The sequence below is a fragment of the Bos mutus genome, chromosome 4, assembly GCF_027580195.1.
Source record: "Bos mutus isolate GX-2022 chromosome 4, NWIPB_WYAK_1.1, whole genome shotgun sequence".
Taxonomy (NCBI): Eukaryota; Metazoa; Chordata; class Mammalia; order Artiodactyla; family Bovidae; genus Bos; species Bos mutus.
The window spans coordinates 25,388,280-25,532,458 of record NC_091620.1 but is presented as its reverse complement, the minus strand read 5'-3'; the positions used below and the strand labels follow the sequence as shown (position 1 = coordinate 25,532,458).

At 42.2% G+C, this 144,179-nt stretch overlaps 1 protein-coding gene and 1 pseudogene across 2 annotated transcripts; both read right to left on the bottom strand.

Moving 5' to 3' along the window:
• Window positions 1-7,896: 7,896 nt before the first annotated feature.
• Window positions 7,897-8,185, bottom strand: LOC138987522 (ATP synthase subunit e, mitochondrial pseudogene; annotated as a pseudogene).
• A 30,497-nt stretch (window positions 8,186-38,682) lies between these two features.
• UBE2H (ubiquitin conjugating enzyme E2 H) lies at window positions 38,683-140,630 on the bottom strand. 2 transcript variants are annotated; one of them, XM_005905273.3, is made up of 7 exons: window positions 140,131-140,630; window positions 83,695-83,771; window positions 82,847-82,921; window positions 65,829-65,868; window positions 64,458-64,510; window positions 47,221-47,349; window positions 38,683-42,974 (listed from the first exon to the last, which is right to left on the bottom strand). In XM_005905273.3, exons 1-7 carry the CDS (start codon window positions 140,181-140,183, stop codon window positions 42,850-42,852), a joined length of 552 nt encoding a protein of 183 aa, XP_005905335.1. In that variant the 5' UTR covers window positions 140,184-140,630; the 3' UTR covers window positions 38,683-42,849. The 2 variants fall into 2 exon arrangements, with proteins under 2 accessions (XP_005905335.1, XP_070225333.1); XM_070369232.1 differs by lacking the exons at window positions 83,695-83,771; window positions 140,131-140,630 and adding an exon at window positions 108,434-108,649.
• Between the last annotated feature and the right edge of the window lie 3,549 nt (window positions 140,631-144,179).

The following is a 144,179-nucleotide window of genomic DNA, read 5'->3' as shown; positions in this document are numbered from 1 at the left end:
GACACGGATTCAATCCCTGATCTGGGAAGATCCCACATGCTGAGGGGCAACTAAGCCTGTGTGCCACAACTACTGAGCCTGTGCTCTAGAACCTGGGAGCCACAACTACTGAGCCCGCGTGCCAGAACTGCTGACGCCCGCAGGCTCAAGAGCCTGTTTTTCCTAACAAGAGAAGCCACTGCAGTAAGAAGCTCATGCACCACAACTCGAAACTATCTCTCACTCACCGCAACTAGAGAAAAAGCCCGTGCAGCAATGAAGACCCAGTAGAGCCCAACATAAATACATTAGTTTAAAAAAACGTTATTTAAAAAAATTAGCACATGGTACCCCAGGAGCTGAATCAAGCCCTGGAATTCTAGATCATAAAACAGACTGGGCATTCAAGGAGCTCACAGTCTGTTTGAGATGAGAGGATGAATGCTCGGTAATACTCCAACTTTCACTTCAGAGAAACTGAAGTTAGCCTAGAACTTTCCTTCTGGCAGAGACTGGGCGGAATGAGGTAGCCCAAGATCAAAGAGCCAAGAGGCTTAGCAAACACTTTCCAGCGTTCCTCGTTCTGTCTTACTGACCTGCAGAGCCCTGTGGGTATGAGCACCGAAGCCCATAGCAGTGACAAGAGGCATGACAAGAGGCGTGTGTGAGCCATAGCTGGAAAGCTGGGAGCCTGCCTCCTATTACACACCCCCAGAGTGTTGGGGATATGCTTTCCCTTTAGACCCACCCTGGACCCCAAGCCTTGGGCTCTCTTCCATCCTCTGCTTTGGAATTGGGAAGCTGACCCCACCGGCTGCCTGGACTCACTTCATTGGGTCCCCATCACATGGCCAAGCCTCAGCCTTAGGCCACCTGCTAGCTGATGGGGTCTCTTAAAGAATTGATTTCCACCCGTCCCTGAAGTGTTTCCTAGGCAGTAAATCTCCTGTCACCCGGGCTCTCTACCCCATGAATGATTTAGCACCTCCGAGGAGGCCAGAGCGATCTTCCTATGCGCGCGGAGGCCTGCAGCTGTGACATCACCATCCCGCTGGTGATGGATGGTCTTTTCTGCACTAATGGGGAAGAGAGTGCACAGAGCCGTCTGGGAGGGGGCCGGGCTGTGGAAGTAAGTACCCATCTGGCTCCACAGACTTCTGGTTTAGGGGGTCTTACTGATGGATCAGCCAGCTAATTGCCCTCCAAGGTACCTAGAGAAAGGGTCTGAGTCCATCGCTCTGTCCCCAGCCCAGAGGGACCCAGGCTCATTTAAGAATGAGGTTTGTCTTTTGAATTCCTGAAGTGTTTCAGAGAACGGAATTATGTAGACCCAGTGCCCTCTTCCTACTCTGGTTTTACAAGACACACACACACCCCTTCATACACACACGCACCTGCAGGAGTGGACACATGTGTCCACTTTCTCAAGAACTCTCTCAGGAAGTTCATCACCATATCTCACCTAAATCTTTCATGCTACCAACGAAGGCCATTTTTCTCTGACTCCATCTGGAACCAACAGAGAACATCTGGTCATTATCTGCCATATGCTAACGCTTTAAGCACACATGGTGAATAATGACCTGGTCCTGGTCCCTCCCTGTCCTCACCCCACCCCCTATCATTTTCCCTCTAAGCATCAATGACCCCAGTTCTCTCCATTCCACCAGGCTTTGGGGGAAAGGACGTAAGTGTTGTCAGTCAGCTCCACAGGTTAGCGACTTCTTCAGGCAGAGGGTAGGTGGCGAGGACAGCCACTGAATGGGACAGAGACCCCTGCCCACTCTTTTCATCCTTGACTCCAGCAGGCCCTGGCTTATCCTGGAGGAGGTGTAACATGCAGTACATCTTCCTGCTTTAAAATCGCTTGCCCAGGACTTCCCTGATGCAGGGGGAGCCAGGTTCCATCCCTGGTCAGGGAACTAGATCCCACATGCTGCAATGAACAGGGAAGATCATGTGCCGCCAAATATATAAGTAAAAATATATATTCTTCCTTGACCAAGGATCGAACCCTGCCCCTGGCATTAGAAATGTGGAACCTTCACCATTGGACTGCCAGGGAAGTCCCTGTTGTGTTAATTCCTGCTATACAGCCAAATAATTCAGTAATACATAAATATATATACGTTCCTTTTCATATTCTTTTCCATTATGGTTTAAGCAAATGGCAACCCACTCCAGTATTCTTGCCTGGAGAATCCCATGAACAGAGGAGCCTGGGGGGCTACAGTCCACAGGGTCGCAAAGAGTAGGACACGACTGAGCGACTTCATTCAGTCACTCCTTTTCATATTCTTTTCCATTATGGTTTAAGTATAGGATATAGAATATAGTTCCCAGTGCTATATAGCAGGACCTGTTGCTTATCCATTCTCTGTATATTAGTTCACATCAGCCAACCCCAAACTCCCAATCCATCCCTCCCTTCCACGCCCCCCACCTCCCGCCCCCATCTCCATTGGCAACCACAAATCTGTTGTCTATGCTGAGGAAATGTTCTGAGTAAAGTACCACAGTGAAGGACTCCAACACTTTGGAGCCCCCAGGGAATCCTGGGGCACCTGGGCCAGTGATTGACTGAGATTGGATAGATCATGGCTTATAAAATTCTCCCCTCAGATCTCAGTGGCATGGGAAGATCTGAGGTTTGCTGAGAGTGTGCATTTTCCAAGCTCACTAAGAGGGCAGATGAAGTCTCAGCCCTGGGTTTTCTTACTCCCAGCCCCAACAATGGCACTTGGCTGTTTACAAAGAGCTGTCACACACTTCGTCTCATCGGATTCTCAGGACAATCTTGTTCCACCAGTAAGGACACTGAGGCTCTGGGAGACTGAGTGGTTTGCTGACATCCCACAAGTAGTGAGCGGCAGGGCTGAACCCTAGATGTCTGGCTGTTGGGATCCCAGAAGTCAGGTCTACTGACTCCATCCCACTCAGGTCTACTGGAGGCTGCAATAGGAGCTTACTCAGGCCATCTGCCTAGGTTTCAGCCAGTCCCATGCTAGCTCTGGCTGAGTCATGTTCATAGAACTATCCTCTTAACATGGTAGTTTTGACCTTGCCTCAAAGACCCCCGGACACCTTGCTTCAGGTTGCCTTCAATCTAGAGGTTAGAAAACGAAGATATTCCTCCTGAAGACTCTTGTCACATTTGGTGAAACTTCTATTTTCCACATGAAATTCCAAACACAAAATGCCTTGTGACCACACAGGCTACACGTCCCTGTGTGTACTTCCTACCTGTAAGCTCAGGACCACCCCCGCCCCCAGTTCCCTGCCAATTGTCTCAGAGCTCAGGTGTTAATGGTAACTGTCTTGCATATAGTAGGCACTTGTTAAGCGTTTGTTGAATATATACATGGCATTTGTTAACGAACATGGTTTCTTTTTCTGGTCTGTAATTTATTTAAAAAAACCTAGGAGGTGGGAAATTACATTTATTGGGTGTGTGCTTTACCCTCCTCCTTGTAGCTGTGTGAGGTTAGTGGTATTACGCCCACTTTATGGGTGAGAAAACTGTGGCTTGAGAGGTTCAGTATTCCGGCCACTCAGCCAGGATGGGGTGCGGCCAGGACTCCAACCAAGTCTGTCTGAGTGCCATGCTGACCCTCTGTCCGTGTATGTGGGGAGACTGAGTGTGGATATTCCTAGAGAGACCTCTGGCTTCCAGCAGGCAGGGAGGCAGCCCCACATCCTGAGCTCCAGACCTACAGGCCTTGGCTCCATCTGGCCAGTGAGGGTAGATACTGGTCACAAAACTAGAAGTTTCACAAAGGTAGAGGACAGATGTATGGATACCAAGGGGGAAAGGGCGGGTGGTGGGAGGAACTGGGAGATTGGGATTGACACATACACACCACTGGTATTATGTATAAACTAGACAACTAATGAGAACTTCCTGTATAGCACAGAGACTACTTACTGCACTGTGGTGACATAAATGGGATGGAAATCCCCAAAAGAGGGGACATATGTATGTGTATGGGCTTCCCAGCTGGTGCTAGTGGTGAAGAACCCATCTGCTGATGCAGGAGACATAAGAGACTCAGGTTCAATCTCTGGATCGAGAAGCTCCCCTGGAGGAGGGCATGGCAAACCACTCCAGTATTCTTGCCTGGAGAATTCCATGGACAGAGGAGCCTGGCGGGCTAAAGCCTATAGGTTTGCAAAGAGTTGGATGTGACTGAAGAAACTTAGCATGCACACATGTATATGTGTGGCTGATTCACTCTCTTGCTGTACAGTAGAAACTAACACAACATTGTAAAGCAACCATACACAATAAAAATCAATCTGAAAAAAATTACGGGTTTCCAACTTTCTTTTGGAGCTGTGTCTCCGAATTTAGGCATTGGCCATAACCAAGGAGAATGTCACTCTGCGTCAAAGTATAAAGTCCAGGAGACTTTCCATGCATTTGAAATCGGAGAGGCCAGCCCCACTGTTTCAGCCAGTGCAGGCATTGGTCTGCACGCAGCAGCTATTTGCAGTCTGTGGCTTCGCCTGATCACGGCCACCAGAGGCCGGGGCAGCAGCTAATGGGAAGGGAGATGGCGGCCGTCGTGGGGACGGGAATGCTGCTCCATTAATGTCCAGCTGCCTGAAAACCACTGGGCACGTGTCACGTGTGCACTTGTTTATTCGAGGCCTGTTCTAAAAGGGGCAGATGATGAACGACAGTCTGCAGAAGTGCTCCGCACAGGAAAAGAACAGTGGAACCCTCACACAAGGAGGGAGACGGAAGCACACCTAACCACCAGCTACCATGGCGGTGACTGAACACTTAGCTCTGCACTGCCTCCAGGGCTCCCAGTCAGTCCTTCCCACGTTGTGTTGTGAGGAACTGGCTAAGCGTGGTCTTGCAACAGGGTGGCAGCTTCCCCTGTGAGAGGGCAGCTCACACTCTCCCTCTTACCCGAATGCCCAGGGGATTAGGAGGGTCTTGGCCAAAGGCTGGATCTGAGCTTGGGTTATGTGTTTGGACACCTGAGCACCTCCCCGTGTTCTGCAGGAACACTGGTCCTCTGGTCTGAGCCCATTGTCTGGTCATGATGGCCCTGTTTGGGAAAGACCAGCTGTCAGCTTGGGAGGAATGGTGCAGGAACAGGGGCCTGCCTGGCTTAGGCGCGCCCAGCCCCCAGGGTCGTCCTAGGAGCCCTCTGAGAGAAAGAACAGCCACAGAGATACCTCATAGCGCCAGGAGGAGCCTATCGGCCATCTCACTTTCCTTCAGAACCCATTCCATGGGGGCTTGAAGGGAGGGGCAGGGAGGCTGGTGAAAGGCCACCTGAGGTTGCTTTTCAACAAGACTATCCATGTACAGGCTAGAATTACCCGTATCAAGTACCCAGGACTTAATCCACTTTGTAATCAAATGGGGCATCTATCTCTCTGGGAGCCGCGAGCCTGAGATGACAGAGTATCTCCACCCACTTCACTGGTGGGGAAGCTGAGGTGCAGGGGAGGACCAGAAGGCATCCATTCAAGCGGAGCAGGCAGCGGGGAGTTTAGAGTCTTGGGCTTCAAGGCCAGCCCCCACCTTTGCAGAAGGTGGGGGGGGTCTCCACTGGCCAGCAAGGGGCTGTGGGGGTGGGTTGCTGCTGGAGGCACCTCTGTTATCTTACTCAAGTTTGCAGAGTCCCTTCTTGGATGAATTGGAATCTTCCAAGACTCTCCGGGGTGGGGGATTGTTTGCAAATAGCACAAAGTATTTCATCATTTAGGCATGCCTATGAACTTGAGTTTCTGTTGGTGGAAGCTAGGTAACTTCCCTGGGTGCCTACCCAGACTGGCTGAAGAATTAGTAACAAGTTGCCCTGGGGCTCCTCACTTTGCCTCCAGCTGAGACAGCTCTGGTTCTGGTTGTACCTCCACCACCACCTCTCTGGACGAATTTTGGGCTAGTTTCTGGGGCTTCCCTGGTGGCTCAGGGGGAAAGAATCCACCTGCTAATACAGGGAACATAGGTTCGATCCCTGGTCCCAGGAGATCCCACGTGCTTCAGGACTGCCAAGCCCATGTGCTGAGACAAGTGAGCCCACGCACTGCAACTCATGAAGCCTGTGTGCTGGGAGCCCATGCTCTGAAACAAGAGGAAACCACCATAATGAGAAGCCTGCACACCAAAACTGGAGAGCAGGCCCTGCTCGCTGCAACTGGAGAAGGCCCTCACACAGTAACAAAGACCCAGTGCGACCATAAATAAATAAATCTTTCAGGGAAAAAAGAAAAATAAAGACTGTGGGCAATTTCTTGTATGTACTTCAGTGTCTGCATCTGTAACAACAGGTCCAGTGTGGTGGTTCCATCTGCACCTAGGGTGGCCGTGCACCTCAAATGAGACAAAGGTGGGGAGAGAAGTTTGTTTTGTTAAATAGAAAATGTTAAGTCCCCTCGAGGGCTCTCCTGGTGGCTCAGTGGTAAAGAATCCATCTCCAATGCAGGAGATGTAAAGAGACATGGGTTTGATCCCTGGGTCAGGAAGATCCCCTGGAGGAGGAAATGGCAATACTCCATTATTCTTGCCCGGAGAATCCCATGGACAGAGGAGCCTGGTGGGCTATAGTCCTTAGGGTCGCAAAGAGTTGGACATGACTGAAGCGACTGAGCACCCACAGGTCCCCTCGAGGGACAGTAATATGTCATGGCCACAGGCCACAGTGGTGCAGCGACATTCCACATGCCAGTGGAAAGCACCACCCTGGGGACCGAAGGGGCTGGGCTCTGCACCCAGACCTGCCTCTCCGGGCCTCTAGACGCTCCTCCCTTGAGCAGGGTGGGAACTCCCTTTCAGCTAAGGTGTTTTATGCTCGTTCCAAGAGACTGCCTGGCATGGGCTGGGTGATCTCCCTGGTCTCACCCCCTCTGCCTGGGCCCCTGAGCAGAAGCTGTGCATCCTCTGGGTGCTTGGACCAGACCATCTGCTGCCATTCATCCCTTGAGGAACCCACCTCAGCCCATCTGAGCTCCTCCACAAAATTGAGCTTGTCACAGGACGGGGAGGGCCCCTTCCTGACTGTGTGAGGATGGGTGTCAGTGGCCAGAGGGGGCAAATAAATGCCTTCTGACTGGCCTGGGCAGCTGAGGGAAATGTAGACCCTGGGTTTAGATTTGCCATTTAAAACCCAGAAGGCCAGTCACATTGGAATTTCTGATAACAATTAATCATTTTTTTGGTATAAATATGTCCCCAAATCAGTGACTTTTAAACAAGGTGAGGATTAAGGGAGCGGATGCTTCACCCAATTGAAACTTGCAGTCCGCCCTCTACATCCGAGTTTCTCTGAGGATATTCAACCTACTTCGGATGATGTAGTACTGTCATATTTACTATTGAAAAAAATCTGCATGTAGGTAGACTTATGCAGTTCAAACCTGTGTTGTTCAAGGGTCAACTGTATCCCATAGGACACACTTACACTTAAAAAAAAAAAAAGTATTCATTGTTGTTTGAAACTGGGCTTCTCTGATGGCTCAGCAGGTTAAGAATCTGCTTGCAATGCAGGAAACACAGGAGACGCAGGTTTGACCCCTGGGTCAGGAAGATCCCCTGGAGAAGGAAATGGCAACCCACTCCAGTATTCTTGCCTGAAAAATCCAATGGACAGAGGAGCCTGTCCATGTGGTTGCAAAGAGTCAGACACGACTGAGCACATAGTTCAGTTCAGTTCAGTTCAGTCGCTCAGTCGTGTCCGACTCTTTGCAACCCCATGAATCGCAGCACGCTAGGCCTCCCTGTCCATCACCAACTCCCAGAGTTCACCCAGACTCACGTCCATCAAGTCAGTGATGCCATCCAGCCATCTCATCCTCTGTCGTCCCCTTCTCCTCCTGCCCCCAATCCCTCCCAGCATCAGAGTCTTTTCCAATGAGTCAACTCTTCGCATGAGGTGGCCAAAGTACTGGAGTTTCAGCTTTTTTTTTTTCCACAGAGCACAGAAAACTTTATTCAGCCACACTGCTCAGGAGAAGGGCAGGCTCACTTCAATATGGTATCCTCTTGGGCTTCCGCCAGCTCCCGCTCGATGCGCTTCTGCTCATCCCGCTTCTTCTTCTCCTCGGCTGCAAGCCTCCTCTCCTCTTCTGCCTGAGGTTTCAGGTAATTGTAGCGCTTGGCGCCATAGGCCATGCCGAGGAACAGGGTGGAGTAACGGCCGAGCTTGATGAGCGGAGAGACCTGCACCAGCGGAACCATACTGTCCGTGACCCTTGGAGTTTCAGCTTTAGCATCATTCCTTCCAAAGAAATCCCAGGACTAATCTCCTTCAGAATGGACTGGTTGGATCTTGCAGTCCAAGGGACTCTCAAGAGTCTTCTCCAACACCACAGTTCAAAAGCATCAATTCTTCAGTGCTCAGCTTTCTTCACAGTCCAACTCTCACATCCATACATGACCACTGGAAAAACCATAGCCTTGACTAGACGAACCTTTGTTGGCAAAGTAATGTCTTTGCTTTTGAATATGCTATCTAGGTTGGTCATAACTTTCCTTCCAAGGAGTAAGCGTCTTTTAATTTCATGGCTGCAGTCACCATCTGCAGTGATTTTGGAGCCCAGAAAAATAAAGTCTGACACTGTTTCCACTGTTTCCCCATCTATTTCCCATGAAATGATGGGACCAGATGCCATGATCTTCATTTTCTGAATGTTGAGCTTTAAGCCAACTTTTTCACTCTCCTCTTTCACTTTCATCAAGAGGCTTTTTAGTTCCTCTTCACTTTCTACCATAAGGGTGGTGTCACCTGCATATCTGAGGTTATTGATATTTCTCCCAGCAATCTTGATTCCAGCTTGTGCTTCTTCCAGCCCAGGATTTCTCATGATGTACTCTGCATATAAGTTGAATAAGCAGGGTGACAATATACAGCCTTGACGCACTCCTTTTCCTATTTGGAACCAATCTGTTGTTCCATGTCCAGTTCTAACTGTTGCTTCCTGACCTGCATACAGATTTCTCAAGAGGCAGGTTAGGTGGTCTGGTATTCCCATCTCTTTCAGAATTTTCCACAGCTTGTTGTGATCCACACAATCAAAGGCTTTGGCATAGTCAATAAAGCAGAAATAGATGTTTTTCTGGAACTCTCTTGCTTTTTCCATGATCCAGCGGATGTTCGCAATTTGATCTCTGGTTCCTCTGCCTTTTCTAAAACCAGCTTGAACATCTGGAAGTTCACGGTTCACATATTGCTGAAGCCTGGCTTGGAGAATTTTGAGCATTACTTTACTAGCGTGTGAGATGAGTGCAATTGTGCGGTAGTTTGAGCATTCTTTGGCATTGCCTTTCTTTGGGATTGGAATGAAAACTGGCTTTTTCCAGCCCTGTGGCCACTGCTGAGTTTTCCAAATTTGCTGGCATATTGAGTGCAGCACTTTCACAGCATCATCTTTCAGGATTTGAAAGAGCTCAACTGGAATTCCATCACCTCCACTAGCTTTGTTTGTAGTTATGCTTTCTAAGGCCCACTTGACTTCACATTCCAGGATGTCTGGCTCTAGGTCAGTGATCACACCATCGTGATTATCTGGGTTGTAGAAATTGAAATTGGACTGGGAATCTTATATTTCTATGTGCTAAATCTGTCAACTGTGCCTGGGCTCATTCTCCACCGTAGCCACAGTCCCTGAAGCTGCTGGCCCAGTGGGGGTCCTCCTGCATTTTCCACCAGTTTCTCTGAGTCTTTTCTTCTTCTTCTTTTTAAAAAAATATTCATTTATTTATTTGGCTGCGCCAGGTCTTCATTGCCTTAAGTTGTGGCAAGCAGGATCTTTTTAGTTTCGGCATGGGAACTCTCAGTTGTGGCATGTGGGATCTAGTTCCCTGACCAGGGATCGAATCCCGAGCCCCCTGCATCTCAGGCGTGATATCTTAGTCTCTGGACCACCAGGGACGTCCCTCTCTGAATCTTTCTGACGTCTGCTCTTGCTGGCTCTGTTTCTCTCTCACTGCTGTCTCATGATCAACTCTTGCTCTCCTGTCCTCTGCTGTCTGTCTCAGACGTTCTCCCCTCGGCCCCCTCCCATATACCCTTCTGTCCTCCAAGGTGACTCTGGTCAGCACAACTAAGAGCCTGGGGCACAGACACATCCCAAAGGGCAGCCCACACAGCTGGGAAGGTGAGACCTCAGAGGGGTGAAGGGCGCGTGGGGATCAGGCCTGGCTCCCTGCAATGTGAGGAGTATAAACCTGGGCCTTCAGGCCACACCGCCACGCAGCCCAGTCTCTCCAGACACCCTTCTTCACCCCGCTACAGGCTGGAGCCTATCCAAAGGGCAGCTGGGGGACTTCCCTGGTGGTACAGTAGTTAAGACTCCATGCTTCCACTACAAGGGACACAGGTTTGATCCTTGGTCCAGGAACTAAGATCCTGCATGATGTGCAGTGCAGCCAAAATACAAAAAAAAAAAAAAAACCCAAGGGCAGTTGGGCACATGCCCTGAAGGGGTGAACACAGTCCATTCTGTACCCAATGAGGGGCAGGTAGCAGGAACAGCCTGTCCATGGCCAGGCTCACTGTCCGCACCCGCCTACAGCAGGGCTGGCTGAGCCTGGGAGCAGAGGGCCTTGTCAGATCTGTCCCATCCAGGGGCTCAGCTAAGGAGGAGCAGAAGAGATCTCCTGCTGCCTTCCTGACCCAGGAAAGGGGCTAAGACCTGGCCCCACTGGAACAAGCCTGGGAGACCAGGACTGAGCCCTGCCAGCGGCTAGGAGCATCTTCTGGCTTTCTTGGCTGCTGCTGCTGCCTGAAACAAGCTCCTTCACCTCTGTGAGCCTCAGTTTCCTCATCTACAAAATGGGAATAAAACTCATCTACTTCATAGGAATGTTAGACTTAAGTTCAATGATCTATGTAGAGCTTTGAGTTCAGGACACAGAAATGGGAGTGCCTTGATACCAGTTTCTCCTCTTTGTCTCTGAAGACCAGGAGCCACCTCCAGTGTCTTCCTACAGAACAACTAGCCAAAGGGGAGGAAGCCTTTGGCAGACAGGACCACCCAAACTCAGGTCTTGCAGACCCACTTCAACTTCTGGACACAGTGCGTGTTGGAGCAGAGGACTTTCCTCTCAACCTGGGCTAGCTGTACAGACTGAGCCAGCGTCTCCCTCTTAAGCCCTGAGCCCTGGGTCCAGGAAACGCAGCTGGTCTCAGAGAGAGGAGCCCATGAGATGGAGACTCTCCTCACCAGGAGGATCGAATTACCTGAGTGACAGAGAAGCCTAGGAAAAAGGGAGGGAGAGCCATGGAAGTGCCAGGCCCAGGGGTGTGCCACTTGGCAGGATTTGTTTGGTTCTTTGGGTTTTTATATTTTTCCCTTTTCGCTAATTCGTTTTTAAAACTAATGTGCGCTATCTTTCCATCACAGAAGTAACCCCTAAACTGCAGACAGAGAACAACATATCACCACCCGCGGGCCACCACCCAATGCAGGCTTCCTCCATCTTTTCCCAACGTGCATTTTAATTAAAGAGAGAGAGACCATATTGTATATCGTATTTTGTATCTCACTTTTCTCACAGAGTAACCTTTCCTTCTTGGGAAGATTACATTCTATGACAATTCGTTACTGCAATATTTCATCCTGTGCTTGTTCCTTTATTTACCCAGCTCATCTTAAGGACATATGGGCAGTTTCCAACTTCCTGCTATTAAAAAAAAAAAAATCCGTATTTTTTTAAAAAAAGTTACATTTGATAAATAAATAGAGAACGTGCAAATTTAAAACATTACTGGTTCATATCACAGAGGCCACATACACTGTCATAAATGTTAAGGGGTACCCCACGAACGGAGGAGCCTGGTAGGCTGCAGTCCATGGGGTCGCTAGGAGTCGGACACAATTGAACGACTTCACTTTCACTTTTCACTTTCATGCATTGGAGAAGGAAATGGCAACCCACTCCAGTGTTCTTGCCTGGAGAATCCCAGGGACGGGGGAGCCTGGTGGGCTGCCGTCTATGGGGTCGCACAGAGTCGGACACGACTGAAGCGACTTAGCAGCAGCAGCAGCAGGTGCTCGGGCACAGCCGTGGGCGATGGAACAGCGTTCCCTGGGCAGGCTCCGCGGAGGGCGGGGCTGAGGGCGGCTCCGGAGACCGGGCGGATCCTGTCGGTCCTCTCTCCCCGCTCCCTGCCGTCTCCTCCCCTCCCCACCCCGCTCCGAGCCGCAGGGGTTCTGGACGCACGAAAAAAACCGGACAGTTCAGCTCCGATTCCCCGGGGACTTGGAGCCGAGCGACTCCTTTTCCAGGTCTGGGACTTAGGGCGTTTGTCCCCGTCCAAAACCTGCGATACAGCCCGGGAGGGGCCAGCGCGAAGGCGGGGTCACCTGCTTGAGCTGGGGATGCGCGGTGGGGGTCGAGGGACCATCGTGGGGCGGGGTCAGGACCGCGGTGTTGCTGTCACGACAGATACCAAACCCAGAGACTGTCGAACAGCCTCCTAGGGCGGACACAAGACTGTACGCTGATCAGGACCCGGGTTTCTCCCTCGCGCCGCCGTCAGTTAGCACAACTCCATTTTTATATATTGTTCTAAAGGTTCCCAAGGAAAATCTCCTTTAAGGAAAAGCTTCCAGGCTCTAATGCTAAAAAAAAATTTTGGAAAAATGACTAGTGGTTTCATTTGCCCCAAACCAGTCCCCATATTACCTTTGAGAACACGGAGACTAAGTGGCAGGTATGACGTCGCCAAGCTAACAGCAGGTTAGTAGCAGAGTTGGAACCAGTCTCCAGCCCTAGTCACCCTTCAGGGGTTTGGAAACCTCCACCAGAGGGAAGGTTGTCAGTATTGCAGCTCCTTAATACACCCCACTTCCCACTTGCCATTCCGGGGCTTCCAAGACCCTCCTGAGGATATTAGGGAGGGCAGTGCCCACTCGTGTGTTCTGAGGGGCTGCTTCCTGGCCAGAGGCCTCCGAACCCAGCATTCCTACCTCAGCTGTGCCCATGTCAATCTCCTGCCTCAGTGCTTCCTGAGCCCACCTCTTCCTCAGGACCCACCTTAGAAGCTGTGTGAGCCCCGGTATGTGGGGCATTCAGCACATACATGATAAGTACGCAAAAGCTAGTGATGAGTATTCTTACTTCCAGGCATCAGTGGTGGGGGGCTCTGCTCTGGGACCCCCATGTGGTCAGCCTCAAGTACCACAGGGCACCCTTGACAGTGGGGCTCTGCGCTGTCAGCCCCTGGAGGGACCTGCTGAGTTGTGACAACATCCTGCCCTCAGACCCATGGAATCTGGGAGAGGGAAGTTGGGGTGGTGAGCAGCCTGAGATACCTGCCTTCCTCCAACCTAGGAAGGTGGGAGTTCAGGTCCTGAAAGCAGAAAAGGACATGGCATCCCCTCCCTAAATTCTTCTGGAAAGGATCCTTGTATCAGAGTCAGACAAGAGGGCCTTCTCCTAGGGTACCCACTAATCTGCATGATGCTCCCCACGACCTGGGCCATGAGATTCACTGAGATATATTCCTGAACACAGGCTGCAGGAGCCCAACAGGAAGGAGGAACAGCCCAAGCTCAGTGGATGGTGGGGTGCTGCCAGGGCTGGGGTGCCCAGATGCCTCTACCAGCCTGCCCTGGAGGCTCCAGGTGTCACAGGATCGCGGCAGTAATTGCAGTACAGCAGGACTTCTGTTTTACGGGGCAGTGAGAGGCTGGGGTAGGTGAGGGCTGGGAAGTGGCAGGAGGGAGCCTCCTCGCAGAGCTGCGGCCCTGGCAGGGTGAGGGTGGCCCCTCCTTATGGAATCCTGCAATTCCATTGCCCTGAACCTGGACAGAGTGAAGGATGGGCCCTGGGGTCTTTTAAACAAACAAGCCCATCACCTGCTGAGCAAAGTTGCCGTGGGTGGGAAGGACTGGGTGGGCAGCCCGAATATGGCTGTTTAGCGTTCAGGTTATCTTTGTTTACCACTGAGAGAATCATAAAGCCATACGCAGGTATTAACTGTGCCCACCTGCTTCCAACATTAATTTGTTCTTCCAGGGTTCCAGCCAATGGCACCAGTAATAAGGGAAATTGCTTTTGAAGTTGATAGAGACCGAGACAAAGAAGGCAATGGCAACCCACTCCAGTACTCTTGCCTGGAAAATCCCATGGACAGAGGAGCCTGGTGGGCTGCAGTCCATGGGGTCACTAAGAGTCGGACACGACTGAGCGACTTCACTTTGACTTTTCACTTTCATGCATTGGAGAAGGAAATGGCAACCCACTCCAGTGTTCTTGCCTGGAGAATTCCAGGGACGGGGGAGCCTGGTGGGCTGCCGTCTATGGGGTCGCACAGAGTCGGACACGACTGAAGCGACGCAGCAGCAGCAGCAGAGACGAGAATGGAACTCTAAGAATGGCTGTCTCCTCCAGGTGGCAACTGGATCCCTCCCCACCTGCCTGCCTGTCCGCCAAAGTCAAGGGGGGTATAGTGGTCACTGTGGAGCTGGGCAGAGTCCTCAAGTTCTGTTGTATTTTTTCCCCCTCCAAAGACCCTCGGTCTGTGTATCCCAGCCCAACACAGGGTATCTGCCAGGGTGCAGCATGAGGGCCTTAGGAGAGATACCAAGCAGAACTTCCTGGTGCCAGACATCTGGAATGTAAGGAAGGGGCGGCATCTCCTCCCTAAGTTCTTCTGGAAAGGCTCTTGGGCCTGGGGAATCAGAATCAAACAAAGGGGTCTTCCCCTAGGGTACCCATGAATCTTCATGATGCCCCACCCCACCGGGTAACCTGAGTTGTGAGAGTCATGCAGATATTCCTCTTTAAAGGGGCTTCTCTGCTTTCAGGACATGAACTGCCACTTTTCTAGGTTGGGGGAGGTTACCTCAGAGAAGTGTATTATCGCCCCAGTGCCTCACTAGTGACCACTTTGTGTGTGTGTTAAAAACGTCATAGCAACAGCCCTTTTTACTCCCCCAACATCGCCCTCAGCACACGCACTGTTGTTGTACCTCTCGTTGGAGATCTGAGACTCTGGCGGGTATCTGGATGGTGGGCTGCCTGGTTCTTTGTGTTTCTCAACTGCCAGCTCCTTCCCCACCTGCCTCCAGCCTCCAGCTCAGAGAGAAGCTTGGCTGAGCTGGGCCTGGGCACCCTGCCTCCCTCCGCACCGCCCTGCACATCTCGCTCAGGGCCGAGGTGCAGAGGCCTGTGTGGCTGATGTTGGGGGTGGCTAAGGGGCTCTCCCAGCCTTCTTGGGGCTCTGGAGGGGCTTGGTCTGGAGGGACTTTTCCCTGGTAAGGAGGAGGGACACCCGGAACTTGCAGGGTCTGGACACCATGTCCCTCCCTCTCCCATCCCACCCCCACCTTTGCCCCTTCTCCGCCTTCTTTTTTTCTGTATTAGCATCACCAGTATTCAGAGGCTTCTCAGGCTGGAAGCCTGTGTAAACGACACCACCTTCCTTAATGGAACAGAACCCTGACTCTCCAAGGCTCAACCCTGAGAGGAGGCTTCCAGGAGGGCAGCCCATGTGCCTCAAGGAGCCAACGATGCCCTCACTTCCTCCACGTCAGGGCCTCACTTCGATGTCTGCTGACACCACCTTGGCACAGGTAAGCTGAGTCCCATCTGTTACTCTGGTCCAGGAACCAGGTTTTGCAACACAGCCAAGATGGACTAGAACCTGCAAAAGGGACTTTGTTAAACTCCAAAGGAAATGCAGCCAAGGAGTAGAACCATCACAGCAAACAAAGTAGAATCATCTACTCCCACCTTCTCTCGTCCCCGAGGGGTCCCTCTGCAGTCCTGCTGCATCTGAGGTCCAGCCCTGCAGGGAAGCTCCCGCTCGCAGGGTTCTTGCATATTTCTTCTCCTTAAAGGATGGTGTGGTGGGTTGAATGCTGCCTCCCCTCAACCCCTCAAAAAAAAAGAGATGTGCCCATCCATGGCCTAATCCCTAGAACCTGTGAATGTTACCTTATTTGGAAAAAGGGTCTTTGCTGATGGAAGCAAGTTAAGGACTTTTGAGACAAGGGGATCATCATGGATTATCCTCGTGGGCCTTAAATCCAGTGATGAGTGTCCTTACAGGAGACACAGAGGAGACAGAAATGACAGAGGAGGCAGCAGAGAGATAACAGAGGCAGAGATGGGAGTGACGTAGATACGGGCCACGGCAGGCCAAGGGCTGCCGGCCAACCCACAGGCTGGGAGAGAGGCGCAGAGCAGGTTTCCTCCTGGAGGCAGGGACCCTACCAACTTGATTTTGGACTTCTGGCCCTAGAACTGAGAGAGAGAATGTGTTTCTATTGTTTATATTTTGGCTGCTTTGCATAGCATGTGGGATCTTAGTTCCCTGAATAGGAATCGAACCCAGGCCCCCTGCATTGGAAGTGGAGTCTTAGCCAGTGAACCATCAGGCAAGTCCGATTTCTGTTGATCTCCACCCTCCAGTTGTGGTCATTTTTTATAGCAGCCTCATGAAATAAACACAGCGGGTGTCCTAGTACATTTTACCCAGAGACCCCCACCACCCTGGAGGCTGCTGACGGCTGAATCTGTCTCTCTCTGCGGGTCTCCATCCCACTCCAGTATTCTTGCCTGGAGAATTCCATGGACAGAGGAGGCAGGTGGGCTACAAAGATTTGGACACAACTCAGCAACTAACACTCACTTTTTTTTCACTTTACCAGATCTCTATTCCGGTGGCCTTGTGGACACCATCCCCTGCCTGTCTCACAGGAACCTCAAAGCCAACATGTTAAAAAACAAAACAAAACCCTATAGCCTGCTTCTTCTCCCAGACTTCCCCTCCCAGAAATGGGAGAGCTGCCTTGCTCCACATTCAGCCAAGGAGCTCCTAGGCCTTCCAGGTCTTTCCACCTCAAGGATGGCACCCTCGTGCAGGGCACCAGCAGTTCTCCCTGGGAGTAACCGCCTTACTGACCTCTTCATTTACACTCCACCACTGCATTTAAAAATAAATATCTATTTATCTGGCTGCATTGGCTCTTAGTTTCGGCATGTGGGTCCTTTAGTCTTGGTATGCAAACTCTTAGTTGTACCATCTGGAATCTAGTACCCTGACCAGGGATGGAACCCAGGCCCCCTGCATTGGGAGTGCATAGGCTTAGCACCACTAGGGAAGTCCCAAGTCCACACCTTTAAATTAGCCCTGAGGTCTGGGGAAGGTGACCCTCAGACACCTCTTTCTCATGTAGCTTACTATGTCCCATGTGAAGGAGCCAGGTTCGATTCCCAAGATACCTGCTGGTGGGATACTACTCCTCCAGGCTCCTTTCTTTGCCCTTGGCAGACATGTTCCACTTGGTGGCTACCTGTCAGCCTGTCCCAAATGAGGTTCTAGAGGAAGCCCCAAGTGGGGGCTTACCAAGCCTCTATCCCCCTGGTATGTCACCTTGAAACTCCAGCATAATTATTTTATATTGATCCCCAAACTGCCATCAGCATACTGTCACCTGTCTTGAAGGTTATGATTCTTGTTAGCATGTCACCAGGGTGTTGGGCTTCTCTGGTGGCTCAGATAGTGAAGAATCTGTCTGCAATGCAGGAAACCCAGGTTTGGTCCCTGGGTTGGGAAGATCCCTTGGAGAAGGGAATGGCTAGTATCTACTCCAGTATTCTTGCCTGGAGAATTCCATGTTCATAGGAGGCTGGTAGGCTACAAAGATTTGGACATGACTGAGCGACTAACCAGAGAAGGCAATGGCACCCCACTCCAGTACTCTTGCCTGGAAAATCCCATGGATAGAGGAGCCTGGTAGGCTGCAGTCCATGGGATCGAGAAGAGTTGGACATGACTGAGCGACTTCACTTTCACTTTTCATTTTCATGCATTGGAGAAGGAAATGGCAACCCATTCCAGTGTTCTTGCCTGGAGAATCCCAGGGACGTGGGAGCCTGGTGGGCTGCCATCTATGGGGTCTCACAGAGTCGGACACGACTGAAGCCACTTAGCAGCAGCAGCAGCAGAGTGACTAACACTCGCTTTTTTTCACTTTACCAAGGCCTCATGCCATGTCTGACGGTTCTATAACACTGGCCAGATGTCACATGGGCACAGTCCACTGTGACCAGTGACTGTGGCCAGCTTTGGATCTGGCTGCCCCCTGCATGGCCAGGTATCAGTGGGAGGGAACATCCAGCCCTTCTTAATCACTTCCCCTCTGCAGCCAGAGCGAGCTTCCTGGAACAGAGCTGACCTCATCTCTCTCCTCTCTGGGACACACAGTCTACATGAACTGGCCCTCCCTACCCCACCTGCCCATCTCTCCCCTCCCCAGTGCTCCCCATCCACCTGCTTCACTGAACTACTGCAATTCCCTGAATGAGGATGTACCTTTTCCGGAACACTTGGTCCCAACTCTTTGCCAGGACAATTCCTGCTGATCTTTCCAAACTCAGAGCAAGCATTGTCTCTGTTAGCAGGCTTTTCCTGATTTGCCCTGTCTCAAGACCCCTTGCCTTAGCTTGGGCTGCTTTTACAAAATACTATAGACCAGGTAGCTTAAACAATGGACACTTATTTCTCACAGTTCTAGAGGCTGGAAAGTCCAGGATCAAGGTGCTGGCAGATATGGGGTCTAGTGAGGGCTGTCTGCCTGGTTTGTGGACCATCACCTTCTCTGTGTCCTCATGTGGCAGGAAGAGAGAGAGCTCTGGTCCTTCCCTCTTCTTTTAAGGACACTAGTTGCAACTTTATACTCTCATCTAAACCTAGAAAGTATGTTAGTGGCTCAGTCGTCTCCTACTCTTTGCGATCCCATGGACTGTAGCCCACCAGGCTTCTCTGTTCATGGAATTCCCCAGGCAAGAATATTGGAGTGGGTTGCTACTTCCTTCTCCAGGGGAATCTTCCCAATCCAGGAATAGAAACCCAGTCTCCTGCATCGCAGGGAGATTCTTTACCTAAGATTCATCTAAACCTAATTACCTCCCAAATGCCCCACCTCCAAATACATCACATTAAGGATGCAGGCTTCAGTATTTGAATTTGGGAGGGGGGTGGGGACACATGCATTCTGTCCATAACACTCCCTCTGTTTGAACTGGGATCCATATGTGGTCCATACCTAGTTCTTGGTTGGTATGTCTCTTATCTCTTCTAATCGATCCTAAGACAGATTCCCCTTCATTTTCTTTTAAAAAAAAAATAATGTTTAGACACTATACTAAGCAGCCTTGCCAAGGAAATATAAGTTCCAAAAAGATACCATTTTCTATCCAACAGACTGGCAAAAAAATTTTAAATATTGGTAACATCAAGTGCTGTAAGGATAAGTCGCTTTAGTCATGTTCAACTCTTTGCAACCCCATGGACTGTAGCCCACCAGGCTCCTCTGTCCATGGGATTCTCCAGACAAGAATACTGGAGTGCATTAATGGGTTACCATTTCCTTCTCCAGGGGATCTTCCTGACCCAGGGATTGAACCCACGTCTCTTGGGTCTTCTGCACTGGCAGGCTGGTTCTTCCCCACTAGCACCATGTGGGAAGCCTGCTGGAAGGACTTAGGCAAATGAATAATCAAGTATTGTTATGCCCTTTCAGAAGGCAACTTGGCCTTCTAAATTTGGTATTCTTGAAAATGTGCAGTACACAAAACCCTCTACATAGGATTCTACTTTGAGGATTGTGGCCTACAGAAATAAAAGCATCAGTCTATACTCTGTACATGAAATTGCAGCATTATTTGTGGTGCTAACAAGACTGGAAAGAGCACAGATGTCCATCACAGGAGCTATGGTTGAATAAATTATGTTACACGCGTACCATGAAATATGCAAAAAAAAAAAAACAATGTTATTGGCTGATTTTTTTGGCTGCGCTGGGTCTTCAGTGTTGTTCGGGCTTTCTCTAGTTGCGGTGAGAGGGGGCTACTCTCTAGCTGTGGATGCGGGCTTCTCATTGCCTGGAACTTCTCTTGTTATGGAGCAGAGCTCTAGGGCATGTGGGCTTCAGGTATCTATCATCCTTAATGACATTCACATCATCTCACCTGTGGTTTCAATTTGCATTTCCTTGGTAACTAATGATGCCAAACAGCTTATTCAGGCTAGCTCCTGAGTTGTTTTGACTCAGTGACCTGTTGTTCTTGAGAGCATCTTTACTTACTGGTATGATGTGTTCTGGATTCACCTTGGACATTTTCTGCCCCGCCCCCCACCCTCACCCCCAGACCTGGAATCAATCAATTTCCTCCACAGATACCTGTTTCTTTTCAGTGGGAGGTAATATTCCGAGCCTAGAATCTGGGTGTCAGGGATCTCATTGCGACTGGATTGGTCATTATATCCGGTGCTTTCCAGTCGCTGAACTTGGAAATATTATTTGTCTTAACAGTTTTTTGGTTTTTTTTTTAATATATTTATTTGGTTGTGCTGGGTCTTAGATGCCACACTCAGGATCTTTGATCATCATTGCAGCATGCAGAATCTTTAGTTGCGGCAAGTGGGATCTAGTTCTCCAACCAGGGATTGAACCCGGGCCCCCTGATTTGGGAGCATGAAGTCTTAGCCACCGGACCATCAGGAAAGTCCCACATTTTGAAGAACAATTTTTTTTAAAAATAAATTCTTTAAAATTGTCTGTTCAAATATAAGACCCAACCATATTTTAATTAACCCTATCGATCATCTGTCTGCTTTCTTCCGTGCCAACACCATATCAGTCCTCAGTGACACCAAATAATTGCTCACTTGTTTTATTCTACAGGCCACACACAACACAGCTCAGAGTGACAAAGCCAACCCCACCACCAACAGCATGATTGCTAAATTTAAGTGTTTGCAGTTCTTTAGTCTGTTGAGTATTTTCTACAAGGACTATAAAGTCAAATTACGTATTGTGATTTAAAGTCGCTCATTGTGGGTATGCCCTTTAACTAGATACACAGATTCCTTTGTTTTAGTCCATTTTTGATGTTTAGGAATTTCTTTTTTTTTAACATTTCATTTTTAAATGGCATTTTAACTAATTTTGTTTTTTAAAAGAGGACACACACAATTAAAAAACCTTTCTGGTGGTTCAGTGGTTAAGACTTAGCACAGCAGGGGTCTCAGTTTCAGTCCCTGGTTGGGGAACTAAGATCCCACATGCATGCTGTGCAGCACGGCCAAAATAAGTAAATAAATATATGATTAAAAATTTTTAAATAAAGATTAAAGAGATAATACGTTCATATAGTCAAACCCAAGACAACAAAAAAAGATAACAAAAAATCTTCCAACCTCTTTTTCATTTTCCCCTTTCCAACCATTTTTATTGGCATCTTGAGTATCCTTTGAGAGTTTGTTGAAATGTAGGCAAATATGAATATAGATTACATTCATTATTATATAACTGTGATTTATCTATACATCGTTCAGCACAGTGTCATGCCATAAAGTAACTAAAAGTCACCTTCATTCATTTTTACAGCTGCATAGAATTCATTTTATGAATGTAGCAAAACTGTTTTAACCAGTTCACCACTGATTAACATTTTAGTTGTTTTGAGTTATTACAAATGGTTTACATTTAATTTTGTTTTATAATTTTGTAAAATGTTTTGAGTTATTACAAATGGTTTACATTTAATTGTTTTATAATTTTGTAAAATATTTACACAGTTCCATAGCCAAATCTAAAAAAAAAAAAAAAAAAATTAAATCTGGTGTCCATTCTCTCCACCCTATATAACCACTCTGCCCCTGTAAATAACCATTTAAAATTTTTGTTTAGGTTTTTCTTTCATTTTTTTTAAATGGAAGCATGTGCATATATGCACTCCTATTTCCCTTTCTTAGATAAATGAAGCATACAACACATACTTTTCTCTACCTTGATTTAATTTTTTTTTAATGTGAAATAATTACAAACTTACAGAAAAGTTTTCAGTACAGTAAAAAGAACATTTGTTCCCATTTGAGAATAATGGATATTCTAATGGTGAATACTGTATCACCTCTGAATACTTTTTTATATTTTCTATAGAAAGACCATTCTTCTACATAGCCAGAATACAAACATTAAAATCAAGAAAATATGGCTGATAGTCACTAAATCCTCAAACCCCACTCAGTTTTATCAGTTGTCTCAATGGAGTCCTTTGTATTAATTACAAAAGGCTCCAGCTCACACTCTTGCATCATATTTACTTGTCAAATCTCTTTGGTCTCCCTTAATCCAAAAGAGTTCTTTGGTCCTTCCTTAACTTTCATGACCTTGACAATTTTGAAAATTTCATGCCCACGATTTTGCAGAATGGCTCTTAGTGGGGGTTTGTCTGCTGATGGTTCCTCATGATTGGATCCCTCAGGTGATGCATCTTCTGCATAAATATCTCAAAAGTAGCTCTGTGTCCTTTTTGTTGCATCAGGAGGTGCAATATTCTTTGCTCCGATACTGATGATGTTCACTTAGATCCTGTCTGCAGGGCTCCCCCTCCCACGCCATGAACATACTCTCTTCCCCTTTGTTATTAATAAGTATTTTGTAGGAGATTCTTTGAGCCTGTGTGAGGACCCTGTGTGTGTAGGTGTGTGCGTGTGCTGAGTTGTTCAGGTGTGGCCGCTCTTTGCAACCCTATGGACTGTAGCCTGCCCGGCTCCTCTGGCCATTGAATTTTCCAGGCAAGAATACTGGAGTGGATTGCCATGCCCTTCTCCGGGGGAGCTTCCTAATCCAGGAATAGAACCTGGGTCTCCTGCATTGCAAGCAGATTCTTTACTGCTGAGCCACTGGGAAACCATGTAAGTACCCTGTCCCTCATCAAACTTTCAATTTGTGTGTTTATATCAGTAGAGTCACAGATTGATATTTTATTCAATGGATTATAATCTTTTACTTTACTATCATTATTTTGATGCTTATTGTCTTATATTTGGCCAGTGGGAGCCCTTTCAAGAGGACTTCTGGATCCTTTTAACACATCTCTATTTTCTTTGGGCACTTCCTTGTTTTTTGGTGCAAGATGTCTCAGACTCATTTGTACATTTCTTTAAAAAAATTTTTTTTTTTGGCTGTACCACGCGGCTTGTGGGGTCTTAGTTTCCTGACCAGGGATCAAACCTGTGCCCCCTCAACTGGAAGCATGGAGTCTTGACTACAACCAGGAAGTCCCATTTGTAACTTGCCCTTGGACTAAAATCAACCATTGCTCCAAGGAGTCCCAGTTCCTTTTAGTGGAAAATGTTACTTAGAACCAGTCTGGGCACTGAGGATGGCGACTGCTCATCCTAGGAGTATCGTGGGCACATCAAGGTGCAAAGTAACTTTTGCTATCACTGTTATCACTGATCCCATGCCCTTTTGGTGGGGAGTGCTAGGAAATATGTTTACATTTATATTTATTCTTGGATCTATCGATGCAAATATATATTTACCTAGAACCATATTTCTACACTGATGTACACATGACAAAATACCACAAGTTTTCCAACTCCATAGCTTCTCCCAGCTTTCCTTCTTTCCATATTTGTAGCTTCTCCTCCAAAAGTGGGAAATCTGGTTCCTGTTAATCTCTTAAAATCTTGACTTATTTGATCAGTTCCTCTGTGCAACCAATCTCAAACTGCAGTCACTTCTCCCCTACAGGTCCTCTTAGTGGAACAGAAGCTCTATCCCTAGAGTGGGGTATCCTCTAGTCGGATACAGCACTCTAGTCCACCCGCCTATTCCCCTGGATCTCTGACACTCCACGACGGGTGGGCCTCCCATGGGAATGTCTCTCTCACCCTGTTTGGGCTTACCTGACTCAGGGGCCCACCTCCACCATGTGCTTACCTCATTCAGCCCACTTCATGGCTTTGGGAATGAATTGTTCAGAAAGGGAAGAAAAAGAAATAAGAGTAAGAAGAAGAGATCTACCTTAAATTTTTTTAAAGTTTTATTTAATATATCTGGGAGGTCACTCTATATCCATTTATGGAAGTAGAGACATTTTTCATGCCTTTTATTTTTTAACCATTGCAATATGTAAATATATCATGGTTTATTCCATTGCTCCTTTGTGGTGGCCAGTGTTTTGCCGTTACAAATAGTTGTCACGTCTGTTTCTGAGGCACCTGGAAACAGTCAAGTCTGGTATTTTTAGAGGTTCTGTACCCTTGGCCCTGTTCTGTAGAAGCCACCAGGCACTCTTTCCAGAACATGTCCCAGATTTCAGAGAAGTCCCCCTCACTAGCCTGTCCAGGGCCAAGGATAGAGGCTTGAGCCACCCACTGGACCACAGACTGGACCTCAGGGAAGCCAAGAACATTTGAGGAGTTCTGGAGACACATTGGGCTTCCCTGGCGGCCCAACTGGGGCTCTCCACGTTGAAGGTGATCAAGGATCCAATCAGAGCCTCTGTTTCAGGAAGGAATTCCTTTAGCATACACGGAGGAAGGTCACAAGTGCTCCAGCTGTACCCAAATGGCCCTGGGATTTGTTCCTTCAGAGGAGTCTCAGGACCCAGGGATCAGCTGAGGAGACACTCTCCAGTCAGCCAGTCTCCCTGCCCTGAACTCTAAGGGCAACCTTGAAGAACCTTGTGTGTGTAATTCTCGTAGGATATTAAATAAGGCTTTGCCCCCCACCTCCGCCTTCAATTATGCTACTTATTTACACAATGCTTTTTTGCATGTAGGGTACAAAGGTACATTTCCTCTTAATTCTTGTTTTCGCAAGTGTCAAATTATGAATTAGAAATGTTTTATAGTAGGCGCTCCTGCAAAGTGCTTGATGGAGAGAGTGTGTGTGTATGTGTGTGTGTGAATGTCTCGCATTTGCATGGGCCAGAACCAAATGAATGATTTTATGAATGAGATTCTTATCAGGATGACACAGGCAGCTTCAGGAGATGAAATGCTCACATGAGAAGGAAGGAGACAGTATTTGGAGGGGAAGGAAGTTAAGAATTTTTGAACTCATGGGTCCTCCAGCTCCCAGGTGTGGATGGGGAGCTGCCAGAGGGAGATCAGAGAGGCCAGTGTTGATGTTCCAGAAAAGTGAGAAGAGGGATGTGGCTGGTGACTGTCCTGCCAGCCGGGCACGAATTATTCATGGGAAGGCATAGAGCCCAGTGGAAAGAACCCCAGGCTATCTATAAGGAGGCTGGTGTGTGACACTGGATGGGTTCTGCTTGGCCTTAAGCAAGTCATTTAAACTCTGAGCTGAAGCATCAGTGGCTGCTCAAGTCCCACAGGGCAGGAATCCACCCTCTGCGTTTCTCAGGATGCAGTAACTTTGTTACTAGGTACAAAGTGTCTGTGCCTGAAATCCTTTCTCCAAGGCAGAGTATAAACAAACAGACCAAAAAAACCCAAGGCATCTGGGTGCAGGGTGGACAGTGAGGCCCAGCCCAAGGATCCCAGGAACAGCATTGTTGTTGTTTTAATTGTTATTTGTTTATTTATTTTGGTCACATGGATTCCATGTGAGATCTTAGTTCCCGGACTAGGGATCAAACCCATGCCCCCTGCAGTGGAAGTGTGGCATCTTAACTGCTAGACCACCAGGGAAGTCCCCCTGGGAACATCTTGACCCTGGCTCTAGGGGGAGAGAGCTGCCTGGAGTGTGTGGGGGTGCTCTGTGGGACAGAGTGGCCTGTGGGGTGCCAGGCACCCCAGGAAAAGCTAGGACTGTCTGTCCAGAATCGCAGGTTATTTCCCTTGCAAAACGAAATTCAAATCTCAGGTTGTATCAGTCTAGGGAAGACAGCTGGGCACAGACGTGTCCAGGGAGGCTGTGGGGACAGGTGTGGACGGTGCTGTCACATGACGGCACTGCTCAGGGACTCTACCCTCTTTCTTGCCAGTCTGAGCTCTCAGAACATGGGGGCTGGCTGTTTTCACAGACCAGTCTGGCATTTCCCCAAGGCTGTCTCTGGGGCCAGAGCCAGGTGAACACAGGCTCCTGAACCCCCAGCCCGCAGGCTCCCCGGGCCCAGCTGGAGAGGCTGAGAGGGCCGCTTGGCCGCCAGCACATGCATTAGTAATGGCCACTGATCCTGCTGGCCCCACACCCTGTTTCCAGAAGGGGACAGTAACCGGAGCCCAGGTACCCCCTGCTTTCCAGACTCCTCCCTGTGGTGGGGTTATCGGACACCTCTTCTTTTCCTGGTCTTTGATCTCCGCATCAGAATGGAAAGCAAAGACGCTATTTTTCCTCTGACATCCTGAACGTTCCGAATTCATATTGTTGCTTCTTTCAGAGGCTTCTCCAAGGTGGAAGAGTTAGGAGGTGACCTGGGAGGCCTCTTAGGGGCACCTCGGCTCGGGTACAAGTCCTTCCCAGGCTGGACCTCAGTTTCCTCACGTGGACTGTTCAGTGTTCATCTCTGTTCTGAGGCTGGGCTTCCAGGGACTCTGGGATTTGGTTCCTGCCCTAATGGGGGTCGCAGTGGGTGGTGGGAACACAGCAGGGCCACCGTCAGACCACAGCAGATAAAGTATGTGTGCCAAAGGGCAGCAGCAGCCCAGCTGTGGAGGCTCCTGAGAGGGCATCCTAGACCAAGCAGGTCTGGAGGGTGGTAAGATTCAAGGAGAGAGGCGGGGTCCAGGAGGCACTGCTCACACACCACTGTCCTCTGGCCCAGGAGGGAGCGAGGAAGCTTTGGGGGCGCTCCTCTCACCCTGGGCCTGCAGAAAGGGCCTCCTCCATTCCCAGGGCCGAAGTTCTCCCTGCCTCTCCCCTGCACCACCCTTCACCCCCACAGCAGCTCGGGGGTGTCCCCAAGGATCCCCAGCTCTGTCCTTGGGCCCGTGGACTGGCTCTGACAGCTGTCCTTGGGTGGGGGGAGGTTCTGGCCACCCTAAAATGCCTCTTCTAGGAGTCCTGTAGTTCCCCCGTGGGAGACCAGGCATTGCTGTTCTTATTGTTGCTGTTCAGTTGCTAAGTCGTGTCTGACCTAACCTGAACACATCACACTGGGGAAAGAACACCTCCAGGAAGGAGGCCATCAGTGAGGGATGGATAGGCCTGCGTAGGAAGGGGAAACTTTGGGGGAGGAGGTGGGCAAGTTGGGGCTCGGGCAGCCCAAAGACTGAGAAAGTGCAGACAAGAGGGAAGCAGGAGGGCGGGGCCAGCCCAGGCTCCGTAGGGGACCAGCTGTGCGACCTTAATGCCACCATGACCCTCGTCGGTCCACCTCTGCTCACCCACCCGTGGCCCAGGGTGTATCTCGAGACTGCTCCAAACAGAGCTGCCTCTACGTGCGGAGGCTGATGTCTGGGTCCACTAGGGCGGAGGCTGGGGGCAGAGATGGGTGTCAGGGCAGGATGACCAGAGCGGTCTTTTCTGGTTGGAGCTTTTACAAGAGCCCAGAGCTTCAACCGACTGCCCAACACCAGGCTCTGGGGGTCAGAGGCTGTGGCACCTGCCTAGCTTTGCCCCTGTGACCACTTTACCTAGAGCTTACCTAAGTGCTACCACCCTGGGCCTGGGGGTCCTGGTGGCAGAACTAGAGGGATCAGCAGATGGATGGTGGGGCCTGAGGCCCTGGGCCAAGGTGAGGACACAACCCACCCTCGGAGCTTGGTTATCGTTGGCCCACCCAGGACACCAGGCCCCTGGGCAGGAGGGAGGGTGTCAGAGAGACAATGCCCCAGCCTGGCCAGGCTCAGAGGCCCGGCAGCAGGGGAGGTGTGCTCTCCCTGGAGACCTAGGGCACTCTTGTCCCCAACTTCCCAGGCAGCCCAGAGTAACCTGGGTTTCCAGCACCAGCCACGGCCCTGGAGGGGGCACAGTCATGGCTGAGAGGCAGCTGCTGAATAATTCAGCAACGCTGGGTATCTTGATTCCTTGTGGGAGGCCAACTGCCAGCCCCTCAGCCCTCCACCTGGGCTCCCCAGAGCTCCTCCACACCGCCGAGGTCTCATCAGCCCCCTCACTAGGTTGAAACCTGCTTCTCCAGCCCTGCTTTCCCCACAGCTGTGACCCTGCCACAGCTGCCTCCGTCCTCTCCCTCTCCTCTGTGCCTGGGGGCTCAGACAGGTAAAGAATCTGTCTGCAGTGCGGGAAGCCCGGGCTTGATCCCTGGGATGGGACGATCCCCTGGAGAAGGGAATGGCAACCCACTCCAGTATTCTTGCCTGGAGAATTCCGTGGACAGAGGAGCCTGGCGGGCTACAGTCCATGGGGTCGCAAAGAGTCGGACATGACTGAGCGATTTTCAGTCACTCACTTCCTCTCCTCTGTCTCACATTATCAAATCTTTCCAATTCCATCGCAGAAACTGCTTTTTATGAGATCCATCTGCCTGGACTCCACTCTGGTCCAAGTCAACACCATCCTGAAACCTCTGACAGCCCCTGGCTGGGCTCCGGCCTGCAGAACGGCACTGTTTGCTCTGCGCTTGATTGCTCACATCCTCCCCTGCTTCAGGCGAAATCTGCATCCCACGTCTTAGGATCAAATCCTGCTTCCTACCGGGGTTCGCCCCATCCCTGGTGGTCCCACCTGTACCTCCACTCCAGGCATTTCACCCCCCCTCCAACACCCTCCTGCCCACCCCCACCTCGCCACACACAGCAGGATCAATATGCAGTATGTTACCCTCAGGCTTAAATAAATGCCTCTTCCTCAGCCTGGAACATCACCCTCACCCTCAGCCTCCTCAGCTGTCACTCAGCTCAAAAGATGCAGCTCAAGTCTTCCTCCTCCAAGGAGTCCTCCCTGATTACCATGGCCCAGGCCACCCTAGCTGTGTCTCTATCACAGCCCCTTCTGCAGAGTTTATAACTGTCCAGTCCTGGGTCTGTCTTTTCCACCAGGGTATGGAGTATATGAGAGTGTTAAAAGTGAGTGTCAGCTGCTCAGTCGTGTCTGACTCTTTGCAAATCCACAGACTGTAGCTCACCAGGCTCCTCTGTCCATGGAATTCTCCAGGCAAGAATACTGGAGTGGGTTGCCATTCCCTTCTCCAGGGGATCTTCCTGACCATGGTTCAAACTTGGGTCTCCTGCATTGCAGGCGGATTCTTTGCCATCTGAGCCACCTGTATATATACTTCTCCTTGTGTGTTTATCAGGTATCTACCTTTTCTTTCTTTTTTCGTATTTTATTCATTTGTCTGGTTAAGATACATATAAAATATACTATTTAAACAATTTTGAAGTGTTCTATGCAGTAGTATTAAGTACATTCACAAAGTTGTGAAACCATCAGTTCGGTTCAGTTCAGTTGCTCAGTCTTGTCTGACGCCAGGCTTCCTTGTCCTTCACCAACTCCCGGAGTTTGCGCAGACTTACAACCATCAAGTTGGTGATGCCATCCAGCCATCTCATCCTCTGCAATCATTGTCATGGTCCATTTCCAGACCTCATGCTCCTCTTGTCAGATGGGCCTCCTCTCCTTATCAAGTCAAATCAAGGGCCAGTTCATCCCCTTCTCCTCATCCACGCAGCCCTCCCGCACACCTTGGCCTCACGCTTCTTGCCAAAGGAACACACACAGAACAGTTTGCCACCTATCCATCTCCTATATTGGCGTGACTATGCAGTGTGGGTGCTGCTGCAATTGGCAGTGTCTGCTCAAATAAATCACAAACTGTTGAGACCGGGCCCTAGGCCTCATATGCCTTCAGTGACACCCCTATCCTCCCCGACCCATAATACAAATCTAGGCACACAGAAAGATCCAGTAAGTACCAGGCAATGGGAGTGTCTAGCAGGTGTCACGCCTGGAGGGACATTAGAGCATAAGACACGCTGGGAACTGAGCTAAGCTGTGTGTCCCCAGACCTATTCCTTACTAATAGAGCTCCAAGGGTTTAGAACCCAAATTTTTAAAATATTAATATCAATGCTTTTACCTAATAGCAAAACTTTAAAGAAATTTCTTTTTAAAAAATTTATTTATTTATTTATTTATTGGGCTGTGCCGGGTCTTAGTTACGGCACACAGGATCTTCAGTTGTGGCATGTGGTATCTAAATCCCTGACCAGGGGTCAAACTCGTGATCAAAGCCTCGTATTGAGAGCTCGGTGTCTTAGCTACTGGACCTGCAGGGAAGTCCCAGAACTTTAAAGGGACTTCTAAGTACTTAAAAGTAGAGAGGGTTTCCCTCTACTCAGCTGGTAAAGAATCCACCTGCAATGCAGGAGAGGAGACCCAGTTTGATTCCTGGGTTGGGAAGATCCCCTGGAGAAGGGATAGGCTACACACTCCAGTATTCTTGGGCTTCCCTGGTAGCTCAGCTGGTAAAGAATCTGCCTGCAATGCAGGAGTCCTGGGTTCAATCCCTGGGTTGGGAAGATCCCCTGGAGAAGGGAAAGACTATCTACTCCAGTATTCTGGCCTGGAGAATTCCATGGACTGTATATCTATGGGGTCACAAAGAGTTGGGCATGACTGAGTGACTTTCTAAAAGTAGAGAGGATGGTCTAATGAATTCCCATGTACCAATCACTCAGCTTAGCTTCAGAAGTTGTTAATAAAGGGCTAATTATGTTTCATCTACTACATGCCCTCCCATGATTGGGTTATTCTAAAACAAATTTAAAAAATCATATTATTTCACCCATAAATTCAATATGTATTTTTAAAAGGTAGGTAGTCTTTGAACAAATATATACACACAGTATTAAACAATACATTTCTCACCTATAAAAAATAATAATAATTTCCCAATATGACATCACCAGGTGATCAATACTGAAATCAGATTAATTATATTCTTTGCAGTCAAAGATGGAGAAGCTCTATACAGTCAGCAAAAACAAGACCGGGAGCTGACTGTGGCTCAGATCATCAACTCCTTATTGCCAAATTCAGACTTAAATTGAAGAAAGTAGGGAAAACCACTAGACCATTCAGGTATGACCTAAATCAAATCCCTTGTGATGATACAGTGAAGTGAGAAATAGATTCAGAGGATTACATCTGATAGACAGAGCGCCTGAAGAACTATGGGTGGGGGTTTGTAACATTGTACAGGAGGCGGTGATCGAGACCAGCCCCAAGAAAAAGAAATGTAAAAAGGGAAAATGGTTGTCTGAGTAGGCCTTAAAAATAGCTGAGAAAAGAAGAGATGCTAAAGGCAAAGGAAAAAAGGAAAGATATGCCCATCTGAATGCAGAGTTCCAAAGAATAGCAAGGAGAGATAAGAAAGTCTTCCTCAGTGATCAATGCAAAGAAATAGAGGAAAACAATAGAATGGGAAAGACTAGACAACTCTTCAAGAAAATCAGAGATACCAAGGGAACATTTCATGCAAAGATGGGCTCAGTAAAAGACAGAAATGGTAGGGACCTAAGAGAAGCAGAAGATATTAGAAGAGGTGGCAAGAATACACAGAACTATACAAAAAAGATCTTCATGACCCAGATAATCATGATGGTGTGATCACTCACCTACAGTCAGACATCCTGGAATGTGAAGTCAAGTGGGCCTTACGAAGCATCACTATGAACACAAAGCTAATGGAGGTGATGGGATTCCAGCTGAGTTATTTCAAATCCTAAAAGATGATGCTGTGAAAGTGTTGCGCTCAATATGTCAGCAAATTTGGAAAACTCAGCAGTGGCCACAGGACTGGAAAAGGTCAGTTTTTATTCCAATCCCAAAGAAAGGCAATGCCAAAGAATGCTCAAACTACCACACAGTTGCATTCATCTCACACGCTAGCAAAGTAATGCTCAATATTCTCCAGGCAAGGCTCCAACAGTACGTGAACTGAGAACTTCCAGAGGTTCAAGATGGATTTAGAAAAGGCAGAGGAACCAGAGATCAAATTGCCAACATCCACTGGGTCATAGAAAAAGCAAGAGAGTTCCAGAAAAACATCTACTTCTGCTTTATTGACTATGCCAAAGCCTTTGACTTGTGTGGATCCCAACAAACTGTGGAAAATTCTTAAAGAGATGGGAATACCAGACCACCTTATCTGCCTCCTGAGAAATCTGTATGCAGGTCAAGAAGCAACAGAACCAGACATGGAACAACGGACTGGTTCCAAATTGGGAAAGGAGTACATCAAGGCTGTATATTGTCACCCTGCTTATTTAACTTATATGCAGAGTACATCATGCGAAATGCTGGGCTGGATGAAGCACAAGCTAGAATCAAGATTGCCGGGAGAAATCTCAATAACCTCAGATATGCAGATGACACCACCCTTATGGCAGAAAGAGAAGAAGAACTAAAGAGTCTCTTGATGAAAGTGAAAGAGGAGAGTGAAAAAGCTGTGTTAAAACTCAACATTCAGAAAACTAAGATCATGGCATCTGGTCCCATCATTTCATAGAAAATAGATGGGAAACAGTGGAAACAGTGATAGACTCTATTTTTGGGGGCTCCAAAATCACTGCAGAGGGTGACTGCAGCCATGAAATTAAAAGACACTTGCTCCTTGGAAGAAAAGCTATGACCAACCTAGACAGCATATTAAAAAGCAGAGACATTATTTTGCCAACAAAGGTCCGTTTAGTCAAAGCTATGGTTTTTCCAGAAGTCATGTACGGATGTGAGAGTTGAACCATAAAGAAAGCTGAGTGCCAAAGAATTGATGCTTTTAAACTGTGGTGTTGGAGAAGACTCTTGAGAGTCCCTTGGACTGCAAGGAGACCCAACCAGTCCATCCTAAAGGAAATTAGTCCTGAATATTCATTGGAAGGACTGATGGTGAAGCTGAAATTCCAATACTTTGGCCACCTGATGCAAAGAACTGACTCATCTGAAAAGACCCTGATACTGGGATGAAGGCAGGAGGAGAAGGGGACGACAGAGGATGAGACGGTTGGATGGCATCACTGATGTGATGGGCATGAATTTGAGCAAGCTCTGGGAGTTGGTCATGGACAGGGAAGCCTGGCGTGCTGCAGTCAATGGGGTCGCGGAGTGTTGGACATAACTGAGCAGCTGAACTGAACTGAATATGATCACTCGTTGTTCAAACTTCCCTGATTGTTTCATAATTTTTTTTCTTTGAAAGACTTATTTATTTTTGGCTGTGGTGGGTCTGTGCTGCGTGTGGGCTTTCATAGTCGCAGCAGGCGGGCGCTGCTCTTCGTTCTGGTGCACGTGCGTCTCACTGCAGTGGCTTCTCTCGTTGCAGAGCACACGCTCTAGGGCTTTCGGGAGTGGCAGCCCGTGGGCTCAGTAGTTGTGGCACTTGGGCTTAGTTGCCTTCAGGCATGTGGCATCTTCTTGGACTAAGGATCAAGCCAGTGTCCCTTGCATTGCAAGGTGGATTCTTAACCACTGGACCACCAAGGAAGTCCCTAAGATTGTTCAAAGAGTTGTCAGGTGGGAGATAAAGACCTTTTTTCCTTCTCTCCTTCCCTCTTCCTACTGCCTAGAACTTGGGATGTGATTTCTGAAGCTCCAGCAGCTATCTTGGACTATGAGGTGACATATGAAAAGTGGAAGCCAAAGTGAGGATGACAGAGAAGAGACAAGGAACCCACTTCACTGTTATTCCTAGTCTTTATTATAGCATAATTTAACATTAGGTCCAGTTGTAAAACATAGAAAACAAAACAAAAAGTTTTAAAGCAATGGGTTAAATATGATAAAAATTACTTTCCTCTCTCATGTAACGTAAGTCTTGAACAAGCAGTCCTGTGCTAACACAGTGGTTCCACAGGGTCACAGAGTATTAGATATTGATGGCTGTGTAACTTCCACCCCAAACTTAGGAGTTTAAAACTACAAACACTGCCTCTGTCTTTCAGTTTCTGAGGGTCAGGAATCTGGGATTCATGAGGCCTGGGCTGCAGTCATTCCTAGCTTGACTGGGTCTGGAGGAGCCTCTGGTTTAGGCTTCAATTCCCAGCCACGTGAGTCTCTCCATAGCGCAGCTCAAAACACATGAGCTGACTCCCCGCTCCTCCAGAGCAAGAGGGCCAAGATGGAAAGACAGAGCAAGACAGGGCACTCAAGGCGGAGGCTGTGGTCTACTTAGTCTCAGAAGTAACATCCTCAAGCCTCTCTTATCCTCCAGCCCCCAGCGCTCCTAGCCCCACCTGCCCCTGCAGCCTGTGTCACTGTCCCTCCTTGCCCAGTCCTCTTGCTGCTGGGGAATTCTTCAGGCCCCTGTCCACTGTTCTCTGTCTCCTCTGTATTTTTGTTTTGTGCCTCTGATGGCTGACTTGGCCCCAAGCCACCATTCAATCTCCTTTCGCTCCCTACCTCAAGGCCAGCCAGAGCTCTGAGACACCTCCTCTATCTTCCCCCCATATCTATTCCCATCTCCTTAGACACCCCTGGTCACTCCTTACCTGGGCCACCCTGGGCCTTTCTCTCTTTATACAATCCCTCCCCATCCAGCCAGGATGGATCAAATCCTCTCTTCCAGGAAGTCCCCTCTTTGTGGTTCTTTGGAAAGCTTTATTCCTCCCTGCCCCAAAGGTCAGCTGGAGAGGCGGAGAGTAGCAGAGGGTTTGGAGAGTGGCTGGCACAGTGGTAGTGTAGGTACCTGGCTTTTGGTGCCTCTGTGCTGAATTCCCTGGCTGCTCTGGGGGCTCTTTCCCTACAGGGATCACGTTTGAAGAGGTTTATATCCCTACCTCTGGGCCCCCACCCACTAGCACATGGTCCTGGCTTCCGCTGGGGCTTCTCTGTCTTCCGCAGGTGATGCAGAAAGGAGGGATGGTTAGATCCAGGTCGCGTGGCCGGGCCTTTTGTTAGGGAGGACTTGTTCTGGCCGGGTTGCTCTTGAGGACCGGTCTCCAAAGTCCCTCAGCTCCTCTCATATCCCAAGCCTGGTCATACAGCCCCCCAGGAATTCTGGGGTCCCGCCTTGACATTCCAACAAGCCGCTGCTTACTTAAGCACATTCATCTGTCGCTGACCACCAGGAGCCACGGCTAAGGCAACAGTCAGGCTTCGAGGCTCTGGCTCCTACTGAGATGGGCAGGGACGGTCCAGGCCAGGGAAGGGGAGCCAGGGGCGGCCTCTGTGGCACCAACGGGGAACACCGGGGAGTGGGGAGGGCCATATCTAAGGCTCATATTTGGTGACCTCACTGCTTTTCTTCCTGACAACCGCAGGGCACCGCGGGTCTCCCGGTCCCACCCCGGCCAGCTGGGCGGGTACAGGGCCTGAAGGGCGGGTCCGCCCGAAGCCGAGGCCGCAGCGCAAGGCTCGCGCGCCCTCTAGTGCCGGAGGCGGGACCCGCTAAAATGGCCCGGGGTGGGCCGCGCCCCTCCGCGCCGGCCTCGGACCCCCGCCCCAACCGGCCCGCGGCAGCGTCCCCTGAGTCCCCAGAGTCCCCAGAGTCGAGGAGGAGGGAGGAGGCACTTCCGTCCCCGCAGGGGACACCTGCGAGCCCCCGGAGTGACTGTAGCTTGGGGTCGCAGGCTCCAGCCAGCAGCGCGCGGCGGGGCGCACGGCCAGGGGTGCCCTCACGTCCTGGAAACTACGAACCCGTGGCCGCGGGCCCGACCTCGACCCCGACCTCCACCCCGGCCGCTGCTATGATTCGCCCACGATCCCGCTGCGGGGTCCGCACGATCCCAAAACACTCTCCGCGGGTCTGGGTGTGCGGGTCTGGGTTCTGCGCCCCGTGAAGTCTCTCTTGTGATTTGTTCTCTTGTCCTAAAAATTCCTTCTCCACCCCGAGCCGTCCAGGGCTGCGCGGTCCAGTGGGTGGCCAACCAGCCACTTGTGGCTCTTGAGCCCGTGCCAGGTGGTGACTGAGAAACTGAATTTTTCGTCTTATTTGATTGTAATTAACTATTTCAAAACCAGCAGGGTCCAGGTTGAGATGTGCTGTGTAAAACACCCACTGTATTTAAAAAGAGTTAGCACCGTAATAAGAATGCAGAATATCTCATGCATTTTTAAATAGTCATTACACACTGAAATATTTTGGATATATCGAGTTAAATAAAACATTACTTTTTTTTTTTTTTTTTTATAAAAGAAATGTGGCTACTAGAAAAATTTAAATTATTGATGTAGATGGTATTCTATTTTTATATTTCTGCTCTAGGTTTCAATCTGAGTTTCCTGACTCCACTCCAGGGCCCAGAGGTTGGGGACACTGCTATCAGTGGAAATGGGGATGTATGTGGGGAAAGGCCCTGACCCTCACGGATCAAGCCCACAGGGTCTCTGGACAGGTCAGCTAGCCTCACCAGGTCAACCAGGAGGCATCCTGAAGGAGCCCCAGGTGGCAGGATGAGGCTCACAGAGACCCAGGTGCCCACAGACCCAGTTGAGCACAGAAAGTTGTCTATGACCTGAAGATATAGGTCCATCCAGCATGGGTCATGCCACACACTGTGTGCCCAGGTCTCTTGGCACCTCACAAGGAGTTAGTGCAAAGTGGGGCCAAGGCCTGGTTTACTTTCTGAGGGGCTTCTAGGGCCAGTGTGAGGATGGCATGGGGAAGCCCCCAGGGGTCACAGCTCATGGTGGTTATCTCTGCAAGAGAGCGCTGTGGAAGACCTTCATGGGTCTCTGGAATGTCCTTTTGTTAGCAGCACAGAATTCTTTGGAGGAAATCTGTAGAAGTACATCTTTTAAAAGCTTAGCTTTACTTTAATGTACACTTTTACTTGCACATTCGCAGGTACCTGACCCACTGTTTACAGAGCTGGGGAGAACTGAATTTGGCCTGAAGCTTCTCAAAGCGAGCTGCTTGCTCAGCGCTGGCTGACCTGGGTGACAGGAACCGAGGGAAGGGGAGCTGAGTGAGATCGGAAGGCCAGAACCCACCAGCAGTCCAGCCGCCCCTTCCCAAGTTAATCATCAATGATGGGGTGGCCAGAAGGGCCAATTTTTTCTTTTAGGGAGGTCAAGTCTGTTCTTGCCACCCCGAGTCATTTGACACTAGAAGCCAAGTTTGAGCCCCAAAGTGCTCTGAGGAGCCCAGGTTCACAGAAGTGCCCCGACCCTTTTGAAAAATAAACATCCTTCATTATATGGGTCTACACCCACACTTGCACACACACACCCCACACACACAGTGAGAGGGGACATGATCCGGCTCCTTTTTGTGTAACTGCAGTTCTAAGTTCTGAGTGCACAAACCCTGTAACGTGAGGCACTGGGGGGCAGGCTTGGCCCCAGGTAGATTGTCCCAGGCTCACTGGGGTGTCTGAATCCCTGAGAAGCCTGTGAGCTCCCCCTAAACAAGGCTGCTTGGTCTGTCAAGTGGCTCCCAGGACTGCAGGACCTTGCAGATCCAACGACTGTGGGAGCCAGACAAATGCCCTTTGCTGTGGTACTAGGTGGAGAGCAGAAAACACCAGGGTCCAGTGTCACAGAAATCTATTCCCTGAGGCAGAGAGCAGCCTTTGGAGATAAGAGTTTAAAGCAAGCATAAGGGGCTCTGAGCCCATAACTTTCTGTTCCAGGACAGTATACTTCCGAAACCCAGCATTCCCTTCTCAGGAAAGGGGCAGTGCCTCAGGCAGGCACCAAGAGCCCCCTGCCACTCAGGAAGCAACTGGACTGAGGCTGAGAAGTAAGTGATGCTGGGTGAGACTATGGCGGGCAGGGACCCAGCACTGGACGCTCTGAGACTCTCCTCGTGGCGTTTTTTACAGCAGCTGCCTGTGTGGTTATCAATAGGATGCTGGTTCACATCACCCTTAATTCTTTCAGCTCGAAAATGGGTGCTCTGAACTCCTGGTCTTTAGGTCCAAAACCTCTAACCTCTGGTCTTGAAACCTTGGTGTTTTCTCAGGTCGAGACATCTTCTTCTCTCAGGATACTAAGATATGATATCATTTCAGAGTCCAGATGGAGTTGTGAGTCATAAAAAATGTCAAAGCCTATTAGTTTAGGGACTTGATGTTACAAATGAACCTGAGGTCCACGGAGCTCAAGGCCACAGAGCTGGTTTCAACAGACGAGATGGGACCAGGACTCACAGCTGGTCCAGTTCTTCGGTCCCCTACTCCCCTGGCTGAGAAGTTAGCGAGCTGTCAGAGCCGGCTGTCAACTGTTTTGTCTCTGAGCACTGCGGGCAGCCAGGGGAGCTGGAGATGCTTGCTGGCACCAGAGCAGGGTTCCTAGGTGGTCTTGCCCTCCTCTCTGGTAGATAAAAAGCTGTGCCTACAGTTGAATGCACTGGGATGCAGTGAAGAAAAAAAGAAGTGTGGGGGAGATGAGTAAGGAGAAAACAGTGCAAGAGAGTTGGGGGGACAAGGGCATGTCACCAAAGGAAAACTCTTCCCTTTGTCTGAAGGGTCTTCGAACTTAATCCAGCACAGGACAAATGAGGAAACATCGCCACCTGCTGGCCGACGTGGGCAAGTGCTGTAGAAAAAGAGCTGAAATGTCCGGCTAATCCACTGATCAGCTTCCGACCCAACACCCACTGCTTCCTCCCTTCCTTGTTGAGGCAGATGAGCCCTGGCAGGAAGCTGTACTGCCTGTGAACTCCAGGCCAAGGGGGTGCCTTTTGCTCAGCATGAGTTAACAGGGTCTAGAGGTCTGGGCTGAAGAGCAACACAGGAGCCACGCCTGCTGAATCACGTGGGGTTAGGCCGGGTCCTCCAGCCTACAGAATAGATGGTTTTTCAAGACGTTAGTAGAGAAGCCTCAAAGACAGCCCCGTTTATAGCCGGTAGTCACCTGACACTCCAGGCGTAGGGACAGGGCTCTGTAGGCAGTTTCTACTGTCTACACACGACCCTCCCTTCCCAAACTAACCCAGTCATCTGCCTTGTAAGAAATTCTCAGTTAAAAAAAAAAAAAAGTCAATGTCTGCTGCTCAAAGGAGCCAGATGAACAGGGCAGATGTTTTTTAAAAAATTGGGATCAGTAATCACAGGGGCTATTATCTTATTGATCAAGGTCCAGCCATTTGCCAAGGTATATACACATTTTATTTAAAAAAAGTTTACAGTTTTTCATTATACACAACTATTAAGAGGTTATAGTCAGAAGAGGCATTTGTCCTGTTGACAGACGTGCCCACTAGATCATCACAATGCAAGGAGAAAGGTGGGAGGGAGGACAGGGGGCAAGGAAAAAATAAGTGATAAAAAGCTTAGATTTCAATTAAGGGCTGGTAAATCCCTTTTATCTCTTCAAGTATCACACAATATGTACCAAATACAATCAGTAAATAACGGCCATTTCTTCCCAAGCCCACAGCCAAGACAATTATTTGCTGACTTAAGAGAGTCCTGGCCTTTCCTCAGGTGAGTGGAGAACCTGCACCCCTTCCCCAATGGGCCTCCACTCCATCCAGTCCCTAATGGAATCTCCAAGGTGTTCAGTGGCCAGAGAAAATATGAACATGGATTCAGAAGTCCAAAGAAACGCAGGTCTGCATCCAATCAGAAATGATTTTATTTCAGTCAGTAAGGCCGTGAACCCAGGCAGGAAGATATGAGATGAATAAAACTCTTACTAACTTTTGTTAATGGCTTTTACCTTTCTGATTGAGTCCCCAGAACACAGAAGGGTCATATGCCATTTAAAAATCAAACACGAGTTCCCAGAAAGTTGGTGTCTAACAACTTCATCATGGAGGCTAGCAGAGGATCTGTTTTTCATGATTCTCAGCCACCCCAACAGGACGCCTAATAAAAAGGAAGTGTCAGGTCAAGGCCAACTAGGGCTTCTGGGAGCCTTGTGAGGGGGAAAGAAAGATTGCTTCAGAGGGAGATACTCTTCTGGAGCTTAGATCAGCCTGTTGGCAATTAGAACCGCTTTTGGAGTGGAAGAAAAATGTTAGGTACTGGAGAGATATATGGCAACTTCTGATAATTATCTCACTAATATCAAACGCTGGTAACCTGCACAGTAACCTCAAGGAGGGCGATACAATTGACGAAAACGCATAAATGCCAGTGTCTAGGTTGGCTACCATAAAATGCAGCCCGTGAGGCCCCGGTGCTGGGGAGGCTGGAGGGCAGTGGGCCGTGGTGCGGCCATCTCATTTGTTGTGTTTGGTGAGAGATGGAGCTCAGTCATTTGAACAGGGGCAAAGAATGCTTTGTGCTGATAAACCACCAGGTAGGATTTCAAAAGTGAGGGGTACTAAAGAAGGGGAGGGAAACCTGCCGGAAGCAGCTCTGATCTACCACTACCACCTTTAAAAATGTGCAGCCTTCCTGAGGGGCTCTGGATGCTTCTCAAGAGTGTTGCGATGGGACAACGTGGAAAAAAGCTTTTGGTGTCATACCACCCCTTGCTCCAGACTCACTTGACCATCTGTTATTGGGGGCCTAGAGTCCTCAGAATCACAGCCAGACCCTCTTCCAGCTTCCTCTCCTACCTCTCTCAGGCACTGGGAAGGGACAAAAGTTAGTGTAAAAAGGGAGTCTGTTCAGCTTATCAAAAGGCAGTTTCCCCGTGGAGAGAAAAAGCTTCACACAGAGCCCAACACATGCACGGGACCCAGGTTAGTGCCCAGAAAGCACAGGCTTGAACAGAAGGCGAGGGGGTTCAGCGTGACACGGGCAGCTATTCCAGGAGCTTCCAGTGCTCACAGAGAAGCCTAAGGGCACCGTCACCACACAGACTTGGGTGGGCGCGCACGCACACGTGCACACACACACACTGCAGCCATACTCGTACCAGCTTCTGAACCCCTGCAGCCGCCCCCAACAAATCTCCAACTGGGAAATTCTGCACCACCAGACTCCTAGTGCCGGTGCTCTCAAGTGCAGCGAGCTGGTGTCTTTTTGTTAGATCAACATGGATTTAAGTTGGGGAGGAGAGCTGTGGCACTGCTCGCGAACCTTCCCTAAACTTGCTTCTGCTAGTTTTGTTTCTTTGTTTTCTGACAAGATTAAAAGCAATTTTTATCTGGACATTATTTTTTTTTTTCCGAAAGGTAATTAGAACACTATTGTTTATACAATATTGAAAAAATACAATTTTTTATTGTTTGAACTCAAATCACCACCCAGCACTTTTAAGCCTACCCTAAGTCGCACCTACAGATTACGGTTATAGCACAAGCAAACTGCTAATTCAGCAGGTAAGCAAGTTAGTGCCAGCAGAGACCCTCCCTCCCCCGAAGTAATGAGAAGACGACGTGCTAGATAAGAGTTAAAGCACACCATTACATGTTAAATAGTTACTACTACCCTTCCAACAAGCCACAAATGCTAGAGAGAGCTCAGTACGTGAACAACCACAGCCCTACTTAACTGCGCTTTTTTTTTTTTTAAAGAAAACCTTTTGCTTCATGCCCGTAATTAACGTAAGTAAATTATTTGCTTTTTATTCAGGAAAATAATCATGCTAAAAGCAGGTTGTACTTTATATAGATTTTCAAAGAAAAGACTGATTGTGCTTTCTGAATAAAAAAGATAGGGTATCTTCCAACCTCAATGACTCATATCTTGTGGAATATAGCACTTCTAAAACTAAAAACACACATCAAAAAGAAAGATTAAATTTTCCCAGTAGGACATTCAAAAATCATCTTTAGAAGATTTTAGGATTGGCTGATTCTGCTATTGTCCTATCGGTTGTGGCAAAAAACAAAAGTCCACAGAGCTACTGTCTGAAGTTCTCCAAATTCAGCAGGCAACACTCGGATCTGAAAGAAACTCTGCCAGCAACCTGGACACATGGTTAGCTGAGTAAACATTTGATTAGCAGGCATTGAAACTGTCTGATTTCCTTTTAACATACACAGGAGAGAAAATTCTCTTCCCTCAAAACCTGTTCTACATCGTATTTCTGAATCCTTTCCTCCTATTCAGTCTCACTCAGGGGGAAAAAAAAAAAAAAAAGCTGTTTTTCCCATGGAGAGTCACTTTGGGTACAAGAACCTTTATTTGTTCCAATTATTACTCATTATAAATTTAGAATGTGTGCTGGGTCTACAATACCCGTTTCCCATTTCCACAGGCAGATGATGACCAGGCTACTGTCAAGAGTGCCAGCAGAAGGGAACATAAAGTCAAAGCGTGAGCAAGAGGACCCAGGAGGCACAGCCGCCAGCAGGGTCTTCTCCCGAGTCTAACAGTCCGCTGAGCGGCTGTCCAAGGGGGAGGCCATCTCTTGGAAGGTGAAGATTAAATGTGCAACCTAAGCACGATGCACACACACGCACACACACCAAAATTTAAAAAAAAAAAAAAAAAAACCACCACCAACAACCCGAAACCTTGAAACAAAACCCCCCACGAGCACCCTCAAAGTTAAAGCTCTTAGTCCAGGGCAGCGGTCTGACAGTGGCCAACAGCACGATGAGGGCAGACTCTGCCGCAGGAGAGGAAACTTCTTCCCAGTCACTTTTCTCCTCCTGTCCTGTCCTCTCAAAAAATGGTCTGGAATATAAGTTCTACCCCAAAGAAAAAATAATCAGATTCAGCAAAACCATTTCCAAAAGGTTCTCCAAAGCAAAAAAACACAAAACACTTGTGGCTGCAGGGCCTGGTAGCAAGAAGGGCAGAAATCTACATATAAAAATGTACTTAAAATCCAAGTCGAAAAAAATCGTTTTAAGTTTCAATACTCCAATGAGCTCCCTGTTTTATATTGTTACTCCACAGAAGTGGGGCCACCTGGGATGCACAGGAAGGAGCAGCTCTGATCCTAACGTGGCTGGCTCTAAATGCTCCCACAGCAGGCCTTTTCCTCCCCAATTTTTTCCTTTCCGTTTTGAAAAAGCACTATTCTATCTTCACGTCCGAGAGCTGGTTGGTTTTGGTTTGTTTCTTTGGAACCATCAATAAAAGAAGCAACTTTTTCCTGTTATTTTGACTCAGGCCTATCTATCAGAGCGGCTATTCCTTTTGACAGTTCAGTAGCACACAGGCTGACTTGGCCAAATGGACTTATCAATGCATGCATTCGGACCGCATATTGCTACCAAAATGGAATGTGGGAATATGCTATGCACCTCAGGTTGAGAAATGACCAAGAAATCAAGATCTAAAGGGTGATATATAATATATATATATCAATGCTATTATTCATAAAAACCTTGTTTAGTAATAAAAAAAATTGCTTTGTTTAAATATGAATATTATAGTCTGCTTCTCATGGTTAGGAAATAATAGTCTTTCTGAAAAGCAGGTGCTTTTTCTACTACAACTCCATATCCTGGGCCTCGTCTTCCGAAAAGTCAGACATAGAACTCTCCGATGAGCTGTCTCCAGTGCCCTCTTCCTGCTCTTTCAGTGCCTCCTCCGTTGCATATTTCTGGATGTACTCTGCACAGGGGGTGGGGAAGAGAAAACACAGTAAGCGGGCGGGCACGTGCTTCAGTGACCCCCAAAGCTGCCGAGTCCAAGGGAGCCTCACGCTCTCCCTGTGCTGCAGGGGTGGGGGGACAGACAGACAAAGATGACAGTTATTATAGTCACTAGACTATAAGCAAAGGGGAAAATTGCACAGGGAGATGTCTTTGGATGTTATGCATTTTGCCCCCTTGGTGAGAGAGGCAGAGCTGAACACTTGATTTGCAGGGGAGTAGACACTGCACCACCCTCAAGTCTCCCGTGGGCCATCACCTCCCCCGTGGGCATGTAGGAGATAGCTGACCACCGCTGGCATCGGCAGCAAGGCTCAGGACAGCTGGCACACGTCCCGGACCCTGTCCTCCAGCCAGGGTGCTCTCCCTCTCTCCTTGCTGTCTACTGATATGGCTGCACTCCTCCAAACTTGGTGGACCAGGGAAATGCAAACCCCACACTTTCTTTTTACTTCCTATATTCATAAAACTATTCACCGCTCCCCCCTTCCCCGGACAGAACAGGGCTAATTATGATTTCATAGTCATGTATAAGGAAATCCCCCATCATTTTTTAGGGTTGCAGTTATGTAATTACAGTCAGCCCAAATCTATTATTTTAGAAGTAGGTTTTAGTCTAAACAGATCCTGCCTGTCAGGTTTTGAAGCAGCGGGTGAAAACAGTCTCTCGATCTGCTCAGGAATGAGCTGCTATCTGGGGACACAGAGAGCCTGAGTGTGACTTCACCACTTATTCATTTATTTACCTGAAGATTTACGTTGTTGTAGCCTAGGCTGAATCTGCTGGTTCAAAAAATGTTAAGAAGTTTGAATAAACAAACTTTTCCTAAAAGCTCCAGGTGCAGACGGTTTTCAAGTAAACAGCCTACGCATAATGTGAAAGGGCAGGACAGACTCCCACCCAGAAAAACACGTCCTCACGTCCGTATGCTGGCTGTTCCCCCTCCGGAGTAGTGGTGGTGAGGAGAGAAGGTAAATGGGCCAAGTCTGAATGATTCGGTGCAGGGCCAGGGAAAAGTATTGTTTATATTTTCAAAGGATTGTTTTAAAAAAAAAGAAAAGAAAAGAAAGAAGAGTATGTGACAGAGACCGTATGTGACCAAATCTGGGCCTTAACAGAAAAAGTTTGCAGGGTTCTGACTTACACCCCTACAGATTCATTACAATGAAATTTCATGCTGAAAACAGGATTTCAAAAGCCCCTGGCTAGGTAGGAATCTGCCTTAATTCTTCTTAGTGTGAGAGAAACGTTTACTAAAGTCTTAGAAATTTTATTTTTACTCTCTGATGGGCTGGCTATTTTGTTTCTTTGTAGAAAGAAGTTGCTGCATAGTGACATTGCTCTCGGACACTGTAATTCCACACTATCAGTGCATTCAAGGAGACCATCCTGTATTAAGGGCTTACTGGGAGGAGGCTTTTCAGGAGACAGAGAAATGCAGAGCAAGGTCACTGATGAGCAGGAGACACACAAAAAAGCAGTTAGGTAGGGGGTTCAGTGCCAGGCAAAGGGATGCGGGAGGAAGGGACTGTGGTCCTGGAGAGCCAGGAAGGCAGTATCTGCCCTGAACCTTCAAGCAGCTCCTTGAAGCAGCACAGGAGATGCCACCCCAGGGGAAAGGCGTAGACAGCCCTGCCCCAAGCATGGGGAGGAGGAAGTGGCGGGGATGTCGAGACACATTCAGACAGAACTACGTTTGTTTTTTCTTTTAAAAAATCTGAAGCAAACAAGGCAAAAGGTACAGGTTTTGCTACAGTTGGATAGTGGGTACATAGTTAAGTTATTCTGCTTTTCTGCATGGTTGAAAACTCTCTGACCAACTACGGAAGCAGATACAGTTGGGTATCCGAAACTCTTCAGAAAGCTCCAGTGGTGCCCCGTCCTACAGACAGTTCAGTATCTACAAGATAAAACAGCACCAACTAACTATGAATCATGCACACGGTAAGAAAGGTTACACTTACCTACGCTGACTGAAGCAGTAAGGGGTGAATTAGCTTCCTAATGGGTAGGTGGAGTGGAGCGGTGAACAGAGACACCGAATGGAAGTCTGGGATGGGCAAAGTTCTCAGAAAGGCAAGGGTTTGTAAAAATACCACAGCTGCACGGAGGGAAATGTGTCTTGAGAAAAACCCAAATGATTAAGAAGAGAGGAGGTCACAGATTCAGCAGAAGAGAGGAAGAGAAGCTAAAGCTAGACTCCATGAGTTTCAGGGAAGGAACCGAGAAGTTTGAAAATTAAGGGAAATAAACAGCAGGACTCTAAAGGAGTCCACAGGAGCAGAAGAAGGCTTTTGACACGGGGAGACCTCTGACAGTCTGGGGATGGGGGGGAACCAGGAGGAGGAGGAAGACTAACAGTGCTAAGAGGAAGGGGATAAATGGAGAACAAGATCATGTTGGTGGGGGGACTGGGTCTGAGAAATAAGACAGGATCTCCTATTTCCTATAGGAGGAACCAGAAAAGATGGGGATATATAAGGTAAATTTATATACCTATAAATATATATATATACCTTTAAATATATATATGTATGAAGGTACAGTAGGAAGCTGGGGTGCACTCAGGTCTGGTAGTCATGATCTTCTCAGGTTACTAAGGAACACAAAGTGAGACTAATGTTTTGGATCTAGAGCCCCCTAAGCTGGAGCTTGCTGCTCAAAGATAAAAAAAGGAAGTTAGGTTCCTATAGCAGATATGTACTAAAACAGGAAAAGTGCTAAACAGAGAGGCATAATGACTGTAAGAACTATAGAAATATGCTCTGCAGAGATATCTGTGGGTTGCAGACACTAAGTGATTCTTATGTCAAAATAATACAGTCTCGTAACAGAATTTTATCTGGTTGAAAAGGAAAAACATGTTTTCTTGAAATATATGTTTCTTTGGCTATGTCAATATTCTGGCTACATAAATTAGATATTAATTGGCAAAGCACTTGAGACTTAGGTAAGTTAATGAGAGTAGATTTATTTGTATTTTATTTCAACACAAAGTACCAAATACCCTAAGAGACTAGGGAAGAATGAGAAAACGAAGGAAAAATACTGTTCAACAAATAGCCCCAGATGAGCCCATCTGTCTCATACTTTCACATTTGAGACTGAACACCTATGCATTCTGGGCTCTCAAATTATTTCTACTGCCATCGCTTGCAAATGTACTCAGAGGGGCTGGCCACTTTGCAGAAGCTCCTATTCTGAGCAGCTCTGCAGATGAACAAGTCAAGCTAAAAACTGGGTAAAAACCAATGCCTGCCATTTGTTAAGAGCCTGTTTTCATGGACTTTGAAGGCCTCTCCTTTCTTGTAGAACTTTATGTATCTAGACCTTCCACTACGACAGTTCTCAAACATCTAAGAGACAAAAGAATGTGATGAATGCCAGTAACCCAGTGTGTCGCTTTAGCGGCTCTCTCACAACCCCACCTTCATTCTAATGAGACTCGTGTCCCGTTCGCACGTACGCTTAAGAACGGGAAAACAGGATTCTAAGTCTTGAAGGATGAGCCACTACCACTGGCACAGATCTCAGCTTCAACAGCACATTCTCAAGTTTTGATAGAAAAATCCACAGCACCAAAGCACTGGGACAAATCCCTGCAGCAGAGAGAAAAGTACCTTAGATGTAAACTTCCCCAAATGCAAGCAAGCCAGTATGGGAACAAGAAAAGAGTTCTTGGGTAGTTGGGTAATTTTTAATCAACGGGTAAAATGATATAATAAAAAAAAAATTCTAATGATGAATTCAATAATTATTCCCCAACTCTCAAAGTTAACTGATGTCCTGAAAGGCCAAGATGATTTCATGTATTTCAAAAATGTGAGATTATGCCTTTCAATTAATACTTTACCCTCAAGTAAATTTTCTAAATTACAAGACAAGAAGAAGCAAGTGAAGGCAAAAGTTCTTTCCGATAGGGGGTCACAGGGATTTCTAGCAGGGTTATGTCTGCTTCTACCCAACTGGTAAGTCTCCACTTCCTCATCCTTTGTTACTCTGCTTTCTCCTCTTCTTTGAAACCTTCCGCTTTTTAAAGGTGTCTCAGGCCCTTGAAGCTACAGAGGGTAGTGAGCTCTGCTTCAGCCCAGAGCTGTCTCTTTTTAGGCCTGAGAAAAATTATGAGTAACTAAGAAGGGTTTTTAATGATGAACACCTAACAGACTTAAGTTCTTCTGTCTCCAGGCTAAGCTATTTGCCTTACCTTTAATTTTCTGCTTGTATTCTTCTGGTCGATGGAGGTACATAGCTGCAGCGTCACCATTGAGAGGATCTATGGGGTTGGGATAGGCCAACAACTGGGGCAAGAAGGACTCAAATATATTGGTAAGATCTGAAAAACAAACAGAAGTATGTCATGTGCGTCAAGTATGCCAAGTTCACCTAAGATTCACTTGACTTCAGTAGTCAAAGCTTCTTACCTTCCAACATATTTAACTACATGGAAATTTTCCATAAAACTGTGGTCTATTACATGTGACTTATATTACATATTCGTTTCAACACCAATTTTAAAATTTAATTTGAAGAAACAGATCAAGGTACACTTGATATTCTCTATGAAAGGCAACTGTCCCAATTCTAATTCACTCCACTCTGTAAACTGTGAATTCAGAAATACTACAAGGTTTATTAAAACTTGTACCCCAACACCGTATAAGCACTCTACATTCTTACAAAGTGAGCAGTTAATTTCTTAGCATCGACATTTTCTATGATTTTGGAAATCCCCATTCTGAAAAGTATTCAAGCACCAGGTCTTATAAAAACTGAATACAATATTATGGGCCTTGACACTTACTTCAATTCTCCTAACTTCTAATGGAGGTAAATATAATCAGTTTTTCAATTATTCTGGGCAATGAGGGTAGGAACCTATATGGACCATTTAAAATCATAAACCATTGTAAGACAGGTAAGTACCAACTTCCTCCTTTTATTAATACTCACTTAAATAAACATTATTAACTCCCTCCTTGCCAGATTCAGCATGAGGTGCTGGGTGTACACGGATGACATCTACATTCACAGCAAAAGCAACAAAACCCTGCGGTTACCTAGCGCTTTATGAAGGAAGCAGGCCTTGAAAACTTCTTAGCACAGCCACGTAACTTTAGAGATGCTCTGACTTCCATCCTGTTCGCTGCTCAGTTAGCAGACAGTGGACTGTGGAACCTTAGCACTTCCATCTCTTTGCCCACTCTAAGTTAGTCACCATGTTTTATAAAAAACATTTCTGTTTCTGGAGGGAATGCTGAAGAATAGTAGCATAAGAACTACTTTTCAATTTATTCTGCTCTTTTCATGGATTTTGTTTTAGAGTGGGCGCTCTCATGCAGTATTATAAGTGAATGTTTTGTCAAGCCATGTCACTTTAGTGATTCCCAGCCAGGGGTGATTTTGCTTCCCAGCGGCCACTTTAGCAATGTCTAGGGAAATCATTGGTTGTCACAACTGTGTGGGGGAAGAAGTAGGGGAGGCTGGGGTGCCACTAGCATCTAGTGGCCAGAGGCCGGGGATGCTGCTGAAACGTCTTACAATACAGTGCACGGGGCAGCCCTCCACGATGATTATCTGGGACCAAAATGTCAACAGTGAAACACCCTGGTCTAGATAAAAGGGGTCAGCAAACTTTCGAAAAGGGCCAGAGCAAATACTAGTTTAGGCTTGGTGGGCCACACTTGGTCAGTCATAGCTACTCAACACTCAGCTCTGCCATGTAGCGCACAAAAGAAGCCATAGATAACTGATAAACAAATGGGTGTGGCTGTGTGCCAATAAACCTTTACATACAAAATCAGGCAGCCAATGTTTGCTGACCTCTGCTCTAGAAAAATCCTACAAGAAGCAGATTGTCCTTGTCGTTATAAGGTTAAAAAGCTGAGCACTCAAAAAACTCTATGACATCATGGATGGACTGGAATGGCATTATGTTAAGTGAAATAATTCAGACAAAGAAATACTGTATGGTTTCACATGTGGAATCTCAAAAAAAAAAAAGAAAGAGGAAGAAACAAATAGCGAACAGACTGGTGGCTGCCGGAGACAGTGGAGGTGAGGCGGGCAAAATGGCGAAGGGTGTCAAAGGCATGCGTTTTCAGCTATGGAGTAAACAAGTCCTGGGAATGTAATGCACAGCACGGTGACTACAGTTAACAGTACTGGATTGCATATTTGAAAGTTGCTAAGAGAGGGGATCTTAGAAGTTCTCATCACAAGAAAAAAAATGCTTTCATTTAGTATGTATGGTGGCTGACATTAACTAGGCTTAATGCAGTCATCATTTCTCAAATGTATAAAAACATTAAATCATGTTGTACATCTGAAATGTCATATGTCAATTATACTGCAATAAAACAAGAAACAGAAAAACAAAACAAAGCCTATAACTGCACTATTCAGCAGAACTTTCTGCGATGATGACAATGTTCTGGATCTGCTACTAATATGGTAGCCACTAGAAACGTGGCTACTAAGCACGTGAAATATAGCTGGTTTGACTGTGAGGACTTAGTTTTTCATTTTATTTAATTCTCCTTAATTTAAATAACATGTGGCTAGTAGATCCCATATTGGACAACTCAGGTCTGGAGAGTGATCTATGGAGAGTCCCATGATGGCCAAGTGTATTAGTCAGACAGTCGTATCCAACTCTTTGTGACCCCATGGACCCTGCCCACCAGGCTCCTCTGTCCATGGAATTCTCCAGGCAAGAATTTTGGAGTGGGTAGCCATTCATCCCCTTTTCCAGAGCATCTTCCCAACCAGGGGTTGGCCCTGGGGTCTCCTGCACTGCAGGCGGATTCTTTACCATCTGAGCCAATAGGGAAACCCCTAGCACAGTCCTATTCTCATGTACAGACACTGACGCAGAGCAGGTTTACCTTCAACCCCAAGTTAGGGACTCGGTATTACTGATGAGGCTAACTTTCCAAAGAACCACATTACAGTACAATTCTCACATACCAGAAAACAAATGTGGATATCCTTAGTCAAAAAAGAAAACCAAAATGATCCTCCAAGATAGCCCCAACCGTCCAGCAGGATTTTTCACTGCTGTTTTATTTTTTTTTTTAAGGAAGCAACATATTTAATAAACCAACTGATGGTACGAAATCATTGAAAACTATTTGTAAAGCTCAGGGACAGAGAAAAATGCTTATGTTCTAATACTGAATAGAGAAAGTCTGTAGAATATTATGTTCTCTAGAGTTACAATGAGGTACTCAGTATGATGCACAAGAATATTTTTAAAGTTATGTCAAATTACAACAGGCTTGTAATTTCTACTTTTCACACTTCAAATAACACTTTACCTTTTTTTAACCTTTAAAAATAGCCATTTGCCTAAAATATGTACTTTCTACTTTTACATATGTTTAAAACATTTAATAAAATATGACAAGTCTGAAAAATTTTTTCCTCTCTTTATCCTTTAGTAGGTGGGTTATCAAGGCAATGGTAGAAAATGTTAAAAGGTAGGCAAATTAAGGGTAGCTTTGCGGGTAGCTCAGCTGGTAAAGAATCTGCCTGCAATGCAGGAGACCCTGGTTCGATTCCTGGAATGGGAAGATCCCCTGGAGAATGGATAGGCTACCCACTCCAGTATTCATGGGCTTCCCTGGTGGCTCAGATGGTAAAGAATCTGCCTGCAATGCGGGAGACCTGGGTTTGATCCCTGGGTTGGGAAGATCCCCTGGACTGGGCTTCCCAGGACGTGCTCTAAAGAACCCACCTGCCAATGCAGGTAGACATAAGAGATGTGAGTTTGATCCCTGGGTCAGGAAGATCCCCTGGAGGGAGGGCACCCACTCCAGTATTCTTGCCTGGAGAATCCCATTGACAGAGGAGTCAGGCAGGCTGCAGCCTATAGGGTCGTACAGAGTTGGACACAACTGAAGTGACTTAGCACCAAGCAAACTGGGAAAAAAAACAAGGGGTGTGAACCTCGAGCTTTACAGCTTAAACAAGATCCCAGCACAGTGAAGAGTTACAATAACACTAATGATAGTAACGGTAATAGTACGGGCAGTAAGAGTTCACACTTACACAGCCCTTACTACAAGCCAGGCCCTGTAAACACTTTACATACATACTCTTCGTTTCACTACAGCCAATGAGGTAGGCACCATTACCATCTCCATTTTACATACAGGGGAAATGAGGCAAAGAGGGGTTAGGTGTCCATGGGACTGGGTTTCAAACCTGGGCTTTTGCACTATGCTGCTTCTGTTAGTGGATTAAAGGAACGTTGTTCCCAACCATGATGGCACAAGCTCCCTACATCCCTGGCCATCCCCCTCCCTGAAGGTTTTCTTTCTTGTATGTTCAAGGCCAACAGGATGGTCTCTAAGCAGAGAATGTTCAGGAGCTTCTTGGTTGAACTGTCAGCTGTTTCTTCGAGTAGCCCAGCCCCAGGAAGGAGTCATGGCCACTCACAGATACACACACATAGTAAACTGGGAGCCTCTCCTGCCACATGAGCATTCTAGGCGCCGCCCCCAGAAGAGTAACAGCTGAATGTTCCTATCAAATGGGAAAAAAAAAACCAAAACAAAACCTTGAAGATTTTACTCTTTGTAAGTTCAAAAGTGTTTCAGGACTTGAGAAATATTGCAGACAACATGTCTCATATAACTAGGTGTTTCAAGTGTTCCAGGAAAGACTTTATACCCTTCCCCACTACTTTTAAAGTTTTTCAAGCTATCAACAGATGGCTTTGCCTATGTATTTGTTCCAAACAAATAAAAGAACAATTACTGCTTTTTCCTTCTTGTGTCTGTTGTCTTCCTATATTAATATACGTTTGGTCCATTTTACAGAGGTGCTTAGTCACACCTCTAAAGACAGAAGAAAAGAAAAGGGAAAGTATGCAGCCCAGTTTTGGGGACGATGGCAGCTTCTGGAGGCCAAGATGCTGCGGCCACGGCCACTGCAAAGCAGCAAAGCACTCCTGAGAGCGGCTGTCAGAGCGGCTAACCACTGAGAGGGCCCTCCCCAAAGAAACATCTCTCAAACATGCAGATGTGCACAATATCTTCAAGAGAAATATTTTGGCAGGAGAGACGTAAACCATAAACCAAGTATCAAATAAAGATACTCATCTTTGGAAAAATCCATCATAATAAAATTTTTTTCCCCTAGTTTTTTGATCAGTTCCAAAGTCTTTCAAAAAACACTGACCTTTCACTTTTTGAAAGGGAGAGAGCCAGACATGGATCACCCAATCTAGAGATTACAGTCATCTGGCTCCATTACTGGATACCTTAATTTTTAAAGCAAGTCCCAAGATCCCTGAGAAGTATGGTTTATGATGAGCAAACAGTTTTCCTTTTCCCTTGAACTAAATCAGCACTTAACAAAATGCAGTCCATTAGGACTGAGTCTTCAGCATGATCTTACAGTATTAATGTAAACAATATTACTACCTTCATAGGCTCAGTTCTGTTGTTCAGTCACTTAGTCATGTCCGACTCTTTGTGACCCCATGGACTGCACCACACCAGGCTTCCCTGTCCTTCACTATCTCCAGGAGTTTGCTCAGACTCATGTCCATTGAGTTGATGCAAGAATACTGGAGTGGGTAGCCATTCCCTTCAGGGGATCTTCCCGAGCCAGGGACTGAACCCAGGTCTCCAGTACTGCAGGCAGATTCTTTACCATCTGAGCCACCAGGGAAGCCATATAGCTCAGTTTAGGCATATAAACTAATGGTTTATAGCCATATTTAATTATAAGCAAGAGAGTTCCAGAAAAAATCTACTTCTGCTTTATTGACTACACCAAAGCCTTTGACTGTGTGGATCACAACAAACTGTGGAAAATTCTTCAAGAGATGGGAATACCAGACCACCTGATTTGTCTCCTGAGAAATCTGTATGCAGGCCAAGAAGCAACAGGTAGAACTTGACATGGAACAAAGACTGCTTCCAAATTGGGAAAGGAGTACATCAAGGTTATATATTGTCACCCTGCTTATTTAACTTATATGCAGAGTATATCATGAGAAATGCCAGGCTGGATGAAGCACAAGCTGGAATCAAGACTGCAGGGAGAAATATCAATGACCTCAGATATGCAGATGACATCACCCTTATGGCAGAAAGTGAAAAAGAACTAAAGAGCCTCTTGATGAAAGTGAAAGAGAGCGAAACAGCTGGCTTAAAACTCATTTAGAAAACTAAGATCATGGCATCTGGTCCCATCACTTCATGGCAAATAGATGGGGAAACAATGGAAACAGTGGCAGACTTTATTTTCTTGGGCTCCAAAATCACTGTAGATGGTGACTGCAGCCATGAAATTAAAAGGTGCTTGCTCCTTGGAAGAAAAGCTATGACCAACCTAGACAGTATATTAAAAAGCAGAGACATTACTTTGCCAACAAAGGTCCATCTAGTCAAAGCTATGGTTTTTCCAGTAGTCATGTATGGATGTGAGAGTTGGACCATAAAGAAAGCTGTCCACTGAAGAACTGATGTTTTTGAACTGTGGTATTGGAGAAGACTCTTGAGAGTCTGTTGGACTGCATGAAGATCAAACCAGTCCATCCTAAAGGAAACCAGTCCTGAATATTCATTGGAAGGACTGATGCTGAAGCTGAAACTCCAATACTTTAGCCACCTGAGAACTGACTCATTGGAAAAGACCCTGATGCTGGGAAAGATTGAAGGCAGGAGGAGAAGGGGACGACAGAGGATGAGATGGTTGGATGGTATCACCAACTTGAAGGACAGACTTGAATTTGAGCAAGCTCTGGGAGTTGGTGATGAACAGGGAAGCCTGGCGTGCTGCAGTCCATGGGGTCATAAAGAGTCAGACACGACTGAGTGACTGAACCGAATTATTAAAAACACTCAAATCATACTGATCTCTCACCAAAAGCAGCAGTTACCCAACTTGGTCTAGAGCAATGATTCTTCAGCGAGTCTAGGTCCTGGATGTCCATCCATTAGAATTACCCATGGAGTTTTTCCTATGTACCCTAGGGATTCTGATTTAGGATTGGTTGGCATCAGCATGTGTGATATGTGTACAGAAATGCACCACCTACCCTACCCGCAATGACCAAATGAAAACAGTTATGTGCTGGTGGGTTCTTCAGCTCAAGAAAATGTTTAGGTCTTGGCAGCTAAGCTGCTGCAGAGGCTCTAATTTAGCGGCCCTCCCTGACCCTCTCATCATTTTTTTTTTCCCTGCACACTGCTATCACCATCACTTCCTCCAAGTGGAAGCACTCCAAAAACTATAAGTAGGAAAGGCAGGTCTCTTCCTCTCTGCATCTCAATTTCTTCATCTGCAAAAAGAGAAGTATAATACCACAATTCCTTACAAGAAATATATATCTGCGGGGAGCGAGCTCCGCCCCTGGCAAAGGTCTTGAGGAAGGAGGCTTGGCATACGCAAAGGCGGGATCAAGCCTCAGGAGTCTCCCTGGAAATTCTCGAGCATCTACCCCCAAAACCAGAGTCTGCCTACTTTCTGCTTTGTGCTTTCACCTACACCCTCAGACTGTACGGGGGCTGTCCCCCACTACCTCTCTCTGAAACAAGAGTTAGCTTACAGCTCCAGTTAATTCCTGGGTGTGACAGTGTTTCAACCTACAAACTCCTTTGGAAATCCTCTAGCCTGCCTGAATAGGTTTTTCCAGCCACATGTGATTGCTCAGAGCCTCCCAACTGTGAGAGGCATGAGATGTTCTAAACTGTCTAAACACAGATTCCTTTGAGTAGTTAAAAGATTGATTAGAAATTGTATTGGTGAAGGATTTTCACTTTTTGGGCCAATGTTTGCTGCTAAGTTTCCATATCCCTTACCTGCTGTGTCCCTGGCAGTGTATTGATTAATATAATTGGTGTAAATAGTAGCTTTAATGTTTGTAACCTGGGACACTTGAGTTAATTCTTTTTCTTGTTATAGCCCACCACACCTTTGCTCTGTAGGAATGCAACTTTATCTAATGCTTTTGGAGGGTGGCGCTTGACTTATCACCTTTAGAGAAAAAAAAGTTTTCTGAAGAAAGGGTCTTAAAATGTTAACAGGCCTCTGGGCCAGAAGATGATGCAAATCACCTAAGCTTTTGCATATGATAAGTTTGCAGGAAGAAAGCCTGGCTTGCTGCATGACTCTACCCCTTCCCCCATTATCCTCTATGCATAACTTAAGGTATAAAAACTATTTCGGAAAATAAAGTGCGGGCCTTGTTCACCGAAACTTGGTCTCCCCATGTCATTCTTTCTCTCACCTTCTGGCTGAATTATTCAGCCTCTTTTCTCCACTGAATTTCCTCACTGAGCTATCCTTATTCTATTACTCTTTATATCCTTAATTAACATTTAATTAAGCAGTTGTTTCCTGATCCTCGCTGACGCCGTCCCCGCTTCGAATTCCCTGGATCCACCAGGGCTGGACCCCAGCACATCTCTAAAAATGACTGTAAAATAGTCTTTGAACTGCACCAAAATATTAATTTAGACTAAAATATTAATACAAATATGCTATCTTCCCAGAAGAAGTTTCAGTTACCTGCATCCCTCAAGTGATACGTATTAAAAATCAAAATGAATCACACGCACAAAAATGTACCAATTCTTAAAGTAAAGCCACCCTACTCCAGGTGACTCACAAAAAGATGGGTACGTGGCTTAAGGCAGAAGACACACAGGAGAGGATGAATCACGTATCTCACGTTTTATTCTTGGCTGTTTATGAACCAATGACCATAAGTTATTTCTTCTGCCTCTATTTCCTTTGAACATTAAAATGGAAACTTTTGTAAAGCATGCTGCTATCTTCAGGTTAAAACCCTGTGGATGCCAAAGCTTGACGTGGTCAGCCCCACCAGGAACCACAATTACCAAGCAGGCAGTCCTCTTAGAGACCTAAACATCATAATCTTCGTCTGTTTTTCATATTTAACATCCAAAATGCTGTGACTCAGAAAATACCACCACTGTACAGCACAGTCATGGACAGGTACCACCAACCGTAAGAGCCCGCCTCCATTCTCCAATGCCACCTCTCATGCCCGCTTTTCTCACCATCCTTCAGATGCCCAAGGCCCTGGGTTCCTTCTTATTCAAGCTAAACAAACAACACACAGAAAAACTTGTTTGGAAAGACATCAGCCACCTGCACAGCAATGTGAATTCTGTGGTCTTTGTATTAATATAAAGAGTGTATTTTACACTCTTATTCCAGGAAGTTCATCATCTCACAATTTTAAAGAAATTAAGTCTATGCTGATAACTACCAAACCATCTTTTACATTTCTGGTCTTAAACTCGACATGGCCTACAATTATTTCCCTGAATATGCCTTTCTCCTAATACCTACGTTGACTGCTCTAAACCTCTGGAAGGACCTTGGTTAGCTTTTTCCCCTTTATTCCATGTATTCAATCAATTTTCCAGACTCACTATTTACCTTAATGAAATGCCTCTAGTTCCTCTTCTATTTCCCCTGGCATGTAACCATATCAAGTCCAATATATCTCTCTGGCCACACCACGCAGTTTTGGGATCTTAATTCCCTTATCAGGGATTGAACCCGGGCCATGGTAGTGAAAGCGCCAAGTCCTAACCACTAGACCCCCAGGGAAGTCTCCCAGTCTATCTTTCTAGATCTGCATCAGGACAACCATCTCTGGCTTCAACCTTCCAGTCTCCAAACGCTAGCCTTTGGAACCAGAGAACATGTCCTTAAAACAATCACTCAGGTTATTTCCCATCAAGAGCAAGTTCCTCTCATTTTTCCTACAGTAATTTGTATTCCAGAAGCATGTTATCCAAACAAACTTATATTTTACTGACCCTCTCCCTCCAAGAGAAGGACCCCTGGCTTCCCAAGCTGAGAGTCACTGAGTTAGCCACAACTCCCTAAGGTGTTTAACTGTTTTGTAATTCAATAGGAAGCAGGGCTAAAAGAAGAGTCAAAAAGGAAAAGTACCCCTTACAATCAGAGAGGTAAAAAGATGGGCAAAAGCAACAGGGAATAGATTCTGGTGGCTTAGGACTCTCGACTCTGTGACCTCCTCTTTCCATGGCTTTAGGCCATTATAGTTGAAGCTGATGGCTAAATAAGTTGAGATCACCAGGGAATTAAAGCTATGTTATCCTTGATTTGCCAGAGAAAATCAGCAGCTGACCTTTTAAAACCCCACTGACTGACTCTGCTTATCTTATGAAGAATTAATTCAACATATTGCTAAGTAAGCTATGGATTTACAGTTATATGCTCAAAAAAAAGCCAACCATAAAATTCCATTTTGCTTACTCAAGTTTTTTTCTTTGGGGGGGAGGGGGTAGGTGGGTGGTATCTGTATGTATAAAAACACACTAACATACAGATAGTCAACATTTGTAAGATTGAATCAGGGCAAATACAATTTCCAGGTTTCCTCAGGTTATTTAAGAATTTGGGGTTAATTAATAGATCTTTACTTTTCTACTCTTGTCAGCTCCTAAGAAGCTGTACTACTAATGATGGATTTGAGTTTTTTTAAACTTTTCCTTCTGCTTACAGTCTGTGAATACTAATGCCAATCAGGAGGAATGCCCTCAGATAGGTAGGAGGACTTGAAAAAAGAAGTGGCTTTAAGATGAAACATTCTCTAACTAACACGAACCTAACTTAATATGGAAAGCCTATTTCTATAGCTGTTTGAGGGCACATATGTGGCAAACTGAAGCAGATTACTATGAAGACCTGCTGTGGTACTGTGGCACAGAACCAGCTGGCCACAAGGTTTGTATTTAGTACACCAAATGCTAACATGCTTTAATGGAATACTATATCCGGCACACCAAAATGCTAGATGACAAACTCAAGAATGTATCCAATCACTTTACTGAGAGGGTCTCCTGTGTGGATAAATAGGAAAGGTCTGAACTCATTAGATTTATGCGTGTTCTCGTGTTAGACCATGAAAATGAAAGTCACTCAGTCATGTTTGACTCTTTGCAACCCCATGGACTGCAGCCCGTCAGGCTCCTCTGTCCATGGAATTCTCCAGGCCACAATACTGGAGAGGGTAGCTGTTCTCTTCTCTTGGGAATATTCCCAAACTCCTGCACTGCAGGCAGATTCTTTACCAGCTAAGCTACCAGGGAAACCCATGTTAGTCCATGGGGATATTTTAAAGATAGAATAAGGTCTCATGCATGCAAAAAAGCAACTTCCCTCCTCATACCTTCTACACAGAATTAGTAGGAATTAGTAAGAATTAATAAACACTTGAAGAATTTTTGAAATATTCATGATATACTTAATCTCATTATTGAAAGCATTACACTTTTTAAGTATTCCAAGCTAAAAACAAGTATTCCTGTCATATGTGGGAAAGAGCAATGTCAAGGACACAGGGTGCTAATTAAAACCTGGAGGAATACCAGATACATTCTGCCAAGTGTCAGATCACCAGGTCACTGATCAGAGGTGTAGTTTTATAACATGGAATGTTTTAAAGCATTCTGCTATCTTAGAAAATCATCTTTCATCCACTGCCTAATTACATCCCTTCCCAATAATGTCTTTAAACTGCAGAGATCTGCAGAATGAAATGAATGCTACTACACAGATCAGAAGGAATAAAAGAGACCCTCGTTCAACAAAAACATTCCCCTTGTTGTCATATCAATCTCGAAACACTTTCCACCTTACCTGGGTGTTCTTTAGAGGTCATTCATCCTAGTTTAAACCTGGCATGACCCTGCTTGCCTTAAAAGATTGCAAGCTAAAACATGGTAATAGGATTTGTTATTAGCCTTCTAGAAATGAGGGCAGTTAATGTATAATTAGCTAGTTGGATTGGAAAAGGCAATGGCAACCCACTCCAGTACTCTTGCCTGGAAAATCCCATGGATGGAGGAGCCTAGTAGGCTGCAGTCCATGGGCTCGCTAAGAGTTAGGCACGACTGAGCGACTTCACTTTCACTTTTCACTTTCATGCATTGGAGAAGGAAATGGCAACCCACTCCAGTATTCTTGCCTGGAGATCTCAGGGACAGAAGAGCCTAGTGGGCTGCCGTCTATGGGGTCGCACAGAGTCGGACACGACTGAACCGACTTAGCAGTAGCAGCAGCTAGTTGGATATTCTTACAGTCATACTAAAACTCATTTTTAAAGTTTTAAATTACTAGGCAATAATTTAGTTTGTCTTTAATGTCAGAAAAGAACAAGATAACTTCATGGAATTATAAGGTAAGTGGCCATGGATGGGGAAAAATTTTACCTAGACAAAGTGATCACAAGCAAAGAAAGAGAAAACAAATCTATAAAGTCACAGTCACTTTCTTTGCAGCTATAGCCCCAAAGAAAGAAGAACATGGCTGTGGCTATCTTTCAGGACCATAGCCTGGTTCATGTCCCACGATCCACAAAGCCTGGACTACTCCATGGTTCTAATGCTGACCGTCAGCAGATGTGAATGTGGTGTTTTTAATGAATTTCTGCTAAGTTGTTCAACCCAAGAAGGCCCCATTTTTCTGTGCATAGCTAATTAAATTCTTGGGCCACAGGCCAACACCAAATCTAAATATCTACAAGCACACAAAGGAGGTGGATCATGAAGCTAGCACTGTAGAAACCATCAAATCCCAAACTCCAGCATATTTCTTTTATATCTGTTGCAGGTGACATTTCTCCCTTAGTCTAAGAAACAAACTGTTCTACCTGGCCTCAGTCTAGGAGACTCATTATGAAATCCAGCTGCTCCAAAAGCAGGATGACATTTGTGATTCCAACACGGATCAATACTGAGCTCTCAAGCCTGTTCAAACAGTAGTTGTTGGTGAGTCAATCATCCATGCAGACAGATAAATGTATCTCTTATCTCTACAACTACACTAAAATGTCTAGAAACATACCAAGCAAAACTCTAAAGCAGCCTAAAGCATCATTGTAAGATACAGTTACCCTCAGGTACAATCTGAGTAGTTTGGAAAGATTCACAGACTACCTGATTGAAAACAGGGGTGTAACAACAATGTATGTCCAATATGGAAAGGCTTAAATTCACTTAGCAGCTTAAAGTCCTTAAGTTATAGCACAGTACTATTAAGTAAATTTATGACTTAAAACTTTTCTAAATGCCTAGTAAAAGAAGCATTGTTTCTTCTGCCTAATTCCAATCTCAAAGTCCCCGAAGTACTCCTTTCATTGTAGTCAACTTCATTTGTCTGTTATTGACTCTCCAAATGACTCCAGGGGAAGTAATTTCCCAAATGTTGATTATTCTCACCAGCAAAATAAGAGGAGTATCCAGTCCATTGGCTAGCAACCCTAAGGGTGAGAATAAAATTATAAACTGCCCAATTTTATAAGAAAATTGTCTTCCACATTACTTGTTCACACTTAATCCACAAATAAGTAATTTATCAAGTCAGTCGAAAAATGAGTAAAAGGAAGGCTAGAGACTGAAACATAATTTGCGAGGATCAGGTATGCATGGGCCAGAAGAGTGAGAGAGAAACTCAAGTTGTATAATGCAGTAAAGGTACCTGACCTTCCAGGAGTGTGGGTTAAAAATACAATGATGGATAAAATATATTTTGGAGTAAAAAGGAAGACTGGACAACAGAAGAGGAGCTAAGAAAGCTACCTACAGCTTAATGAACTTTCCTTTCACCAGTCTTTAAAATTACAGTTGTTTTTCAAACTGAAATCCAGATTCCCTTGGCTGAATTGTAAGTTTTCCAAGCTTTTATCACTGCTGCCTGCAAGAGCAGAAAGGGATATAAAAAAAGGATGCTATCATACCGGACGCCAAAATGAAATCAATCTTGTGATGGCATATGCTACTTTCCTTTTGATGTTGCAAAGAGTGACAATAGTAACTCCAAACTCGTCAGATAACTTCATATTGATGACAAGCAGCATCTTTAGAAAATTAACCATATTACCTACTATAATTCGTTCTCTGGTGAGGTACATAAAATTCAAAATTACTGCGTGATTCAACTACAATTATACCAATTTTGAGCTTCTGAATGAACAAACTGCATGTACACTCGGTAAAGGAAAAGCAGGAGGAGAACAGAGGCAGTAAGTCAAATGGGCTGCCAGAAATCAGTTTTCTTTTGCAGGGTTGCAGGTGGTAGTCACGGTGGTAGAGGAATAAAGGACTAAATTTGCTACCAACATAAACACTGTTTATTATTAGGTAATGATGAGTATAAATCTGAAATTTCAACTAGAAATTGCCATTACAATAAAAATATGTATACATATTGCACAGTACATACCCAAGGCAGAGTTAATTGCAGGAAATTTCACAAGTACCTCCCTGCTCCTTACCATATTATACAGTAGAGGTGCTGAAACAAGTTTTGGTTACCAAGCTAAGCCTTTTGCTTTTCAGTTGAACATCCATGTTAACTTGCCAACTTTCTCCTATTAGTTGTTTCATATTCGATTAGATTTTTTTTGTCCTTTGAACTAGAATAAGAATCACAGCAGGAGACTGAGTGATTCAGAATTTACCAATTATGAACTAACCTTCAGCCAGAGGGTTTAGCAGTTTGTAATACAAATTCAGTTCAGATCTCAAGGTCAGATAAGTCTAAAAGAAACTTCAAGGTCACCTGAACCAATCCTTTCTACCAGTACTTTTATTAAATACATAAATTGTAGTTACCTGCTCCTAATAAGACTTTTCATAGAAGAAATGCTGGATTTTCTTGAGGAATAGTTTGGATTTGAGCAAAATGTCAAAACAATTCTCCCGTGATAAGTATAATTTTGACTGTACTCTAAAAATATTTCCTTCCTGGTTTCCTACACTTACCTATGTGTTCATGTTCTTGTATTATGGAACACTTAAAGGTAACTCATACACATGTGATTGGGAAATCAAAATTTGCTTTGATCAATGTGGTTTAATCCTTGTTACTAAGTGCTTTGCAAGTTAATACAAGAACATATTCTAAAATTTTGTAGATGTGATGAAACCTTAGTCATATTGGCCTTATGCTTGAAACTCTATTATTAACCTCATATATTATGACTGTTGGTGGGAATCTAACATGGTACTATTTCGGAAAATAGTTCCTCAAATGGTTAAACAAAGTTATTGTATCACCCTAGACATATCCACATAGACTATGTGTGGACAAATATTTATGGAGGCATTATTCATAATAGCTAAAGGGCATAAACAACTAAAATGTCTATCATCTGACAAATAAAAATGGTATCTGTGCTGTAGAATATTACTTGGCCATAAAAAGGAATGAAATACTGATACATGCTACAATATAGATGAATCCTGAAAACACTGCAAGAAGTGAAAAAGCCAGTCACAAAACACCATATATTATATTAATATAATTCCATTTATAAGAAATTTCCAGAATAGGCAAATCTATACAAACAACAAGTAGGTTAGTTGTTGCCTAGGGCTGGGGGAGGGGCTAGGAAATGAGGGGGTGATAGCTAAAGGGTACAGGATTGCCTTTTGAAGTGATGGAAATATTCTATGATAAAAACGTGGCAGTGGTGTAGTGAATAATTGTGAATATACTAAAAACTATCAAATTATACACTTTACATGTGTGTATTTTACATATGTGAATTAAAGTTCAATAAAACAGTTATTTAAAAAAATCTATTCTGAGATGTGAGATGCTTGAGAATCAGCGAACCTCTTCCCCAAAGCTCCTCTGGTCAATAGTAAAAGAATTAGTCAAACTGAAGTCCAATTTACTTTATTGTAATTGGAACCAGCTTGCAGTATTTAGTTATGTACATTTCTAAAATGTGAATGCAGTTTAAGACAACACATCATTACATCAGATATTCCAGGCAGCCTGCCATGAGACATTTTTACCAAAAAATCCATCTTGAAGGGAATTCATTTAATAAACCTCAGAGTGTATGTTCTTTCCTGTTGCCTCATCTCCTTATAAGCTGCCGTTTCCCTAAACTCTCATGTTAAACAGTACTGGGCATGGTTAAGTCACTGACTAATTCAACAAATATTTGAACCCTTACTGTACACGAGGTACTGCTTTAGGCACTTGTACCTATGTGCATACACACACGAGACGAAGTCCCTGGTCTGGTGGAGCTTACAGTCTGATAGGACAAGATGAACAATAAACAAATTTTAAGGTTTTTAAAATAGAGGGTGCTGCACTATGGAGGGACGTTATTTTAGGTGAAGTGGCCAGGAAAGGAGGCTTCTCTAAGGAAGCATGTTTGAGATGAGAAAAGAAGGTGCCAACCACACAGAGATCAGGGAGGACAACTCCAGGGAGAGGAAATTATTTCTGAAAGAATCGGGAGGAGGGAAAAAGAAGGATTAACTGTGCTGCTGATGACCAACCTCTGTGGTTCTTATCACCAGGTCATTGCAAGCTGACTCACAGATGGAGTCACCAAAACCCCTGGAATAAGGGGTCTTGTGCACCTTCAGACCACCAGAAGGTCTCATAACAAGAGGCGGCCGTCTCTGCTTAACCCATGCCTGATGTGATCTTTCCCTCTCTGCACCTCTCAGTAAGTGTTTGCTGTCTGGACCATTCATTCTTACAAACACACTGGTGCGAGGCGCTGTGCTAGGCATGCCAGGACTTAAAAGACCAATCGGACGGGTGCCTTGCCAGCCCTTAGGGCAGCAAATAATCCAGTAGCACAGACAATGTCGGGGCAAACAACAAACACTAAGTAGAAAGCAAAAGCCAGCACCACCGCCCTCCCCCGCCCCCAAAAAAGAGCTGTAAAATTGAGCCATGTCCAAAGATTACTTCCAGCTGGAGCATCAGGGGATGCTGATGAAGTGGGGGCATGAGAACAGGGAGACTCTGGGAAGCCTGAGAACTTGGTCATGTGGGGAGAACACACAGACTGATTTGTTGTCTCCCTAATTAGCTTTAAATATATTTTAAAATATTTTTAGCTCCCCAACCAAGTTATAAGCTCAGGGAAATAAGACCTGATACTCTCTCTCTGTGACCTCAATTTACGTGCAGATTCACTGTGAGAGATGTCAGTTTCAGCAATGAAGGTAAGGCTAAATGATTCTTTGCTTCATAACAAAGTTTTGATTTTTGAAACAGATGATCTCCCAAACCTCCTAATTACATCATTTCATTTCAAAGGGACATTCCTAAGGGTTTTTCCAAAACTAAGGCATCAGATAAACATGTATACAATGTGCTTCAGAATAACACATATATGTTTCTGTTTGTATTTGTGTGTCTACATGTGAGTATCAGTATACCTTCACTTCAGAATCTTAAAGATTATTTCAAACTTTCACTGCTAAACCAAGTCTGTACTCATGAGAAAATATGTTTTTTCACTGATTAAACTTTCCCACCAGGCCTTCAAAATCCCTTCACATTCCCAACAAAACATCTTAAACCAGAGAAGAAAATCCAAACAATTTTTTTTAGGCATTGTCTCAACATCTCTAAAAAATATTCCATGGCCAAACTCACCATAGAGAGCTGTCCAAGTTTGATTAATTACATCTAGACACACAGTTCCTGACCTGAAACAGATGGAAAGAATGGCATTAAAAAAAAAAAATCAGAAAGTTAGTTGCATGTATCAGACAACTAATTTTATCATCAGAAATATTTTTAATAGATCATTGGAAAAAAAAAAAAAAAAACAACTCCAAAGAATCCCAATTGGTAAAAACAAGATGAGGAGCAGAATATACATAAAGTCTTAAGTGTCTCTTTGCAGACTGAAAGGGAAAACCAGTAACTATACAGTGGAGAAACCAGACAACACCATAACCAGGTGATGAGAATTAACACTGTAATCAGGGTAGACAGACTTGTGTGCCGCCAAATGGAATACCCTGGGGAGGACACAATCTTATCTTTCGGTTTTCCGGTCTTAAGAGCATACTCTGAACCTAATAAGGGAAAACCAGACAATCCCAAATTGAGGGACAGTCTATGACATAACTGGTCTTTATTCTTCCAAAATGTCAATTCTGTACAAATCTGAGGAATGGTTTCAGATGGAACTACTTTAAAGAAACATGAAAACTAAATGCAGTAGATGATACTAGACTGGATCCTTTAATGAATGAAAAAGGTGCTAAAAAGTACATTACCAGAATATGGCAGTAGATGAAAAAGTACTGCATTAATATTCATATTCCTGAATCTTATGACTATATTGCAGTTACATAAGAGACTATCCCTATTAGGATGATTGACAGTTTTAAAAGACAATGGGGCATGATACACACACACACACACATATATATACATACAACCTCTCAGAGTTCAGAATACTTCACATGTATACACGTGTGTATATACGTAATATCAAAATTTAATGCTATGACAAGGAAAAACTGTGGGACAAACAGTACTCTAAATTGCCCTGGAAGTAGAAAATAGGAGGCACTTTTAGCACATTTTAAAATACCACTAAGAAAATATTGGGAAGAAAGGGGTAATTGTGATTGATTAATTGTTTGCTTTACTCTCAAGAACTGAGAAATACTTCAGGGGCTGAAAATAATACACTCTGTACAATGAAGACCAATCTCTGGACTGTGTCTATACAAAGAGATGGAGATGTGAAATAGTACAAATGTTAGCTGGATATCAAGGGAAATGAAGGACTCGTTTGTGACAATGGAAAAAACCAAGGAGTCCAATAGCAGACTTTGAACTAAGTGGTTTAGAATATCATATTCTTGGATTCTATAGTGTCAGTGACTTTTCTGACAGTCCTATCTGTTGATAAAATCCAAAAAGATAATTGAGACTTTTTTACAATACATAAACTCTAATCAAGAGCAGTTGCTGCTAAGATTTAAATATTTTAAAATAGTTACTTACGCTTCATCAATGTTGGGATGGAAAATTTTATTCATGAATCCTGTAAAAAGAGATGTTAATTAGCAGCAAAAAGTATCCAGAGAACAATTAAAGTATTTCAGTGTTGGAAATAATTTCAGTATTAGGATAACTCATTACTTTCAATCTTAGATCTTTGGTTACTGATTAGACTATATTCTCCTGACAGTGTCAATAACTTAAAATATATCAGTGTTCTATTAATCAAATGGGCAAACTTTGAGAGCAATGAAGCTTCTAATAATCATTAGATTATTAGAATAATCTAGTGAAGCTTCTAATAATCATTAAAAGAATTTTCTGAGTTATGATGATACTTGCCAAGAAAATGTATAGTATTAAATGATTTATAACTAGTGCCATGATAAAAGTTAAGAAAGCTACTCTGACTTTCCTCTCCGAAAGTTTTATTGTTCAATTTCTAAATGTGGAGGTTCTGCATTTGAACTTCTCCTTCTGAAGCTCAGTTACTGGCATCATTGTGCTACAGTGTGCGGAACATGAATGAAGCTGTTGAAACACTGAAGGAGTACTGCTTCCAAACCACAAAGGATTTCATAAGAACAGTGACCAAAATATTGCCTTTAACTTTAGTCTACTCATTCCAGGAAACCCAGTTTTGATTAAAATTGGGGCAACCAAGAAATTGGGCAAGGTGTTTAAAAAAATTCTGTAAGATGGCTATATTTGTCGGGGATTCAAGCTTTTTGATTTATTCCTAGAAAAACAAGTAGGTATAGACTTTTAAACAAATGTATTGGTATTTAACTTCTGAAAAGAAATTATTTTCTAACATAAAACCAGTGATTTAATAAATATGTATACAAGCAAATGACAGTCCTCTAGAGCAGAGAGCCACTGTCAAAGCTGTCATTTTGTCATCTTTACCGCCTAACTTCCTTTTAAGACTTCCTTATTCAGTTCCCTAGTTTCAATAAATTGAAGTTCCTTATTAAGGTGAGCATCACCACGTCCCAATCCCACCCTGCCTCACCCCATAGCTCACATTCACCTCTTTCATTCATTCAAAATATATTTGTTCAACATCTGTGTATCAGGCACTGTGCTTATTTAGGGTACAAAACCAAATAAAGACAGTACACTATTCTTGAGGAGGTCACGAGACAGGAGCAATGGGACAGGAGACATGAAGAATAATTGCAAGATGCACAAAGAGGTGACAGGGAAGCATGCATGAGGAGAGGAAGATTACAGGAAAGAGGAAGACAAGCGGAATCAAAGGAGGATTCTCAAGGATGAGGAGTGACAGAGGTCAGCGCCAAAAATCTAAGAAATTTCTCTAGACTTAGAAAATGGGGATTAGACTATATGAAGTTCCAGGCCTTCCAACCCTTACTTGCTCAAGCCACTCCAAGTACTAATCACGGTTCCGATTTTTGTTCTTTAATCTTTGGTATTAAAATAGCTTAATGCTTTATCTACCTACTATGAAGAAAGTCCATGCAATCTTTAAATTACTCTGATGCAAAAGGATTTGTGTCCAATTACTATGTCATATTAATTTTTCATTAAAGATGTCTCAAAGTCTAGATTCACAAAGTATGTGTTTATACGGAGATTACAGTAAGCCGATGGAAACATTCATGCTTTAATGTTAAGAGAAGAAAAGGCAGGATAGAAGTTCTACCTAACCTTAGAAAAACACTAATACATGTATACAACAAGACTCGTGAGGATATCTTTTGCTGTAGTATAAAAACCAAGAACTAAGTCCAACCCCATCACCCAGGGACTGGAGAGATGTTGCACATCCTTGTACTGGGAGTCCTATACAGCTGAGGTAATGAACTAGGTCGGTATGTATCAATTAGGATCGAGCCAAGGCTGAGGGGAAACAAAAAAACTGCAGGATGATATATATACGCATCATGACACCGTTCAGATAAATGAAAACAAAGCAACACTGCATATTCTCTATGGTAACAACAACAGAAAACTCTACTGGACCAGCATATACCACATTTACAAGAGCGATTATTTTAGTGAGGGTGCAGGGTCAAGGTCATGGTGGAAATGGGGAACAAAATGGGGAACAGTGATCAAGGATGAATTTAATTTATAGAACTACACTCCTTTAAAAAGGAGATGGTGCTTGCTTTGGCAGCACATATACTAAAAAGAGATAATGTGCTTACATATTATTTGCTCTTTTTTTTTTGTGCATACTGAAAAGAAAACTGGAAACAAAAATGTACAAATATTAACAGTGCTTCATTCTCAGGGGTGAGGATATTTTCTCCACAAGTTCTAGTGAGGTGGACACACCCAGAGCCTGTTACACAGAGTGAGTAAGCCAGAAAGAGGAAAACAAATATCGTATATTAACACACATATATGAAATCTAGAAAAGTGGTACTGATAAACCTATTAGTGGGGCAGGAATAGACACGCAGACACAGACAACAGACTTGTGGACACAGCAGAGGACAGAAGAGGGTGGGACAAATTGCGAGAGTAAAACAGCTAGCTAATGACAAACTAGAGGGTGTGGGATGGGATGGGGAGTGGGAGGGAGACTCTAGAGGGAGGCGACATATGTACACTTATGGCTAACTCCTGCTGTTGTATGGCGGAAACCAACACAACACCGTAAAGCAATTATCCACCAACTAAAAAAAAAAAAACCACCTCCACCTCTGTACCAGAAGTAGGACTACAGCAATGGAAATGGGCTAGAAGGAATGAACCTTCAGAAAACTAAATAAAGCATCACTGTTTAATCCAGGAACCCCACTCCTGGCTTATACCCAGACAAAACTCTTAATTCAAAAAGACACACGCACCCCCCATGTTCACAGCAGCATATTCACAGCAGTCAAGACACGAGACAACCTAAATGTGCACTGGCAGATGAAGCAATAAAGAAGATGTGGCACATATACAATGGAATACTGCTTAGCCATAAAAAAGAACAAAACAATGCCATTTGAAGCAGCATGGATGCAACTCGAGATTATCATATTAAGTGAGGTAAGTCAGAAAGAGAAAGACAAATAGATACCACATGATATCCCTTATATGTGAAATCTAAAATATGAACAAATGAGTCCATCTATGAAGCAGAAACAGAATTATGGATGTAGAGAACAGATAGGTGGTTGCCAAAGGAAGGCTGGGGTCAGCAGATGTAAGCTTTTATACACAGGATGGAGAGTAACAAGGTCCTATTGTATAGGATAGCAAACTATATTCAATATCCTATAAGCCACAATGGAAAAGTGTATTAAAAAAAGAAAATATATGTATAACTGAATCACTTGGTACAGTAGAAATTAACACCACATTGTAAATTAACTATATTTCCATAATAAAAATAAAAGAATGAAGCTTCAATAATGTGATGTCACCAGGGACCTCAAAAGTGTAAGTCAAGGAAACAGCCATGGTGAAACAAGCCTGAATTGTTTATCAAAACTATCTCTAAAAGAATAAGGTGCCTGACTCCTTGTACAAGGTCTGGAGATGACATTTGGCATCAATACAGTTTCCACACTATTTTTCAATTAAATCTAATTTTTGGTTTGGTTGAGTTCAAAACTACATAAAAAAGAGAACCAAAAAGGGCTCAGTAAACATATTCTTCAGTAACAAATGGGTTGGAGCCCAGTCCCCATTGTCCCTGCTGAACCCCATCTAGGTGTGATGTGGAGAGCAGAACCTGCCTGGAAGGGTCAAAGTGCTAATAGGGGCTTGGCTTCTAGTCCCAACTCTGCCTTTTAACTGCAGGCCTTGATCAGGTCACTACACTTCTGTGGGCCTGTTTATTTACCTGCAAAGACAGAAAGCTGGACGACATGATCTCCAAACCCCCTACTCTTATTTCTGTTTGTAAAAGGACGATCAGTTCTAAAATCTAGGATTTAATAACAATGGCCAGAGCTCTGAGAACAGAGAACTTAAAGAGAAATGGCCAATGGTTAAGTCCATTAAGGAAATTAATTCTGTGAGGGCACATTTTAGGTACAGAAGTATTCTGGAGAATGTAATACAAAGCTTCTAACATGCTAAAATACCACAAAGAGATACAAAAATCTGCTGACTATTCCAAAGTAGGCAGAAATGGCGTTTATAACCCTGCCACTGAGAAACAAGCACAGCCAGACCAACTCTACCAAAAAAACAATTTCCACAGTACAGTCATCTCCTCCTACACCAGTTTTTTCTATTGTTAGAAAAATTACCCGATGCAAATAAATGGAAAGGGGTATGTGTGTGTGTCTATATATACACACACACACACACATATACACACATATATATACACACACGTCCTTTACATTTGTTCTTGGACAAGCTGTGGGAAGCATTTCTGGCAAAGCTATTTACATTCTGGATAATGATGGCAACAGTGGAACTTTTGCACAAGGAGGGGAGGAGACGGATAAAGAATAAGCTAGGAATTCAGGGAAGGAACGTTCTCAGGACTGAGCGTGTTTGCCCTGGCACGTTTTCCTTCCTTTTGGCAAAGCTATCACCACCCTAATGAATTTGTCTGCAACAACAGAATTTTCCCAACACTTGTTTCCATTCGACCAGGAACTATTTTGAAGATATTTTAAGAGAACATGTTTTGAAAACTGCTTTTATGGAAACATGACAAGTGGAAGCAGCAAGTCATTTTTAATCCACGTAAGATTTTATTCACTACCAGACATGTTCTAATGGTACATTTCAGTGATTTGTTCAGATAAAATTCAGAACTCGTTCCAATTTTTTGGACAGTTATTCTCTGGTATGGCTCAAGCACTTATAAAAAGGGGGACAACAGGTACAAACGTTTAGCTGAACAGCTTACCCCCTCTGTCCTCTTATCTTTTATCAGAAGGAAATCAGATTTGTAATTCTGGAGGAGGAAGCCAAACCATGCTAAGCTGATGCAAAACTACACATCTTAGAAAATAAAAGCACAGATTATTAAAACAGAAAAATATGCCATGCTTTTGCTTGTTTCACTCACTCCAACACTCAACTGCTCTAGAGTTGACCCACAGGCTAATAAGCAGAGAAAGTAAATAATACCGTGCCGAGTCATGCTGAAAACGTTTTTTTTTTTGTTAATTTCAGACTGTTTCTGTATCCAATCCCAGGAGGGGATCTGTACAAAGTTGTACACACTTTCAAATAACTGATACTGGATCAATATGTAAATAAAGGAGGCAGAAATTAACCAAATTTCCATCTTTGTTCCTTTTATTCGTGGGGATATTTTTAGTGATCAAATTTGTGGATAGAATGAAATACCAAGGGCCAATCACCTATTCAGAAATTGCATCCAGAATAATCTTGAAATGAGAGGTCAAACAAGGTGACTCATGAAACAAGGTAAATCCACCCTAAGGTAAATGGGTGAAAAGCACGAAAGGCAGAAATGAGAATTTTATCCTAGAGAAGAAATGAACCTGGACTTCAGATGGGCAGCTGTGGCTGATACAATTTAATTATAAGCTTATGAATCTCTGTGAGAAAGTATTAAGTTACTCTGGTGTTCCATCTTCAGGACAAATACCCACATAAAGTAGACCATTCAGAATAAAAATGATCAATTCTCTATTTTTAAAGTAGATAGAATTATTTAAAATATATTTATTAAAGATTAAATCCTATCTTCCCTAGCAGTGTCTCAGACTATAAATTTTTAAGGGCAATAACTTGGGTCTTCATTCCTAGCGTGCAGGAGGTAACTGGAATTAGGATGCTCCAGCTGAAAAAGGGGTGTGGATGCTGCCAGCTTCATGGCGACAGCTCTGCTGCCAGCTTTGTGCATCAGTGCATCCTCAGATAGATTTTTCAGCTTACCTCAGACAGCCAGGCCCAGCCCGTGGCAGCCTGCACCCAGGCAGAAGTCTCTTCCGAGAGCTGAGCCTTTCCTACTCAGGACAGCTGGACCTGGGCCGGTCTCTTCTTGGGTGAGGAACCAAGCAAGGAGCTCACTCTCATTGCCCTGTGTCATGGGAAATTCTGAACTGATCTTGTGTGTGTTCAGGAGATCTAAACTCAACAAGGGGTCCTCTTTTCTGTTTCTTCCTTTCTCTCTGATAATATAGAATCTGAGGAATGGGCTGGATGGATAAGAAAAGTTTATTTATAACTAAGAAAAGGTGAAGTGTTATCCTTCAACAGTACAACTCTTCTACCAGCCTAGTAGATTACCAAAACCTACTCTCTGGCAGTTCCATTTTTTGGAAGATCGCCTTCTCTTTCCTGTCTCCACAGTTTATCTTTCACTCTCCTGGTCACTCATAACCACACTGACTCAATCAGGCAGGATTTATTTTCATGGTCAGAGGCAGGGGAGTATGAGCAGAACATCCTGGACATGAAATTTCAAGACTTAATTTCAAGTCTCTGCCACTTACTATACAAAGTTGGGGTTAAAATATCAGGCTCCAGTCAGGCTGCCTAAGTTCCACTTAGACCTACTGAATCTCTTAGCCTTTCTGTCTCCTTGTTCATAAAGCTGGGTTAAGTAATGGTATCCACACATCATAGGAGTGTCACCAAGATTTAATGAATATATGCAGAGCATGTGACCAGTAACTGGCACACAGTAAGTACTCAGTAATGTTACTATTAGCTGACAGAGTTCAGGCACATAATTTCATATCACTTTCCTCATCCTAAAAATGAAAGTATCTGCCCCAATATAACCTTCTCTTAATCCTTCAGGAATTGTCAAGCGCATTAGAAGGTATTTTGATTATGGGATATTAGTTTGTTTTTTTTTAATAACCCTATCACACTGGAAATGGAAAATACATCTACTCTAACATTTATTATTAAAAAGACTGTTCTGATTGCATTGGCATATGGCAAGAACACTGGAATGGAAGCTAGAAGGCAGACTCTGCAACTAGTCAGCAATTCTGTATCTCTGCCTTCCTAGGTCTCATTTTTATCATCTTTCAAATAAGGGAACTGGATGGTATAAAACACCAAAGTTCCTTCTAGCAATATGGTTTTCACCAACCATGGTATTCACAAGAATATGAACAAAATCTTCAACTGCATGAACAAGCTTTCCCAAGGGAACCAAGATATTATTTAGTTTTTAAAGTTTTAAATGAATTTCATTTAACTAAAGAAAAATGAAGCTAAGAATATATGTTTTCATTAGACCACCAGTCCTAAAGGGAAAGTGAATTTTATGCCCAGAAAATGTCAGAATAACTAATCAGCTCTAAAGCTAGAGGTTATCTACTATAGTTAAAGTAGGACCTGACCTAAACAGTGAGTGAGGTAGGATTTCTATGCAGCAAATGGAAAGACTATATAATCATAAATTGCCAAAGGTAGAATTAAAACTGACATCAGCCAGCTTCAGGAAGGAAATGGGTGAATCTTCTCACAGAGGCAAGCAAGAATAAAAGCAAAGCTACCCCTCAGAGGTGACATGGGAAAGGGAAATGAAACCGACTACTATTTTTACTCTGGCTATACAGCAAGATGAAGCTAAGTGGACTTAGATATTGCAAACTGTGCACAACAGGTTTTTCAATGAAAGGGCCAATTTGGCAACTGACTTCTGCCATCACTGAGAACTTCAGCACTTGGCCCCCAAGTTTCTCCCCCATCAACTCCTATCATTTTTAGTGATACAACTGCCTATACAGAGCATCCTCATCATACCCTAGCCTTTCAGTTATCTCAGCTTCTCCTCAATGATCTTTCCTCAGTTCTATCTCATTCACACTCCCAGGACATGCTTTTGAAGTCTGTCATCCCTACAGACGGCTTCACTTTCAAAATCACAAATTCAGACATCCCCTCTCCAATGACAGTCTCCTATCCTTGTCAAAGCGCTTCCCACCCCCATGAACAATTCTTTGGCCTGTGAACTCTAATCCACTGGCCCTCCCCTTTTTCTACCTGTGTATGTGCACGCATGCACATGTGCTCAGTCATCTCTGACTCTTTGCAACCCTATGGATTGTAGCCTTCTTCCTACCTACCACCCTATTTTCACTCCTTCTCCATACTAAGTCTAAAAGCTATCACCATCATCATTCTCTAGCACTCTACTAATTCCCTGCCCTCTCCCCTCCAAAATGCCCGTCTACAATGGAAGGACACCAATCATTCACAACTGTCTATACTTGGACTTGAGGATGCCACTAAATAGGCATTCACTCACTGACTCAAACAATATTCTTCTGCAGAACAGGCAATGCACCAAGTCCTGAGTTGGGGAGATAGATTTTTAGTGAACCATACCCAGGGACTGTCTTCATGGAGTTTGTATCTACTGGGTTGGCAGGGAGAAGAGATGTTAAGTAAACAAATGTACCAGTTTTTAAAAATACACTCTATAATCTCTTGTGGACTCAACATTCCCTATAATTTTCCTCTCTCCTTTTTGTAGTAGCTTGCTCCCCCATCCTCCAATGACTTGTACATTTTACCAGTAGGTTTCAAATCTCTCCTTCCCTTTGGTCCTCCATTTCTCACTTAATAGGACTTAATAGCCCTGTGTATTTTTCATGCGAAAGTGGGTGCTAATCAGCAGGACCCCTCATTGTCCCCAACAACCCCCCATGCTAATTTCTCCTGTCTGAACAGCTTGCTCATATGTCCATGGTCTTCTCAAGTACCAGTCCTATCTTGTCCCTTCCTACAGTGTCAAAGGCACCACTCCTTCATCCTCCTCCTGACCTCAAACATCACCAAGCTTTCCCTCTCTTCTAGACAACTCCCTACAATGAGCATATAAACATCCTTTGAAATCTCCAAGAAATAGAAAGCAAAGCCTTCCTTTTATCTTCCTCTAGGTACTAGCCTCCTTTGTATGCTTTACTTAATACAGACGGATTTCTTCAAAGTAACGTGGATCTACATCACAGATTTTCAACCTTGGCACCTTGATCCAACCCACTAGTACCTCTACTATTTCCCCACAACAGCAGAGTGGTCACTGAACCTGTTTAAAACACTGCAATGATCTTTTCCATTACATTAAAAATATAACTCAACCCTTTAATCTGGCCTACGAAGTCCTAATAGGGCCTCGCCCTGCCTACAATTTGGACCCTTTCTCGTATCTCGCTCTCTATCCAGCCTTCCAGCCTCATCTCTCTTCCCTGAGCATGCCAGCTAAGTTCCTGCCTTAGTGTCTTTGTCTTCACAGTTTTTCTGCCTAAAATGCTCTATCTCTGACCTTGGAAGATTAGGGCTGGCTTTTTTCCCCTTTTCATTTAAACCCCGGCTTAAATTTATTTTGTCAAAGATCCCTTTCCTGAACACCTAATCTAAGACAGCTATCATGACTGTCAATTCTATTACATCAATTCTCTAAATAAACCTATCAAGACATTAAAAATTTTGCTTTATCAGCCCCCCATCCTCATTTTCCCCAAAAGGATTTAAGGGTCAAGAGACCAATCTGTTCACTTCTGTGTCCCTAGCACCTAGAATAATGCCCTGCACATAGCTGGTAGCTGACAAATTTGTGGAGCTGATTTGAAGAAATAATATAAGCTGTATCCATTTTATGAGAAAGTAGGTTCTACCTCAGATGCCAAACATAATCTTTTCAAAATCATATCCCCAAAAATTTCATTTTCACAACACCAGTAAAAAGAGAGCTTTTAACAATGGCTTATGGTCTCATAGCATTAACATTTTTTTTAAGAAATTCTTCTACTAGAACCTTGTTTCTATTGGAATTCAAAAAATATAGATCACTACACAGTAGCACTTAAGTAACTATTTTTAAACAGGAACTACATTCAAACCCAAAGTTATAAAAGTAGAGAAGTATACTGGTGATCTTAATGGACTTTAGCTTCCTCAGTCTAAGAATTCATTCTATTTGTGGAAATACAGTGGTTCAAATCAGTCTTTGTTAAATGACTGACCCCAAACCTCTCATGAATGACACTCCTCTCTATTTCAAATCCTGGTCCACTCCTGACTAAACATCACTCACTTAAAGTCACTCACACTAGTTCCTGAGGAAGTAACTATACAATGTTTCCAACCAGGAAGATGCAAAGGAAAATGCTAAGTATTCTAAGCTCTAGAGTTAGTCATACACCATATTACAGAACTCCATTCCAAAAATACTGTGAGGTAATTTCTGGCCATGGTGAAATAAAAAGTGTATTATGCCAGAAGAGTCTCCTAAATCTGTCAATGAAAAAGGTGAAACCATTTCCCTTAACCACTGGCACAAGTAAAAAGAACATGGTACACTGATCATCAGAATACCTTTTTAATTAAGAACTGGCAGCAGACTGGGAAATTCAGAAGGAAGTCTGAGAGGTTATCTAGTCTAGTTTCCTTTTGGAACAGAATGACCTAAAACCATTCTATTTAGATGATAGTCTGAACTAGTAAAGGCCACTGGTGTGGCTCAAAATAGCATTCTAATTTTTGTTATTGCCCATGACTTTCATTTTGTTTCTATTTACTTAAATGGATTTGACTACCTCCTGCCATATGCTATTGACATCAATTATACTGTGGAATGAGCTTGGTTTTCCCCTAGCCATTCTATCAACACTTGGCAAACCATGATGTGGTCTCTCCAGAATCTTGCTCTCAACCAACCACTCCTTTTACACAGTCAGCTTTGGTATCATCAAATTACAGTCCAGACACACAGTGCATGTAGCCTGCTCCTGGGAGAAGGTCCTCCTCACTGTTCACATGGAGATACACACATGTAGTACTTCGTACTCAGTTTCTAGACTTGTTAGCTGGCTCTTACAACAGTTTTCCATTTTAAGAAAGTATCAATGGTGACAGAGTTCTTGAGCTTGTCTTAAGGTTACTTACAAAAGATTCTGTAATACTCTATAGTTCTATCTGAAATCAGTAGAATGCATGTCTCTTAATATATTAGCCAGTAGTCATTTAAAAATAAGGTTCAATCACAACTTTAAAATATTCTCTAGAATGCTATTGTTCAAGTAACATAGGTAGATCTGATGGATACTAAGGCAGATCTTGAAGTGACCTTTTCAAGACCTTTAAAGGCTAAAAGCCTTAAATCCAATATTTTATGTCATATTTTATTAAAGACATAATTTTTACCCCTTGGGTTAGGTTTATCAAAGGATTACTGTTATTAATAGCTACAAAGGGGTCTTTTTGGTTCACATGAAGAGAAAAATGGAACAAAGGAGAACAAGTGGAAGAGTCAGACTGAAAAAAGCAGGTAAGAACTGCTCAAAGTAACAGGACAGGACAAGGGAAAAGGGGAAGGCCAAAAGGAGAGGAAAGGAGTGGAGAATGGTTACATGGAAAGGTGCAAAGATGCTCCAAGAGGGAGTAAACCAAACTGAAGCGAGAGAGACAAAGGACACAGCATGTACACTTACACGCTGCTGCTGCTAAGTCGCTTCAGTTGTGTCACACTTACATGCACAAGGAATTAAAACTGAAGGAAAAAAATTAAGGGGAGTGGTGGGAAACATGGGGGCCAGGAGGCCCTTAGCAAACTGAGAATTCTGACCAAGGACTGCTTGATGGCTTTCTGGAACAACAGACAGGTAAAGCACAGACTCAGACAAAGATGCAGACAGGACATCCGAAAGACACACACTTGCCCTAAGTTTCTTAAATACTTACTTTTATAATAAAAGGGAACTTCGTATAGACTATTTGGGAATTACAGGAAAATGGCTTTAATTCCTTTAACAGCAATGGATAACTATAGCCAAAATTTGGCATTCAAACTTGGTGTTTGCATAGAAAAAAATTATAGTTACACTATTTTATCTTTTTTTTTTCGTTGTGCTGTGTGCAACTTGCAGGATCTTAGTTCCCTGACCTGGGCCCCTGGCAGTGAGAGTACCAAGTCCTAACCACTGGACCACCAGAGGATTCCCTCTTGTGTGTTCTTTCATTAAAGATGGTGTTAACTATTTACAATAGCTAGAACATGGAAGCAACCAGACGTCCACTGACAGATGAATGGATAAAGAAGTAGTGGTACATATACATAATGGAATATTTCTCAGCCATAAAAAGGAACGCATCTGCGTCCTAATAAAGTAGATGAACCTAGAACCTATTATACAGAGTGAAGTCAGTCAGAAAGAGAAAGATAACTATTGTATTCTAACACATATACGGAATCTAGAAAAATGGTACTGAAGAATTTACTTACAGGGCAGCAATGGAGAAACAGAGAATAGACTTATAGACATGGGGAGAGGGGAGGAGAGGGTGAGATGTATGGAAAGAGTAACATGGAAACTTACATTACCATATGTAAAATAGATAGCCAACATGAATTTGCTGTATGGCTCAGGAAACTCAAACAGGGGCTCTGTATCAACCTAGAGGGGTGGGATGGGGAGGGAGATGGCGGGGAGGTTCAAAAGGGAGGGGATGTATGTATATCTATGACTGATTCATGTTGAGATTTGACAGAAGATGACAAAATTCTGTAAAGCAATTATCCTTCAATTAAAAAATAAATAAAAAATAAACATAGTGGTAAAAATATTAAAATATAAGTAATGGCTGTAAAACATTTTGTCCATTAAAATGTACTGTAATTTGGACATTCCTGGCAGTACCCAGTGGTTAAGATTCCATGCTTCCACTGCAGGGAGCATGGGTTCTCTCCTTTGTTGGGGAACTAAAGGTCCTACATGCTATGTGGCCTAAGAAAGGGGGGGGATAAAAGGAACCAAAATTTAACTACTTTATTTATCAACTGAGTCGTTAGGTTGCTTACAACTTTTAAGTTTTAAAAATAACACTGCAATTTACATACTCTTGTGCATTAATCTTAGTGTACAGGTCTGAATATTTCCTTATTTTAAGTAAAATCATTCAAAGGATATAAAATTCTATCAATATGTACTGCTAGGTTGGCTGTATCATAATACCTTTGCCAACAGTGTTTAACTTGCCAATTTACAAAGTCATATATTTTCTCATTTTTCAATCTTTGCATTCTTTGGATTGGATACAAAACTATTTTGTATCCTATGCTAATTGGTTATTTTTCATTTTTAGGAAAACATTGCTGTATGTGACGTCTTTATACATGGGATCACTCATCTTTATTTCCCCCCAGGCAGCAACTGCAAGTCTGTTTCCTTAGATGGGTAAAAGCTTTTTCTTAGTTGAGCACATGTGTAATGACTGAAAAGTGTGAATCTAGAGAAATACGGAATATGACAGTCTCCGCAGCAATTTCTTTGGATAGAACAAAATCTTCATGGACTGGGCATTACTTGTGGTTTTGAAAGAGTATTTATAAAGTCCTTATGTTCACCTTCACCTCTCTGAAGCTTTGTAAAGACTCTATTCTCAATACATTAGATACAACTTGTGTAAACATCTATCTCCTCCATATATTCTCTTCCTCAATTGAGGTGCTGAGTCACACTTCTAAAAAGCAATGAAATGCTATCATTAGAGCAAATGCAATATTTTAAATACATTGATATTTTTTCCCTCCCATCTGGTGAAAGCCGTATATACAGCCTTCCTAAGTATCTGGTGGAATGCCATATATCATATATCCTGAATATTTAATACATCGATCAATACCAAACATGCACAGTCCATTTAATTACATTATCTCATTTTCTAGAAGAGGAAACAAAAAGCTAAGTATCACCAGAGTCAAGGAGAACTGGGGCCAGAACCATTCTTTCCTGATAACCCGTCCACTGACCAATCAGACCCTCCTAACTACACGGGGACACGCCCAGCAGTGCTGCTCTCACTCTAGTTTCTGAATGAGGAGAGCAAAGTCTGGACCTTCAAACAGACCAGAACTCAGTGATTCAAACATGATTTATATCAAAGCAGTCTCTCTGGAAAACGATGCAAATATTTCAATGATGTTACAACTGATTAAAGGAGTTTTAGAATTTCTTTCTGAAAGAGCCCAAAGGGCCAGTTTAAAAAGTAAATCATAACTCTTAAACTTCAGTCAGTTTCATAATCATATATCATTATAGACTTCAACTGATGTTACTCAGTTTTTCAATTCATCTTATTCTCTGGAATTAAATGACCTTTAGCCATTTCAAAAATTTATATCCAGCTTCAAAGCATCAAGACTTGCCATCACTCATGATATTCAAAGAGAATGTAAAATTCCAAAAGATGAGCTTATTAAGATGTTTGGAACAATGACGGCTTTGTAAGAGTAAGCTGGTAACTTCCCCAGGAGGCTGTTAATATTCCTTCTCTTTCCAAAGAGGAGTTAAGATGTAAGTAAATTAAGGAGTTAATTTACTTACTTAAGGATGAAAATTGTTTTTAAAAGGACTTTTTCAGTTACACGTCAAGCAGTCAGGTAACTATTGAAAACTCCCTTAAACTGTGTTTGGAGTTTACAGTCTACCTGTAAAAGTACATTGCATATACACTTAAATATTTAGAGAAAAATGTTTTAAAATACATTTTTACGTACTTTATGTAAATAATAATATCCACTGAGGGACAGGATTATAAGACATTTTAGTTTTTCTTTAGTTTTGCTCACCTGGACCTTCTTACATTCTTATAGATAAGGAGCATTTATACAACTAAAAAATATACATAGCAACATGAAACAAAAAAGTATACATAGATATATATTTAAAAACCCCAAGCAAGACCTAATCATCAAAACACTTAATCTATGGAGGCAGGGTTTAGAAAGAACAGTGAGGTTGGATTTATCTTATCTCCTCTTCTGTATAGTTCTGCAGCTATCTATACAATTCAAAAACAAACCCTTGCCTACTCTGCAGGACCCACTACCTCTCAAAATGTTTAAAGCACATTGCAACAGTAATTACATTGTTGATGACCTGAAAATGGGTCACCCCACATGACTGATTAAAACTCTTACGCAATCTTCCTCTGGAGGAAACAAGGATAGCTTGTAAAATATTTCAACTAGATCTACTTCCCTAAGAGAAGATGGTACATACACATTTGTAGGTATCATCAAGGTCTAAAAGCACACAGAAAGGGAAAGGAAAAATTATCAAGAAGTTAAGTTAGCCTAGTCATTTGTCCTAACCAATTTCATGTTACATCATTAACTTAAGAAAGTACAGAGGCTTCTGTTGCATCACTAGTTAACAAACAATGTCTGAAGTTCAGATAGTTTTGCTTTGAAAGTTATGATGAAATAACTGTTACCTGGAAACAGGCTAAGATTTGAGAATCTTACATTTCTGTAGGATATGTAATTGCACTTCTCGGTTCATTGTCAGTTTCATCAAGCTATACTGTTTCCTTTCTGACTAGGAATCTAGGGTAACAAAACTAAATTTACTGCTAGATTTAGCAAGCAAAATTTCAGTTCTATAGGTAAATAGTTACTTATGAAATATACCTGAATGAATTTATATGGTTTGGATATTCTGTTTATAAAGGTTTAAAGATTCTACCTACATTCCACCACACTAGGAACTGAGAAACAGCTGCTGTCCCACCTGTGCTAAGGTATTAAGTCAGATACACTCAGGAATTGTCTCAAAGATTCAACACCTCAGAGTACCCTTCCTATATCACCATCTGATAACTCTACAGTTTGCAGGTTCTGATAGCAATGGGAGATTTCCAATTCAATTATCCATAAACTATCTCCTCAACTGTTGTTTAGTTGCTAAGTCATGTTTGATTCTTTTGACCCCATGGACTGCAGCTCGCCAGGCTTCTCTGTCCATGGGATTTTCCGGGTGTGAATACTGCTGTGCATTGCCATTTCCTTCTCCAGGGAATCTTCCCGACCCAGGGACTGAACCTGTGTCTCCTGCATTGGCAGGTAGATTCTTTACCACTGAGCCATCAGAGAGGCAAGCCCATCTTGTTAATTACCAAGTTTAAAACTCAGCTAAGGGCCCTTCAGAGGAAATCACCAGTTTATTCTTAAAATGAACATTAAGAGTTCCCAGACTAAAAAGGAATTATAGATGCTCTATAGTATTTTTATAGCCTTAAATTGTAAAACATATAAAGTAGCTAGATGCTAGGGGGACAGGTCACTGCATTTGATTGGGAATTACTAACATTTTCACATTATTTATCCCAGACAGAAATATGGGGGCTTAGAATTAAAACACAAAGCTCGGAATGTCTTTGGTTCACCTCTTTTAAAAAACCCTTTTTCGGGGGCAAGGGAGAAGTGTAAATTCCAAGAGTTTTGGCATTAGCTCTGACAATTCTGAATAAGTGATTCACTGTGACAGAGAACGCTCTAAACATACTCCAATTTTATTTTCTTCTTCCTTCTTAAAATTGGCCAGTTCTTTGTAATATCTAAAAATCATCTACAGAATGAAAATTTTTAAAGCTGGCTTAAGTTAGCTAAGTTACTACCATTCTACAGTCTCAAAATATTTAAAGGTATCAAGCTCAACCAAAATATATCCCCGCAGCATCTGATGCTAATACCTAAAGTGTTAATGCCTTAATGGGGGTGATAAGTTAATATCACTAACTATGGCACAAGATGAAGGTGAGGAAAAACTGCCCCACTGAGGGTATTTTATGTAACCCTACTGAGGTTTGTTTCTATTCTACTTTCTTCAGCCGTTTAGAGGGTTAAAAAGATTTGGAGTGGAAAGAATGGAAAAAGGTACACAGAGTTGGAGTGAACAAAAACAAAAGTAGGGAATAAGGAGGATTTTTAAATGACAGAACTAGAATAGGCACTATATAATATTCATTTCAACAATCTGGCATTTAAAATGAGATTTAAGATGTTTATTATTTTACTGCTAATAGCCTGAATGGACAGTGGGTCTTAAAATTATTTAATCTGACCCTAAAAGACAGAAAAATCTAGAGTTACAGTCATTATAAGCATGCAAAGGATATATTTAAACACCTTTTATCACACTATGGAAGTCCCTCCTTAAAATTACTAAATAACCTAAGCCAAAAAAAGGGGGAAAATTCAGTTGAGCAAATACTTCTGGAATTAACTAACTCCCATAAAATGTAGGCTTGTTGTTTTTTTTTTTCCCTCCATTTCAAAATTCTCTAAGGAAAGAAAATGGGTAGTTACATACCTATAGAAGGAGATTTGAAAGGGTATTTATCAGGAAGATCCACTCTAACTTTCCATACTCCGCCTTCATACGGTGCTGAAATAAAAGCAAAAATGTTAAAACATCAGAATTGTCTCCAAATTAGAAAACAGAATCCAACTGTAAGTTAAACATTAAATTCTAATCTCTTTTGAGAATCTTGCAAATTAATTCCTTCAAAAGTCAGGGAACTCTTATAACTAGTAGGTACTCTATGTTCAAAGGTAATACTTTCCTTTAAAAAAAAATCTAGAATTAGCATAGATTCATTTTCTCTCTCAAATTTACCTGATTCTTCAAACACTGTTCAATTATTTGGTAAGTAATAGCTAACTATCTCAGTCTATCCTGTGCCTAACCCACCTCTCCCCCCAAACAACAAAAACATTTCCACAAAACCCAGAATTCACAATTTATGTTTAATACTGTCTCATAGGGCTTCCCTAGTGGCTCAGATGGTAAAGAATCCACCTGCAATGCAGGAGACCCAGGTTTGATCCCGGGGTTGGGAAGACCCCTGTAGAAGGGAATGGCTACCCACTCCAGCATTCTTGCCTAGAGAATTCCAAGGACAGACGAGCCTGGCAGATTACAGTCCATAGGGTCGCAAAGAGTTGGACATGACTAAGTGACTAAGTCACACTAACACAGAGATAAGAGAAAAAGCATATAGAATATTTATCCTAATAGCAAGATTTCCTTACTGGTTCTAGAATTCAATTAAATTTACTTTTCAAGAACTATACATATCACCATCTATCTTGATATTCACATTGTCTATTAAGGAATATAAGTAAAATAGAAAAACACATACCAACACATATACTTACTTCCTTGTGGTCCATAAAACTTCACTACAAATTCATTGAGTCCTCCTAGGATAGTAACCTCATGCTTACTCTCAATACTAAGGTGGAAGGTAAAGGAAATTACACAGGCTTTATGTTACCCAAAACTAAAGATGGTACCCCTAAGATATGCCAATGAAAGTGTTACCAACATTCTACAAGAAACCAATAAAATATAAAATATGATAATAATTCTGGTAGTTTAAAAGGCAATATATAATCCTGTGAAAAGAATATGAATGAGCTTTAGATTCAGAGAGATTGGTGCTCAAATCCCAGGACTGCCATTTGGTGGGTTTGAGGCTAGACAAAATAATGTAAACTCACTCCCTGAGCCTTTTGTTTTTGGCAAATCAGGAAAACACCATTTTACAGACCTCTGTGAAGAATAAATGGGTTAAGTATGTAATATGTGTAAGACTACATTGTGTATGTAAGTAAATGAAAAACAGGAACTTAATTTTAGCTTTTCTCCCCTCTGTTCTCTCCCTACCCCAACCTCTCCCCAATGATCCTTTAATATAAACCCAGTGTTCCCTTTAGTCAAATTCAAGCATTCAGCAAAACGCTGATTTTCTTGAACTGGAAATGCGTGCCTAAAATTACAGATTTTCTAAGGAAGTCCTGATAATTTCCTCCTGGCTTAGAGAATAATTGAAATGACTAGTGATGTAACTGTGCTATAAGTAGCACTGCCAAATGCAAAAAAACAGCAAAAAAAAAAAAATATATATATATATATATTTTAAACTTTGTCTGTAGTATTTATTTTCAGCTATTCTTTTCCTCACTCACAAAACTCTATCCTCCTTAGGCTGGCCTCTAGTTCTGTGTGTGTTTGGGGGCTCGAATCACAGAGCACCGGCACTTCTGTGTTCTCTTCCTCGTCAATTTTATGTGTCCTGAGACTCATTCTTTTAAGCTCCTAAGATTCAATTACAGAAACCAAAACAACCCATTTCCAGATGATAGGGCTTCTGGTCTAATTTCTGTTTTGTCTCTGCTTTGTGGTCTACCCCAATAATGACTTTAGTGATAAAAATTTTAGGTGGTGGGGGGCTTTGGGGAACTCTCAAATCCCACTGGAACATTAAAAAAAAAAAAAACAACCCACCACAAGAAGATATGGCCTCATCTTTCTCAATCAGAAGTACAAATTACATTTTAATTATGTGTACTATTATACAAAAAGAAAAATGCTAAATAAAATTTAAGTGATCTCTTAAATAGAGAAAAATGTTATTTTTTAAGGCTTGAAATTTGACTCTCCAAATCCTCTGTCCTGTAGGTCACAGAACAGAGGTCAGGTGTATTTTTGGCAAAGTCCTTGCTTAAGAGCAACTAGAGATATTAAGTAAGATAATGTAGTCTATTTGATCTCATTCTTTTCTAAACAAAAACTACTTTTAATAACATGCACATTGAAAGGATTCAAATAGCAACCACATTGGAAAATTGGCTTCATTTCTCATGGTCAGATGACACATGAATGTAAGTTTTGGTGTACTAACTTCTTCCTGGCCAGTCACACTCTTACACCCCTCTACAAATATTTCAAAGCTAATGCTAATGTAGTAAGTTAAAGTAAGTGCTTGCTTTAAAACAAAAACAACCAAAAAAGCTCCCTTGCATTAGTGAAAGAAAAAGTCAAATCTAGTTACAATAAACAAAATTAAATACAAACAATTACATTCTCAAAGAAAACAAACCAAAAAATTTTGGAGATAAAAAGGTTTAAGAATGACACCAAAGGCAGAAACCACAGGGGGAAAAACTAGCAGATGCAAGCACACATACACATTTAAACTTCTTTATTATAAAAAACCAAGGACAAAGCACAAACTAGGAAGAAAAGGCCAGAACAGCCAAGTTAAGAAAACTGAAATTAAGCTATAAAAAGCCCAAGTCATCAAAGTAGTTTAAAAATGAGATATTTTCCATTATTAATTGATAGAGATGAAGGAGCTGGATAAAACCCAGTGTTCAGTGGAATATAAATTAGCATTCCTGAGAACAAATTTAAACACTATACTCTAAAACTTAAAATGAATTTACTCTTTCACTTAAATTTCACTTCTCTGAAATTATTAAAAAAAAAAAAAAAAAAACACAACACTGCTGGCAGGAGTGACACAGTTTCAACCACGTGAAAACTGCTGGCACGGTGAGCTGCACACAGATACACCCTATATCCATCAGCACTATTGGTAGTAGACAGGAAGAGCTATGTTCACCAAAATACATGTTTAAGAATGTTCATAAAAGGCCTCCCTGGTGGCTTAGTCAAAGGTAGAGAATCTGCCTGTCAGTGCAGGAGACAGAGGTTCGATCTCTGGTCCAGGAAGATCCCACATGCCTCAGGGCAACCAAGCCCATAAACCAAGATCATGGAGCCTGTGCTCTAGAGCCCAGGAACCAAAAAGCTACCAAAGCCCAGGTGTCCTGGAGACTGTGCTCAGCAACAGTGAGAAGCCCTTGCACTCAACTAGAGAGGAGCCCCCACTTGCCGCAACTAGAAAAAAGCCTGCGAGGCAGTAAACACTCAGCCCAGTCAATAAATTTAAAAAATTTAAAAAAGAATGTTCATATAGCCCTATGTGTAATATCCAAAAGTTAGGTCACAACCCGAAAGTTCATCAACAATAAAAAGAATAAATTATGGTACAGCTGGGCTTCTCTGGTGGCTCAGTGGGAGAGAATCTGCCTGCAAGTGAAGGAGACCTGGGTTCAATCTCTGGGTCAGGAATATCCCCTGGAGAAGGAAACGGCAACCCACTCCAATATTCTTGCTTGGGAAATCCCCAGGGACAGAAGAGCCTGGTGGCCTACAATCCGTGGGGTCACAAAGGAATCAGACACGACTTAGCGACTAAACAACAGTGGTACAGTCACCCAGCAGAGTATTACACAGCAATAAAACTGAACCTGGAACTTCCCTGGTGGTCCGGTGGCTAAGACTCTATACTTCCAGCGGAAGGGGTGAGGGTCTGACCCCTGCTGGGGGAACTAAGATCCCACATGCCCTACAGTATAATCAGAAAAAAACAAAAATAAAAACCACCACTACAAGTAAATGGATGAACTCTCACAGACATTACAGTTGAGTAAAAGAAGCCAGATACTAAAGAGCACATACAGTGTGATTCCATTTACACACAGTTCAAACAGGCTAAATCAATCAAGATGCTAGAAATTAGGACAGTTACCCACTAGTGGGGTCTGTGGTCATTGTAAAGGGGTTTGAAGGGGATTTCCAGAGTGCAGATTACACGTTTACACTTCCATTTATCAGTGAGTTACAAAAATGATTTGTGCACTTTCTGTATATCTATTTAATTAAAAAGTTTACTAAAAGTAAGACTATCTGATGCATGTATAATTTTTTTTACCATAAATTTTAAAAATGAAAATAATTTGAATATTTTGAGTATTTTTTTGTCTTGAATTTTTCTTTTGGCCATGCCACGAGGCTTGTGGGATCTCAGTTCCCCAACCAGGGATCGAACCCAGGCCTTCAGCAGTGAAAGAATTCTAACCACTGGACTGAAAGGGAAGTCCATAATTTAAGTATTTATGACTAGGAAACTGGTTGAAGAATTACAAGCCATTTATACAACAGGCTGTTATTAGTGTCTATTAGTGTATACTAGTGCCTTCTCACCATCTAGAGCTCCTCTAATATATGCTTCTGTTTAATTGGGAGGCATCCAGAAATAGTCAAAATGAATATACTGTAGTGCCACATAAGATATCCCAGATCTTCAACTAAAAAAACTGCAAGGATAATAATGGAGTAAGGTAGAGGATTAAATTGGAGAAGGCACTGGCACCCCACTCCAATACTCCTGCCTGGGGAATCCCATGGATGGGGGAGCCTGGTGGGCTGCAGTTCATGGGGTCACAAAGAGTAGGACGCGACTGAGCGACTTCACTTTCGCTTTTCACTTTCCTGCATCGGAGAGGGAAATGGCAACCCACTCCAGTGTTCTTGCCTGGAGAATCCCAGGGACGGGGGAGCCTGGTGGGCTGCCGTCTATGGGGTCACACAGAGTCGGACACGACTGAAGTGACTTAGCAGCAGCAGCAGAGGATTAAATGAGTTTAATAAAAGAAGTCAAACTAATTTTACAATATAAAAATCTGTAGAAGCAGCATTCCCTATCAGACCTAATTTGCTATGAATGACATTGATCTATAGCAATTAGTTAATTAATTATTTAAAAGTATGTTATCTACATGAATGTCCCCTCTAGAAACTTGAAGATATCTTTTCTATCCTTTAGGTGGATGCAGTAAATGTGAGTTTCTTTCATTTTGTGATCTGTCTGGGATTAGTTCATGCTTTTATCTATTTTCCAAAGATTCTCCTTTCGAAAAGGTCATATTAAAACGAGATTAGAAATTAATGCTCCAAATCTCCTCTTTCCCAGGATCCCAGGTATAACCCACATTCCAGAAACACTGGGTCTGTCTTTAATTACACTTATACTGTAAATTAAAGAGTTCTTATAGTCCATTTCGTATGAAAAGCTAAAAGTAAACTGAAAGAAACCTTTAAACACTTCTACAAAGTTGGTAAAACGAAGAAGCTGTGCTAAATTTATGCTACCTTGCAATGGCACAGACACTAAATCAGATGGGAAAAAAATTTTTTTTTAAGTTTAGTTGAAAGAAAAACACTGCATTAAAAATAAGTCATTCCATCACCATGAATGAATGACTTACCCAGAAAAACTATAAAATTACTTGACTACTGTTACCATGTGTATTTACGGTACAGGCCATGAGTTTCTTTCTGCTCTCTGCTGTAAAGTCAAGGGCGAGGAAGGCAAATGAGAAGGCAGGTTACAATGACAAAAATAATGATCTATTTTGGATATGTGCTGGTCAGACTAGTAGCCTGGCGGGAACTCACTAGAAGGTTCCTTCATTACTGTCTCACTTTCAAAGTCTGAAAATATAAGACACCCTTCAGATACTGGTCTGGTAAAAATATGTTAAATCCATAAAACCCGCATTTTACTCACCTCTAAGTTATTTGTAAAATACTGCTTTTTACTTACTTAGTGTTTCACTATTAAGGAATATCAGCATTTTCAGTAGAATAATGATCAACATTCCCAGGAACCCAAGTTCATTTCACTTTTAAAATGCCAGCCACCCACCACTTTATTTTCCCTGAATGGCACTATGATTACACAATCTAATATTTAAAGGTTAATGCCAAACTGTCAAGAGACAATTGACATTCTTAAAGAAAAAAAAAAAGAGACAATTGACATTCTTGGCAAAACGTGTCTATTGGGATTTTAGAAATGATTTTTAGTAGTTCTGGGATTTTCCAGAAAGCGAGTCAAGGGCTAAGTCTGTTAAACAGGTCAAGGATTCAGACGGCATGGTTTCCTAAATTTGCTGATAATGAGTTATTAAGATAAAAGATGGTGACCTCCCTGAGCTGTGTCCATGGCAGTAAGTGACCAGGATAAATAATGGGCTTCTTTTGTGAAGAAGGTAAAAGCTATTTGCATGGCTTTCTATCTACATGTTCAGATCAGTCTGCTTCCAACTCTCCTTGAGATTAACTACATTCCGAAAGTTCAAGAAACTAAGCAACTTTCTCTACCTAGCTTTCTTGATAAAAATATGGTATGTCTATTAATCCAGTAATGTTCAAAAATAACAAAGATAATACTTTGGGCATTATGTTTACAAAGAATCCTTCTCCTTCAGAGATATAAACTGAAATATTTATTAATTAAAACATATGTGTAGGATTTATTTCAAAATAACTCATTTAGGAGAGAGAGGTACAGAAGACAGGACACTGACCTTAAGTCAACAATTACTGTATCTGATGATCAGTACATGGGGGTTCATTATGCGTTCTCTCGCATTTGAAATTTTGTTATAAGTTCTGAAAACTTAATGTAGTCAGTTATCAGAACTTTAGTATTTAACAAGCATGACAATTTAGAAGAACTTAGCTACTGTAGCTCTTTTAAGGGCTTACAAAATAATCCAATATTTTCCTGAGGTCCAATATTTAGTTTGAGGAAGAAAAAAATTAGCAAATGATCAGGTCTTCCCTGGTAGTCCAGTGGTTAGGTTTCCATGCTTCCACTGCAGGGAGCACAGGCTGGATCCCTGGTCAAGGAACTAAGATCCTGAGTGCCATGTGGTGTGGCCCAAAAACAAAAAATTTAGCAAGTGATCTAGTACTTAAGGAAACAAAGACTTCATACTGAAAGAGAAGAATACTGTGTCAAGATGGCCAAATTCTAGAAGAATCAAATTTAAGTGGATTCAAAAGGATGTCTAAGAAAAATCTAACCACAATGAAGGAAGATGAGCATGGCTTCTGCATATTCATGACAAATAGCCTCTGGGCAAAATAATAATTACAGACATGGCTTTGCTTAAATTATAAGAAAAAAACGGGTCATGTGTAATATCAAAGGCTCCTTGTTGAGATGAAAGTTTAAATTTTTTTAAAAAGTTTTCAAATGTTTGTGTTCTTTGTGTTAAGAGGAAGGGAGACTTCTATTCAAAGGAGAAATAAAAATAGCAGAAATAAAAGCTACTGAGAAAATAAGCATAGGGCAAAAAAGATGAAAGGTAGTAAGAGGGAAATATACACACACCATGTACAATACAATGTGTAATACAATGTCAAGAGGAATCACCAGAACAATGTATTTGGGCCTTATCTCTTAAGTTCAGCAGTTTTATTCCTTGTATTTCCCACCCCCCATGAAATACTTACACTTTCTACATGACTTAACAGAAATCTATAAGCTGGGCTATGGAGAGTATAATGTTAGCATCTATTAAATTCACAAAGATCACAGGCTTTAATTTCTACTGAAAGTTATGCTACACATTTCCCACACATATACTACAAGGCAAATAAAAACCACTCTGAAACTGAACCTGCCTTCAAGAAGCTTAAATTTTAGCAAAAGAACGTAAGATCTGTACAAGTAAACGCAAAAAAAAGTTTGCATAAAGTGTATTAGAGTTTAGAGTAGAAACAGTGCAGCTAGGTAGACAGAGAGATGGTTTGCTATGGAAACAAAGGATTGCTGCTATACAGTACTACAAAATACAATGATGCCCTTTAAGAAATATACTTCTTTCCTGAAATAGAAATTTCCCATACTCTTAGGCTGAAGAGATTGGCAGGTTCTTTTCCTAGTTTCTCTTCCTCCTTTAGCCACGTTTGAGAGCTGTCACTGGGCTACCATTCCTTAAAATGGATCTATGGTAGCTTACAAAAATCAGATAACCAAAGTTCATGAAATTTTATTTTTTAAAAAAGGGTAAGTAATTCTAAGTAAGACATTCTCCAATACATAATTTTTAGCTGTTATGTTTTCAGGTTTAAAGCAAGCCAAACAACTCTGGAGGGAAATGTGCGCTCAGTTGTGTCTGACTCTATAACCCCACGGATTGGAACCCACCAGGCTCCTCAGCCCACGGGATTTTACAGGCAACAACACTGGAGTGGGTTGCCATTCCTTTCTCCAGGAGATCTTCTCAATTCAGGGATCGAACCCACATCTCTTGTGTCTCCCGCATTGACAGGCGGGTTCTCTACCATTAGTGCCAGGTGGGAAGCCCAATGTGTGGTTATCGGAGGGGATGTGACTTACTTTAAAATAGTCTCTTCAGGGAATTCCCTGGCAGCCCAGTGGTTAGGTCTCTGTGTTTCCTGTGCAGGGGGCACAAGTTTGATCCCCTGGTTGAGGAACTAAGATCCTACAAGGCACATGGTACAGCCAGAATTAAAAAAATAATAAAAACACCTTCTTCAAAGTAAATATGTACTGTCCGGAAGTAAGTAGAGCAAAAAATTTGACAACTTACTATGATATACTGAACACTGAAAGCCTCATTATCTAAGTGGTAAAAAGTAACATGAATGATTTCTTAAATTTAACAAAGATAGTCCAAAAATTAAGTTAAAAACCAAGCATGTTCATTACCACCCAGCACTCTATAAATTACATTATCCTTTGGAGTTTTTCTGTGTGTGGGTATTTTTTTCTTCTCAAGTTTATGCTTTTACTTAAAGCTTCCATGTCAGACACCAAAGCAAACACTGGCAAGACCTAAGTAAACATTATTTTTTTAAATGGGAAAATCATTATAACTTAGCTCTTCCCTAGAAGCATTATTCCGCTACTAAGTTCACAAATAATAAAGAAAAAAACTCAAAAGAAAAATTAAGAGTCATATGTTATGGAAAATAATTTTTTGAGGTAGGTTTTAGAAAAAGGAAGTGTATCAGAAAGACACGTAAGAAATCTAAGCCCCACTCCAACTCCACAAAAATTTTTATACAGCAGGTTTACAAAGTCAAATAGTCAGAGATGACCCAGATGCAGAAGTGAGAGAAAGCAAAGGGAAATATGGAAAAACAATGATACCATCTTGAGACCAAGAAAATATAGTCAAAACAGAAATAAGATTTACATTTTCTAAAAAGCTGTAAAAACTAGAAACTTTTCTAAAAAGTGAAAATTCAGGTTAACCACCTAAAAATATTTAGAAGGCTACTGATAAAATTGCAACAGCACTTTATTTTACAAATTTTGATGCTTTGCTATTTTATGGCAACAACACATTGTTCATTATTAACTAAAAATGTATAAATCCATGTACACAAATTAATAATGTATTACCTAATAGTATATTACTCTTGCTTGTTGCTGTTGCTAAGTCGCATTAGTCGTGTCCGACTCTGTGTGACCCCATAGACGGCAGCCCACCAGGCTCCCCCATCCCTGGGATTATCCAGGCAAGAACACTGGAGTGGGTTGCCAATTCCTTCCCCAACGCATGAAAGTGAAAAGTGAAAGTGAAGTCGCTCAGTTGTGTCTGACTCTTAGCGACTCCATGGACTATAGCCTACCAGGCTCCTCCATCCATGGGATTCTCAATAAGTCATAAAATTTTTCGTACTTTGGTTTGTTACAGCTTGATTCACAGCATGTTAAAAATAAATCACTGCCCTAGTGTGATAATGTTATTATGGTTATTTAAGAAAATATTAGTATTTTTAAGAGGGGCCTACTGATAGATGCAGGTAACAATGTCTGGGATTTGCCCTAAAATATTTCAGAAAGAAGAGAAACAGATGTGGGAGAAAATATTGATAATTAACAAAATTTCAATTTGGGTAATGCGCATTCATTAAACCTTTAGTTTTGTGTACACTTGAACATCTTAATTAAATTATTTTTTATTTAATATCCAATACTTATCATTTTTTTAAATCAGAAGCCTATATATATATTTAACTACACTATACTTCTGTGGAAAGGGGACCCTTACTGTCAACTAAATCAACTGGTCAAATGTCCAATTTAAATCTGCAAACTTGGAATACACCTTTGAACTGCAGAGAAAAAAATAAGACTGGCAAGATTCTCAAGTCACAGAACATTCCTGAGACATCAAGTCCACAATGAAAATCAAAACCAATGATCTAGATAAATTGTTAAAAAAAAAAAAATCTGGGGAAAATTTTAGAGATAGGACACATTGAAAGATTGCTATTGTTGTAGTTTAGTCACTAAGTTGTACCTGAATCTTTGATCCCATGGACTGTAGCCCAGCAGGCTCCTCTGTCCATGGGATTTCCCAGCCAAGAATACTGGAGTGGGTTGCCATTTCCTTCTCCAGGGTATCTTCCCGACCCAAGGATTGAACCCACATTTTCTGCTTGGCAGAAATATAGTACTGAAAGATGCCAGTACTTAATTACAATCTCCAGTTCTCCTGTCCTCAGTATGGAGGTACATGAAACCATGCTTCACATGCCACAGAAGGAAACAGAAAAAAGAACCCCGTCATTTCAAAGGCATACTACCTAATCACAGCAGGCTGGAAAAAAACACATGAATTACAACCTTACAGATGACAATAATACCTGAAAACTTCAGAGTTACAGGCAATGTATAATTTCCCCAGAGATGATAAAGAAACATGAGTGGTCATCTGCAAAATCTTAATGGAAACATCTATTTAAAACACATTCTACCTCCTCTTCTGTGATGCATGCTACTTCACCAAGCCATCCACAGTGCAGGGCAATGTACATCATGAAGCAACTTCTCAATAAGAAGCTGATATGGATTTATGCAATATCTATGCAGTATATTTATATTCGTATTTCCAGCATTCTTCTCTTCTCAGAAAATCCTTGACAACCTACTTCCTGTTGGTTTTAAATGTAGCAGAGCAGTTTTTACCCTAACACCTGACATATAGGTACAATGCCAATCAATGAAAATAAAATTAAGTTATGTGTTTCATAACACATAACAGATATTCTAATCAAGGCATATTCATTCGCAGTAAGCAGTGACATTTTAAAGGAAATATTTTCTCTGTACTCTAAAAGTGACATATAGTATATTACAACTGCAAAGTGATGTGCAGAAATTAATAAATACTGAGCAGTGGTACCCATTCAGGAGATGAAGATTATGGACAAGTGAAAAACAAATGGATCACAGAAATGAGGAGAAGATCTTAGGTATCAATGTACAGTCAGTCATCTCTTAAAAAGAAAAGAAGAACAGTCAACACATCCTGAGGTCATGGAGCTACAGATGGAAAGATCTAGATGTGCAACCCGGTCATGGCTCTTCCTCCTTCCCTCTCGGCACTGGCTAATTACGAGCTTGTGTCTCTGGAGACCAGTTTTTCCCCATCATAATTTTATGACTTCAATAATCTCAAGGAAAATTTCTTAAAGCAAGCTCTTTAAAATTAAAACAAATGCCTGTAAACCCAGATGAAAGAGGGGAAGATAACAACTGGCTTGCTCTTACAAATCACTGCTCCATGGCCCTGGTCTCAGAGCCTCCTCACCCCATGCTGCTTTCCCAGAACATGAATGACCAACGCCTGCCATTCCCTTTACTCCTCCACCACGTCCACTGGGCAAAGCGGACGTCAAGCATTAACAACAACCTTGATTTCATGAAAATTATAAGTTGGAAGTGAGCAGCACAGACTCAGGCTTTTTAAAGCAATATATGTAACAAAGGAATAAGTAACAGGTTCAAGATCATTGTCAAGACTTTACACTGAAAAAGGCAGAACTACAGATACATACACTGGATAGGATGCTAAATTAAAGTGCAATCCACCATGTAGAGAACTCTGCATTCCAAAACAAATGAATGTGCCTTCGTTCAGTTGAGCCCAGTCTCCATTACCCATTTGGAAGACTTATGAGAGGTAATAGCTCTGTTGGAAATTTAATAAAGGCCTGGATAAAGTATGGGGAAGAAAAGGATTAAAAAGTAATCTAAAGTGATATAGAAAATAGCATTGTTTTCTCGACTGAAATTCTGCTTAAAAACCATAGTATATAAAAGGGTATTGAGTAGGCAAATGTCCTATTTGATAGGATCAAGTAGCTAGCTGCCTTCATTTATTACCTTTATACACAATTAGAATGAAAAAACTCGGATAAAAAATTTCAACAGAAACTGGACTGTTGCTTTAAAAAAAAGTCCATACTGAAAAGAAGCAAAAGAAACTTTAAAATGGTGGTGGGGGTGGGTGGGGGGGAGCTGCTTTTAGAGAAACATCCTACCATAAGAAAATAACCCCAATATGACTGAACAGTAGAAAACCCTGGAAAGTCAAGAGACGTGAGGTGAAAGTGAACTGTACACTAGGTGTGCAATGCGATACAACCACAGGGAGGCTGCCGCTATTTAAAGCACCGTCCAAGGAGCAGGTGACAGAGCTGCGAGAGGAAGCTTTCTTGCCATGCTAGTGAGCTTGCTAGCTTGAGACCAACAGAAATGGTTAGCGCATAGGAAGAAATGGGTTGTTGGGTACAATGAAGAAACATGGGAATGCTAAGTAAGTGATATGGAAGCTAGCTTAATAATAATTTAAACAGAGGTTTGACATTTAAATATATACAAACAGTAAATAGAAGAAAGGCTGTATTGCTATGAGTCATTGCTAGGAAATTTTAAAAAATCAAGGTTCTCACAAGGATTACTTACTGAATAATCAAACAATGTGGAAAAAAATCAAGTTATTTAGCAAAACAAGAAAAAATAAACCCAGACATACACAACAGTGGGTGTATATATAGTAAGAAAACCTGGCACTGAAAAGGTGACAAATCTATTAGGTTTCCCTCTCCTGTGTTTACACCATGGGGACAGGGAGGATTGACAGGCTCAGGTGCCACTAAGTGAGACAGTGTTCCGGGCCCAAAATCACAGGGCAGAGCGCAGTTCTGAGAACACCTTATAGTACGACCAAATGATCTCTGGCGGTGAAGCACTGAGTTTTAGGCTTTTAAAAAATTGTCTTTTAAAATGTGACTGGGGCATAAAGCAGCATCCCCATTCCTCTCTCTAATCCCACTTGCCCAGATATTACTACTGTTTATACTAAGGCTTATATATACACACATTAACATCATCATGCACACCCAGACACACAGGTGTAAACTCTTCTGCAAACACCTTTCTTTGGGTTATACACAGAAAACGTCTTTATTAGTACATACAGACCTAAGCTCCCTTAAAAAAATGCCTGTGAAATATCTCTGTACTATAAATTAAATAAATAAGCATCCATTAGTGAACAGTAGGTCGTTGCTGGTATTTTGCTATTGCAATGTTACAATGAACATCTCAGTACATGAATCTTGCTGTACTTTTGACAGTGCCTAAATGTCCTTCAAAAAAGGTTGTGTACAATCACTTTATAACACTGTCAATATGAGCCAACCTGTTTTCCTGATACTCTCACCAGAATTGGCACTCAAGCTTTTAAAGTGAAACAAAGTTAATCTTTAAAAACTACCCCAATTGCCATCTGCGCTTCAAACTGGCCAGTGCTCTTTCTCACCAACTCAAGTGTGGCCCTGGCTGGGTCACCCAGAAGAAAAGGATCCACTATGTTGGGCAAAAAAAACTGAAAACAAGGCAAGTTTAGTCTAACATGGCATCACTCAGTTAAATGACCGGAGTAGTATCTTACTTATTTCTCTAAATACTTAAATCATTTATACTTTTACTTATCCCCTCAAGTAGAATGTTAACTTCTTATTTCTTGGGTGCTTCTGATATTTTAAATAGCTCTCCTTAGACCGAACTACTTTTGCTGTTACAGCATACAAAGTAATGAATTCTCACAAAAGAATTACAGAACTGAATCCCTCAACAACAGATAGTCAACATTTAAAGAACTATGTTAGTCTCCAAATTACTAAATGACACAGTTTACCCGACTACAGAAAACAAAAGAAAGATCTTGTAATAATGGGCATATAAATATTACTCACTGCTAAGCCAAGTATCAATAGCCTCAGATATGCAGGTGACACCACCCTTATGGCAGAAAGTGAAGAAGAACTAAAAAGCCTCTTGATGAAAGTGAAAGAGGAGAGTGAAAAAGTTGGCTTAAAGCTCAACATTCAGAAAACGAAGATATGGCATCTGATCCCATCACTTCATGGCACATAGATGGGGAAACAGTGGAAACAGTGGCTGACTTTATTTTTTGGGGCTCCAAAATCACTACAGATGGTGACTGCAGCCATGAAATTAAAAGAAGCTTAGTCTTTGGAAGGAAAGTTATGACCAACCTAGGTAGCATATTAAAAAGCAGAGACATTACTTTGCCAACCAAGGTCCATCTAGTCAAGGCTATGGTTTTTCCAGTAGTCATGTATGGATGTGAGAGTTGGACTATAAAGAATGCTGATAGCCGAAGAATTGATGCTTTTGAACTGTGGTGTTGGAGAAGACTCTTGAGAGTCCCTTGGACTGCAAGGAGATCCAACCAGTCCATCCTAAAGGAGATGAGTCCTGGGTTCATTGGAAGGACTGATGTTGAAGCTGAAACTCCAATACTTTGGCCACCTGATGCGAAGAGCTGACTCATCTGAAAAGACCCTGATGCTGGGAAAGATTGAGGGCAGGAGGAGAAGGGGACGACAGAGGATGAGATGGTTGGATGGCATCACCTACTCAACAGACATGGGTTTGGGTGAACTCCAGGAGTTGGTTAATGACAGGGATGCATGGTGTGCTGAGGTTCATGGGGCCACAAAGAGTCGGACACGACTGAGGGACTGAACTGAACTGAAGTCACAAAGTACTATAAGATTTTTTCAGGATTTTTTTTTTCCAAAGAAATAATCACCACCCTAAAAAAACTAAGCAAACAAAGAAATAAATGTATCTATCATTATTTGTCCTTCAACTGCAACAGACTGTCTCCTGATGCTTAAACCCATCAAGATGAGTATCTGAGTATCTGCATTTGAATGTTTTCCCTCAAAAACTTACCTTCCCCACTCTTCAGGCTTGATCAGGTGGCATGTGTTCCCCAAGTATACGCTGGCTAGACAGCCAAGGAAGGTGACTCACGAATCCCAGCTGACAGAAAGGAAGCCGCCCAGGGACCAATACCTGACTACTCTGCTGAGTGTAATGAAGAATTTTTCTATTAAAACCACTACAATCACTTTAACAGCAAAAGACAATATCCAGCATCGGCATTATTCAGACAGTAAAATCCAGGGCTGCATAGGCAGGGGCTGGAGACTGACAGGGTGGCAGAAAATTCGTACCAATCCCTGCCACTCAGTTTCACCACATCACTGGGTTGCAGAGTTCCGGTTCCCCAAAGGAACAGGGCTCTTTTCCAGGAATAGAGATCTCACAATAATACTGTCTGGAGTTCTAGTGGTTAGAGAGGGGGTTCATTAGTGTGAATCTCAAGATGCCACACGGGTCTTGGGCAGGCCACTTAACCTCCCCGTGCCTTCGTTTCCCTCAATGCACAAAGGAGGCAACAGTAAATATTGTAGGATTAAGGTTAAGGCTCAGTATTTGCTATTATCATGAATACTTCCAAGACAGTAACCTCAGATTTAACAAGGTACATCCATTCATCTAATCTACCTTAGTTACTAACCAACAAAGCTGAAATTACAGCTCTTCAATCTTGAGAAGAGTTAAGCACATAATGACTTTTTACCTTTAATATGCCTAGGTCCTTAATCATATTGATGTTAGCAACTGCTAATGAGGGGATAATTAACCTATAATTTGTTCCAAAGATAGCATTCAGCCCAATTTCTATGCTGGTGCAGCCCCTCCCCAATTTAAGAAATTGCTACTTCCCCTTTAGTCACAAATATTAACAGCTAGCCCTTTCAACACTTACAATGCCCTGAGCACCATTCTAAGCCTTTTGTACTTACAACCCTCACAACAGCCCAGGGAGACGAGTTGTTATTACAAAGACAGGCTAAGTAACCCTCTCAGGCTCCTGCAACCAGCAAGTTGTAGAGCTGGGGCTGAAACCCAGGCAGCCTAATTCAAGTCAGTGCTCTTAGCCACTCAGCATATAGACCAGAGCTTTTGGAGAAGGGTGGAGTATGCTCAGTCTTGTCTTGATTTAGGAAGATTAACTCCACTGAGGCTGCAGAGCTGTCTGGGAGCCAGTGATGGGAAGGCCAGCTGGGATCTGATCAGCAAGAACAGGGAGGAGCTTGACTGGGAGCAGAAGGACAGAAAGGAAGCCACGTTTCAAAGAGATTTCTAAGAGCTGAATGAACTTTATGACAAATTATGTGAGGGGAGAGAGGACTTGGTGCTGAAATAGTAGGTGGACCAGCAGAAAATAATGATGGTCAGTAAGACTAAGAGAAAAATTCTCAATGATACAGAAGGCTAAACTGGCTGTATTATAGGTTCCTAGGGAGATAAATTTAGGCATAAAAAGGCACTTCCTATGAGTGTCTGGCCAACTGTAAGCTATGTTTCACACATTAAGACTGAAATTCTCAGTTCTCTTCCAATCATTATTTGTGAAAACTATCTTTCCAGAAAAGAATACACAAAAAGAACATCTAGAATCACAAGTTCTAACAAATAATGCTGAATCCAGTTGCAAACAAATCTTAACCTGTGTGAATCACCATATCAACAGCTGTCTTATTTTACTCATCCAAACCCGTAATATAACTGACACATTCATGCCCTACTCTGCCTCCCTTTCAAGCTATGCTGGTCCTTCATTTCCCTGCAATACCAGTTCTGGCCCTTCTCAGCGCCTCTGCAATGGCTACTTCTGGCTAGCCTTAACCTCCCTGTTTCTACAGATACTTTGCTTCTTCTTATCCTTTATGTTGTGTCTTAAATGCCACTGACTCACTGATCTTTCTCATCACTTGGAGTGTATACCCCAACAGACCCCCAACTATTCTTTACTTCAGCCTAAGGTCTGTTTCCTTCTAGGTCTTACTATAGTACTATTTTGTCTAATCTCATTCTCCCTAACCTCCAGAAAATTTAAGTTCCAAGATGGCAGGGAACCTAATATCTGACTTATTCTTTGTCTGGAGTATGGTGGGTGCTCAACAAACACTGGTTAAAGTAAATAAAGTGAGCGCCAGGCACCATGGCTACAAAGTGGGATCTGCTCTCAGACAGCTCAAGTTCTTGTGGGGAAATAGGCAACCAACTACCAAGTAGTGAAATAAGTGAATGTTACGGTAAGGGTTACCCAGAAGTGCTACAGAGGAGCACAGAGGATGCTCTAGATTCAGGAGGGTGGGGAACGGAGAAGGTGTTTTCAGGAGGTAATGATGCTAGCTAAACCCAAGGGGAGATGAGCCTTTTGCTCTTGGCAGCTACAATGAAGTTTTCTCTAAACATAAGAAATAAGAAGGCCCTCAAAGTTCCACTCAAGATCAACTCATAATGGCTAATAAGAGAGAGGCACAAGCCATCTAAAACAGAAAGCCTGGTTTGCTGCGTAACAAGATTCAAGCAGAGCCAGAAAGAAACTTATATATGTAAAGAATATATATATATTTTTACATATATTATGTACTTATATACTATATATATATATTATATTATGTACTTATATACTTTACATATATATATGTACTTATATATGTAAAGAAACGAGGTATTCAGCGACTTCTTCCTGGGGGTCCAGTGGCTAAAACTCCCCATTCCCAATGCAGGGGGCCCAGTTCAACCACCGGTCTAGGAACTAGATCTCACATGCTACAACTAAGACCCAGCAAGGCCAAATAAATAAGTAAATATTTTTTTAAAAAAGAAAGAAAGAAACAAGGTATTCAGCAACAAGGGTCTGCCCTGCAAGCACTGAAGAACAATGGAAAAGAGAAAGGCTGGTAGGGGCCACTGAAGTAAGTGGGCAGGAGAGGAGGACCTTTTGCTCACGGATGAGTTTTCTGGTCACAAAGGATCTCCCTGTTTGTTACAAGACGGACGGTAGCATCATTTGATCATGACAAGCCATTAAATACTTGATTCATCGCATCGCTTTTGTTCTGATTCCTTCTCGGATAACATTCTAATTATGGTATAGGCTTCTAGCTATGTCTAGGAGAGAATACACTGAAAATTATATACTAGCTTTCCAATTTCAGACTCACGAGTTTGGTTAGTTTGAGGCCAGGGAAATGGATCTGCTCTTAGTTCACCCCCCAATTAAAGACTCTCCCAACAAAGCATGAGGTTAGCCTATCTTCAAACAGAGTTAAGGAAAAGGATTTAAGGAAAATGTTTGAGGTGGATCTGACTGATTGGGAAGGTGAGGGAAAAGGGACATGCTAAGGATGAGTCCAAGGTTTTAGCTTCAGTTATCTGGGGATGGTTGATACCATTCAGCAAGAAAGCAACAGCATGAGAGTGGGCAGAAGACTTATAGACGATGTACCATTTAGGACGTGTTGAATCTGTAGTCTCTGAAGGGTAGGTAACTGGAGATGTCCATAGGCATTTGGCTATCCGAGACTGGAACGCGAGAGACACGGAATTTTTTAAATTTGGAGACATTTGTATTTGAGCAATCATAGATGAAAGCACCCAAGAAAGGCATGCCAACTACCAAAAGATGAGGAACCTGAATACATCCATTATTTAAAGGATGGAAGAAAAGAAATCTGCAAGGTAGGCTGTGAAACAGAGAAAGGCACCTATAATTGTCCTAAATATTTGTTAGGTTATCTTCAATGTCAGATTTCAACAAGCACATCTGCGATTTTTTTTTTTAAACAGATAAAGTAAAACAAATTGCTTATAGTAAAGTCACTAAAAAAGACACAAAAGTTCTTTCAGAATACCATAATATGGCTTCCTGGAACAGGAAGGAAATCAATGAGATACACCCTACTGACTTCTTACTAGGACTTGAAAAAGTGAAATAAGGCTGGTTGAAAGGAACAAAGGCTTTTCTTTTGGGACCTACTTTAAATGTTTAAGTCTTGCCAAGAGTTCAAAGTCCATGATGCTAACCACCTTTGGATGAATGTGTGAGGCAGAGATAAAAGCGCCAATGTGCATCTTAATGACTAACACTGGTTTTGAGAAACTTGACTGTCCATTTATACATTTTTTTTTCACTCTGTGACAAATCAAACTTTCATCCCCTAAGAGATCTATAATACAGCACAGTACTATTCACCCCAACAGTGTCACTGAGCTGGTGACTGATTTTGAAGAGCCACTGAAAAGTTTACTGTCAACAAGAACAATTTATTGTCTTTTTTTTTTTTTTTTTAAAAGCAAAGCCATGTGCTGAAAATTGAGCTATACAACATTTTCTACCCTATTGCAGTTAACAAGTTTACTAGACAAGACCAAATTACTCCATAAAAAACCTGAGATTTCAATATAGATCGCAAAGTTAAAAGGCCGAACAGCAGTACACTCAGTCAGATGACGGCATAATTACTCAAGACCTGATTGTATAAGAAGAAAATGGGGTCTAAGCCAGATTTACAGAAAGGCAAGACAGTCAAGAAAAAAGGCAAAGTGAAGTTACAGCACTGCTACGAGCACAGTACAGATATAAGCAACGGGACGGATGCAGGAACCGTGCCAGGAATCAGCTGAACAGGTTTTGTTTGGTTCTGGTTTTTTTGAATAAGAGATTCCTGTAGTTGAGCCGTAATAAACAAGGCCAGAGAAGCCAACAAGTGGCAAGACAGCTGAGCATAAGGCCATGTCCTTTATCCTATGGACAGTATATGGCCAGTGGTGGTTTTATGCACAGATGGGTGGTGGATGCAAAGCAAGATTTTTGGAAAAACCAATCTGGCAATTGCGTGGAGAAGAGGTAGACGGTAACAAGACTGCGGTGTGTTATACATTACGGCAACCCACTCCAGTACTCTTGCCTGAAAAATTCCATGGACTGAGGAGCCTGGTAGGCTACAGTCCACAGCGTCGCAAAGAGTCGGACGTGACTGAGCGAATTCACTAGCTCACTAGCTATACATTTGTCAAAACTCACCAAATCTACACTTGAAATTGCCAAATTTTATTGTATGTATTAATACATTATACATCCCCGATGCTAATTTTTGGAAAGCAAAGGACAATCGCCAAGTCAGGAATGAGACAAGCATTAAAAGTACAGGCTGTAAAACCAAACGTTTAGTGACTGAGGTGAATTCAACAGTGTGCTGAAGCCTGCTGATCACATGCATCTCTTCTCAAGTTCAGTGACCTCCCATCTGTAGTCTAAAATCAGGCATGATGGAGTATTTATACCTCAAAAATCAGTAACTGCTACAAATAAGGGCTTTATCCCCCCATGGGTGGTTGTTCAGCATTCACCAGCACACCACTGTGTCAATTCTACACAAGGTCTCCTATGAATATGGCACTAAATGAAGAGTCCCTTGACACTTTTGTCTAATTCAAAATAATGACATTGTTCTGAAGCACCATTTCTTAATCTTACCATCGACAGATGGTTACCAAAAAAGTATTAAGATTTTAAAAGCCTAACATTTATTTAGTTTCAAGAACTAAAGCATGCCTATGAGTAAGACAGAAACCTTTGTCTGCATCTCTCAATCAAGGTTTTATAGCTATTATGTGGTTGCCCTGGGACTAACACCAATTGATGATGATAATACACAAAAAATTCCAGCATTCACTCCAATATAGTAGAGGCTAATTGCATGGGCCTATTATTGGAATATGCTTTCCAAGTTCAAACTAGTTGCATTTCAATAGAGTTCAGAGGGTTTTCTGGGGAAACCCTACTGTGAAAAGATGAACTTTGTCTTAACAACTTTAGTTTCAAAAACTATTCACTTATAGATGCCTATTTCACATCTCTGAAGCAAAATGGCTCATTTGTTATGTAGATTACTAAGCAGTCACTTAGGAATAAAGAGATTTTTTCTTTAGAGGCTCCAGCTAACTATCTGCATAGGCTTACATTCAAAACGAGCAAAGTGTACTCTAAATATGACAGCAAATAATTGTTTGAACCTTTCTGATTTAACTGCAGAAAGTACAAACATGCACCTCCTTCCTATTTTCCAACCCACCTTCCAGGGGCCAACCTGGAGTTCCTCCCAAGAAAGGCTGCCTTTCTATAGAGCCCCTAGTGAATGTGCAAGTGAAAGTCGCTCAGTCATGTCCGACTCTTTGCGACCCCATGGACTATACAGTTCATGGAATTCTCCAGGCCGGAATACTGGAGTGGGTAGCCTGTGCCTTCTCCAGGGGACCTTCCCAACCCAGGAATCACACCCAGGTCTCCTGCGTTGCAGGCGGATTCTTTACCAGCTGAGCCACAAGGGAAGCCCAAGAATACTGGAGCGGGTAGCCTATCCCTTCTCCAGGGGATCTTCCTGACCCAGGAATTGAACTGGGGTCTCGTGCATTGCAGGCAGATTCTTTACCAACCGAGCTATGAGGGAAGCCCCATAGAGCCCCTAGGTCACCTGCAAAGCTAAGCAATCAGGGTCCACAAAGAGCTGGGGTACAACAAAGGGCAAAGGTTGATGTTCGCCAAGCAGGCAAGCCCTTAGTGAACAGACAAGTTTTGTTTCAAAAGTTCTTTAGTTCATTACTTAAAACTCAGAATGTTAATTTCTCACAAATAAAAGCCAATTAAACTCATCTTTATTTTCTTGGGCTCCAAAATCATTGCAGATGGTGACTGCAGCCATGAAATTGAAAAGATGCTTGCTCCTTGAAAGAAAAGCTATGACCCATCTAGACAGCATATTAAAAAGCAGCGACATTACTTTGCCAACAAAGGTCTGTTTAGTCAAAGCTATGGTTTTTCTAGCAGTCATATACAGATGTGAGAGCTGGACTATAAAGAAAGCTGAGCACTGAAGAATTGATGCTTTTTTTGTTTTTATCTTTATTTTTTTAATTTATTTTTTACTTTACAATATTGTATTGGTTTTGCCATACATTGACTTGAATCCGCCATGGATGTACATGTGTTCCCCATCCTGAACTCCACTCCCACCTCCCTCCCCATCCCATCCCTCTGGGTCATCCCAGTGCACCAGCCCCAAGCACCTATATCATGCATCAAACCTGGACTGGCAATTCTTTTCACATATGATATTTTACATGTTTCAATGCCATTCTCCCATATCATCCCACCCTCGCCCTCTCCCACAGAGTCCAAAAGACTGTTCACTACATCTGTGTCTCTTTTGCTGTCTCGCACACAAGGTTATCGTTACCTTCTTTCTAAATTCCATATATATGCATTAGTATATTGTATTGGTGTTCTTCTTTCTGGATTACTTCACTCTGTATAATAGGCTCCAGTTTCATCCACCTCATTAGAACTGATTCAAATGTGTTCTTTTTAATGGCTGAGTAATATTCCGTTGTGTGTATGTACCACAGCTTTCTTATCCATTCATCTGGTGATGGACATCTAGGTTGCTTCCATGTCCTGGCTATTATAAACAGTGCTATGATGAACACTGGGGTACACGTGTCTCTTTCAATTCTGGTTTCCTCAGTTTGTATGCCCAGCAATGGGATTGCTGGGTCATATGGCAGTTCTATTTCCAGTTTTTTAAGGAATCTCCACACTGTTCTCCATAGTGGCTTACTAGTTTGCATTCCCACCAACAGTGTAAGAGGGTTCCCTTTTCTCCACACAAGAATTGATGCTTTTGAACTGTGGTGTTAGAGAAGACTCTTGAGAGTCTCATGGACTGCAAGGAGATCCAACCAGTCCATCTTAAAGGAAACCAGTCCTGAATATTCATTGAAAGGAACTGATGCTGAAGCTGAAACTCTAATACTCTGGCCACCTGATGCAAAGAACTGACTCACTGGAAAAGACCCTGATGCTGGGAAAGATTGAAGGTGGGAGGAGAAGGAGACAACAGAGGATGAGATGGATGGATGGCATCACTGATTTGATGGACATGAGTGAGTAAGCTCCAGGAGACGATGACGGACAGGGAAGCCTGGCATGCTGCAGTCCATGGGGTCACAAAGAGTCAGACAAAACTGAGCGACTGAACTGAACTGAAACTCTGAAGTATACTATTTTACTTTGAATTGTTAATCCTCATCTATACCAACATTTCTATTGGAAAGTACACACACATCCATACTAAGATGCTAACATCATTATTTGAACCTCACTGTATCTAGAGCCCCTCTGTCAGAAAAAGAGAAGTAGGATATAGAACCATCATCATGAAGAACTCTGAAATGGAAGGAGCAGGGAGAAAACATCAGGTGGGAGAAATAACAATTACCAGGATATTAACATCCCCTGCCCCTACTGATAACTGAGTGGGGACAGTGGGGGCTAGGGATTCATCAGACGTGTGCACACACTCCTTGAAGCTCCACTGCTCTAGGGAGTGAGCTGCCAGGCCATGAAGAGTACACAAGGGGATGGTTCTAAGCCCCAGGCCTGTTCACTGAGCATTCTTTGTACCACAGACCCTAGCCGAAACTTTCCTTTTGACACTTTCCTTAGGCTTTTAATTCCCTTGGAAGAGTAGAAATAAGAACTCCCCAAAAAGGAAAGAAAAACGTACATGTGTCCCTACCTCTTTATTAATGAACATTTACCATTCTTCAAAATGTCCAAGCCCAGGTGTACCAGCTACAGTTCTAGCAGCGGGGGACAAAGGTATAAAAGATTCAGGATCTGTTCTCCAAGGAGCAGCTTAAAGAGATGGGAGTTGGATATACAAGCACAAACTGATTATAAACTGAAGGGAACACAAAGGATGCTATTAAAATAATGCAGAAGGCAGGAAAGCATCTAAGGCAAATACAGAGATGCGGCGTTTGAAGAAGAACCAAGACTTGAGGAGTGGAAATTGACAGCAAAGGACTTCTTAGTAAAGATATAAGAATTCATAGACTGGATCATTTTTGAGAGAATATTAAGGAAAAAAATCCTGGGGGGGGGGAAGATTAGTCATTACAATAAAAATTCAAAGAAAAAAAAAAGAATAAACCAAAGTTAGCCAAAAGAAGAGAAAGGAACTACATAGATAAGTTAGGAACTGTCCTCTCCAAAGGCTGGTGTACTGCAAAGCGGGTGCAGCACTGCATCTCAGACTCTCACAGCAGGAAGGCAATACCTCTCTACTGAAATGACCTTTACACCAAGGGCAGGCTTTAAACCACAGGGACTGAAGAACAACCGAAGGTTTTTAAGCAGAAAGTGGTATGATCAGACGTAATACTAAAAACAGGATCACTCTAGCAGCAAAATGAAAGGCAGACTGGAAGGAGACAGAGGCTAGACACAGGGAGCCCTGAAGTGAGGTGATTCGCAATAGTCCAGGGAGATGACGTGAGGCTGAATAAAGCAGTGGTGGTACGGATGGGGAGAAGCGGGGGAGTAAAGATTTCAAGGGGGGCAGAATAAACAGGACGAGGGAGGAGTTAAGGGAACATTCCGGTTTCCCACTTGGAAACAGATGACTGACCACACATAAAAAGACTACAGTCTGACTTTGAAGCATACAGTACTAAAATCAGTATCAGAAATGTTAAGGGGCTTGTTGGGATATTTATTCTTGGAGAGAAGTTGGAAGGCAGGCAGCTATACTAATCTAGAGTTTGGGAAACAATTCAGCTGAAGGTGTGTGTGTGCACGCGCATGGATTTCCCATTTAGGGTATTTTCCCAACCCAGGGACTGAACCCGTGTCTCCTGCACTGGTATATTCTTTACTGCTGAGCCACCAGAGAAGCCCAATGCGTTATATATATGAATCATTTTATGGAAGGGAAAGTTATGTGAAAAGAAGAATGAGGATCAAGCCCATGGGAAAACCAACATTTAAAAAATCTACATCAACCTACAAAGAGAGATGTAGGACCAAGACAGGGCTTTAAAATGAGACTGAACCAAGCATTTTTGTTTAGTCCAGGTGTCCACAAACCATGAACCATCATCTGTTACTACAAATATAATTTGACTCTACCATGCCAAGCCTAGCCACTTATAAATAGCTGATGGCGGCTTCTGTGCTGCAACAGCAGAGTTGAGCAGAGTTGCAAAAAAAGACTGTATGGTTGACAAAGCCTAAAATATTTACTATTTGGTTCTTTACAGAATATTTCTATTTGGCCTATCCCTGTTTTAGTTAACAGCCCTTCGGCAAGAGTCCATCCCTACTTCGTACCTCAGTTTCTCCATTTGAAAAAAGTACATTATGTTTTTAAATGCAGCAAAAACTTAAAAGGCTCATAAAAGTTGTTAATATCAAAGCCTTTCATCAACCAATGTATTTCCAGTTAAAATCAAGGTTTTAAAGTATATAAAAATTTACAACACATAATTTAAGAATGCAGTATTTAAATTACAAAGCAATTTACTGATTCCCATGACTACAAAATAAACGGAATCCCAAACTGTACCTTAAATCCAATTCAGGTTACAGCACAGTCTACTCCAGAAAGTATTCACCGCTACAAAAGCCTTTGGTAACAGAAGAGACGGTAACAGAAGCAGAATAAAACAGCATCATCTCCATCACCACTGCCATCATTTCCAGAACACCGTTCATGTTCAGACGTTACGCTGAGCACTCAATGCCTGTTCGTCTCTCATTCCAGCACTACAGCGATGGTACCCATCCATCTTCCAGATGAGGAAACTCAGCCTGAGGAAGGGTAAAAGCCTCATCTCAGTCTCCTAGTGGAGAGTAGGTGGAACCGGTCACTAGTGCGGCCAGTCAGAACCAGGTCTGACCTCAGAGGCTCTGGACTTATCCTAAAACCCATTCTTTTTAGTCTGTTACCCACACCAAGGGAGATAAAATCTGTAAAGGGACAAACGGAACCTGGAAACAACCAGGAACACATACCTATCTGCTTCTCTTACTCTCTTGAAACTCAAAGATCTTAGAACCCAGGTTGGTATCACAGGCATAAAAAGGTGAAATGTATCGATTGCCCTAAGGGGCTATGGCCTTGGAAAGACAACCAGGTACAACACTTGTTGCCAGAAGACAACGTACTCTGAGTTCCAAACTACCATCTCACAAATGAACTTTTTAATCAACTCTCTGTGTAAACTGAGGGCAGCCAACACAAGAAATAAAAAGATCTCAGTAAATCAGATATAATAATAATAATAATAATAATCAGATATTATAATGTACTCTAAGAAGTAATACAATACACTTAATGGAAAGAACATGGGTATTCCCTTTAAACTGACCCAGGTTTGAATTCTTGTTTCAACACCAGCCTCATGACAGTAAACTACTTATCTTTTCTGAGTAGACAACCTCCGGGAAATAAGACCATCCATCTCTCCACGTGGTCTGGGGTAATACCGGTACTACAGAATTGAGTGGCTCAGAGTCAGAGAGACTGGGTTTATCATCCAGCTCTGCAACTTAACTTGGCATAAGCTGTTTAGTCGCTAAGTCATGTCAGACTCTTTCGAGACCTCATGGACTACAGTCCACCAGGCTCCTCTGTTCGTGGGATTCTCCAGGCAAGAACACTGGAGTGGGTTGCCATTTCCTCTTCTCCAGGGGATCAAACCTGCATCTACTGCATTGCACGTAGATTCTTTACCACTGAGCCACCAGGGAAGCCTGCAGCCTAAACCTCAGGTCTCTCGGCAGTGACAGGAAAAATGACAGTAGGATTTCCTTCTGGGGTTATTTTGAGGACTATGATATCGAAAGCGCCACAGGCACAATGCCCGGCATGTAGTAAACACTCAAAAAAACCAAAACCCCACTTTTTATCACTTTAAGTTACCTAATGACAAGTCAGCTTCCAACCCTCCTAGAACAGATCTCTAAGGGAGGCAACATCTTTCCCTAAGGATATGACATTAACTTTTATAGCTTTAAAGGAGTCACAGAAAAAACACTGCCACCCCCCCTCCCCCAAGAACAACCACCAAAAAAAAACCAAACGATGGCTTGGCTCCATTTTGTTAAATGTGAGAAGTTTTCTTCATCTCTTGCCTCAAACCTTAAAATAAATATTAAATAATACTACTGGTGCTTTCAGGAGGGCAACGCCCTTAACCTTTAAACAGAACAAGACTCTTCCCCCACATATGGTTTTCAGAGCACCAGGAAGAAACACTGGAAAGGCATCTGTTAGAAGCAGAACTTTAACTCTTTGTAAAACAGTCTGCGTGCACCTGTGGCCAGAGCAGAAGCACAGGCTGAGTGGGCCACGACCCCTGCCCAGAACTCCCCTCGCCCTAACACGCAGTACCCTTTAAGCCCCACCCCATCTCAAAAGCCATAAAAATACTGAGTTCCACAGATTTTTCTTTCAATCATTAGCTCAAGATACAGAAACAGATCAAAGAAACTGCAAAGATAAACTATAATTTTAAAAAATTCCTTGTCCTTTACCAGTCTTGTAAGTCCATCCAGCTAAAATATATCTTTCACACCAAGTTCAATTATTAATGGCAAGACAGAAGAAATCCATAAAACATTCTGACTCTCAGAAGGCTTTCTCAGATGCACTTTACATTTTCAAATGGCTTATAGCGCTGCACCTGTTCATTTTCCTTCAAATGACTTCTGCTTTTTCTTTTTTTTAAGGACTCTCATTCTTTGAACATAAAGTTTCAATGGGCACTATAACTGGCTTAACATAGAAATCCTCTGCCATTAAATATATCCAATTCCAAATAGATCTAAGAAAAATGGGAAAACAGTCTTCAGATACAGCACTGGTTTTATCTAACACAGAAATCAACGAGCTCAGCCTTTACAGCTCTCAACAGATTTGGTTTATATTTCTCAGCCATTTTCTACAGAATATGCACAGTGATTAAGTCCGTGGCTTTCCTTTCACTCTTCCAAAACCATTTATCTGTGCTCAAGTTCTAACAGAATTTTTTAAAAAGAGAAATCCTCCCCAAAAATCAACTCCAAGACCAGAGCCATCATCTCCAGCACTAAGCAAATAGTCTAGTTCAGATTATTAACCTGATTTTTGTTTTGAAAGCTAAAGGGAAGTAGCTTTTCTGTTTTAGATTTCATTCCTGGGGAAATGGAAATAGATGCAAGATTTCAAGGTTATACAGTACACACAGAGAACATCCTGTCCACTTGCCTAACATACTCCCAGCATGCTTACAGTTAATGGCCAAACCATCTGCAAAAGTCTCCTTTGCTCAGTCTCACATGTTGCCCACAAATTCAAGATTACACTGTTTCATTTTGTTTATTTTAGAACAGTCACCTTGTATCCAACTGATCCAGCCTACTTCTGCTGCCAAGGTGTTAACATGTATTATACTTGCTAAAGGCAGAAAGTAAATAGGACAGGCCCAGCTCCCATCCTGAGGACAGACCCTCACACCCCTCTCTTCCCTCACTCAATGAACTGTGTGTATTTGTGTGCGCATGTGTGTGTGTTCACGCGTGTGTTACAGGCTGGGTGGGTGATAGGAGGATGAGGCTGAGAGAATCAACACTGTGGGGGGTTTTGAGACGAAAGACACAGGCAGGATAACTGGGCAACACAAACTTCTGTCTAGTTCTTTTAATCCCAAGTATGATTCCCTCAATTATAGCTCTCCCTGGATTAAGTCCTAAACTAATAAAAAGCATTTTTTAGAGATCTCATGGAGGGAAATGGGTATTTTTAGGGTATCAAGTAGCTAGGAAAAACAACAAAGACTTTGCACTGTAAAGTTTAGAAAAGTTATTTTAGGTATCTACTTGCATATGATTTTCCTAAATTAAAAATAACATCTATGCAATAGTCAGTGTTGACCCAGCATCTCAAAGAACATACCTCTACTTAAAACAAATGCCAAGTGTGACATTTATTATGAGTGCTAACTGTTCTGTGCTAGATGTTTAACATTTATTCTTTTAAGGCATGGAGAATTTCAAAACACATTTGGTATCTCCAACCTGGTCTCTAAAATTGTCCTATTTAAATTAGGTGCTGGCAGGCCTCAACTTTCACGCCTTAAAGCAAGACGAATGCTCCTATGAAATGCTACTATGAAAAAGAACTGGCAGCTGAGGGATGCCAAAAGCAGACAGGACCTCAGAAAGACCTCTCATATCATCTATACTACACACAGAGTTGACTGACAGAAAACACTCAAGCTTTCTTAAGGAAATTCTTTCAACTACACTCATATTTGCTATGAAGCAGTGAAAGAGATGAAGACTGAAAATATCACCATGAAAGATTGTCCAGAACCACAAATTCCTAAAGTTACCAATTCTATGCAAACCTATACCCATTTGACGATAGAAAGAAAATACCATGAAGACCGTTTGCTGTCCCACTTAAAACCAAGCAGCGTGGATGAGAGCAAATGCATCACATGCAAAGCTACAGATATTTCTGTTTTGGAAAGCAAATGACCAATTCCAGTTCAGAGGAAAAATATCACTTTCTATCATCCGTTTCAAAAGGCAGTAATAAATAAAGAGCCAAGCTAATGAGCCTGAAACCGAAATTAAAAACAAAAACTAGATTAACTTTTAAAATACAAAAAATTCATTTTTAGACTAAAAAAAAAAAAACACAATTCCTGTTTAATACCCTGCTTAAAACTTTCACTGACGACTGTGAATGCAGGCAGTGCTCAGCTCCTTCAGCCTGCCCACACGTCCACAGCTTCTCCTCTCCCTCGGCCGCCCAATTCTGGGACTCTCCACGATCATGAACACTCAGTCAATCCTTGGAATGATTGGTTTTACACCTCTGTGTCTTTGCCTAGCTCCCTCCTCTCCACCTGGAATGTCCTTCAACTTTTATGTGCTGTCTGAAAATGCCTGCTCATCTTTCAAGACCAAGGTCAGACTTCTTCAAGATCATGCCAACTGTTGTACTGCAACAACAGTACACTGTGGGCTGCATACTGCTCCTTCCTCTGCGCCTCTGCCAGTCATAGGCTGGCAAAGTTCACCCCTCTCTCCCAGAACAGAGAAGCCATGTCTTTTCTTTTGGTAGCATCTTTACTGCTTTGCAAAGGGTCTGACAGAAAAGGCACTCAAAATATTTGATTAGAAAACAGGCTGAGAAAACCCTGGGATACCATTTCACATCCAGTAGACTGGCAAATGTTAGAAAGCTAGACAAGTGCTGGTGTGGGTATGAATAAACAGGAAGTCTCACAGGCTGCTGAAATGTAAAGTTTGGTACAACCACTTTCAAGAACAATTTTTTCATGTCTATCAAAGCTGAAGATGTGCACCGTTAAGAGCAGCAATTCTGCTTCAAGTTATATACACTGAGCCATTATCTGTCAAATGTAGAGCCTGATTAGCATTTTTTGAGAGAGGTATCTCAAGGGTTTATGAGTAATCACTTTTTCAGGGTAAATATTATTACAAAAGGAAAGTTTCTGTTTTATATATATGTATACATATATACATTTTATTTATATACATGCTGCATCTCATTGTAAAGTACATTTCTTATTGTGTTCGATAAGCAAAAAAGCCTGATAAACAGTGACCTAGAGAAACATATGTGGTCAAAAAGATTTTCACAAATGTTCTTTACAGCACTATATATAGTGGTGAAAAACTGGAAATAACCTAAATGTACATTAACAAAATGAATAAGTAAAATATGGTAAATGCATGCAACTTTTACAAATGAGTTACCGGAGACCACCAAAAATGCCTGCCTCTCCCTGCCCACTGCAACAGCAGTAAAAGTACCAAAAATGAGAATGATGATTTGTAATAAATATTATAATGGAAAAAAAATGAGTTACAAATGAAGTAGATCTACTCCTGTCAACATCAAATCTCAAAAGTAGTAAATACTGATATCATTTAAACATGCAAGATAATGCTACATATTTATGGACATACACATATTAGAAAGTCTTTTAAAATGATTGGAAAGATAATTCAAGAAAGTTGCTACCTCTACTTCATGAAGAGAGAGAGGGAAGTGAAATCCAGGAGGATTCCAAGGGGGAGTGAAAGTAATCAGATCTTATTTCTTTTTTAAAAATAAATTTTCTGGGGAATTACCTGGCAGTCCAATGGTTAGGACTCTGTGCTTCCAATGCAAGGGCACAAGTTCAATCCCTGGTCAAGGAAACTAAGAACCCGCAAGTTATCAATCAACCTTCTGAAGCAGTAAGGCAAAATGTTAAGATCAGACAAAATTGGGTAACGGATTCTCTTTTACTATCATTCCCTTATTCCTCATATTTGTTGTGGTGCTCAAAAAATTTCATCATTTCAAAAACATTCTTAAATAAGCAAATAAATAGAATACATTAAAAGGAAAAAAAAAAAGGCAATCTTGTAAATGTCCTGGTTTACAGCTTCAAATCAATACACATTCCACATTTTTCCTTCAATTTGAATGCTTATAGATCAGACACTGCGATAAGCCTTAAGAATACAGTCTCACTTAACTGATTCAATGGCCTCTGTGCCAGTCACTATTATTTTTTATTAGGATGACTGCATCGCTGCCTCTGGTCTTTAATCTTGAGGGTCCAACTGTACTTACCATTCCACATTTTCTGAGGGCAGAAAAATGGATTAATCTATTTTTTAAAGATTTTAATATATCTAATAAAGGGTTCCTTCTGCTCAACTTTCAATTAATTCAAAGAATCTACTCCAAAATCATACACAACTGAAAATTTACTAAAATGTATCCTACCTTTGCAGCTTTTTGTAAAAAATAAATATATGTACAATGAATGAATGCTAATCTAGGCTCCATTTGGTTGCTTTGCTTTAAAAAATCAATTCAATGAATATAGGTACACGTCAAGTTCATTCTATGTAAATTGCTAAATGTTTAGAAGATAAGCAGCTGTAACAGCTAATTTAAATTCTAATTTAAATGCTGAATTTACAAATTATTAGAATGTGTGAAAAGTATTTTCTTTACTAGGATAGCATTGATTTTAAAGTACTCTTTTGGTACTTTGTCTTTTTAATACTGTTAAATTATTTAAAGAAAAAAGAAAATATGCTTTCTTACTCTGAAAATGAATAAACAGTCTCATCACTTGAATATTTCCTCCGTGGAAGTTACATGATTTAAGTGCAATTATTGTTAAAAGTATTTGATGTGATAATGGTTCTATGGTTATATAGGAAAAGTCCTGACTCTCTGAGGATGTATATTAAAAGTAATTAAGCTAAAATGCCATTATTTTTGCAACTTAGAAATGATTCAACCAAATATATATAATTACATGCTGCTCCCGCTGCTGCTAAGTCGCTTCAGTTGTGTCCAACTCTGTTTGGACCCCATAGACGACAGCCCACCAAGCTCCCCCGTCCTTGGGATTCTCCAGGCAAGAACAATGGAGTGGGTTGCCATTTCCTTCTCCAATAATTACATATTTATATATAAATATATTTTTATAAAATGTTATCTATCTATATTAAATATATAATTATATATTTATTAGTTATAAATATATAATTAAGCAAATATGGCAAAACACTTACTATTGAGTCTAGCAGGAAGATATACAGAATTTATTTATATTCTTCCCACCCTTGTTTATCTGAGATTTTTCATAGTAAACTACAATGAAAAATTTCTGGTCAATACCTGCTGTGCAAATTTAATACTGCCAACATCATGCAATTCTATCTGAATTACCCTTATCAATTAACAACCAGAATATAATGAAGTTTTACCTGCTTTTGTAGTTTTATTCATAAAAATGTATAGCTGAAAGAAAAAATATTTACAATGTAGCCAAATTCAAGGCATACCAATATATTTTAACCAGTAAGTATTACTGAGAACCTAGAATTGGTTCCTTAGTATTATTAGTCATAATTTAAGGCAGCGTGGACAAGCTTAGACTCTTTTTATGTGATTAGAAGTTATGTAGCAATTTAGAAAAATCATAAAACTGACAACCAATTTTCTCAATCACAACATTTCCAATAAGCCAAAATTTGGTAAAAGGATCTATAATTTAATACCTTGGTTTCATCTATCAGTGAAAATATCCATAAAAGCAGTTACAGATATCTGAGTTGATTTATATTAGATAGGACTGGTTCTAAAACACGGCTGCATTCTCAAATATTGTTCATAATGCCAAGGATCAGAGAACAAAGATGAAAGAAATTTACTGATTGAAATTACATTATTTCAAGAAATTCTAACACAGGCCTTCTCCCATCTACTATACCATACCGCTTCTCAAAACATACTCTACACAAAAAACAAAACTGAAACAAGACATGAGGTAACCACAAGCTTCTCTCTCCTAAAACATACAATGAACAGACACACTCACCCCCTGGACAAAATCAGAGTGTATTCTTAACTTGGCTGCTCCCCATTATCAATGAAGGACCATAACATCTTGCCTCAATTTCATCATCTACAATAATGATAACAGCTGCTTCATTCACAGAGTTGGTCAAAATTTGACCTAAACATGGTAAACAAAGCACTTGTATTCTCAGGTAAATAGGTGATGAGTTAACACTGAAGAGAGTCTGAATAATTATACCTTCATAATACTTCAACTAATTCCAAGGATCCATTTTTAGAAATGAAAGAGCATTTAACAGGCTTTTCCTACACAAACTTAACATTAATGCAGGTTTATAAATATGAAGCAACATTTTACTACCATATTTCAGAGTCAGAAATGAAGATGTCGGGGTTTCCTACTTTATACTTCTAAAAGCCCTAGTAAAAATTCATACCAAGAAAGTACTAAACTGCAAAAACTTACTTATTTTTGCTACCCCTATCTGCAAAAATAGTAAGATTCAAAATAAGATTTTAAATTTATGCTATAAAGCTATTTTCAACTCTCTAGTCCCTAGAAGGCAATGCCAGGTATACATATGGCTGTGAAGGTCTTTCACTTCCTTTACATATATATACATACATACATATATAATTAAGAGTTATATACAAAATGCCTTCAGATAAAATCAAAATATTCAAGTTGCAAAGACTCAAAATGTCTAAGCCAACTCCTTCTTTGATAGGTGAGGAAACAGATATACCCCAGAAGAACACGAAAGGTACACTTCACAGCAAGCAGCAGCATAGCCAAGGGCAAGCCTTTCAGGGAGTCCTCCTTCACACTAACGTGCTGCCTCTCCACCAACCTCCCGTGACCGAACTCCCAAATTAGGTCCTCTGAGTTACAGTTTGAAGATACCAGCTACATTATAAATGAAAAGTGCCAAGTGAACGCTCTTCCTTCTCCTTTAATGCCCAAGTAAATAATTTATCATACAATCCCAGTCCCCCAACAAAGCAGAACCTAGAAGACATGGAATAAGGGTTAAAAGATCAATTTTTGTGAGCCAAAACTCAAGGCATGGAAAACCAAGCCTAAAATGATAATGCTCTCAAATATGTATGAAAGAGAAAAAAAAAAAAAACAACTTAGCATTCACTGTGGCAAATACTGCTGGTTTCTCAGCCCAATACCTGTTCTCCCCTTCTTTCTTACTAATAAAATTCTGACTTTATTAAGGGTAGTCAAAAAGCAGTGTTTCCCAGCCTCCCTTGCAGCTAAGGTTGGTCAGTTGACATTTCGTGCCTGGGATATAAGAAGTGCAATTTGTAGGAAAGGATGCTCAGAAAATCTCCTTAGAAGTCGAGGGAAGGGGAAGGGCTGTCTTAGCTAGTTCATATCCCTTTCACCTTACTCACTCCTTTCTTCTTCCTCTTGCATGAAACATTAATGTGATGATAGGAAAGACCTCTTAAGGAAGTGAGCCACACACAAAGACGGTTGGGGAAAAAAAACAGAAGAAAGCTGGGTCCTTGCCAACATCAATCCTGTCCTTATCTGCCAACCTGCTAACTCTATGTTACAGATATATTATTTTAGATCTTTTACTAGCGTGCGACATCACTTTAATTGTGTCTGACTCTGTGCAACCCTAGGGAATGTAGCCTGTCAGGCTCCTCTGTTCATGGGATTCTCCAGGCAAGAATACTGGAGTGGGTTACCATGCGCTTCTCCAGGGAATCTTCCAGACCCAGGGATCGAACCTGCATCTCTTATGTCTCCTGCACTGGCAGGTGGGTTCTTTACCACTAGCACCACCTTGCTGCTACTGCTGCTAAGTCCCTTCAGTCGTGTCCAACTCTGTGTGACCCCATAGATGGCAGCCCACCAGGCTCCCCCGTCCCTGGGATTCTCCAGGCAAGAATACTGGAGTGGGTTGCCATTTCCTTCTCCAATGCATGAAAGTGAAAAGTGAAAGTGAAGTCGCTCAGTCGTGTCCAACTTTTAGCGACCCCATGGACTGTAGCCCACCAGGCTCCTCCATCCATGGGATTTTCCAGGCAAGAGTACTGGAAAGCGCCACCTTAGCCAACTACAATTTCTGAGTTAACTAAGCAAATACATAGTAACGCATTTATAAACATTATTTCAAATAATCCTTCACGCAATTCTATAATGTGGTATTTTATTCATTTTTTGGATAAGGAAACCAAATGCAGATGCAAATCCAAGTATGTCACTGAAACCACAGTCATCCCACTGTAATTTTTCAAAAGTAGTACATATCTAGAAAAGTATATGCATTTCAAAACATTACCTTAATCATTCTCATGTAACATGCCATAAAATCCATGCATTCCCTTCTACTAACACCATTAAAATCCTGCCAATTCACGATCAGATTTCAACAACCTATGTGTGTAAATTCTTTTTACCAAGAGTCCTTCTTTGGTTGACTAAAGATGAGAGATCATACCTCTAGCAAATATCAGGTGTACACTACTGGTTCCATAGTGTCCATTAGATGATAAAAGGTAAAAAAAAAAAAAAAGAAAAAGCTCAGCCTATTCACCTTATAGCAACCATATAATCCTGATCACACACACTGCACTCTAATATATACATATTTACAGTGACAAATGTACAGCCTCTGATCCTTTCATCAATCTAAGCCACCAACCACCTGCCGTCCCCACAGGCGCCTTTTTGCTTATTTACCTCCGGTCTCTATGACATTCAGCTTCCTCCTTCTCTAACAGACTTAACTCCTCACTTTTCCAGGCTCTCTCTTTTTAAACTTATTTTTAAGGATACCTATTTCTACAATATCTTTATATCTTCATATTAGGGTCCTATTCATTATTTATAGACACAGAATTAAACAGAGGCACTGGAGAAGGAAATGGCAACCTACTCCAGTATTCCTGCCTGAGAAAGCCCTTGGACAGAAGAGTCTGGCAGGCTGCAGTCCATGGGGTCTCAGAGTCAGACACAACTTAGCAACGAAACCACCACAAACAGAGGCACAAGGTTAATAATAGAACCTAGTAATTTATCTTTTACTAGAATTATTTAACAGAACAGAAAATGCTCTAAAGATGAAGAAACAAGCATCTGTACCTCGCAGGTCCTCATGAAATCATGCAGAATACATATTAACAGTCTTCAGACTTAGAGTAACAGATGCTAGGGCTTCCCTTGTGGTCCAGTGGTCACTAAGAATCTGCCTTGCAACGCGGGGGACACTGGTTCAATCCCTGGTCCAGGAAAATTCCACATGCTGAGGAGCAACCAAGTCCATGAGCCACAACTACTGAAGCCCGTGCTCTAGAGCCTGTGCTCTGCAACAAGAGAAGCCACAGAAATGAAAGTCTGTGCATGGCAACTAGAGAGTAGCCCTTGCTCACAGCAACTAGAGAAAGCCCAAGCAGCAACAAAGACCCAGCATAGCCAATAAATAAATAAATGTCGATTAAAAAAAAAAAAAGGTGCCAAAAGTAAACTTGTAAATTTCCTCAAGCTTCAGTAAATAGATTAAAATTTTTAATTAGAAGAAAAAAATTTTTAAAAAAAACCTCAATTCTGCTACTCTCCTTCATTCATTTTCTAAGAGCTACACAGTAAAACCTTCCAAAGCCTGCTTTACAACAGAAATGGAAATAACTCACTACTCACCACTGTGGTCCAACATTATGATTAAATAGAAAAACAAAAAGCTTTATATATAAAAAACAAAATTAACATCATGTCTTACATTTTATTTTAAAAGCCTGAATTCAAGGATTATAGTCTTCCAGCCTGGAATAAAGATACATGCTTTACGAATGGAACATTCTGACAATGGACCCACTGTCAACTGCCCATTGTCAACTTGGTGCCTGATAAAAAACATTTAATGCATCATACCCTGAAGCCCAAGAAGTAAACTGCTATCCAGTGTGTTTCCTCATCCCCACACAAGCTCTATCTTATTTCATGACATCTATGACACACCAAGAGAGAAAAGAGCTGACAAACTGACTCACAACCAACTCTAAGACGTCTCAGAGATGTTAAGGGGAAAAAAATGCCTTAGAATCTATGAAACATGGTGTAAACCTGGCATTCTTTACTAATATAAAAACACCTGCAATCTTCACACACCTATTTTCCTTCTTGGGTAAATGTGTATTTACATGGTTTACTGTATAATTCAATTCAATCTGATTCAAACATGTTATTAAAGAACCTACTATTTTGCCAACGCTATGCTAGGTACAAATAAAGCGCATCCTAGGCTTTATAATAACATGACAACTTCTCTATTGACACACGTTTGTTAGAGTGGCAGTTCTCAAACTTTTTGGTCTTAGCACCCTTTTCACTTATAAAATTGATGACCCTGGACTTCCCTGGTGGTTCAGTGTCAAGAATCTGCCTGCCAAAGCAGGGGATACAGGTTTGATCCCTGGTCCCAGAAAATTTCACATGCCACAGAGCAACTAAGCCTGTGTGCCACAACTACTGAGCCTGCCTGATGCAAATACGAACGTCTGTGCACCCCAGAGCCCATGCTCTGCAACAAGAGAAGCCCATGTAACACAACTCGAAAAAGCCTGTGTACAGCAACGAAGACTCAGCGCAGGCAAGAAACTGAAAAATTTTTTTTAATTAAAAAAAGATTGATGACCCCAAAGAGCTTTTTTGGTATATATATCTATTGATATTTATCACTGAAAAATGTTTAAACATTAATCCATTTAAAAGTACTAATAAATCTTATGCATGTTAACATGTTTATGGAAAAACATTTCAAAAAAAACCAATTTAGCAAATCTCTTTAATGTCTGGCTTAATAGAAGTGAGCTGGATTCTCAAATTTGCTTCTGCATTCAACTTGGTACAATATGTTTCAAATGTAGTTAGGAGACAGAAGAGTAGTTTAACAGATTTTTCAGAAAATTCTGAACATTCTGGTATCACACCGAAACTTGACAAGTGGTAGATTCCTAAAGGCTACCTGCAATGTGGAATCTGAAATAGTACAAATGAAATTTTCATAGTTACATTAAAACCCACTGCTCTACCTTGTATTTTAAACAAATCTTTTACCCAACACATGACTTCCTATCATGCCATTTAGAAAATACTAGTTTACTGACTTCTATAAATCTTCCCAACACTGACACATTTCATTACACAACATCAAAAAAATCACATTACTATCATCACTGATCTCATCAGAAATGTCTAGGTATTAGACAACTGTCAAGCATGTGGTGCAGATAAAAGTTTTTCCAAATTCTGATATTCACTTTAAAGCTTATATTATTATCACTGGCAACATACATTATCAGTTTTGCTTAAAGTGATGGGCTCACTTTGTTCCTTTCTGAGAAAACATCTGCCACACATCAAAGTCTGAATAATCAGTTTGTCAGCCAGTCACACTTTCAAGTTCAAATGGTGTTCCATTAATAAAAAAAAAAAAAAGCAGCTAGTTTGGCCAGCAAGTCACCTATGTGCTTTTTCTGGAAACCACCACCATACTTTCAGTATGCAGGAAAAGTGCTCCCCATTTTAACACACAGAATATAGTAAGGAGACAGGTACTTGAGAATTAAAATTCTGAGTAATTGTCAAAATTTCGAGTACCTGTCTTGATAAGTTACTCCTTATCAAGAGCATGTTCAAGTGAAACTGCCTTTTTTAAAAACTGTAGATGTATGGTGGCAAAAAATATGACAACCACTAATATGGTTTTGGTGTGCTACGGGTTCGATGGTGTACTTTGTGGTGGGGTGGGGGGCTGGTGGCTTGTGGCCTGCAAGATCTTAGTTTCTCCACCAGGGACTGAATCTGCGCCCCACTGGATCGCTAGAGAAGTCCCAAGGCTTTCATAGTTTAATCCATTATTGGTTTTGGCCTTGCATCATCAGTACAAAACATCACTACTGAAAAAAAGCAGAAAAGGGGAAAAAAGTTAATGTAACTATGAAACAAGTTTTTGCTTTATCATCTCCCTAAAAGTATCCTGGGGATCCCCAGGGGCCTGCAGGCAACTCTGGAACCTCTGCATTAGAGAATTCAAACGACTGAAGAACTTACCAAAAACCTAAGGAGCAAAAATTTGTTCTTCCCTAAGAGCCTGTGCATGCACACAGAAAGAAAAAAGTATACTCATGTGTATATACAGTTTAAACATATCATTAAAGTTCTGCATTTGCAAAATGAGATTTTAAATATCTCACTATAACAAAGACATGGAAGCAAACACCCAGTGACAGATGAATGGATAAAGATGTGGCACACATAATACACTACTACTCAGCCACAAAAAAGAATGGAATGACATTTGCAACAACATGGATGGACCTAGGGATCATCATACAGAAGAAGAATGACACTAAGACATGTACGCATACATGACATCACTTAACAGGTGGAATCCAAAGTGTGACACAAACAAACTTATTTCCAAAACAGAAACAGACTCACAGACATAGAAAACAAGGTTACCCAAGGGGAAAGGGACAGATTAGGAGCTTGGGATTAGCAGATACAAACTACCATATCAATATATAGTATGGATAAACAACGAGGTTCTATGTAGAGCATGGAAAACTATATTCAGTACCTTGGGATAAACCATAACGGAAAAGAATATGAAAAAGCACACACACACATAATATGTAACTGAATCACTCTGCTGTATAACAGAAACTAACACAACATTTTAAATCAACTATACTTCAATAAAAAGTATTCTTTTAAAATCCACCTATTACAAAGTATTCCTTCCATGATTCTGCCTAACTAAAAATAGGCCACGTATAACTTTTATAGCATGTGTGAGCTGTTAAAGCACTTCTTAAAATCTTCTCTTTCCTTACAGAGTATGGGTAAAAGGTAAAAATAAATACAAAATGAAGGTCCTCAATGAAATCCTGAACAGACCAATAAGTTCACGGTATCAAATATTAAGACAGTAAAAGTCATCTCTAGAACTACTAATTTGTAAGGGAGAACGTGAAACAGTTTATAAAGTACAAAATAAGAGTATTAATAAGCTAAATGATATGATGAGTTTAAGGTATTCAATTTTACAAATGGAATAACCAAAGTTTCAGCTGTTTCTTTTCCCAATCTTAAAAATTTCCCTTGATCTTAAATAAAACCAGCAATCAAAGAATCTTTAAGAAGAACTCCCCTGAAAATGCCATTTAATAAACGAAAGTATTACCATTTGGGACAATCTAAGAACACAAATACATATTACATGTGGACAAATGAACAATGTGCAGAAACGGCAGATGGCTCCTGCACATAAAGGAACTCCAGTCCTCTTCAAGTTAGGGGGATCCGCCTCTCTCCTCGAGATTTCCATACTGCTTCTTTGGAGAAACAATGTTTAGTCTAAAACTGATCTAAGCGAGGACTTGGTGGAAACCTGTGGTATATTATTTATCAGAATTCATTGAGCAGGTGTTTCCTGAGCACCTACTTCATATGCAAAGCTGAATATGTGCTAGAAGGGACGGAAGCATGAGAAACTCTCACAGGCTCCAGACCTGTCACTAGAAGGACTTAATGCTATCATCTCAGCACTTTCAACCAATCTGTGCAGCTCATAAAAAGTGGGTCATAACATCTCAAAACACAAGGCTTCTAACAGACTAAATGTGAAATAGACTAGAATGAGAAGTAGCCCATTATAAAACAAGTATCAGGGGATAAGAAAGGTAGAACTGAGGATAGAACAGGGCAGCTGTATAAAATTCAGCTACTTGCTACTAATTTTTTGTTGTTATTGTTTTTAAGCACAAAAGCAAATCTGGAAAAACAATTAAAAGAGTTATTATTAGCTCTGGTCACAAAAAAATGGCTCACCAAGGTGAATGGATAAACTGTGGCACATCTAGACAACGGATTATTATTCACCTCTAAAAAGAAACGGTTATTGGGCCAAAAAAAGACATGAAGGAAACTTAAATGCAAATTGTTAGGTGAAATAAGCCAATCTGAAAAGCCTACCTACTGTATGATTCTGGAAAAGATAAAACTAAGACTGTAAAAAAGATAAGGACTTGCCAGGGGCTGTGATAGGGAAGGGAAGAGTGAACAGGAAGAGCACAGAGAATTTTTCAGTTCAGTTCAGTTCAGTCGCTCAGTCGTGTCCGACTCTTTGCGACCCCATGAATCACAGCACGCCAGGCCTCCCCGTCCATCACCAACTCCCGGAGTTCACCCAGACTCACATTCATCGAGTCGGTGATGCCATCCAGCCATCTCATCCTCTGTTGTCCCCTTCTCCTCCTGCCCTCAATCCCTCCCTGCATCAGAGTCTTTTCCAATGAGTCAACTCTTTGCATGAGGTGGCCAAGGTAAGAGAATTTTTAGGACAGTGCAAATACTCTGTATGATACCACAGTGACAGATACATGTTGTTATACACATGTCCAAACCCACAGATGCACAACACTGAGTGCACCCTAGTATAAACTTTGGACTCCGGGTGATAATGATGTGTCAGTGTAGGCTCATCAACTGTAACAAATGCCCCACTCTGGAAGGGGATACTGGTAGAGGGGAGGCTGTTTATGAGTGGGGCAAGGGGATACAGGAAATCTTTGTACCTTCCCTTCAATTTTGCTGTGAACCTAAAACTGCTCTAAAAAAGTATTCTTGGGAATTCCCTGCTGGTCCAGTGGTTAGGACTCTGCACCTTCACTGCCAAGGGTGAGGGTTCAATTCCTGGTCAGGAAACTAAGATCCCACAAGCCACTCAGCATGACCAAAATGAATGAATAAACAAACAAACTAACTTAAAAAAAAAAAAAAAGGCCTTCCAGGGTACTCAAACTTGAGAAAGTGAGCAAAGAAAAAAGGAGTACAAAAGAAAAAACCAGCTGAACATCTGCCCAGAGTCATCAAACCAGTAAGATGTCACTAAGCGCTACACCACTGACTCTTAGCACTGGCGTGACAAGCAGGTGCTGGCGTGAGGTCAAAGGTCTAAAAATGCACCACCAGAGTTACTAAAACAATAAACAGCTGGTTACAAACACTTCTGACTTACATACCAAAAACCCAGGTGTCCTCATGAGTTGAAAACACAAATTCTGAACTATTCCCTACAGTCTTAATTTATTACCACTACAAATATTATAATATTTATAACTAGCAAGATATTTACCATTAACATTCAGTTTCTACTGTTCTTCCTCACTATCTTCAAGGAAGCCCCTGAGAGCTAAATATTTTAGCTTAACTTTTGAGCCTAGAAATCAAATGGGTTTGGTCAAATTTTAATATCTCATTATTACTTTTTCAGAAGTCACCTACCCAATAACCTCAACTATAAATATACTCTGCTCAAGAAAACAATGTATTGTAAATACTTTAAGACTTTTATCATATGAAAATCAGTGTTATTCCTAGGGAGAAAGGAGAAAACAGCAAAAAAAGAAGAGTCAAAATAAAATACACCAAAAACTGTCAGAGTAAACAAGTTCTCTTAATTAAAGAAGACTTGCTTTGAAAATTCTCAAGAAGTTCTATGCAGTTTATCTTTCCATAATAATTGAATTCCTGGGTTAAAACTGTCAACTATAATTATATCAAAGTTTTCATTGAAACTACAAATAGAACTGCCAAAAAAACAAGAGAAAAAGATATTGAAATGGTGAAAAATACACCCCTTTAAGATAGAATAAAATGTTTCAATGGGTCAAAATAAGGACCCTTTGCTAGAATTCACAGCTAATAATATATTTTTTTCTGTTATAAGTTAACTACATAACTAGTTAATAACAGAAAGATATACAGAATGTAATAACTTTTATCACTATCTCACACCCAAGTTCTCTTTCTGCTCTAAAACTCAAGATGATAGAATTTCTTGAACTATAAGGTTTTAACTAACACTAAGGTTGCAACTCATCCTAAGTTTATCTTCATTTCCACATGTTATTCTAGATCTAAAAACAGCCAAATGCTGAAAGGTAAATTTGCCATGCAAATTGCTAAATAACCAAACACACTAAATCTGTGTGCTCCAAGACCACATTCTCATATATCTACATCCCATTTTTAAAAAAAGGCAGTACCATTTACACTCAAGAGTAAGTTCTGTACAAAATCCACTAATAACTAAGATTAATGCACTACTGTGTTACAATCAGAAGTCAAAAACAATTACTCCCTCCGGGAGGTGAAGCCTACCTCCTCTGGCCTCCTTGACAGTCAGCTGCTGCTGCTGCTACGTCGCTTCAGTCATGTCCGACTCTGTGCGACTCCATAGACAGCAGCCCACCAGGCTCCCCCGTCCCTGGGATTCTTCAGGCAAGCACAATGGAGTGGGTTGCCATTTCCTTCTCCAATGCATGAAACTGAAAAGTGAAAGTGAAATCACTCAGTCGTGTCCGACTCTTTGCGACCCCATGGACTGCAGCCTACCAGGCTCCTCCGTCCATGGGATTTTCCAGGCAAGAGTACTGGAGTGGGGTGCCATTGCTTTCTCCATGCAAGTCAGCTAACACTTGGTAAAGAATCTGCCTGCAATGCAGGAGACCCTGGTTCAATTCCTGGGTTGAGAAGACCAGCTGGAGAAGGGATAGGCTATCCACTCCAGTATTCTTGGGCTTCCCTTGTGGTTCAGCTGGTAAAGAATCAACCTGCAATGCGGGAGACCTGGTTCGATCCCTGGGTTGGGAAGATCCCCTGGAGAAGGGAAAGGCTGCCCACTCCAGTATTCTGGCCTGGAGAATTCCATGCATTGCATTCTCCATGGGGTCGCAAAAAGTCAGACACGGCTGAGCAACTTTCACTTTCACACTTGATGACTAGCTTTTGAAGAACAGAACACAGAAGGGAAAAACAGTAACTTTACAGTGGAGAAACTTGGCAAGTGCAACCTAAGCCAAGTGGATCAAAGTTAACATCACCAGTGAGGTTACGAGGACATAGGTACTCCCCCCAATACACACCCCACTTGTGATAAAAAGGGCACTTCATCTCTGCAGTATTCTTTCCAAAACCCACAAGAAGTTTGGCTAAATTTTAATACCTCACTATTATGAGGCCTAATCATGAGGGGGAAAAAATCAGATAGACTGGAATTGAGCACTCCAAAAACTGCCTGACCAGTGCTCCAGAACAGTCAAGGTCACGCAAAACAAAGAGAAACTGTCACAGACTAGAGAAGGCTAAGGAGACGTGACCACTAACACGGAAAACCTGCAACAGAAAAAACATGTTCATGGAAAAACCGGTGAAATCTGAATAAAGCCTGGAGTTTAGTTTATAGTAACATACCAACACTGATTTCTTAGTTTTGAAACACGTGCCTCAGTAACATAAATAACACAGGGGTAATGAGAATTAGGTGGGGCATAAGAACTCTCTGATCTTTGCAGTACCTGTAAAGTACTGTAAATCTAAAATTATAAGTTTATCTTTAAAAATAAAAGCTATCAAAACATTAAGGCAAATCAGTAGAAAATAAGAAGGGCAGCTTACATCCCAAGCCTTCTGTTAAAATCACCCCAACTTTTAAAAAATTAAGCATCTAAAGTGTTTGTACATCCTTGACCATCTTGAGACTAATAATTAAAATTACCATAACACAAAGCAAAACTGAATCACTACAGACACTCAGTTTAAATATCAATAAAAATGCTGGCAATTAAATTTTCTTCAACAGATATATCTTCAATATCTGGAGAGTATTAAGACATAAAGGTGTCTAAGCACTATTATTTCCACTTCATGATTTTGCAGAATGCAAGGTATTTCAGTAATGCATTTGTGGCATTATAACAGAAATATCTGTGTCAAAATTTAAACTATGATCTGAAAAAAAAAAAGGACAAAGGTAAAAAAATATTTAGATGCTTAAATACTGAACTGTCTCAAACTCTTATGGGATCCTGTTGTGGCTGGGCATATTCTTTTACTCAATTATACCCACATTCCCTAAGTTTACCTTTTAAAACCTGAAATATAATTCAGGTAATTAAATACATAAAATTTTGAAAGGAACAGCATGCTGCCATTCTATCTTGATAAAAGCTTCCATAAATCAGGTACTTTTACAAGGCTTACTTTCTTCTAAAATTATTGACAGGGCACATACAATTCAGACATCTCAAGAATACCAAATTCAATGCCATCTAATCTACTGTTATAAAGAGATATCAGAACATTTATATTAAAAGCTATTTAAGTCAATTTTTTTCTTTATGATACATTCATAAATAGGATTAACTGACGCATTGGGCTATATACAGCTTTAACTCTATTTTTCACGTAATAAATGTGACTATAAGTAGCAAAACTGATTTTATAAGTCACAGATGAAAAACAGATTCCTATATCAACTTTGGGTTCTATTTTTTCTATCAATAACAAAAACAAAGTTACCAGAGTTTACTCTCCAAATCTGAAGTAGTACAGCCAAGCATTAGTATTTCTCAAAGTGTTACCTAAGGCCACAAATGATATTCCCTAAAAAGAATACAATTGTTACTTTCAACTTTCAATTACAAGGAGCCCTCATATTTAAAAAGGGCTCTGTAATACTATTATCTGCATTCCAAGTTTACTCCAAGTAGAACAACAGGTTAAAATATCTATGAAAGTGTAACATCTACTAAAATTTAACTTCAAATAATAAAATGCCATCAAACTTCATCAGAGCTGACAAAACACTCTAAGAATGACATGTGAGAACTAAACCAGCCAGAACTGACAGACTAAAACTGTTACATTTTTCCCAATTCTTTCAAATAATAAGCCCCAATTTAAAAGCATAAATCATACACTAATTTTTGATTCTATAAAAAAGATTTCTATTTCCCATTAAGCAGAAAGATAAGACATGTATCTCTTGTCAACTAAGATAATCCAGTTCAAAGGCTTAAGCACACAGATCAGATCAACCCCCAAAATGGAGAATAAGCACAAGTAGATAGGTATTTTGTTAGTCATTCTTTGAGTTACAAGATGCAAAGGGGGGAACCCCCTGGAGGTTCAGTGGTTAGGATTCCATGCTTTCACTGCATGGGGCATGGGTTTGATCCCTGGTTGGGGAACTAAGGTCCTGCATGTCTGTGTGGTGTGGCCAAAAAAGAAAAAAATGTAAAAGGGCTAAAATTTAAACCTGGGAGTAAGCTCCCAAGGGGCAGGAGACTCCCATTTACCCTGCCTGAAGAGCACAGGAGGATGCTGAGAGAGACCTCTAGACTCCCTACCTTGAGGACTTAAAGAAAATAGCAGCTCTTCAATCTCCAACACTGGCCAGATTGCATAAAACCAGTTAGAAAAACCAAATTCTCTATAGCGATGAGAGATGAAGATCTTTAAAGTGTAAGAACTCAAGATTCAGGTGCCAAGTTCCACCATGTCTCAACTTCACTGAACAGAGTTAGGGCAAATCTAAGGCACAGCCTATTTTTACCTTTGGAGAATGGGTATCAAAGTTGTAAACTACTACTATATGTTTTTAGCATAAGTAAGTTCAAGTTTGATAAATAAATGCCAAATTGCACAAAGTGAAATAGGCCAAGCATATTCTGAGTTTCTAACTTCTAGAAAAAATAATCTGACTTTACTTCTACTTTTAATTAAGGAAATACCTTCTCTCCAAAGGTTTATTTGTGTATTTTCCTGCCAGTAAATTCAACTCTTTTGTCTGATTTCTAGAAATTAGTCACAGTATAAGAGAGGCACACTAATAGAAAACAGACATACAGAATGAAATATATGAAAAGAATTTAGTCTTTCTGAGTCACCAATAGTCTTCCCGATATGTCATTGTTAACATATTATAAAACTCTTGGCTAAAACTCAAACAAAGGAAAAGCCACGTTAATTACTCAAAGATTGATAGAATCTGTCTACTCTAAGAGCCTATAGAAAGAAAAAAGCAAGTAAATGTTCACAAGAAGGTGAATGAGTCAATACAGGTATACTCAAATATACATCTTTTGATAATCAAAGGCAGCATTCAAGGGTGGCCTTTCTTCACTACCAGAAGAAATGGGCAGCAATCCAGGTAATTAGACTAAAGAACACACTTAAAGGTCTACTTCCTCTCCTTCTTCCATTCATAAAATAAACCTGACTTAAAAGAAAAGTATTTTGTTTTTTAATTTCTGAGGATACAAATGAATAGAAAAGCAAAATACAGGGTTTGTTTTTTTCTTATTATCAAGATGGTGGTGGCTCTGGTGAACTGAATGAATTAATTGGTAAAATCAACAGATGCTAATAATGCCAAAATCAAGTTGTCAAGATCAGTGATTCTGTTATCAAATACACATTATGTTCTACATTTTAATATACTTACTTAAATATACTCAAAAGCAACACTGAGATGGGTCACCAAATTAAGATAAACAGTTAAAACTCCTCTCATAAGAAAACACCACAAGCATTTAAAATGCATTTCCCTTCTGTGTTTATCCATTTCATCTAAGTTTGTAATAAAGACCCAAAATGTACAAGAAATTCATGGGATGATTTCATTGTCGGAGCCTTAATCTGCATTAACAATGTGACCAAGTTCCAAATCCCACTTGTAGGACTCTCAAGATGACCATTTGTTAGTGAAAAAAGCAAATTCAGTCTCTTTCCTTTGGAATGAAATAAAAAGTATGACCTAGTTTCAAGCTTTGTTGCCAAGGAGACTTATTAATTTATTTACAGATTTAGATTAATAGATTAGCAAAAGGGTACTAAACATTCAGTAGTCTGTAAAACCATAAAACAATGTATCTAACTATATTATACCTAGTGATCTCTTATGAACACAGTTCTCACCAAGTCAACTTTCTACAGACAGACACTACAACAGAAAGGTTTACTCAAATCTTTGAACTAATCAATCCTTCAAATTAATCTACACAACAGAAAGTCAACTGATTAAAAAGCAAAATTCAGATAACCAAAGTTATACTGAACCATCTGAATGAAACAATTAAATCTATATTCACTAAGCTGAGTAGTAACCCAATTGCTTCTGAAGTAACATGAACCAGGCACACACTGTATCTAATTTTCTGTTTATATTACTGATCAACTAAGATTTTATCATCCAAGAAGCCTTGAAAAGCATGCATGATAAAAACATAATACACAGAAAAAGAAACATTTTGCCTAATACTAAAGCCAAAATGCACAATTTACAATATTAATAACAATTTCTCATATAGGGAGTATCTCTTACTCTGATACATAATGCCTTCTTAAAAGTGGTTTACAAGTTGGAAACCAGGAAGCTGAACAAAGCCATTCCATTTCCTATCAATTCAATTTCCTATCAATTAAATAATATTCTGAATCCCTAAATATGCAACAGCCCAGGTATCTTTTGAGAGCCCAAAGACAGACCCACCAGTCATGCCTGTCCTGACAAAGTGCAGCCAAGCGTCTTCACATCACATGGCTTTCCTATGCCTCCTGGCTGCTCTGCGGGACAGGTCAAAAGATCAGTAAGCACCTATTCAAACCACCCACTTGATGCCCCAGATACCTAAAAGGCAGGGTAAGGCGGAAAGGATCCTTCACCCCTCATGAGCATGTAACTGCCCCGTGGGACTTTCCACCACCTGGGTCTTAAGGATTTGGGTTCTGTCGGGCATGGGCAGGTGCCACCACAGGCACCAGCCTGCGAACAACCTGCCAGGTTCCCAAGCATCCGATGAGGTACAGAGAAGAAATTATAATAACCATGAAGTGCAGTGAAGTGAAGTCGCTCAGTCGTGTCCAACTCTTTGCGACCCTGGGGACTGTAGCCCGCCAGGCTCCTCTGTCCATGGGATTCTCCAAGCAAGAATACTGGAGTGGGTTGCCATTTCCACCCCCATAAAAATATAACAATTCTTCTCATACACCTGAGAATTACCAAGGTAACAATAGCCTATCAAAAGTACACACTGACTTGCCTGTGTTTCCATAGATTTCTACATTGCACTTAAATTACACTTTGGCAATCTGGAAATAATACTAACATATATGCTCAGAGCACCATCCTCATGTTTGAGGACTGAACCAAAGTCCACCCAGTGAATAAACTGTCACTGACTCCAACATAAAACAGGCTGTCTTTATTCTTGTTAGCCAAGCTAAAAATTCCAGTTGTCAGTAGCTAAGATGTTAATTTTTTAAGCAACATGCATATAAACTAGTATACATTCAAACGTTGGTAATGTATAAAAATGTGATAGTAAAGCAACATTTGATTTATTATTATAGCAATGTCCATTAATTAACTTATCAAATCACTTATATAGGATGCCAGAAGTTAAAAAGCAAAACAAGAAACCCCACTATTTTGCTAAATATTAATTTTTTAAAAAAAGATTCCAGGAAAACATATTAAGGGATACCCTCTTAGAATCTGTTTCCAGTTCTGCCACTGGGTTCCTCTTGGTTCTTTTTATCTGAGTTTTTAGTCCATAGGAAGGGGCTTCCCAGGTGGCGCTACTGGTAAAGAATCCACCTGCCAATGCAGGAGATGCAGGTTCAATCCCTGGGTCCGAGGTCTCCTGGAGTAGGAAATGGTAACCCACTCCAGTATTCTTGCCTGGAAAAGTTCGTGGACAGAGGAGCCTGGTGAGGTGCTGTCCATGCAGCCACAAAGAGTCTGACGCCACTGAGCGACTAAACGCATACATAGTCCATATGACCAATTTAGACCTTAACAGGGTCCTATGTGATTATTTGTAAACTGGAGGTGCTAAGTAAAACTAATGTTAAAAAAATTCTTATCAATACTTTACAAAAAGCAAGAAAAAGGTACCATCAACAAAGAGGGTGCTTACCATCTCACAAAAATACAGTCTTATTAGCAAATGCAAAAATAAAAGTTATTTGTGACCATATTTCTTGAAGTACCATTTCAAAGGGCCACAAAACAAAAATATTTCACAACGAAAATTTAACTAACTTTGAATGAGGGAAAGGGAAGGGCAGCCACAGAACTAGCTTTGACAGTTAGGTCAGAAGTCAGTGTTTAGACTTATGTTATTTAATGGGACTCCTTTAAAACACACAACTGAAACAAGAGTTCAATGCCACAACCATCCTCATTTACGTTTTTAAATTCAAGCAACCTATTATAAAGTTAAATCTGTATCTACCACATGATCCAGCTATTCCACTCTAATATATTTACCCAAAAGAAAAGGAAGCATATGTCCAGAGCAGCTTTACTTGTAATAACCCCAAGCGGAAAACAACCCAAATGTCCACAAAGGGGTGAACGCATAAACAAATTATGGTACAGCCATACAGTGAAATACTACTCAGTGGTTTAAAAAAAAAACTACATGATAACAAGGGGGGATCTAAAAAATATGAGGAAAGAATTCACACAATACAGTATATGATTCCATTCATATAAAATTCTAGAAAATGCAAAATAATCTACAGTGACAAGAGAAACTGTGGGAAAATGAGTATGTTCACGATCTTGACTGTGTCAATGGGCTTCATGAGTGATACTTATGTGAAAACCTACCAAATCTATCACTTTAAACATGTATAGTTATTTTATGTCAATTATACCTCAATAAAAAAAGGAAAAATAATCAAGTCACCAAAACTCTACAGCTCTTACCACTCAGACAGCTCATGAATATATTATGTGCAACCTACCAACTCAGAGAAGGCACTTTGAGAAGTACAAAAGTATCCCTAATGTAAGAATCACTATTTTCAAACACACACAAAACAACATGAAAGTTTAAACAAAGAGATCAGAACTCATTTTTCATTACTATCCCAGGCTGACTGCTTCAGTGCTGTAAGGACACCAGCCAAAACACAATATAACAAAGTGAGAATCCACTGGGTGTGGGACCTCAAGATTTTTAAATAAATATTCTAACTCAAAAGCTTACCTTCTCTGATCTAGAATATCATTTCTAGAAAAGAGAAATAATCCAAAAATGTAAGAAAAGCCTTATGCATGTTAATTTCAATCTTATTTATCACAGGAAAAAGGCAAAGAATTAAATCAATGGCACAGGCATGCTTTAGGTCATGGTTTAGCTCTTGTAATAGCCCATTACATGAACTATTATATCTGATATTTATAAATGGGAAAAACAGCTGCAAAAATATTAAGCAAAAACATGGCACATACAATATGATCAACAGATTGAAAATAATATATCCTGGGTGTGGGGGGAAGCACTGATAAGAAAAAACTATATAATGTTAACATTTCAGGACAATGGTTCTCAAACTGTGGTTGCTGGACAGAACAGCATCACCATCATCTGGGAACTTCTCAGAAATGTACGTTCACAGGCCCCACTCTAGACTGAGTGAATCACACTATTTCAGGGGTGGGACCCATTTTAACAAACCCTCCAAGTAGGCTTCTCCCATGGCTCAGTCGGTAAAGAATCTGCCTGCAATGCAGGAGACCTGAGCTTGATTCCTGGGTCAGGAAGATCTCCTGGAGAAGGAAATGGCAACACACTCCAGTTTTCTTGCCTGGAGAATGCCATGGACAGAGGAGCCTGGCGGGCTACAATCCATGGGATCCCAAGAGTCAGATGCGACCTAGCGACTAAACCACCACCACCACCAAGTCGTTAAGATCACACTGAAGTTTGAGAACCAGTATTTATTTAAAGGATAGGCTTATGGGAGATGGTTTTCTTTCCCTTTTTGTAACCTATATTTTCCTCAATTATCTTACTACTCGTATAATCCAATTAAAGTTTTTTCATTTAAGTATTTTACTAAAATGTACACTGCAGGTCTACAGTTAAAAAGCTATTCCACTATAAGCACTTTCGCAGGTCTGAATCATATGCCAAAAAAATCCAGTGATTCTTGGAACCATTAAAATCTGGTAAGACTGAAACAAGATACTAAATTACATATAATTATATATCTATAATATATGTAGATATGTACAGGTCAAGGTGCTGGGGAAACTGCACAATACTAGAAAACCAACAAATCCAGGTTCCTTTAACACACTCATACACACACACGCAAACAGGTAAGGGATTTTTATGGGTCACATCTGCAAAGATTGTTTTCCCCTAAAAGCTGAATTTTTAGGCTTGTGTGTAATTTACTAGAACTGCAGTGCAGGAATCAGATGTTCTGAAGCTGTGAATGCTTACTCATGCAGGTTCCTGCTTAACCAAAGTGCCAGTATGTTATATTTGTCACCAAAATCTAGGCAGAGAAGACAAATTCAGAACACTGAGAGTTGCCAAAGCTTTAACTTTTAGCTTGAAGACCATAAAACTGTTCCACCTTCCATCTTTTCATCTCACTAAAACAGAGATCACAGGAAGTAAAAGGCAAACCACACTTTTCCAATGACACTGGAGTTAGTTAAAAGATAATAGAACCATCTACACTTTCAGCACAAATAAAAGAGCAACAAACACTACTAACTTAGGGACAGAATAACTATGGATCAACAGCAAAACACCCAAGTTGAAGACAAATGGCTACACATTTTAATATTTGTTTTTCAGTTTTTAACATCAATCTTTTAAATAACAGGGAGAGAGATCCCCATATATCCCATCATATAAAATTCGCTTTAAACTTTCTATTCCTTGAAAAGTCAATTCTGAAAGTAAATATGAGTTATTAAAATAAAAAAAAAAAGGTGACACATACAGTCCTCACTTGCTATAACACAACACGTACTTTGACTTTTTTTGTTTTAGTTACATAAGCACACACCAAATTTTTCACTACGAAACCCCCAGCATCTAGCCCCAAGGCTGGCATGAGAAGAGTGCAGAAATGACTGAGAGGATGAACCTGTTACTGAAAGCTTCTGAAACCCTAAGGCAGACAACTAGGATTCTATAAGATTCACTAATGCTGATAATGAATTTAGTATAGGACACTGGCCCTCTCTGATCACTGCTCTTAAAGCTTTTACAAGGGAAGCTTACTTTTCTACCATACTTTTGAATCCCTGCAGGAGTCGGTTAATTACATTTAAAGTCGTGACTATCCGTTTTTAGCTACCACACTCCCTCTGAAAAAGGGACTCTTTGAAAACTCTTGGTATTATAAAATTAAGTTCCAAAATTTCACACCAATAACACAGTGCTTGCCAAGTTCTCGTTACCATCAATCCACTTTTCTGATTTAACCCTGAATATTTCTTGTACTCTTAACAGGTCAGGTTTTCCTCTCCTCTTTCTACCCCTTGAAAATACACTTGATCCTGTGACACCACTCACAAGGCCTCCCCAGCCCCAACTTCTTTTGTATATAAACACACTGGTCACACATTCCCATCAGCTGTTTGGTAGCTCCGCCCCTCCTCCTTTTCCGGGTAGTAACAGAGCAGCCAATAAGCTGTGAGGAGCTGTGCCTACGGCCTTTTGCCTGCATAGGCTTTTCCAAAACAAGCAGTTCCAGCCTTCAGCAGGGGCCACTGGTTCACAGATAAAAGGATCACCAGGCTGTGCAACAGGGTGAGACGAGTAACCCCCACCAACAAGGAAACCCGTGTAATCTGAGCTTGTTTGTTCCTCTACCCAGGAGAACTTAAACCGATATTCCTTTAGGGCAAATCACGCTTTAAGGTCACCAGAGTCCCAGGTCTCAGACAATCTAAATAATCAGCCGGTTCGAGATAGAAACCTCAAAGCTTGCCAGGCTGAGAACAGCACAGTATCACCCACCCACCTCACTTTGCAAAACAAATGGCAACACTATTATTCAACCACCATTCCACAGGATTTGGGCTTTTTGCAAGTTTTTTGATTGGGACACATTCCTACAGGGCCCAAGTCATGTACATCAGTTTCTAGGCTCCTGGAGAGGTTTGCACAACCCTCAGCAAAGGATCAGAAGAGAAACAATGAATGAGTCAGAGTTTCAGAACATAATCGCCCAGCAGACTATTAAGTGCATTGGTGCAAAACACTCACTCCCTCCATAACTTGGAAGTCAGCTCTCCTCCTACCAACCCGTCACAAAAGAAATATCACCGACTCCAAACAACAACCAGAGACGGTGTCTCTGAAAGGACCTAACGAGGTGCTGGAAGGCAGTGGCCAATTAGTTACACATCCTCTTCTTTCCCTACCCCCACGCACTACTTTCCTACTATATAGATTCCCTGCCAGGCTGTAAATCCTGGTGGCATAATTATGCTCAGGAGACATCCAAAAATGGGCTGAAACAGGAGATTTCAACAAAACCAGCTATCAGCCTACACACCAAAGAAATCAAGGGGGCACTGAGGGGCAAAAAGCAAGTACATTCCTCCAGACCTTTCCTACTTCCTCCACACCATCTTTCATTTTCAACCCTCGACTGTTTCACACAATTGTATTCATTTTAGCAGTGTCCTGGTAAATACACCTTGCTTAAATTTCATGGTAAATATACCTTGCTCAAAAAACTGTTGTCTCCATTTGGGCCTACTAATGTGAATTCAACAGAGAAACGAGGCCACAAAATCTCTCACACACCCACCCCAACACACATGCACAACAAAAGGAAATACAAAAAATTTAACTCAGACCAGAAAATAACAAACATGAAACAAAGATAACCTCTGGCTTTTAAATCCCGAGACTGTTGTCCTCCTATCTCAGACATGTACAATTCTAAAGCGCCTCTGCTTTCTTTTGTCAGAAAGGAGGAAGGTGGGGAAAGAACAGAAGGCCAATGCATCTTTGCCTTTCTTCATCTTCTACTAAAAATAAGCTATGAAATAAGCCACTTAGGGGAAGAAAAAAAAGAAAGACACCCTGCTGTTCTTTGTCTGTTTTCTTCCCCCTCTCCACCCCCCACACCCCGACTCCTAAATACGGTAATCATTCTAGATGCCACAACTACTAAATGAACAAAAGGCACTGTATGGAAAAGGCATCAGGTCAAGTAAGGCCTCACCCTCTTTATCCTCAGCCTTCTAAAAAAATATATGGAAGTATATAATCTGAGAATCTGACACTGATCAAAGACAGCTGGAATTCTCTCTCACCCCCATCCCAATTAAACATTAGGCAGAAATTTGCATTAGGTGTGACAGTAAGTCTCAATTCAAGATAAAAATAACTCAAGATTCTGCCACCATGTCATTTCCTAGTTTCTAAACAAAAATAAAACCCGAAACTGCTTTGTGTAAAATGTACACACAGCCATAGTTACAAGTTTTCCTGCCACCTTATGAAAAGCCAACATTACGGCTATCATTCACACATTTACAAAACTCAATCATAGCCACAAACAGCTCATAAAGAGTCAGTTTCACTTGTGCCTAAACATATATTTGGTACATAATATATACTTTATTACTTGCTCCTCTAATTCCCACTCCCACCTCCCCCAAATTCTAAACTTCTAACCCTAAACTGAGACGTTCATGTACTGTTTCTAATTTCTAATCAAGTTTTCCTGAGTGAAGAGAAAAACATCTTATTCCTGAAAAGATTATGGAGTTGGGGGGGGTGGGGGAGAAGAATCACTTGCCCAGGCAACTTCCCTTCCATCCCCCACTTCTAAACCAAATGAAAAAAACTACTTTTTTAAAACTTCAGCGAATTGTTTAAGTGACTGTTCAACAATAATCATCGATCTCTACAAACGGGTAAAACATCCAATCAAAAACAGTAACAATAAAAGGAAGAAAGAAGGAATTCACCTGAAGAATCTAGCCAAACAACTTGAGTTATATAAACAAAACCCAGCAACAGGGGGAAATGGTGGGGGGATGGGGGTAAAGGAGAAACAGAAGCAGGAGACAGGACTTTTTAAACTGCGTTTCACACACTACCACTCTCCAGCCCCGGGTTCCCCCTCTTCCGAGGGATTTAGTCTTTTGGAACCCTGGGCTCCTCTCTCTCATCACTCTCTAAATTACCCCTCAAAATATGTCTCGATTTATCACAGGAACCTTCGCGAATTTCTCTAGCTGGTCATGAAATAATCGGTCTGGACTCCAACCAAAACCACTGCCTGAAGGACTCTTATCAGTTAGAGCTTTCCCACTGCTACCTCCAAAGTACATAAAGTTGGGGGTGGGGGGAGTAGGAAAATAAAGGGTGTCACTTGGCAAGAACAGGGCAGTTATTATGAGCACCTTATTCTCATACAGGGAGTTTGCTTAACTGGCTAGTGCAGGGGCTATTTGGTCAAGGAGATCCTCTTTTCTCCTTCCCCCTCAGCTGTCATAGCCACAATATGGAGGGTGGCTTGCTGGAGGGCCTGGGGGTCCTCACCACATACTATGGGTGGGATAGGCTTTGTCGGTAGGAAGAAAAGAGTGGGGTTCTTCTAAGGACCAGAAAGCTTAATAGGGGTAGCTGATCTAAAATATTCAGAGCTCTTTAATACAAGAGGGGGGCACTGAGCAGACTACTCTCTTCCTAATATAGAAAGGAATTAGGGATAAAGGAGGTCACTTGAGTTACCCCAGTTCAAGAAGCACTGTGAGAGGAGGGAATGAAAGCATCTCAAGAAAAGGAGAAAGGCTTCGCTCTAGGGAATTTCTATCTCGAGTCCCCAAATTCAGAGCGAGCAAACAGGAAAAAGAAGGTGGGCTTGGTGGTGAAGAGAGAGGGCTGGTACTGCAAAAAAAAAAAAAAAAAAAGACCCATTTGGGAGTCCAAACGTCGTGGAGAAAAGTCACGGGGACTAGGGGTGCGGAAAGAGCGTGGAACAACGCACATTTCGGGGTGCTGCAGATAAAGGGGGAGCTGAGAAGGATCTCGGCTCCTGGGAGGTGCCAAGGAGCCTCCGTAGGCACTGGGAGGAGGGAGGGGTGGGAGGAAGCCTTGGACAGTGGGCTGGAGTGCCACTGGGCCCCTGCTTAGGTTTCAGGGGGTGCCCCGGGCATCCCCATATCGTCCCCCACGTAGAACCCGAATTCCGCCCCCTCCACGAAGGATACAGCTTGACCACGTCCGTGTCCATCCGCCTCTTGCCCGGACTAGGGGATGACATGGTGTCGCCGCTGCCTCCCCGTCGCCTGCGCCGCCGCCGCCTCTCGCCCTTCCTCAGCCCGCCTGTCACGGGCCCCGGGCCCCGGCTCTGAGGAGCCCGCGGCCGCGCCGGCTCCTCGATGGAGGTGGCAACACCCCCGCGGTCCTGTTTGGTCCCGTCAGCCGCCGCCGCCGCCGCCGCCCCCCGCACGGGGGGGAACACCGGGCACTGTCCGGCCGAGTGGGGGTGGGGACCCCGCGGCGCACGGCTCGGGCTGCCCCTCTCCGGCTGTGGGTTCCGCCGCGGCCCGGACCTGGCGCTCCTCTGCGCCGCGCGTCGCTCCCTCCTGCCTGCTCTAGCTCTCTCGCCTGCTCGCCCGCTCACCCTCTCGCCGGCTCCCAAGCCGCCTCCACGACAAGCGGACGACTCCTGCTCAATCGGCCTCTCTACCCCAGCCTCGCTCTGGGCGCCGTGACGTCACCTCTGTGACGTCATCGGCGGGGCGGGCCCAGCTGGCGAAAGGGGTGGGGTGCCGCGGCGGCGGAGGCGTGGGCTTTAGCTGGGGATTCTGGGAGTTGTAGTTCCTCTTTTTCCTGCCTGCCCAGCTTTCTGCCCCCTCCCCCAACTCCCTCACACACTTAATCGCTCAACTGTCAGCGTCGTTGTCATCATCAAAAACGATAATGGTTAAATAATGGCAGTATCATCATATTCATGTTTCAGGGTAATGAACCTCCTTCCCACATACACTGTTAAAAAGTCTGTTTATTTGATTTAAGGAAGCCAAGGTGGCAATTAACCCAAACAGGCACCAAAATCTAGAAATTCCTAAACCAGCAGGTTCCCTGCCCTCTGCTCCCACCTTGAAAGGAGAGAATAGCCAGGCTTCTTCAAGCTTGCAAATCAGGGTTTGCTATCCTTCATGTGTATAGGGTCATTTTTTCAAGGATTAGAGTTGAGACAGCATGATGGCAATTTGGTTGTAACATCTCTGATCTACACAGTATGAGGTGATTTCACAAAGTGAATGACTGAAAGAAGCAGAAGTACCCCAAATATACTGTTGTTTAGGACAGTTTGTTCTGCCTTCCAAACTCCTAGAGCAAACCTATAACTTCATCATTCATTCAGTAAGCATTTATTGATCACCCATTGTGTGGTAATCACTCTGGTGGACATGAGGATATCATGGTGAACTTTAAATTTACACAGCCCTCCCAGTGTGGTCTAGATCTAGACTGTCAGCATCACCTGGGAACTTGTTAGAAACACAGGCTAGAGCTTCACCTCAGACCTACTGAATTAGAATTTGCAGTTTAACAAGGTCCCCCGGTGATTCCTTTGTGCAGTAAAGTTTGAGAGACACAGCTCTACAAGGCGGAGAAGGCAATGGCAACCCACTCTAGTACTATTGCCTGGAAAATCCCATGGACAGAGGGGCCTGGTGGGCTGCAGTCCATGGGATCGCTAGGAGTCGGACACGACTAAGCGACTTGACTTTCACTTTTCACTTTCATGCATTGGAGAAGGAAATGGCAACCCACTCCAGTGTTCTTGCCTGGAGAATCCCAGGGACGGGGGAGTCTATGGGGTCGCACAGAGTCGGACACGACTGAAGCGACTTAGCAGCAGCAGCAGCAGCAGCAGCAGCTCTACAAGGCACTCCAAAAGAACTGATGTGGAATCCTGGAGTCAACCAGGCAAAGGGGCCAGGAAGGAGTGTTCCAGGCAGCTCCTGTATTTATATCACATTTTCGCTGCCATCTATTTTCAAAATTTTTATCTATTCCCTTGTCCCCATGAACACGCTTGTTGTCTGTCAAACCACGTGCTGTGAGTTGGGTCCCCTTATGTAACCTCCTATGCACGCTCGAATGCACACACACATAAACATACACACACACACGTGAACCTGGAGCAGCAGCACTTAAAATTGAATGTTGTGTGTGCCTATCATTTCATCCCCCAAAAGACCCGTTATTGTTGCGTGTGTGTGTTAATTATACATAACACAAAATTTGCCATTTTAACCATTTTAAAAAGTAAAATTCAATGGTATTAAGTACATTCACAGTGTACTACAATCATCATCACTACCTATCTCCAGAACTATCACTCTAAACAGAAACTCTGTATCCATCAAACAATCATTTCTTACTTATTTCTCACTCTCCGCAGTGCCTGGTCACCTCTATTCTGTCTGACAAATACAGGCTATTTTAATTGCTTTTAAAAGGGCTGTATTGCTCTTTCCTATTGCACATTGCAGTTCTGTCAGAAGGAACACATGTTTGAATGACGAGATTTCTAACCCCCTTTATTTGACCACTTTGTTAAAGGGAGATAAGGCTAGAGCAGGGAATTGTTCATGACTGTGTCTCCTTCAGGCTCTCCAGGCTCCCATTGCTGCTCCCTCCCCTCCCCGCCTGGTTCCCTGTTCCCCTTCACCTGAGTGATTCCCAAGCTTTGGTGTGCTTCAGAATCACCTGGGGAGCTTGTTAAGCTCACAAATGTCCAGAGCCCACCCATGGGGATTCTGATTCCAAAGGTCTGGGATGGGGCTTGGACATCCAAGTCTTTAACAATCTCCCCAGATGATGCTGATGCAGGCCAAAGTTTGAGAACCACTGCTGGAAGATTCCAATAGGCATCAGCACTATCAAAACACCTGCCTGACCCTCTAGGTGGGTCCTGTGCTTCCATAATGTCCTATGTAAATAAGGATGTTTTCTTCCCCACCTGAGATCAAGTTAGCAAGCTTATAGAGGACCCGAAGGTATTTTTTCCTAAGAGCTGGTCAAAGGTAGAACATTTGAGAAAGAAGGGCATAGGGTGGATCTAGACATTTTCCCTGATGCTTTAATCTTCACAGATGTTATGCTGCTGTGACCTAAGTACTAAGCAAAAATCATCAGGGGAGTGATTAGAGAGGCTTGCTCTGGATCACTCTAGGGAAGGTGGGGCTGCTCTACCTAAGAATGCATTTAGCCTCTGAGCAATCCTTGAAAAGGAATCACCCTTCATAGTAAGCATCTTAGCTCTGGGTTACTTAGGACAAACCTGCCCCTCCCCAGACCATAATTATGCCTCAGTTAATTGCTTATATCCTCCCTGAGCCTCAGTTTTCTCATCTGTAAAATGTGGCTCATAATGCCCTACCCACTTGAGTGGGTTGGTGGAATCAATGGAAAAGATTAATGTGAAAGCCACTTGTAAACTATAAATTGCTTTTCATGATTATAAGTGTGACGATATTACTGGTGGTATTATTAATATCAGTCTCCCATTGCCCCACTCCTTATATGCTGTAAGTCATATAAGAAGAAAAGCATTCACTTTCGGGGGTATTTTTAATTTTATTAATATTTATTTATTTATTTGGTCATGCATGGCATGCAGGATCTTAGTTCCCCAACCAGTGATGGAAACTGTGGCCCCTGCAGTGGAAGCATGGAGTTCTAACCACTGGATCGCCAGGGAATTCCCTTTTCTGGTATTGTTTTAATGATGTCATAGGGTCCATCTTTGCGGTGAAGGTATGTTCACATTTTTACTGAGTTTCTCTCTGGGCATTTTGCCATCTGCTCCTTCATAAATCCACCGCTCCCTTTCTGACTTCTTCTCCATTCCCTCCTCCTTCTGGAGCTTCAGAGGGCTTCTGAACCCGCCCCTGACCACATAGGTTCAAAAAGTGGCTCCAAAATGGTGCCAAGTGACAGCCCTGGTTTGACATCTTTTGGCTTCTGGACCTGGAGCTCCTCTTGAGCAGAGTAAGTTTATGCTCACCTTTCCCCCCAAGGTTTCAGCTATTCAGAATGTCAATAATTTACTCTAAAATAACACCAGGGCCTGGGAGTGTCTGTTTATGTGTGTGCACTCATGGCAGTGCGCTAGAATGAGCCATGTTCTTCCTTATCAGGGACAACCAGTGGCGCTACGAGGGCACAGCTGTTCAGCCCTGACTGACTCGCCACTTTTGCAATCTGGGAAATGTATTCAGGCCTGTTTATCTCTCCC

Coding starts and splice junctions, on each gene's coding strand:
- UBE2H (XM_005905273.3), bottom strand. CDS start 140,183: ATGTCATCCCCTAGTCCGGGCAAGAGGCGGATGGACACGGACGTGGTC. Junction 65,869..82,846: donor TTTCAAATCTCCTTCTATAG/GTATGTAACTAC, acceptor CTCTTTTTACAG/GATTCATGAATAAAATTTTC. Junction 47,350..64,457: donor AACTTGGACAGCTCTCTATG/GTGAGTTTGGCC, acceptor TTTGTTTTTCAG/ATCTTACCAATATATTTGAG.